The sequence below is a fragment of the Azolla caroliniana genome, unplaced genomic scaffold (genome assembly GCF_043228905.1).
Source record: "Azolla caroliniana isolate FFs.n. ecotype wild unplaced genomic scaffold, voAzoCaro1.0.p SCAF_6, whole genome shotgun sequence".
Classification (NCBI taxonomy): domain Eukaryota; kingdom Viridiplantae; phylum Streptophyta; class Polypodiopsida; order Salviniales; family Salviniaceae; genus Azolla; species Azolla caroliniana.
Window position 1 is genome coordinate 20,177,912 of NW_028230441.1, and position 144,179 is coordinate 20,322,090.

The following is a 144,179-nucleotide window of genomic DNA, read 5'->3' on the forward strand; positions in this document are numbered from 1 at the left end:
AAAAGAGGAGAAAAGAAGAAGTAAAAAAAAGTACAGTCAGTAAGTAAGTGTGTAATACAAATAAATAAACAGATAAGAGAAAAACGAAAAATATAAAAATTTAATAAAAAAACATGAAGGCCCAAAAAAAAGAAAACAGAAAACAAAATGAAAAGAACAAAAATAAGAATACATAAATAAAAACAAACAAATAAAAAATAATAAAATAATAAAATAATAAAATTAAAAAATAATAAAAAATAAAAAAATAAAAATAAAAAAAATAAAAAGGAAGAATAAAAAATAAAAATAAAAATAAAAAGGAAGAATAAAAAATAAAAATAAAAATAAAAAGGAAGAATAAAAAATAAAGGAAAAATAAAAAATAAAAAAGGGAAATTTTTAATTTATAAATTTAAAAAGAAAAAAGAAAAAAGAAAAAAGAAAAAAGAAAAAAGAAAAAAGAAAAAAGAAAAAAGAAAAAAGAAAAAAGAAAAAAGAAAAAAGAAAAAAGAAAAAAGAAAAAAGAAAAAAAGAAAAAAGAAAAAAGAAAAAAGAAAAAAGAAAAAAGAAAAAAGAAAAAAAAGGAAACAAAGAAAAAAAAATAGAGATAAAGATAAAAATAAGAATAAGAAAATTAAGGATAAAAAATAAAAAGAATCCGGATGTGACGCCCAATATTTATGTATTTATTTATATATGGTACATATGCAAAATTGCGGACGCCACTACTTTATAAAATACACCTCATAATTTTTATTTTCACTCCCAAAATTCTTCTCTCTCTCTCTCTCTCTCTTCCTCTGTTCCTCTGTCTCTGTCTCTCTCTGTCTCTCTGTTTCTGTGTGTGTTTGTGTGTGTTCTTCAATCCTTCGGCTTTGCAGAAGAAAAAAAAGAGCTCTCTGCGACCCGTCCCCGCCGACAGACCTTCCTGTTCTCTACGCAGGTCAGTCTTTCATACTCTCTCTCTCTCTCTCTGACGCTGCGAGATCTATATGGTACACGAAACGATCGATGTGTTCCTTTTGGACCATGCCCTATATATATATATATATGTACTTTCCATTCCCCCTTTTATTCATTCCAACCACTATGCCTTTGTATGCCTGTTAATGAGACCGCTGTGATTAATTACACATGCTTCTGTGCCATTTGAAACCAGTTAATGAGACCGCTGCTGCTAATTACACATGCTTATGTGCCATTTGGAACCAGTTAATGAGGCCGCTGCTGCTAATTACACATGCTTATGTGCCATTTGGAACCAGTTAAACGAAACCGCTGACAGTTTCTGAACTGGTTGTAATTTGTGATGATGGTGCAGCGATTATCTTGCACATTGTCATTGTTAACTAGGTTTGAGCTACACATTGCCATTTTTGCTGATGAATGAATTGCAAAGGTTCTGAATTTTAGTTAATAGTTTGATGCAAAGATGAAGGAAAATCCATGTGGGACAAACAACTGGTGACATTTATTCATCTGTTATTTTGTAATTCTCTTCATGCTTGGAGGGGATTGTGAGGGTCTTGTGATGGGTATGAGCTGTCCCAACATTTAGAAAGAAAAAGTTTCTTTCTCTACGTTTACTGGAGGAAAAAATATGTACACATGTGTGTGCGTGTCCTTTAGGTATTCATAGCAAAAATCAAATGGCATTATATGTCTCGTAAGGATAGTTAATGAGGCTCTGAAATGAGGGGTTGCTGTGGATCAGGATGGAGGGCAACAGTTCATCCACCCTCTTTCTCAGGCTACAGAATAAATTGCTCTCCTATATGCGTTAGGGGTATATGAGTCCACCAAATACCAATGTGGAACTGTACAAACTCGAAAAGGGAGATGCAGTAATGCTTGTATGTCTCCATGTTCAGATATTCACGTGATTTATGGCAATGCTATATATCTAAATGTAGTGAATATTCGAGGCGATTTATTCCACAAATGCTTTCATTAACACAAGATACATGTGAACACTTTAAGAGAAAATCATGGTTTAAGCATTAGAAATGCACGTTTTGCGTATTCAATTTGACATGAACATTTCACTTTTGCTGGTTATTTTTGTTGCAGATATGGTGGCTTATACAATTATTTATGATAGTTTTGCGGTGTAAGTTGACACTTTCCAGACCAAGGAATGGGTGGTGTCAGTGAGAACACATGGTTTGATAATGTGAAGGACAAGTCAGTAAGCAAAGTAGTTGAACCAACTCACAGTGAATGGACTAGCAATGATTTTTCCAAGAAATTTGGCGCCTATTTTAACGAAGCTGGTAACAGGAATGGTTTCTCAACCTCATTACCTTCCCTGATTCATCAGAAAGGTTAATCTTGTGTTAAGGTTACTTATATCGAATCTCGATTGCATAATATCGTATTTTAACCATAAGTGTCTGGCATGTAGCAGAGCCATCCTTGTGCAGCAGCCATGGTGGAGATCATAGCCAGAACGTTGATAGCCTGGAGGATGTTATTGAACCTCTTGATGAAGATTTGGTATCACGTGCTATTGGGGATCTGCTCCCTGATGATGAGGAAGAACTTCTGGCTGGAATCGCTGCTGGTTTTGATTCAATCAGCATAAATGATATGGCTGAAGAATATGAGGAGTTTGATCTTTTCAGTAATCTCGGTGGCTTGGAGATGGATGGGGAAAGCCAAGAAGGTTATGGTATGTATAAAAGTGGGTCAAAAGTGGTAGATGGTAATTATGGTGGGATAGTGGTTGGATCATCATCTAATGGTCCTGGATCTGTGGTTGGAGAACATCCTTATGGAGAGCATCCTTCGAGAACGCTTTTTGTCAGGAACATAAACAGTAACGTGGAGGATTCTGAGCTCCGAACTCTATTTGAGGTATTTATTTCAAGATCACAGCATATAGCTATCCTCCAGATCCTTTTAAATTGGTAGTTTTTTTGGAACAGCATTATGGTGATATCCGGACATTATATACTGCTTGCAAGCATCGGGGCTTTGTTATGATATCTTATTATGATATCCGTGCAGCTCGGAGTGCCATGCGTGCACTTCAAAATAAGCCACTCAGGCGAAGGAAACTTGACATTCACTTCTCCATCCCTAAGGTATTCTACTAAGGCTTATTCTCATTTTGAGGAGCAAACTGGGAACCGGATGGTAACATAGTGTTGTTGCTCAGGATAATCCCTCTGATAAGGATATTAATCAAGGGACACTTGTTGTATTTAATTTGGAAGCATCTGTCTCTAATGATGACCTTCGTCATATATTTGGTCAGTATGGAGAAGTAAAAGAGGTAATGTGTTTTCCCACTCTATGGCACTTTGTGATGCACTAGTAATCTCATTGCAAAATGTTTTAATGTGTTCCTCTCAGGTAAGGGAGACTCCTCACAAGCGTCATCACAAATTTATAGAGTTCTATGATGTTAGGGCTGCAGAAGCTGCTTTGAGAGCATTGAACAGGAGTGACATTGCCGGCAAACGAATAAAGCTAGAGCCAAGTCGACCTGGTGGAGCACGACGGAGGTAATTCTAACTTGTACAGTGTTTAATAAGTATGGGATAATATGTCTAGCTATTACTGCATGGGATATTGATTATATACCTCTATTTGTGTATATGTCTGCAAATGCCTGTCGTAAACAAGTGTATGTACTTATCTAAATGTAGGGTCTAGTTAAATAAACACATAACCATGACAGCCATGGTGATAATAATGTGTGAGATGTCAGCGATGTGCTTATATTTGTTCATTTACTTGACTGGTTTTCTGGTGTAGTTTGATGCAGCAGGTAAACCAGGATCCTGAACAAGATGAGATTCATCTGCTTCGGCATCAATCGAGCCTATCCATATCAAATTCTCCTTCAGGTACATGTATACATATGTATGCTATGCTTATTTTGTTTTCCTAGTATTTTTTTTGTCTTTTGCACTGATTTGGGAGAAGTTAGGTCATCTTCCTTCCTGGGGACAGTTTGGCAGTCCTAGTCCAATGGACAGTGGTTTATCTTGGTCTACTCACAATTCACATGGAAACTCAGTATCCTCTATAAAGAAACCTCCACCAGGTTTGGCCAACTCTTTGCATTCTAATCCAATGCGTGTTGGAACAATTGGTAGTCATCTTGGGCGAAGCAACCAGAGTGATGCTGGTATATCTGCTCTTCATATGGGTATTTCGGGCAAAGGGATTCCATCCTATCATGCACACTCATTACCGGAGTATAGAAATGGAAGTATTCCTCTCTATAGCTCACCTGTAACTATGCCAACTAGAACCTTGCCATCCCACGTGACGTCGCATCCTGACAATGAAATTGTAAGGCTTCCGACAAGTAGCATTGATCCCTCTTCGTTTGAACATGCTCGAGGAGGTAACTTCGGATGCTTATAAATCTATAGCATCCTTCCATTGAAGAGATGCTTTTTGTTTTGCTGAGCTTAGAAATGTTTAACATCCTCCTATTGATACATATGATGAAGCTGCAGGAATTCCAGTTAGTGGAATACATCAGCAATTGAACCGAGGCTCTGGTGGAAATGGTTCCCTCACAAGTCCACAGTTTCTTTGGGGAAATTCCAATTCTTATCAACAGAGTATGTCGCCAATGACATGGTCATCAAATACACATTCTATGAGCCAGAGTCACAATACTGTAGGGCTTTCACAACCCTTTGGCTATACAGGTGCTATTAATGTACCCAGAATTTCAGGAAGTAAGATCATGATCTCTGGTGGAAGTCACCATGTTGCTGGAGGTAGTCTGGGTGCAAATGGTTTCTTTGAGAATGGCAGCCAAAGCTCAATGTCTCCTCATAGGAGTCTCATGTTTCCATCTAGTGGGATAGTAATGGGCAGTCCTTTCGATATGCTTGGTTTTGATCGTGGGCGTATTTCTCGACAAGAAAATAGTATGGCTCAGGCTGCTGACAACAAAATGCAGTACCAGCTTGATATTGATTGTATCTTGCGCGGGGAAGATAACCGAACTACGTTAATGATAAAGAATATTCCAAACAAGTATTGTCTTATGCACTACTATATGTTTAGTACACACTCAGGCTTGAGGTTTATGGAATAAAGATATGGTTATCGTTTACAGGTACACTTCCAAGATGCTTCTAGCTGCAATAGATGAAAGTCATCGTGGAATGTATGACTTTTTATACCTTCCAATTGATTTTAAGGTATGGTTATTCTAGCTTGTTTCAATTGTTTATTCATATTTAGCATTCTCCAAGTTGATGGGAGGCATAATTGTGGCCCAACTTTCCAGAACAAATGTAACGTAGGCTATGCCTTCATCAATATGACTTCCCCAAATCATATTGTTTCACTTTATCAGGTATGGTGAAAGTAGGATTTTGATAATCTCCATGGTTTGATTCTTCTTGGTGATAGATTCTTTGATGATTTCTGGTTTTAGTTCAATAATAAGGTGTGGCTAATTGTTCTATTGTTGTTTTACAATCATGTAGGCTTTTAATGGCAAGAAGTGGGAAAAGTTCAACAGTGAAAAAGTGGCCTTGTTAGCCTATGCTCGGATACAGGGAAAAGGGGCACTGATAGCACATTTTCAAAATTCAAGCCTGATGAATGAGGATAAGCGATGCCGGCCTATTCTTTTCCATTCCGATGGACAATATCAAACCGATGAGCAGGTATTGTGTGCAAAAAAGAGGCTCATTATCTCTGGATGATTGATAGTCTATACAAAGAAACTGTCATAATGTTGCTTTACCATCTCATGATGATCAATGTTCATTGACAGGAACCATCATTTCTGGAAGTGGGGGGGGTACACCAAGGCCGGTTAGCATGAATAATAACTGTGGAGTTGCAGCTAAGCAAATTTTAGGTGTGTAAAAAAGACATGAATGATCACATGGTGACCTCCTATGAAGAGAATGAATGCATAGGAAGATTGCTGTTTTTTGTCGGCATCTTGTATATACAAACTCTGACTTGAAGACAGAAGAATTAATTCGGTGGCTTTGCAGAAGAGTCATGCTCAGAACTGTTTGGATTGGCAGCCTTCGGACCCACATGTTAATTCACATGTGGGTGAAGGGCCTCCTGAGCTAACTATTACCATGATTTGCCTGGTAATGTCTTACTAAATTGTACAGTTGACGTAGAGGATTTGTGGATGGTAGTTTAGCTTTTGATGGTACATTAGGGATCCTAGTTGTTTTGTTGCGCAATAGATTATGAGCTCAATTCCAATCCTTTGCCCACAATTGCTGTAAAATGGCAATTGACCAAACCTCTCATTAAGAGATGAAAACCTTTTGATGATACATTGCCATGGAATTAGGGATTTATGGTGATTTTCCTTATGGCACACTGCCATGAGGTGTTGTACATTGTAAATTGATTTTCCTTCTAGCTACTAAATCAAGGTATCTGACAAGTGTAGAAGTGGTTGATTGGGTTGACAACTTGACTGTCATGTCTGTTTACTTTATCTGTACTGTTCATCAAAACAATTTTTTCTTTTTTATCTTCTTGCTTCTCAGGTATAAATCTAGTTTCTCATAATGTAAGTGGCTATATACTTTGATAGCCTTCTGTATCCTGCAAAATAGTGAAGGGTATTTGTGTTGAGGTGGAAAATGTGGTTCATTCAAAGATTTATCCAAACTCGACATGATCCTTCCCTTATATGGGATGTGGACAAATTGAGCAGAATCCTATATATATGTTTGGTTTTTGGTCTCAAAATATTTCCTTTGATGAAAAGATAATGGGTGGAAGGAAATAACATAGCTGTGTTACTTCTTTTTGCATTTTTGGAAAAATGTGTCTTTTGGCTCATCATATTTTCCATCCAGTTTAGTGGAGTGGAGTTAGAAATAAAGGAGTGTCTTATGTAGGTGGATGTATTCCTAGATGTATTCTTAGTTCACCCAGCCACTAAATGGACTGATATTTGATGGGAAGTGGACATACTTGACCTTTCTCAATGCTTTCATGATCATCATACAGAGGGAAGGTTAACAATTGTATCATAGATGTGTAATTCTTTAGTAACAATATGCAAATGCAAAAAAAAACTGATCAAGGATGCTTCAAGTGCTACAAATATATGATGGAAAATATGTTAAAATGTTTAATATTCCTTAAAATAAATTTAAATATGTTCATAATTTTAATGCTAGAAAATTATGTCAAAGTTGATGTGGCTAATAATGAGTTTATACATATGTACATGCATATGCTCTATATATATTGAGTTGATGTGGTTAAGAGTCGGAGTCACTTAAGACTCCTATGTTGGAAAATGAATTTGTGTTCGTCTAGCATAACATTCGTTTTCTTACCGTTGGAAAACGAATGCGAATGTTATTCAAACATTCTTGTGTTTTTTTTTTTCATTTTTAGGCTTATTTACCTCATAATAAATAGTTAATCCAAAAGTATGGTATTTATCATTCTTTAAGGGTGTTTTTCTTATGCGAATGTGAATGCACGTATGGTACATATGGTTCATACTACGGAACTTAAGAGTTTTGAAAAATATGTAACCAATGTTTGAAAGTAACTCTTCAATTTGCAAGTTTGATGTTTTTCACCAAAACATGCTTATTGCCTACTTTTTTGTTTAACATTGTGAATACATGTTTTCATATTGAGAGTCATGGTCCATGATGCCTCTATTATTGACTAGGTGGTCATTGTGTTACTAAAATTGTTCCAGCAATCCCTATAGTTGATTAATGATATGTGTCACATGAAATGTTAGACATTAATAGAATTATTTGATCATGATGCTGATTGAGTATCATAAGAATATACATCTTATAGGATGAGGAGTGTATGTAGAGTTGAGGGTAGAGTGAGTAGGATATAATGCTTCAATTGGTAATTCATCAAACATTCATCAAGACAAGAGAAGCAAACAACACACATATATGTGAATATTGGAGTTGAAGTTTAAGTGAGAATGAGTACTTGGGCGCGTATTCCTGATTTGCATGCTATAGGGGGCTTTGGCCCTCATAGTTTGACAAGTCCACTCTTGGAATGGAGAAGTCAACATATCAAAGAATCTTGAACTTCATACTTAAATGCATAAATATAGCACTCGGTAAGAGTATGATGCATACCGTCACTTGGTTTTTGCGTCACAATCTAGAGTCTGGGTTTTTGTGTTGTGTGGATATTTTGCTTTCTGTGCACTTTTCTTTTTCCAAAATAAAACTCATTCTATTAGTTATAAAATTTTACAGATGAGAGTGTTATATACAAATCCCTCTATGGATGCGATAGTTCCATCTTATGTGGATCCTCACTGACTCAAGAAAGGGAGAGGACAACCATTGTTGGATGAAGGCTAATCATTGTCTTTCAACTCCATCGGATCTGCCCATGAGGTTATCGTATGACTCTTTAGAGTGGCAACAACTTCACTCCATATCTCCTACCGTCTACACCGTTGTTTCCATAGAATCCAAAGAGTTATTGCACTAACCAATTCTAACACAACTTGAGCTTTGGCATTAATAGGAGTTGAGGGGATATTTTTGAATGGTGGAAAAAATAACCTCTTGTGCTTTATCACCAAAGTCACCCCTTCCTCATGATGTTCGTACATGTCAACTAGGGCCTTCCATGATAACCAACATACATTTCCCCACTTGATTGTGCCTTGCACCTGGCATAATTGTAATAGACAGCCAAACCGGCCTCTAGGCAATCCCATACAACATGCTAGATTGATTTTGTTGCATTTGGGCATGCTACACAATTATGAGAGTTTAGGTTCCCACCCTGCCACACTCCAAACGGTACTGGCCTATGTATTAATAGCCATTGGAACGTAGTAATTCACCTAGCATGTTGTTTCCTAATTTTCTGCCAAAATTTTGTGATAATTGTAGGAGGAACATAATATGTGTGTCATATCTTTGCATCAACCGACCGTCATATTTTTGCAGCAACCGACTCTCGGGCAGTTTGAGCGGCTAGAATGTGGCGACCCAATCTAGTCGTGAATTGGAAGAAAGGGATGACTTTGCTTCCTTGACACACATAAGGATCGTGCCACGTCTATTGCAAAGGGTCCCAACTGACCTTATATAGCCATGTGTTTTCATGAGTACATATATGCCATTCTAGTTGTACTTTGATCGGATCGGGATCTATAATCCATTTATGACCAATATATGTGAGCACTTGAATTGCCATATTCAATGTTGGTGTCTCATTGTCTCACAATTCATGGCCTTCGATCATGTCCAATATTTCCCTATCTCTTGGGATCAAAGAGCCCTCCTCCTCGTAGCCTATCCACTTCTCCATTGTCGTCCTTTGATTAGCAGCTTCCTTAAGCAATAGGGCGTTCATAATTTCAGATCTCATAGTCCATCTGCCCCTAATTCCATGGAGTATTTTGGTGTCATGATATGACTCCAAACGGATTTAAACCTATGACCTTGTGTTACAAGGGTTGAATCCTTACCATTAAACCATGCATTGTAATATGAAAGATATTATTTTCATTTATTATTTCACTATAGGAAATTCATGCATATTCCAGATTACTCTGGAACATTCTAGAAACTTCAGGAGTATTCTTGACAATATTATAAACAGAGGCACATGGCATTATTCAGAACCAATTCGGTTCAAGGTCAGTCTTAAGCCTCCTAGTTGTTCTTGTATCTTTCTTCATATAATATAATATACTTCTTGTTGTCATCTTTCTCTCTCTCTACTCTCTCTCCCTCTCTTCCCCTTTCATGATTCTCACACACTCTTTCCCTTCTTAGTACTAATCCTTATTCTTCTCCTCTATCTTTAGTACTAATTCTCCTTGCCTGTAGTATTATCCCTGACAGTTGGCTTAATCTTGTATTAACAATGACATAAACTATCTCCAACACTCTATACTCTTTCCTGGACCTTCTGCAATGCATCCCCACGACATCCCCTTGATCCATTTAGTTGACCTAGACTCATCTCTTATACATGTGTTCCACATGATGCGTTCACTTAGCTAGGCAGGTTTGTTAGCTGTAGAGGTAGACTTCGAGTAGGAAGGGGCTGAAAATAGTAGTAATCAGACAATTGTGAAACCGAAGTGGAAAATATGAATAGTCAAAATAGTATATGCCAAAAAATATAAAGTAGGAAAAATGTAAAATAGTAGGAAGTTAGTAACGGTTTGCCAAACGACAATGTATTTCTTAATGTAACTCTTCCATGTTTCCTATATAAAGGGGCATGTGCATTGTACCAATTGTCGGTGGATAGATCATTTTGTAAGTGGATATTAAGTTTAATGGATCTGAATCATACTTGGAGAATATTGTGTCTACTATATTTCTGTTCTAAGTTCGTAATTTTAAGTGCATTGTGTAGAGCCGATTGGTTGTAGTTGATTCGAACAAGTCTATATAATTATCCATAAAATAGTCGATCGAATATAAGTTGGGTACTTAATTGCCGAACAATTTCTGAGTGTTAATTTCATACCTCCAACCACAACCTTTGGTGAAGGATACTTAGTGATTAAGTATCCAACTACGTGTTTCTAGAGAATAGAAACACAATTTGGCAACCATGATTTGTTTTGCGAGAGGCAACAAGTTGCCCAATCATGAAATATTTACTCTTGCCAGTGAGCTTGGTTTCATGATTGTAAAGAGTTGCGCATGCAGAAGCTCATAAGTTGACAAACATTGTCGGCTAGGCCAGACAACAGAAGATAGTTAGGAATACACAAAGAGGGAGAATGAGAGAGAGACTGAGTGAGCACACAACAAGAAAAAATTCTATTAAAATGGGTAAATGGGTTCTGGCTGAAACCATATAAAGAACCGATGCCGGTCAATCAATTTAGAGATCGCGAGAAGGACAATCGGAAAGAAGCGGCAACTATCAAGGGAACGAATCAGAATCTGGCAGATGTCGGAGAACGTACCGGACCAGAAAGCGACCGAAGTCTGTCGCAAGTACACTAGTGAAGTTTGGCGCAAGGACATGAATGTAAATATGTAACCACACATAAGGACAAGACAGATGATATGGCCAAGCAATTGACAGAGGCCAAGGGTTGAATTGAAGAACTAGAGGAAGAGTTAAAGCGTGCCAATGAGTTATTGATCGTACATGTAAAAATTTCCAATCTTCTCAAGTGTAGTGCTCATTGTTTCCCCAAATCTTACATTCACATCATCCTCTTCTCAATAACTCCCTGGTCCAAGACCCCAATGGTCCCGTTCAAGCGAAGCACGCACGCACGCGCATCTTTGCAACATCATTTGGTGAACCCAACGTGAAGAGCGGTAGGGGAGGATGAAGATGGACAAGGAATATCTCATGAAGGCAATGTCGAAGTTGATGATGGAATTTTCAAGAGAAGGTAAAAGACGAGATGTGGCCCAACAAGCCGTCGAAAGCGTGGTCGAGAGAATCGGCTATTTCGACGGGGGCATAGTCCAAAATTTTCTAGACACCTACAATGTCGAGATGGATTCAAGAGGTGTAAAAGAAGCTATGAGGCTGGAGTACTTTTGTCGGGTGGTGGCTAAACTGAACTACAAAGAGGTAAAAGAGCTTCAAGAAGCTCATGATTCGTGGGTGACTCTCAACAAGGCTCTATTGGAGGCATATGGCTACGAGAGACCGAAGGGACAAAGTTTGTACAAGTTCGACCAATGGGTCATCTATGAAGACCCATCGGAGTGCCATGGATGCGTTTGTTGAGTTTGAGTGTCGTTTTGCTCAACTCTCAGAGCGGGATCGAAGATTGGTGAGGATGGATAAGGTCTTGTTGTTCGTGAAGTCGATCGATCGAAGGGAAAGGATGGTCATTGGACTCAAACTCGAAGAAGATTATGGTGCAAATGGCCTCGCCGAGGATTGGAGAAGAGTGGAAAGGGTATGTCGACAACACGATGAGAGGAAGATGAGATTCTCGTCGACAACAACACGACCCATGAGGGATGTTCAAAGGAGAACGGGATGTGACAATACACCACCACCGAAGGAAGAAAGTTCGAACAGGGAAGATTCAATACTCAACATAGAAGCCTTAATGAGAGAAGCATTCAAGAACTTAAAGGTGCAAGGTGATGTTGAAGAGGAGCTTAAAGTGGAGCAAAAACCGAGGAGAACGGTGATCGAGGAAAAAGAGACCTCCCAACAAATATGGGTTAATGAAGTGGCCGATACAAAGGCTCAAGTTTTTTATGACAATACCAAGAGAAACAAGTCACCTTCTCATATTGCAAAGAAACAAGGGTCAAGGATAAGGCCGAAGACTCGAGAGCGGGAAATGCCGCTCTAAGAGTGGACAAGCATTTCAGAATACACATTGTGTCCGAAATATCAAGTGATGAAGGTGCAAACGTGAGCAAAGTTTGCGTGATTGAGGGAGATAAAGAGTGTGAGGTCGACGTGGTTGAGGAGGTAGCCACAAGAAACAACATCGAGACAGAGATGGCTATGGACGAGTCGATGGCAAATGGTCCTGTCAAGACTTTCCCAACACTTGATCTAGAGACTTGGGCAGTTGCGTCTGAGAGCCAACATGAGACCCAAGAGACGGAAAGCGGTGGGGAAGCAAAGATTGAAGCTAATGCGAATAACAACGTTGAGGGAAAGATGTCTATGGATTAGTCGACGATGACCGATGGTGACGAGGTTCTCCCCACAATTGTTCTTGAGACTTTGGCAGTTGTGCCTGAGTGTCAATGTGAGACCGGAGAGACGGAAGGTGGCGGCAGGAAATTGAAGGACCGAAACGACGATGACGAGGATGGCCACATACGAAGGGATTCCTCCACACCGGTTTTGGAGACTTCGACAGTTTTGCTCAAGAGCCAACATAAGACTGGAGAGATGGAAGGTGGCGGCAAGGAGAGGAGGGTTGAAGCCAACGCATACAGAGGAACGGTGGCCAACAAGGAAGCCAAAAACAAAGCTACAATATAGTTCAATGAAGAGTCAGAGAGCGGCAAGAAAGGAAGAACCGGAATACAATCTGGATGGAAGATGATGCGGTTGGTATTCCAACCCAAACAGAAGCCGACCCGGACGAGAGTTGATGAACCGGGCCTGACCCAACCGAAACCCGGACGAAAACTGACCCGGATGGAAGTCAATCATCTGAGTCCGATTCGGCCGAATGCGAATCCGGACGAAGGCCGACCAAGCCAGAAGCTGATTGGTCGAGACAGATCTAGACAGAAGTTGAGTCGGCCTAGACGGAGGTCAAAGCAGACGAGCCGCGACACCCGGTCGAGGCTGGTGAGCATAAGGAAAGGCAAGCATGAGACAAGAAAGGATGATAAAGGAAAGTTAGGTGACCAAGGAGATGGCCGAGATGAAGGTGGCACATGCACGAGGCATGAAGCCTTATGCTTGGGTGGAGCAAAGGGAGCCATGACAACCAGACATGGCAATAAAAAAGGTGAGCAAATGATATGGTGGATCGGATGGCAACAGTAGTTTGGGTAGAAACAAGAGACATTTTCGAAGTAGACGACAAAAAGACGGTGCGGGCGAGGCGCAAGAAAGGAGGAAATCAAAAACCGCCCACCTTTGACCCCGCCACATCACTCTTTTCTTCTTGGCACATGCCGGAGGATGTGCGGTTTGGTGGGGGTGGATGTCGTGATGTTGTGTGTCCAATGGGAGAAATTGTGAAATAGTGTAGTTCCACGCACATTACACAAATGATTATAAATATGAAAATTATCCTAGGGCCTAGTGGCATTCGAGTGCATATAGAGGGTTGCAAGCAAGATTTGAACCTTACACCTCCAAGGTAAAAGACATTTATCTTACCATTAGGGCTACTACCAAGTAGTTTACATGTTGTGTATTTCTTTTCATATTCAAAAGGCATAGGAAAACAACCGTACAAAACCGTGTGCACAAAACCATGTTGCAAGCCCATGGTTTTGTGCATGCCACAAGAAAAACCATGTGCCCAAAAACCATGGGTCCAAGACCATGGTTTTGTGCATGTTAGAAGCATGGATAGACCTATAAAAACCCTTGTAAGGCTTGTGTAAAGGGGGGGCTCAATATGTGATATTATCATCATCACTATCACCATCAATATAATAATCTTCTTCTTATTATTCTTGTTTATCTTCTACTCAAGTGTAAAAATTTCCGATCTTCTCAAGTGTAGTGCTCATTGTTTCCCCAAATCTTACATTCACATCGTCCTCTTCTCAATAACTCCCTGGTCCAAGACCCCAGTGGTCCCGTTCAAGTGAAGCACACACGCACGCGCATCTTCGCGACAACATTGTTGGTTCTTGCCATAACCAGAATCTCGAACATTATATGCCTCTCCAACTTGTGAGGAGACCATCGATTTCCTACGTATTTCTTCACCCAATAGTGCTCCACTTATGTCATTATAGACCAATTTCCTGTTTGGCACACTAGCGCTAATAGCAGTGCAAAATGTGTCCCATGAGCTAGGCAATGTGCATAGCAAAAATACAGCTTTCAACTCATCATCCATGGTCATTTTCTGAGCTCGCAACTGCGACCATAATGCATCAAACTGATTTAAATGAGACGCAACTCTATCCATATCCTTCATATGAAGGTCATATGGTTTTCTCATCAAATACACCTTATTAGCTGCAATTTCCTTCTCATAGGTATTGCATAACTTTTTCCAAAGTTTTTCAGAGTTTTTACTGTCTAAAACAGTAAAGTAGACACTATCCGCCAAGTGCAGTCTTATAGTGGACATGGTCAAGGCGTCAAGTTCCTCCCAATCATCATCATCCATGTCATTCAACTTCTTCGCTTTGCCACCCAAAGGCCTCATTTGCTTTCTTTGAACCAATACATCATGCATCTTATTCTTCCACAAAGCAAAATTAGATCCATCAAATTTCCAGATCTCAATATGATCTTTTCCCAAAAATGAATAGTTCTTACTTGAACTATTGCGACCAACATAAGTGCTACTAGATGCATCCAACATTTCAGACTCCATGGGAGTGAACAACAGTATCGGGCAACAAAAACTAGTAACTGACTAGGTTATGGCAAACTGTCAAAAATTGATACCAATATTGTGTCCAACACGCACCAGTGAAAGCATACAACTTCCAAAATATTAGCTGCAAACTGTCAAAAAAGATTGATACCACTCTTCCGTATAACACGCACCACTGAAAAACATATAATTTCCAAAATGTCAACAATACTGACTAGCATACATCTCCCAAATCACAAACTGTAGGCATCTGCTCTGTTATAAATTCACATTGATCCCAAATCTCTCTTCCAAATGTGGCAGGGGTCTCTCCCACCACAGCTTATTTCCACCAGAAATGTTTCGCAAATGGGGAATAAATAAAGAGTTTAACCAGGGGAAATACCTGTGAATAGCAGGCTCTTTTCGTCAATGTTGAAGATGTTGGAGATACCCAACAACAGGTAGATGCTTTGGCCGGGCCCGATACTCCAACACTCACCACATGAATCTCCTACGTTGCTGCTAAAAGTCTTTGACGCTCGTTGCTTCCAACTCTAAAGCTTCCTATCACTATCTCCCAAGCTTTGATACCACTGTTACAAATCGGTAGAGCAGAGAACCAAGGGAGAATTGTTCTGTTCTACTCCGAATCGTAATGCAAGGACATCAAGGACGAAGGAGCGGTGCTCCTAGGCGAATTGTAGTGTGAACGGCAAAAACAGGGGGGAGCAACATTAGGATACAATTGACAACGCTCTATATCACAGGAGGGTAGTGGTTACAACAGAGAGGAAAAGGGGGTGAATCTCTGCAACAGTGAGAGAGGGGAACACAACAGAGAGAAAGAAGTCTCTCACTCACTCGCTCACACACACTCCAAACTCTCTCTCCACACACTACTAAGTGGAAGACCAGTTTTGGCCTTTTCACACTTAGCATGTATGGGGGATACATGTATAACAGGCTCGACTCCATTCTTGTTGATAAGTCCTCAACCCACTTGTCAATCCAAATGGCATTTACTTGTAGACGAAGGTGTCAAACTCTGTCACAAAAGTTGTCTTATATATGTCTTTATGGCAACCGTGATCTGATTATATATTAGTATTGGGTAGCAGTTTCATTCACTTTACAAAAGTATATACAAATTTTCATTTCCTTATTTTTCTTTAGTGCTAGTACTATACAAGGCACCCACACCAAACATCAATGTTCGATGGGCGACCACATCCACTTATACCGTCATCTCTGAATCTCATTTGTCATCTTCTTTCATGACAATGACTATGTATATCACAACTAAATAATCACTTTATTCCTCAATCACAAATCTTATCAGATGGGTAAATATAATGAGCTTAGGGCTTGTGAAAGTGAGTAAGGGAAGGACAAAGTGAGTGATTAAGTTAATGGTGGACAGAATGAGGAAGTAAATATAAAAAGCTCATAGTTGTGGTTTTATACTTCATGTACAAAAGATTTTACAATCGACAATGATGGCATCTTAGATTTCTCAAAAGTTTTTGAAGTCACCCTTCATCTCTTTTCTTGTGCCTTACCCAGGTGTTTTGCCATGGGGAACAAGTGTATGACCCTACGCTTAACCATAAGCATTAAATACTCCTTAGGTAGAGTAAAAGATGGATGCATGCGTATAAATTGACTTTATACATAGAAAAATGGGCACACACTTTCCAAGCATGCAATTTCTTAGACATGTATATGTTGCATCTTCTTAAGAGATGAATAGGGGGGGGAAAGAAAAATATACCTAATTCCTATCACAAGTTTTCATTTTTTTCCAAAGATTACATATAATTATATCTAAATAACTTGTAAAGATATCTAGTTCCTATCACGAGTTTCCATGTGTTTCCAAACTTTCTTTTATGCCACTTGTAAGATTTGAAACTCCAACATCTTTTGTATAAGAAAGCCGCCCGAGAACCGGCTGCTGCGAAGGTCTGGCACACATTTCAAGTTCCCTCCGCAATAATCACCAAGTTTTGGCAGAAAATCTGGAAGCAACAACACGCGAGGCGAATTACCACTTTACAATGGTTGTTAATACATAAGTCCCTACCGATGGGAGCATGGCAACGTGGGAACCTTAGCTCTCCTAATTGTGTAGAGTGCCCACATGCAATAGAATCCATACGACACGCTCTGTGGGACTGCCAAACGTCCCATTGAATATGGCGGGGGGTTGGCCGCTTGTTGCAATTATGCCAGGTGCAAGGTTCAATCAAGTGGGGAAATATATGTTGGCTATCATGGGAGGCTGCAATTGGCTGATATGAGCATCAAGAGGAGGGGATGACTTTGGTGATAAAAGCACAAGAGGTCCTTTTCTCCTCCAGCGGCAATGTCCACTCTATTCCTCTTAATGACAAATCTCAAGAGGTGTTGGAATTGGTCAGCCCAATAATCCTTTGGATTCTATGGAAACAACGATGTAGGCAAGTCTTCTCCAACCAAATCGACCATCCAACAAGGTTACTGCAAGAGATATGGAGTGAAATTGTAGCCACTCTGAAGAGCCAATATGATGGCCTTAAGGGCAGCTCTGAGGGAGTTGAAAGACAACGCATAGCCTTCATCCAACAATGGTCGTCCTCTCCCTTTCTTGAGTCAGTGGGCATCCACATAAGATGGAACTATCGCGTCCCTTTAGGGATTTGTACATAATCGTCTCATTTGTAAAATTTTATAACTAATGGAAGGCGTTTTTTTTGGAAAAGAAAGAAAGAATACAATGACAAATTTCTCATTGCTTATCTCTAATGTATTGTATCAAATCCATCCTTGTTATGGCCAAACTTATTAGAAGCCTAATGAAATCCTCGACATATCCAATCTCTTTCTTTTAGCCAAACTCTCTCTCCCAAGTTTCTTGCATTTAATCTCTTCCAATCAGAAATCCAATTGATTTCTTCCCAATTAGCATATATGCTTAGCTACAAAGAGAATCCATCACAATGTAGGGCTTCATTTTGGATTATTACATTTGTAACAACATAAAATAAATTAGCCCTAATCTAACAACTTACATAGAATAAATTTTTTTTAAACTTTCAAAATAGGAAAAAAGAGCCCAAAATATCAATCATTGAATTTTTTGTAAGGGAAAGTGATGGAATTTTGTCTTTGTAAAACGAAAATGTGATTTTTTCTTTTCTGATTTTTAACTAATTGGTATATGTCTAGTATGCACTCAAGAGGTTTGTTTCGTTGGTTGAATAATACTAGGAACTATTAAAAATGGGCAACAAACCCATAAGGAAAAAGTCTTGATTTTGCATGAGTATCTACTTACTTTAGGTAGTCGGTTTGAAAGACTATGTAAGTAGTCTCATTTTCTTGATCTTGATCAGAGGGAGATTCCCCGTTTTGTGTATGAGCTTCCTTGTATAGTCTCCTTGTAATAATCCTTCCTAACTAATGGGAAAGTAGCTTCATTTTGAAAAGAAAAGAAAAACTTGACCATTGCCTAAATGTCAATGATTCTTGTATGTTGAATATGAGCACCATTAATCATATCATATCTTATAATGAGATTTTGGCAAACATAGAATGTCTCACAAGTATTATGCATATAACTTTGTTCTTTGTAAATATCACCATACCCTCTTTGGATTATGTTATGCTTTTTATTTATTGTGGTGAACCTTGAGAATAACCAAAGCTATAAAAATAGAGGACAAAGGCACGTGGAAAGTTGCCATAGATTTGGATTTCAGTCTCTCATTCAAAATGATGCGTGAGAGTTTGCCAACTTTCCATTAATTGCAAGGGTCTTCTTTCCAATTGAATTTACTAGTTGAAGAATACTTAGAATTAAAAGTCTAAGTACAAGGCTTTACAAAGGGATTTACGCAATGTCTTGGTTCTAACATAGAAAATATGTCCTTAGCCTGTAAGTTTCAATATTCTTGAAAAGATAAATTTTTCTATGATGGTTGAAAAGCGGCTCTTTTAGGTCCACTTCATGCCTTGGAAATAGTAGCACCTCAAGTTTGAAGCTTTAATGCACTCAAACAACTACCATCAAAGTAAGGAAGTACATGAATATTTTCTATGAAGACTCAAGTTACCAAATTCATCATCCTTGATCAAAATGTGGATATGATATTTCAAGAACCAATCTTAACAAAGGTGAAGTTATAAGCTTAACGAGTAAGTTAAGAGATGCTTTTGAAATTGATTAACCTAGAGAGGCAATTTGTTGGATGTCCCAAAATCTAGAAATGTGAGACCCTCTTGACTACCAAACTAGAATATGGTTGATTGCAATCAAGAGTTTCAAATAGCGAACTTGTATAGAGAATATAGCCCCAAGCTGCTATTGCCTCAAATTTGTATATGAATGTTATCCAATTATTATGGATTACCAATATTTCAAATTATCTCTTCATGAAAAGTCGTAATAGTGAGAGATTGGCCTATCTCTTTCTTCTTATGGGATATTCTAGACCATTATTTACCCTTAATTATCTACATATATTAAACACTCTTATGTAAATGGGATGTTGTTGAGTAGAGATGCATGTGATGTTAGAGTTAGGAGCTCCACTCTCTTTCGCAATCTTGCCACAACTTTCTTTTGTTATTTCAATATTGCTACTTCGAGAATAATGTCAACTTCCTTAAATGCAAGTTTGATATGTCAAGGATGGAGAACATTTTATACAACTTTCCCAAGAAAAATATTGCAAATTTTATTTGTTCCAAAGGTAGATGTAGTTACAAGTTACGTAATCATTCTACATGCTATAAGCCTATATGTATTTATGGATACATACACGCTATATATATGGATTATACATACATACATATGCATATGTACATACAAATTTACAATACAATACATACATACATACATATGTATGTATTATTCCCAACTAAATGTACCCTTACATGTGAAAATGAGGAAACTAATAAATTTTGAGCTTTAAAAAATGACATGGTTTTCATCATTTTTGTGTGTAAAATTATCTTGTTTAGTTTTACAGAAATCATACCATAACAACGTGTTTTGATTATTTATTATTATTTTGTGACAAGGAGTCATCACATTTGACAAAGTTGTAAGAGGACCCCCAATCCATTGTATTGCTTAACTGTGTATTTTGGGTTGTGAAAATTTTGCCACAAAGTGCTAAAGTAAAGTTGATGGTAAATTTATGGTTACATCTAATATTTGTGCGACAATGATATGTTACAAGGGAATCGACAAAAGGTCGGATGCCTAGATAAGGTTGTTTGCTTCCTCAATTTTGATAATATAACAATAAATGAAGCAAGTACCCCAAAACATGAGAGAGAGAGAGAGAGAGAGAGGAGAGAGAGAGAGGAGAGAGAGAGAGAGAGAGAAATTGTCAAGCATGAAGAAAGACCTTCCAAATGGTGCATTATAAATCAATGTATTTGGTTAAAACTTAACACACAATGAATCCATCCTCAACAATACTTTGACTAGAAAATATATGACAACATTAAGGTCAAACTTCAATCTTTTAAATGATAACAACCTTGATGGATAATTATACCAGCTCATGGAACCTTTAGCAACACGTGTGTTGGACAAGGACATTGGCATTTCTACACAACATTTGATTGTGTGCATGATTCGAGTTGTAAGAATTTGAGATTCAAAGTGAATCAAAATGGTCGGTCTAGTGGTTATCTACATTGTTATGACGTATGACAAGAAAATCACTTAGTCCAACGAAAGCAGGCATGAGCCGCCATGGTTACTAATAAATATGGACTACAAACTATGGTAATGATAAAAACAGATGATGTCCTTTCCCTTATGGATGCCATAAAACCTACAAGCTCGTGGAATATATACATAAATATAGACAAGACGTACAATACAATGTTCATATACCCAATTCATACGAATTTTCCAACTATATTTCTTCAAAGTAAATTGTCATTGTGGTATAAAACATTATTATTTGTAAATTATGAATGGGAATTGTTGATATATGTGGTGTTATTGATGACAAAAAGGTCATAATTTCTCTATTTTCTGGTGCCACAATATCCTCTCTTCCTTTTTCGATGTTCACATGAGGGCATGCATTTTCGTGTGAATGACAAACAAATAAGTGAGATTCGTTTACCATTTCATTTGATCCCTTGAACCTTTTACCCAGTTACCATACATTCAATGCACCGAAGCGTCGCTCGACACGGTCGTTAGGTATAACGAAATACCAATGCAATGTGAGAGCCCTACCACACAGGGGGTGCTAGCTACCTATCCATGATTCACACATATATCCTATATCCACATGTGTGTATGCATGCATGTATGTATGTACACATGCATGCTTTAGGTGGAAGTTTTGGACGACATTAAACAAGAGAGTGGATGAGAGGTGAAAGTGTCGTTTTCGTGGTGAAGGTGTGACACGTGAGGTGGGGCGAAGGACCACGATTTTGATAAGGAGATGGGGCCAACTGGTTGATAGGAAGCTCAACACAGTGAAGGTGCGGCACGTGATCAAGTGGGGCAGGGGATGAGGCCACAAGAGAGAGACAGAAAGGAGATGGGGGGCTAGTCGATCATGATTCATCATCATCATCATCAAAAGCTTGCTTGACTCCTCACTGAGTTCTTTTGTTTTTTGCTTATTATAATTGGTTATGGTTAAATCATAGTTTTTTTTTGTTGATTCCTTGGTACCAAGAGTTTTGTTTTTTTTATATTAGTGGTGGAGATTTGTTCCCCTCCACGCTCTCTTTCACACACACACACACTCTCTCTCTCTCTCTCTGTCTCTCTCTATGTTCTCTATCTATGTTCTCTATGTTTTACTTTCGATGAATGGGTAAATATCCCATTTTTTGTTGTAAACCATTTTGTCTCATGGGCCAAATTTGGCCTTAGAAGACGTTAGTTAATATGTATATCTTTCTTTATTTCTTTCTATGTTTCTCTTCTACTTATATAAGTTATAACTTATAAGTTATATATATATATAGCCCATGTCCACATTTGGTACCCTGAATTTGGATGTCTGTGGCAGCTTGCTTGACTGTTGCTTGCCATGCCCAAAGCTTGTGATGCCTGCCGCCATGGCCATGCCCTGGTCTTCTGCAGGGCCGACTCCGCCTTCCTCTGCATGGCCTGCGATGTGAAGGTCCACGGGGCCAACAAGCTCGCCTCCCGCCACGAGCGCCTGTGGATGTGCGAGGTCTGCGAGAACTCCCCCGCCATACTCACCTGCAAAGCCGATGCCGCCTCCCTCTGCGCCTCCTGCGATGCAGACATCCATTCCGCTAACCCTCTGGCCGGCCGCCATGAGCGTGTGCCTGTGCCTCCTGTGCTTCCTTTCTACCACTGCCGTGCTTCCGCTTCCACAGATGGCCATGGCCATGGCCGCGGGGGCTCTGGATTCATGTCGGATGCACCAGGTAATGACTATCACAATGATGGTCATGGACATGGTGATGACGATGATCATCATGGTCATGGTCATGGTCATGATCATGATGATGGTGATGGTGATGGTGATGGTGATGGTGATGGTGATGGTGATGGTGATGGTGATGGTGATGGTGGACATGGACATGGACATGGACATGGACATGGACATGGACATGGACATGGACATGGACATGGACATGGACATGGACATGGACATGGACATGGACATGGACATGGACATGGACATGGACATGGACATGGACATGGACATGGACATGGACATGGACATGGACATGGTGATGGTGATGATGATGATGATGAAGATGATGATATTGAAAGATCCATGGCTGAAGCCGATTCATGGCTTCTCTCCACCGATGCCAAGCTACATATCAACACTAATGGTGGTGACCGCGTCACATCATCTCATGGCCCTCACGAATACATGAAAGAAGAAGAAGACGACGATGTAATCGTCCCTACTTTGATGCTCCCTAGTTATGGTGATGATGATTATGATGATGATGTGGCCATGGCGGCTTTCATGAGTCGTGCGAATGGCCCTACCTATTGTAAGACTATCAAAGAGGAAGCTTCGGAACTCGACACATTCTTCCCCAATGATGCCACTATTGATGGCATCGATATCGACATTGACATCGATCCATACCTCCATGATGATGATGATGATGATGTGTCCTTGCATCATAAGTACCCCGACATGGATACATCCAAATTCGTCGACATGACCCATCTTTCTTCCGGTTTCAGCACCCCTACTAATCATACAACCCGCATCATTGATAGTGTAAGTTCCTTTTTCCCCGTAAATTTGCATAAAATTTCCCGAACATGCCTCCATGTAACATCGGGTCATCATCTTAGCTCAATTGCATAACATTTTGTATCGAACATATAACGAATTCTTTGATCATCGTCCTCTAGATTTCTTCTTTGAGCTCTTTGGATCAATTCGGCATCGTGCCAGATTTGGTGAATTTAAGCGACATATCGACAAGCGGGACCCCCATTGCCGCAAGCTCCCCGTCACCTCAACTCGCGAATGTGCTCACACCCGAGCCTGTTATGGCAAGAGAAGCTAGAGTGATGAGGTACAAGGAGAAACGGAAGAATCGGAAGTTTGAGAAGACCATACGATATGCATCGAGGAAAGCTTACGCGGAGACGAGACCTCGGATAAAGGGACGGTTCGCAAAGCGGATAATTGGGCCGGTCGAAGCCGATATTTCATTGTTTTCCATTGTTCTTGAGACCGGGTTTGGGGTTGTTCCTTCCTTTTGATCCAAAGTTTGGATTCGTTTTATTTGGATCACTCGATGTCACTATTGTATGTTTGTCTTGTATATGTAATTTTATCTATCCATTGTTAACACTAAGGAGTCATGGATCATATTGCTATCCACTTCCTAGGCTTTTTATATCGATGCATGAAAACGAGTTTACCTCGAATTAGATCCGAGGAGTGCGAACCAACTTATTTGTATGTATCTTCTCTTTAGTGTTATGAGCTGAATGTAAATCATTCTAAAAGGAACCAATCCTTATAGTTATAGACACATGTACATACAAAGGACGCACTATTTGCAAATCTTAAGTGCACATCATAGGAATAGTTCTCCGAAATGCACACTCGAATGTCCATTCTCTCCCATGAAAACAACCTTATTTGTCATTGGAGCTATGACATGAAAAGACATGTTGAAATCCAATTATGTCCAACCTTAAATAAACCTATGATGATTCCCAACCAACCTAAACACAAGGAAGCAAAATCAAATGTAATTAATACTACACCACTAATTATATTCCATTAATATATGAAGATTCATTACCACAAATAACGTTGAAGCATTTCAATCCTCTTTTCCAAGGTATAACATATAAGGTAATATTTGATGTAAGAGACAACACGTGGAATGTATTACATTTATATACTTACGCATCATGTTATGTTAGATCCTTTTTTCTTTTTTTCTTCCAAAAATATGATTAGATCTTACCAAACATATTTTTGAAAATAAAGAAGTAAATAAGTGAGGAACTAATGTGAAAGGCCAATAAAGTATGTGAACATACATTTAGTTGGGAAGGAGTTCAAGAAGATTGTCAAGGATGGCTTTGTCTCCTACGAAATTTACATAGAAGAATCACCATTATATATGAACTTCTCGTGCGGATGAGACATTTGAAAGGTTAACGCGTGCATTTAAATTTGACCTGTTTTGATCCATGTTGACCCCACCTACATTTAGAAGTTGCGTGTCTGATTTTCACTAAAACAGAATGGGGGATGGGCGAAACCCTCCTTTTTACTAAATTGTGCGACACTTAACACATCACTAAACTGTTGCATTAAAAACACATCGCACAACGACACTTTTGTACACACTGTTTAGCAGTGTACCTAGAAATGTGTCATTATGTGACACAATCTTTTAAATAAATATACATATATATATATATATATATATATATATATATATATATATATAAATGGGGGTATTATGAATCCCCACTTCCTAAGTTGAGAAGCTCTTGCCATCGAGAAGCATCAATGTGTATTACATCGACACCAAGCTCCCCTCTTGGATTGTCAAGTACACACGCTTGCATTCATTCATCTACACATAGATTCTTGCATTGGTACACATGCATAATATCGCCCTAATAATGTTTGTTGTCTTTATTATTGTTTTGTATATCTGTGGGATTCAAATGGTTCATTCACTCATAAGCACAATCAATAAAAAACCTTCAATTTATTGCTCAGAAGTAGTTATGGGTTAAGCACACAATTATCAAAACACAATATCCCCTTTAGGAACCGCAAAATCCGTAGGGTTGTGAGGAGCTAATTGTGATACTCTAATGGTCGCCACTGAGCTGAACGGTGTGGATGAAATGAGCGTGTAAAGAGCTCTTCCATCTCATCAATGGGGATCTCATGCCACTCTTCACATCGATGTCATCACCACCACCATCATGGCCCATGTAATGATTTTTTAGCTTCCCAAATGAAGGGCTACCCATACTCTGTTTGCGCCATAGTGGGTGTGTTATTATTATGGGAATAGGTGGTTGTGATTATGATTACATGTTGTTGTTGGTTGTATGGAAGTGAATCCCATCAAGCACTAAGGTTTGGGTGCTAGTGAAAGTAGGAATATTCCCCGATTATCAAGCACAATCGTAGGTGAACATATCTTCCTACGTTGAATTATTGTTAGGTTATGTGGCCTAAGGTGTTGACACTGATGACATGAGGTTCAAATACCTTGTGCACTTCGATTCTTGTATCTTAATGAGAAGGGTATTTTGAAAGCTCAAGTTTTTTCTTCCATAACTCCACTGTACTCTTGTGAACCTTTTGTTCACAATATTTGTCTCCTGGATTGTTTTGGATGTAATGGATGTGTCTCATGTTTTTTGCGCTTGTAGCTTGCTACAAATGATTTGGAGAAGCCTCATGTAGGACATGCATGATTATGCCTTACTCTCTTTCATGCAAACAAAAACCAAAGGTTCTTATAATCTCCTTTAACCCTAGCAAACTATTTACACAATGCTACTTCTATCTCACCGCATAATATTTGCATTTGGTCACTTCTATAATTCTTGAATGATATTGGTATGATGGCTCAAGTTATATCCATCCCTATAGAGTTCTATTGGCTCAACAAAGCATATTCTACAAGGATGTATACAACCTAAGCCATCATATACCAATGTCATTCAAAAACTATAGAAGTAACCAAATTATAAACCATCATATACCAATGTCATTGAAGAACTATAGCAGTAACTAAATACAAATAGTGTTCAGTATGATAGAAATAAACATTGTAATTAGTTTGCTAGAGTTAGAGAAGATGATAAGAAACTCTGGTTTTTGTTTTTAGAAAGAATATGATGTGATAAACTCTAGTTTTCATCCCAACCTCACAACAAAACTGGTTGCCCCACTGATTGCCACTGTTTTTTTGGAGGTTGGCCATTGTCTTTGGTGTTAAATTTCTATTCTTGAGAAGTCTCAATTCTTCATATTTTCTGATGTCAGATTAACAATTTCCCCATATTATTCAGATTCGATCGAAAAATCAAAGCCTTGGGTTCCTTCGAGGTTCAGGAATTCGTGGGCGATTCCGTGGCTGGTGCATCAAGGTTGTCTTCGGATACCCCAAGCCTCCTACAAAGCAAGTGCAACCAAGATTCTGGTGTGTTTTTTTTGTCTGTCTCTAACGTATTCCTCCGTCGGATTCTAGGAGGCTTAATGGTGGTGGGAAATTATTGTCGAGATTCGAGTGTTCACATTATAGCCTAGACATGTGGTGTGCGATCAGGTTCTTCTTCTTCTTCTTCTTTAAAGGATGTCTCTCTCTCTATCTGGTCTCTATCGATGATGACTCACTCCCCTTGTGTTTTTTGCTTGTTTTTTGTGTGTGTTTCTGATCTGAAGGGCTCTCTTCATCTCATTAATAAATAAAAACAAACCAACCACCAAATTTAGACAGGCTTCCACTTTTTTTTCCCTCTATTTTTTTTTTTCTTTTTCAATTTTCTTTTTCTTTCTCTCTCTCTCTCTCTCTCTCTCTCTCTCTCACTTTTTTTAAATCCTATTTTTGTTTTCTCTTTTCTCTTCTTTTTTTTTTCTTTCTCTCTCTATTTGTTTTTCGTCATCCTATTTTTGTTTGTTTTTTGTCTGTCTTTTTAATTAATTAATTAATTCTCCAATCTGTAAGACTCTCTATTCCTTCGCGATCGCTGTAATGTCGTGAAATATTACAGGATCACAGAGAAAAAAAAAACTACAGAAAAAGCAATTCAATTTCATGCGCATGGCGAAACCCTAATTTTCTGCTTCTTCTTCTTCTTCTTCTACTTGTGTGGCAGCACGATGCACATAGCTTTCTTTTCCTCAGAGAATCCTTAAGTTCTTTCAAACGTTTCATCGTGAACATGATGCATTGAGATTTCTTTTGCTCAGAGAAGCCCTATTTTCTTCTGGCGTCCCATCAGAGACGAACTTCGAAGCTTGTAGCAGAAGAGATGGCCCGTTCAGAGCCATGTATACAACAGAATGGCATTTCTTCTTCATCTTCTTCTTCATCCTTTTCTTCCTCTTTTTCTTCTTCTTCTCTAAACAAAGAAGAAGAAAAAGAAGAACGAGATCAAGAGGAGTGGAGAGCTTTTGAACGATGTGCCACTTCATTTGTTAAAGCTTTCTCCATTGGTGTCAGCTTGCGTGGCGGTCTCAGCCTCTTCTCTATTCTAACTCGTCGCAAGAAAAAACAGTAAGTGCTCGTCGATCTCCAAGAACAAAATAGCATTTGATTTTTTTATTACACTTCTCTTTGATCCCAAGGAAAAACAGTATTGGCACTTTGATCTTAAGAGACAACGGTGTGTTGATAATTCTTATTCTCTTTTGTCTTTGTCATTTTGATCTCAAGAAAAAGCAGCATTTGCTCGTTGATGTTTCCTCTTGTCTTAAGAAAACGTAGCATCTGCATGGATTTTTTCCCTATTTTCTTTCTCTTTATCACTATGATCCGAGGGAAATTTTGTGCCATGTCGATCATTTTTTCCTCTTTACTTTTGGCTTCTCATTTTGATTCCAAGAAACTTTACTTTTGGCTTTTCATTTTGATCCCAAGAAAGGGAGTTTTTTTCTCTCCTTTATTTCTTTCTTTCTCTTCTCACTTTGGTATACAGAAAAAACTAGTATTTGTTTTCCTCCTTTCTACTCTCTCTTTGATCTGATGAAGAAAATCACTATTTGCTTGTTGATTGTTCATCCTAATTTTCAATCACTTTAATACGGCATCTTTTTTTCAGGTTGAAAGGGAAGGCTGATCTGCCAGTGGCAGAGCTTTACAAGTCAGTGCTTAAAGAAGCTCTCCGATATGGCCTGTTTCTTGGATCGTTTGCGGGAACTTTTGCCACTTTTGACGAAATTATATCAGCTATTGGTGGGTTTAAAAGGTACCAAACCACCAAAAACTTGTTGTACTTATGTGTTTTATTGATGTTCATATGTCTTCATGCGTGTCTCATGTAGCACCAATGTTCCAGGTAAAATTAGGAATAAAAATTCCCAAAAAGATAATAGCATGTTGCATGTAAATTAATTTATAAACTTCTCAATATAAGGTTTTTATTGTAAAACATTTCCAATTTTCAAAATCTTAAGTTAATTCTTGAATGTTACAAGTGTGAATCACTCGAATCACTCTAAACTTGGTTTTATTGGCACTTTACACCCTGCTGAAAGGAAACATGATCATGTTGTCTGATTTGTCTTTCTCTTGAAATTATGAAGAGATGTGAGACATCTTGGGATGATCCTTAGACACTCTCTAGCCTTACAATTTAATACTCTCCATAGAGAGAGGTGATGAGGTTATTTGTATCCTTCATTCTCCTCAGACGCTTGAAAAAAGAAACATGATGATATTTGTATGTCTCCGTAGGCTAAAACTTTAAACCCTTGAGAAAGGAAAAATGATGAAGTTGTTTGATCCTTATTTCTCTTTGGGATGCTATTGAGACTGATGTGAGCAGCTTGGGATAGCCCATATGAATTCTCTAGCATCTTAATTTATGGCGTTTTTAAGTTGTAGTCTGTATCATATGGCTCTCTATGGGTCTTTCTCAGGACCTACGGCCAGGGCAGCATTTTGTTTTACACACTAGATTGTTTTGTTGTGTAAAGTTCAGCCAACAGAACTTTGACGAGGTATCATATGTATTATGGTAGCTTTATAGACTTCAATATAATTTTTCTAGAATGTAAATATTGGTTGTTTATGTTACAGGACTGCACCATGGCGGGCACTAGTTGCAGGAGCGATAGCAGGTCCATCATTATTATTAACAGGTCCAGGTGTTCAACATACCAGTATGGCAATTTACATCTTTTTGAGAGCAGCTGTCCTCGCTGCAAGATGTGGAATCAAGAGTGAGCAATATGGATGGCTCTTCCGTCCGCTTGCTTGGAAGCATGGAGATACTGCCTTGATGTGCTTGTCCTCTTCACAAATCTTGTAAGTTTTCTGGTTGACTATGGTAACACATGAATATTGTTAGATTCCCAGTAGCTTCACATTCCTAAAAACACCTTTTAGTTCTTGAACTATCCAGTGTTCTAGACAATGTACTATAGATGTTCGTCATGAAAGATTAAGTATTCCACATGTTGTTCTTTGGTTGAATATGGTTGGTTATACATAATTGTTGGACGTCCTTTTAATTTCATTTCCCTTTTAATTTTTTATGCAAGTATTCTGAAGTACAGGGTCTTGATCTTGTCCTGTAGATCTTTGTGATGCAAGTTAGAAACTCCTTAAATCATCAGCTGAAGTAAATACTGTTGTAGGATTTACTGACGATCAGAACCTTTTCACTCCTGGCTAGTGTTTCCCACTTTTTTAACAGGTGTTCCATTCGACTTCTGATTAGAGTATTGTTTTTTCCAGATCAGCTTGGATTCTCAAACCTGCAAGTCTGCCATCATCCTACATTTCCTTTTTGAACAAACACGGAGGGAAAGACACTTCAATTATTAAAACATTGCGAGAATTAGCCTTTCGTAATAACTTGACACATTTGGAGACAGTTAAAGGATATTACAAATCCATGGGTATGAATGCCGAGATTGAACCAAATTTGAGCATACCTTGCACAGTGAGTATCTCTCTATGTTGTGATTCTACCTGAGATCAATGTGTTGAAGTATTTTGTTGAAACTCTTATTCATACTGTCTTTTTGGTGAAACAGGTTGTTCATGGTAGTCAAGGTTGTGTCTCACATTTCTTGTCTTTTCTAAGCCAAGCTTATTTCAGATCCCTACCTGTCTATGTTCCTGTCTACCTTATTCCGGCGATCATCGTCCATAGGCAGGCTATCCTTAAAAAGTAAGTGAAATTATGAAAATGGGCCTTATCTTAGGAAGGACATGTATACTTTTGCAAATACATTTTACATTTTTCCCATAAGCTCACTTACAAACACCTAGCTTGTTCATTCTCAAGATCGAAACAGAATTATGTCATTATCTCTTTGAAATACAAATTCTATCTTTAGCTATATGTATATACAAATGCATGTATATGTGCATGTTGATGTCTGTGATGTATGTGTATATGGCTTGCAAATAATGAACAATCATGCATTTCAATGCACCACCTTAATTTCTCTGTAGGATCAGATCTCAATTGCACATAATTCCAAGATGCATTGAATGGCATGGAAGTCCTTCTTATGCTGCGATTTAACTTTAGAAAAATTTGTGCAAATTCTTGGAAGGCACAAAAAAATTTAATTGATTCATGAAGCAATGCACCTATTGGCCTTCATGGCGAACTTCCAAAATTAAGCAACACATACTATAGCTTTGGAATAATCTAGTGATAAGGCTTTCTAGATACATGTTGAACTCTTAGTTCCATATGAATCATGTAATAAAGTGTCATTTATATTTATATGTAATATGTATGCACAATTTTAAATTCTAATATCCTAGTAACACCTTTATAAAAGGTTGAACTAGCTCACGAGACATAAAATTCATAAATCTGCCCTTTGAATATTAGAGATGCTGCTGCAAGATTTACGTGTACCTTATTCATGTTACTTAGGCATCTGATATTACATATATGGCCCAAAAAGAGGACAAGTATGAAACTGCAACAAAATTAAGACTTTAAGCCCAAACTCCATGCCAGAACAAAACTAAGAAACATAACCACATACTTTGAGAGAAATTTAGATAGCATGAAAGATCAGCAAATAGTATCACAATGAGGACGCTTCATGAGTGGGCTGTTGTTAATCTCCAGAGAATACCCTAGTCCTCTGTCAAAATGCCGACAAATGTTATGCAATTGTATGAAAAAAATGTTGTATGATCAGTATTATGACGGAAAATCTGCTACTGCCACTGTACAAATATCAAATTAGGATGCTATAAAGCTTTCCAAACTCCCTGAATGATTCATTGGGAAATGACCTTAATAAAAATGGGGACACGTTATAGTCTTTCCCCTTCCATATGGATGCAAATTAGGATGTGTGTCTCGTTTTTGTGTTTGTACATTAGCCTTAATCCTTCTGATGTATAATAATAAATTTTTTGGTATTTATGTAAAGTCTGAATGAACCAATTTCCTAATTAAATTTCCTAATGATGTATTTTGTTTTAACAGGCCTCTTCCTATTTTGTCAAAGACTCTTCTTGGAACAGCAAGATCAAGCTTATTTTTATCAGTCTATTGCGCATCTGCATGGTACGTTAATCTTGTTAACAAGCTGCTTGCATTTCATGTTTGAGGTAGAGCATTCAGCCTTAGGTTGTTTATAACTGTGGTAATAAGATAATATAACTGTGTTGTAGTGTAACATGTTTGACATTATAGTTTTATAAATTTTCTGTCTAGATTCTTCACATAGAGGATTTGTGATCATGAATGGCTTTGTAATCAACAGTTTTTGTAGGTTTTGTGTTTATATGTCGGAATGAATGCATTAATCTTTCATGACCATGCTTATGTGTTTAGAATTATAATGTCAATGCTGGCTTTTAGGAGTGTTTACAGTGGATAACACAGATTGTAAACTATTTTCAGGTTCTGGACATGCATGCTATTTCGGACCAGTGGAAAGTGTACCCCTCCATTGATAGCATTGGGCACGGTATGGCTTTTTTGAAGAGATTATTTAGTTTTACCGACCTGTTTTGGTACCCCTATGTTGTGTAAACCTCCTATCATTATCGCCAGTGGAATCATTAGTAATTTTCTCACTCTACCATTACTAGGAATTAGTGTGTGATAGGTCTCTAACATGTCTAAACATCTGATACGTTTCGGACAAAGCTGCATCCAAACTAATACAAAGTAGACAAATGCTTAGAAATGTACAATAGGATGGAGAATGCGCATGGATGAAGGGATATGCAGAAACCAAATAGATAATCTGTGGATGCATATCTCAACTCAATTAAAAGCAATAAGCAGCTATTTACAGATGAGAAGAATGTGCATGGATGAAGGGATATGCAGAAACCAAATAGATAATCTGTGGATATCTCAACTCAATTAAAAGCAATAAGCAGCTATTTACAGATGAGAAAGTGGCATGAATATACCGAGACAAAAAATAAATCTGTGGATGCACATCTCAATTCTACTCAATGTGGAAAGCAGCTATTTACATATGAGTTATGAATCTCCACAGATAATACTTAAGCTAGGATAATGGAGTATTAAGAATGCTTAGAATAAGAAAAGAGACTCCATAAGGGTAACACTGACCGGCAGAAGCGCACCCAGGTGCAATGGTAGCCAAACTTATGAATGTCTGATTCTTGAATAATACAAGAGACTCCATAACAGTAACACTGACCAGCTGAAGCGAGATTATCTCATTCCTATTATAGTTCGAATTAGACAACATGAATTTATAGTAAAAAATTCAATTTCAGTTTTCTTCATTATCTGAAATAGACTTTAAATTGGTAAGTTAGTTTTCTCCAAGACCTGGAAGAGGCTTTATATGCATAAGTTAGTTTTCTTCAATATATGAGAGAGACTTATATATGAAAATATGTTTGGCAGCTGCCTGCTGGTCTTGCAGTCATGATTGAGAAGAAAACTCGGCGTATGGAGATAGGCCTATATTGCTTTGCACGGGCATTAGAGAGTTTTGCAATTTGTTTTAGTGATGCAGATTTTATGACTCCAACAAAAGTAAAGTTGAAAATGCCAAAGCGCATCGATGTTGTGCTTTTCAGTGTCGCTACATCAATTATTATGCATTGTTATGCCCAAGAAAGAGAAGTTTTTAGATCAAAGTACTTGAACGTACTCGATTGGATTTTCGGAATTCCACATGATCCCCCAATTTTGCAACCTCCTCTTGTAAAGGTTTCTTCTCTTCTTAAATTTACCCAATTATAATACTTGCAAGATTCTATAATTGAGTGGAAGATTTAAATTGAATATTCCCTTGTAACCTAGACACGTGGAAATTATGAATATATAATTCATTCAATTCATTATTTAAGGATGGGTATGAAAGCAATCAATAATTGTGATATATAATTTTGAGGGTTTCTTTGTATCCTTAAATTATGGTTTTATGTGGATGAGGTAATCTTGTTTTTTTAAGATTAGTGCGTCACTTTGGCTTCATCTCTTAAATATATATTCTGGAAGTAAAAACCAAATTCGAACCTCCCATCGAAATGGTTTGTTGCTCTTAGACTTACAACATGCAAAACCCTAGAGTGTTAGTGCTATACCCTTATTGAGTGCAATCTCTATTATAGCTACATTTGGACCCTCCCTCAATCTTTATGAAATGGCCCTCCATAAACTTGTTTTGCCCCTTAATTATTTTTGAACTTTCTATTACATATAGCTACATGTGGACCCTCCCCCCCAACTCTTTATAAATGACCCGTAATAAACTTAACCCTTGCCATAGTTGCTAGATTGAGAGTACCTATTGATGACATGAGGATCTTATAACCTCAACAAAACCCTTCGAGTTTTGTTCATTTTTTTAACATTTCTATTATTGCTACACATGGACTCCACATTCTCTTGAAATATTTTAATGAGTTGTATCATTGTTTAGTTGGTCACATTCAAAGAGGTAGTTGGCACTTGTTCACACGTGTAAACCCCCTAAAGTGCTTTATCCATAACAACAACATCCAATCTTTTCAAATGGTTGTGCGTTCATAACTTCCAATGGCCAAACTCTTATAAAATCTCACGTCATTGGTTGCTCAAATGGCGTACTCTCTTTTTTCCTTGATGCATTCTCTCATTTTGGATATTCCATGATATCTTCTCCATCCACTCAAGCCTGGAACTTTCATAAAGAGATTTTTTGCTAAATGCTCATCAAGGGACACTATTCCAATGTCATATTTCTCATTTGAAGTGGCATTGGACCTTGATATCCTTTTGTCCAACCTTGGAACTTTGATTCTTTGCAAATTGCTTCACATCCCGCATTTGGTTATTGTGTGCTATCTACATACATTCCCCATTTTTCGTTAGGATCTTTCTACCAAAATTGCTTCACATCCCATATAATACACCACCTTGGACTTGGCTTTTGAAGGGCAATGAGACACTCACTACTTTTTGGCCCAAAAATAATTTCAAACCCAAAGTAGCAAATGTCCTCTAGATCTCTAGCATTGTTGGAATCACAATATCTGGTTAAATTTGTTCCTCAACTAATCTTGACGCCAAATCTAACCATACTCTTTAGATACCTTAGAGTGTGCATCCTAAATTGGCAATGGTTCTTCTCAAAACAAGCTATGAACCTTACCCCCAATTCCACCGCACATGCTATTTCTATTGTATTGTATGGGTATTGGATATTCCTTACTAGAGCTTGATACATGCACGATGTCTCAAACCTTTTGCTTTAGGTTTTCATCAAGTTCATGTTGAGCTACATCAACGTGGAAAATATATTTTATAATCATCCATCACAAACACCTAGACAATAAAGTGAGCATATTTGGTCTAAGTGACAAACATCTACCTATCCATTTGCTACACCTCTAGTTCTAGATAAAGGTGTAACAAACTAAAATCCTTCATCTTGAACTTTGGACCCAACTTTGCTTAATCTCACCAATATCAATGTTACATGGGACAACTAAATCATCCATATACAACACAAGGATAATTGTATGCACACCTTCATTTTGTACATAAGCATATTGAACATCTTCTAATCTACCTTTTTCATGGGAATCCATCCATCTACTTGTACAAAACCTTTGGCACCTAGTTTAGTTTATGCACACCTTCATTTTGTACATAAAGCATATTGAACATCTTCTAATCCACCTTCTTTTCAAGTAGCCTATGGCCAAACACTACATCGTGACTTAACTCCTCCAAAAGAATGTACCCCACATGTATGAGACTTAAGTCATCCCAAAATGGACACAACAATGTGAAGACACATCTCCATACTCCATTTTTTTTTGTTATCCTTCTCTACATTTAGCTAATAATTATTGAAAAAAATGGAAACTTCAAGATAAATCCATGAAGGTTATCCAATAACTCCTCTTGGAATAAAACAAAACAAGTAAATGAGGGACAAATATTTGACAATCCTATTTTCTTTTGTACAAAAGAGACATCATTTAATACTTGAAAAGGCACCTCCAAGAGAAATCATCCAAAAACGTTGGACGCTACCGTATGGTATTGCCCAAAGGGTTGCAAGTGTAATGAATTACGTAAGTACTTTCGAGAATTGAATATGAACATAAATTATACAATAGATGTATGAACATTGACAATGTAGGTTAATCATACCATAATGTCAATCATGACTCTCAATTATATCGTTATATACGCAAACCACTCATATCTTGTATTTTTCTTATCAATACAAACATTGAGCTAGAAATATATATGATGCATTTGGGGCACAAGTGCCCCAGGTAATGTAGATAAGCATGTTGGTGCTGCTTAGGAGCTTAGTACCATTTTCATTCATGCAATGGTAATACAAATATACACAATCCTTGCACACCAAATCCATATAATTGGTTATAAATGCACATGTCATTGATTAAAAGCACTAAGGTATTGTTTTCAAAGGTGTTGTTTTCAATACCTTTAAATTTTTCCACAAAACATTTGTGATGGCTACTTTTGTAATTCATATGCATTGCTATATTTATTTATCAAGATGGCTAGCAAAAGATAATGACCAACCAATCATAAACTTAATGTAAAATAAGTCAATAGATGGAGTTCCTAGCTTCGACTTAGCCATAGTAATTGCTGAATAAAGTTCTTTGAATTTGTGAATTACTACATATTCATATAAGCTTCATTTAACAACATAATCACTAATTCCTAAATGGTTACGACTCACGAGCATGTTAAGATTTAAAAGGAAGCTATAATTTATACGTGCAAAGTTTACACCATTTTGAAAGGACAAATCCCTTGTCCTAGGTGTCATGTACAACTTCCAATCCAAAATAGGATGGATTGAGATTGGGTATGTTTTAATTGGTAAAGTAAAAAGATTAATTGTGTGACTATACTTGTGCTTATTATAAGTGGGAACATGATGATAAACTTAAAAGCTATGTAAATTTCCCAATAATAAAAGGCTATGCAATATTTGTATAGCTCTAATAACATGAGAGGTTAAATCCTTCCGCGACTTCATGCAAAATAATCATTTATTTATTTTCCAAAAAAAACAAAATAATCATATTAGTTTCAACCATGAATGTGCACAAATCATAGCACTCTATAAAAGAGAATTAAAGAAGGTAGGAGAAGAGATTGGGGCCTTCCCCTACTTAGTGCCAAAAGTTCAATCAAGTGTGACCAATTGTACCTTGTATTCCTCTAGTGAAAGAAGTTAAGAATTAAGGAGAGATTGAAGCTTCAATTGCTTTGTGTAGAAATATCCATATAACGCAACCAAGCATATATCCACGCCGTATTACCCTAGTAAAATAAGAGATGGTCAGACGGAGATATTAAAACCTTCCACCATTTCACATAGAAAAAACGAGCAACAATGACCATCGACATACACTCCTTTGTGTCAGTCAATTGAGCAAAAGAAGACAAGTGATTCGATACCTTCCCCTCACCGTCTTGTACAAAGCTTGGTCAACTATGAGCAAAACATAACTATACAAGCCTTCATAGTATGTACTTTTGTGGTGAAAAGAGAGGTCGAAACCTTCCATCACTTCACCTAGAAAAGCTCGAGCAACAACGGCCAATGATACACAACTCCACGATTGATTGTGCTTCCACGATGCAGCCATGTAGGGACGTGAACCAGCGTTGACCAACGCATACGTATGTGGCTCTCGTAGCAATCTGTAGTGAAGTAGGAGGAGTAGGTTGGTCCTCCATTATGTGAGCGGAAAAGGAGTAGGTTAGTCGTGACAGGTAGAGCCCGAATTTATGTGAGAGAGGCACAAGGGACGAACTCTCGAGATGTCTCTCTAGGAACGCACAAATAGTGTAAGAATTAGAGAAGTATATTAGTATGTAGACTATAGTAGTAGTAGTAATAGGAGGAGGAGAGTTGAGGTAAATGTAGTGAGGTTCTTAGTTATAAAGCATTTCTTTTGGAGCTCAGCTTTTTGTAGCAGGGGCAGGGGCAGGGGCAGAGGTCGTGGGTTCGAATCCTCTGTCGGCCACTTCTCCACACTGTCACACAGAGAACGGAGCCACAGACTGTGACACAGAAGGCCCTTGTCTCCGTAGCCTTTTCCGCCCGCTTCTCCTCGCAGACAAACTCTCCCATCAATCAATCAGAAAAACTCCTCCCCCCCCCCCCCCAACAAAAGAAATTGAATTTCCGGCAATTCGAATGATCTGCCCTCAGCGATCTGCAACCAATCAACGTTCTTCTTCCTCCTCCTTCCTCGTAGCTTCTCCGCCGCGAATGGTAAGTTCTCATCATTCTCCCTTGCTTTAACCCTCATGTCTTCTCTATCTCCAATCTTCTGCATCGATCATCGGGACCATACTGATGCTTTCTTTTCTCATTAAAAGCTATTATTCTCAAAGGGCGAATTTCTCGTTTCGATATAATCCTTTTTTGTTTTGTTTTGTTTTGTTTGTTTGGCCAGTGCCTGTGGTCACTCTGTTGTCAACCATAAATTTCTACATCCCGAATGGTATGTCACACTTCTTTCTTGTTTGATCCTCATGTCTCTTATGTGCATCCGATAGATGCTGATTGATATACTATTCTTATCTTCTTCGTCTTCTGAATATATGTACCTGAAAGAAAAGTGGTTCCGGTAATCGGCATATACCTTTGTAAACCACCCATTGAAACAAGATCCTAACTTTTAGTGGGGGAATATCCAACAACCTTTTCCATTGAATGAATTACTGAACCAGATCCGGGAAATAATGAAGCTTTGGAATAAGCATGTGTAATCAAATGAAATAATGCAGATCAATAAGCACCAGTACCCAATGCTAGTACCATATATGCAAGGACATACTCTTTGTGTAGTTAGAGAAGGAAACACCTCTCATGAAAATGTCATGGTTGTTTGGAGCAAGAGTAAATTTTTTTGTTTGGATTCAAGAGAATTTTTGTTGTGCTGCTAAAAGGATTTTCTTTTGCATCTTCTGGATCAGATGCATTAAATTATTTTTGTTTGCACAAAAACAAGAAATATTCTTGGTTGCCAAATGCTTTGCAAGGACAAACGTACTGTGTTGTATAAAAATAAGGCAATATCTGGATCAGTTGATTCATGTAGATATAATTATGTTTGCCAAAGCTAGTGTAAGGACAACAAGAAATCGTTTTTGTTTGCCAGAAACTATTCAAGGGCATACTCATGGTATTGTTAAAAAGAAAATTTGTATGCATCTCGTCGATGGGACAATTTCTTATAGATATTATTTTATTTTCAAAAGATCGTGAGGACAACAAGAATTCATTTCCCTTGCCAAAATCTGTGCATATACTAGCTAAATTATGTTGTTAAAAGGCAAATTCATGCATCTTCTTGAATACATGGTTTATGGAGATGCAGAACAAAAGCTGTTCAAGGACAAGAAGAATTTAATTTGCGAAAATCTGTGCAAGAACAATGTACCTGTGTTGCACTGCTAAAAGGAAAATTCACATCATCTGAATCATATATTATTTAATTTGCTGAAGGATAAGAAGAATTTAATTTGTGTGACCAGAATCTGTGCAAGGACATGCTCATTATGGGGCAGAGGAGATCTCTGCATTTTCTGCTTTAGTTGGTTCATCTGGATATCATCTTATTTGCCAAAGTCTGTGCAAAGACACTATGGTCATTGCACTGTCAAGATGAAAATTGTGCATCTTTTAGATCAGCCAGCTTATATAGACTTATCATTTTGTTTCCACAGGCTCTACAAGGATACGAAGAATCGGACATTATATTTGTTCGAGAGAATGTTTCGATGCATCCACGACAACAAGCTATAGAACGGATAAATGGACGGTTCCGATTGCTCAAGAAAGACTTCTCTTTGTTTATGGTAATGCTTGCTTATTTCTGTAAATTTCTTTGAAATATAATGATTTAAACCGATTGCTCAAGAAAGACTTCTCTTTATTATTATTTTGTCTCCGGATGCAGACATGGATCCCTTATACTCAAAGAGTTAATGTAGGAATATCCACATCAAATATTGCCTCTACTGGCAAGGGTTCAGGTATAGATGATTTCTGCTGTGGTTTTTTTCGTTGTATTTTACAAAGGCAAAGTGTACCCCCTCTTATAATATATTCTCTCAGACAGAAATCTGTATTCTATCCGAGCTGTTTCAGTGGATGAAATAAGGTCAATTTGGCGACATTCTCCACCACTAGGTTGGCAGTATATCATTATTGTGCTAAATACAGGTATTTAGTTTATCAGCATTCTATCATTTAATTATTGTTCTTGTTTTTTTATGGTAAACACATTCATGCTTTGATTAATTCTTGCTTTCTTTTTCAGGAGTCACTTTTCCTCCTTTATATTTTCACAATGGTGGAGTTAGGGAATTATTAAACAAATTGAAGGAACATGTTCACATTGTGAGGTAAATGGATGTACCGAACCAATGGCTTAACGGTTCGGTTTGGTTTTAACAGCCAGAAACCGCAGTTTAAACGGTTTTTTATTTTTAAAATTTATAAAAAATTTAAAAAATTGTTTTTAAACAATCTGTTCATTTTTAGACCTTATTCTCACATTTTAGGAACATCTTAAAAAATTTTAAAATTTTTAAAAATGAAATATTATCAATTTTAAAAAATTAAAAATTAAAAATTAAAATTTTGACCTATGTTGAAAACCGAAACCGAACCACGAAACCACGGTTTTTATGGTTTAATGGTTTAACGGTTTGAAAATGGTTTACGGTTTCGTGGTTCGGTTCGGTTTGGTTCAGGTTTCAAAATTCCCATAAAAGCTACTCGAGGAACACATAAGTGTAACAAACCCCCCCTAGAGCAAATGATGTGAACATATACAAGGAGTGACAAATCAACCCCCACAAGGCAATAAGCCTAAAGCTTTGTGAAAAGCTTCAAACTTTTCTCTTGGAAGAGCTTTGGTGAATATGTCTGCCACATTATCTTGTGTAGGCACATATACCAGATCAATATCTCCTGCATGAAGGTGCTCTCTCACATAGTGATAATGCACCTCAGTATGTTTGGTCCGTGCATGAAATACAGGATTTCGTGCAACAGCCAACGCACTCTGACTATCTGTGAGAATATGTGTAGCAACATCAATCTCCATGCAAAGATCCATCAAAAGGCGTCTTAGCCATATACACTCCACTGTAGCTGTGAAAACTGCCTTGTACTCAGCTTCACAACTCGATGTTGCCACTGTAGGTTGCTTTTTACTCAACCAAGATATACATGAGTTTCCAAGGAAAAAGCAATTACCACTAGTGGACACGCGAGTATCGTAACAACCAGCCCAGCATGGCTGAGTATCTCTGCCATAAAAGAGACCCAAGCTCAAAGTGCCTCTGAGATATCTAAACACACGTTTCACTGCTTGCCAATGCTTAGTGCCAAGGTTATGCATGAATAGACTCAACTGGGAAACTGCATACTGTATATCCGGCCTTGTATTGCATGCATATATAAGACATTCCACAGCTTGCTGATAAAGAGAAGTATCAAATGCATCACTAGAATCCTCAACTGAGAACCTAAATCCTGTCTCCACAGGTGTAGAAACTGGCTTGCAATCCTCAAAGTGAAAATGCTGAAGTAGTTTTTCAACATACTTTCCTTGATGCATCACCATTCCCCCCTCAACGGATACAAATTGGATGCCAAGATAGTAGCTCAAAAGACCAAGATAAGTGACATCAAAAGTATGCTGCAAATCAGCCATTACAATGTCAAGTTTTGCATCACATGACCCAGTCAAGAGTATGTCATCAACATAAAGAACAATCACTATAAGATCAGCCCCATCTTTGCGTACATAAAGTGTGCTTTCAATTGAACTACATGTGAAGCCAAGAGCAATCAAGTGCTTATGAATTTTTTCATACCACGCACGTGGAGCTTGCTTGAGACCATACAAGGCTTTATGCAAGCGACAAACCATATGCTCTTTCTCTTTCATAGCAAATCCAGGAGGTTGCTTCACATAAACCTCTTCTTGCAAATCACCATTTAAGAAAGCTGTTTTTATGTCCAACTGATGCACTTTCCATCTTCTTTGGGCAGCCAATGCAACCACGGTACGAATGGTAGTCATGCATGAAGTAGGTGCAAAAGTTTCCTCATAATCAATGCCACCATCAGACTTTCGTTTAATCTTGTAAACCCACTTAGTACCAATGCCATTCTTTCCTTTTGGCAATTCACATAACTCCCAAGTACCATTCTTATGTATGGAATCCATTTTTGATTGCATTGCACTCACCCAATGTGGATCATTACATGCATCTTCAAAAGTAAGTGGCTCCTCATAACATGCTATTGCAACAATAGAATAATCCACAAAATTCTACCAAGTAAAGGTGCACTCAATTTGCTATCTTGCAAAGTTTGTTTCAGCCACTTTGGCATAGTTTGTGCACTCTTGATAGACATGCGCTCCTTGTGTAATACATCTTCAATATGTACATCATGGTGGGCTGAATTTCATGCTCATTTTCAGCCATATTTTGTTGCAAATGTTCAGCCATGTTTGGCTGGACATTTCGTGCATTTTCTTTCAGCCCTTTGAAACTCACTTGCCTGGTCTACATCTCCATAGTCAAGTGCACCACTTTGGAACAAAGGCATGAGTGTATCAAACACATCTTGTGAGCTAACTGTTGGCTGTTTTTTGCATTCAAGAAAAGGGAAAACTGAATTTTCAGCAAATACCACATCTCAACTCACAATAATTGTGTTTGTCAATGGATGGTACAAACGATATCCCTTACTTTCAGCACTATAACGAACAAATATGCATTTCTTTGCCTTGTCATCAAGTTTGTGACATTGTTGTGATGGCACAAGAGCATATGCCAAACAACCAAACACACACATATGACTAACCATAGGTTTATGTCCATTCCAAGCCTCATATGGAGTAATGACCCTCAATGCGTTTGTAGGGCAACGATTCAACACATAATTTGCACACATAACTGCTTCCATCCAAAACTTGTTAGGAAGATGCTTTCCTTTAACCATACATTGTGCCATCTCTAAGAGTGTTCTATTTTTGCGCTCTGTAACACCATTTTGCTGAGGTGTATATGGCATCGTACATTGATGTGAAATACCTCTTTCACAAAGAAAGCATTAAACTCATGTGACATGTATTCGCTGCCACGATCCATGAGTAGAGTCAAGAGCTTATTTCCCAAAAAAAATTCAACCATAGCTAAAAATGATTTGAAGCAAAAAAATACCTCATTCTTTGCTTTCATAGGATACACCCATGTATGGCGAGTAGCATCATCAATGAAGGTAACAAAATATACATGCTTTTCAAAAGATGGAGTCTTCACGGGACCGCACACATCACTATGAACAAGTTGTAATTTTCTTGTAATGTGTGTATGACTATCTTTTGGAAAAGAAGCACGATGCATTTTTCCAAGAATGCAACCTTCACATGCATGTTCTTCAATGGACTCAAGTGTAGGCAACCCAATAACCATATCCATCTTTTGCAAGTGGAGCAAACTATTGAAGTTCAAGTGACCAAAACGAGCATGCCAAAGTTCCATTTCAGCCATGGAAGAAGTATGGACAGCCAAGGCATTTAGGGCAGCCCTCTTGTATGTATCCAAGTGATACAAGCCATTGCATAATGTACCGGACATCACGATAGCATCGCCATTGCTGAAATCATGAACCATGCACTTATCATCAACAAAATGTACATGAAGTCCAGCTTTGGCAATCAAAGGAACCGAAATTAAGTTCTTCTTAATACCAGGCACATACAATACATTCTTCAAGATGACAACACCTCCATTTGCAGCCGTAAGCCCAATTTCTCCTACTCCAATGATAGGATAAGAGGTATTGTTTGCACACACCACATCTCCTCCTTTGGGTGCATCTTTCAAGGATGCAAAAAAAACTTTTGCATGAAGTTATGTGCTTTGAAGCACCATTATCGAAGAACCAATCTGAATCAATCTCACTTACAACCATACACTTAGGGTGCAATGATGCATCGTAATGATTTGTAACAACACATACCCAATAATCTTGGGCCATGTTGGCTTCATCACTCTTTGCACATGAAGAATTTTCAGCAATGGTCATGCCGGATTCCGTCTTCTTCTCATTGCACTTAACAAGCTTTCTACACTCATCAATAGTATGACCAGCCTTCTGGCAATATTTGCATTGCTTCTTCTTTTGCAAATCACCATCATTAGAGGAATAAGTGGAAGAGGAAGGTTGAGGCTTTGGTTTTGATGAACCAAAAGCTGAACCATACTTGTTTTTTCCCTTTTGTGAGATAGCAAGTGCTTGTGTTCCCTCTATCAAACCACTTCTATTCACTCTAGATTGTTCTTCTTGCAAAAGAAGAGACACAACCTCATCAAATGCATACATATCAGTATTCCCTTTTGAAACCAAACAGATTGTAGTAGCAAAGCTTTGAAAAGATTCGGGCAATCCTTTCAACAACGTAGAGATGTATTCGGAATGATCTCATCTATGTTCGCCAATTGCTCTTTCAAAACTTTGATGCGTGTCTCATACACATCTACTGACTCATTTTCAGCCATATGTACATCCTCAAGTTGCTTTCTCAAATATGCAACACGTGCTTCATTATGCATGGCAAACAAAGAAGCAAGATTGTCCCATGCCTGTTTGGATGTAGAGCATGATCGAATATGTGGAACTATATGACACTTCACAGAAAGTGCAATCAATGCATGAGCTTGAGCCTCTTTTCCATCCCATCTAAGTTGCTCCTGTGTAGGTGGAGTAGGTGAAGCCACCATGCTCGAAGAGGAACTTGTATCTGTGACAGTAGACTGTGAAGTAGAAGGACTGGCGGGCCGCCTATCTGTGACAGTAGACTGTGAAGTAGAAGAACGTGTTTCATCCTGTAGGACCACATCGGATAGTTAGTCCCATCAAGCTTATCTTCAGCTTGAAGCATGCCAAACAAGTCACTGTTGTTTGCCATTTCACCAGAGAACAAGAAAGTGGCAAAATCTTACCTCAACGTAATCTGAAATGCATGCTGAAATTTCAGCTCATGAACACTCACTCTTATGGCGATTTTGACTGCATGGACAGCTTTGAAATGGGGTTCAAACAGCAGGGCACCTGCCGAAAATGCTCTTCGAGTGCTGAAATTCACTTCTCTACATACGGAAGTTGATTTGCACTATTAAAAGTGTGCGCGGGCCACGATGCGGAAAACCGAAGATGGAGAGGATGAAGAATCTGCTCTGATACCACTGTTGGGTGTGTATGAGAGAGTGAGAGACACAAGAAGCACAAATGCAACACTCACACAAAGAAGACAATGGCTGGAATAGCTCTCTCTATTGATGAATTATTCTAAACTAGTAAGAGCTGAAATATATATCCCTAAGTACTAAGTACCACCACATATGAGTGAATCATGTATGTGGTAGCTGTGAATTTCTTATCTGCATTTGGGTTATACAGCAGCTCTCACAACATGTCCATGTAACTTATGAAATTCACCACTTAGATTGTGTTGTTTCCATGCTGCAAGTTTTGCAATGCATGTGTATGAACAAGAAGAAAAATACAAGGCAAGTGTCCCCTCTTGTTGTCTGTTTAGCTTAGAATGGATGATCATAAGTACTTATTTGAAAGTTTATCTTTGGGTTAATGATATAGTTGGGTATCCTGCAATGCTCAGTCCAAAAAGACACTGTTGTCATGGTTGCAGGTCAACAGAGGATGCAAATCTTTATGTCCTCAATGAAGTGATTCAAGATCCTCTTCAGGTACAGTATACTTCAGCGTGATGATTTATCATAAAAATATGTTTTTCTAGATTTGGGCAAAAATAATTGCCCATAACAATACCATCACCTTTCTGAGTCTGAGATTCATAAAGTATGAACCCTATGAGGATCATCCATAGAGTTTGAAAATACTGCATGTAAGCTAAGTTAGCTCGTACATTTTAAATGGTAGAGTTATTCATACCTTCTAGAATTTAAATGGTCCATTTTACATATATTTAAAAACAATTCATTGTGATCAGTTACTTTAGCCCAAAATATTGTAGTCATTATCCACAAAGTTGTCAAATATAGAGATCTCAATAAGATCTTGGTAAGGAGTGGCCACAAAACAAATCACAGAGATTCTCTATGTAGTATGGACAGCAGTAGTAGGTAGAAAATCATCTTGTAATATATGGGCAAGGAATCTCAAAGTTCTTGTATATAATTCAAAAACGTTGAAAGTTATTTAAGTTGCATTTGAAATTGGGAACTGAATGATTGGAGAATGCTGGTGAAATTATGCCCATTAAATTTACTTCTTGGCAACAATACCTCTGGTCATTCCCTGGCTGATATAGTACTCATCAATGTTTTGATTGATCAAAGTACTTGTTTGCCTTTGAAGAACTATGTATTTCTGGTCATATCTTATCAGGTCTTGATTATAGTAAAAAATTAACAATACTTTCTCCCTTTTGGGTCTGCAGAGGAGTTTGTCATCCCTGGAGTTGCGGGAAGTGGTTCCTATCACAACGATTTCAATTTCAGAAGCTCATATGCCTAATGTCAACAGTCAAAAGAAAAGGTAAGATGCCAGTATTGACTACAGAATTTTGTGTATCCTATATTAGGTGGTTGCCCTTTCTTCCAGATTGATTTAATTCATTTGAAAATATTGTCATTCTGCAGATTTTCAGAGGAGCTAAAAATTTCACCAGCTAGAGAAGATTCCATTGTTGCTAGATTTGGACAACAGCTGCCCTTGCAGAGCGATTCAGAGGTTTTTTATGCAGGAATTCATGACTTTCCAGTATCTCGTCTCTTCAAAAGTCTTAATTGCGTATGCACAATGGTGACAGTTTCGGGGGAGATCAGCACCTGAGGAATTGGCTTCTACTTGTGTCGGCACCTTTGAACTAGTAGACCCAAAACAGGTTTCTAATGAAGGAATATCTTAAATTTTCTACTCGTATTTTATATTTGCTCTAACTCCTCGAACTCAAATCATGAACATAATAATGGGCGACTGCCTTTTCTTGACAGAGTGACATCCCTCTGGTGTGGGGTAGAGCACGTCTTCCTCCTTTACAGAGTGAGGAGGTTTGTGATGTAGAAGTTTATGTAAGCATTTTGCCTATTTTCATATTATCTGATTAACTGAATCAACTTTATTGTACATTGTTAGTGGGCAACATTCCTTGACAGTGAAGGGCGTGTAGTTGACTCAAAGGCCTTAAGGAAGAGGATATTTTATGGTGGACTTGGCCATGCCATACGTTGTGAGGTTAGTAGAAATACTTTTACTTCTCCATTCATTTGTTTACTGGTTTGCGATATGCCTTTTTTGTTCCATTTTAGGTGTGGAAATTTCTTCTAGGATATCACCATTATGATTCAACATATGAAGAACGAGAAGCATTTCGCGCCAGGAAACACAAAGAGTACAAGATTTTAGAGGCTCAATGGCAGGTATGGAACAGTTAATTCAATACATCTTCTGGATATTTTGTGAGAAGCAAACTATTCAGACAATTGGCATGATATCTGTAAAGGCAATTTCTTGTTATTATGATGATTATGCATGCCCGAGTGTAGTGATATGCTTCATCAAGTCTTTGGAAAGCTCTGGTACCCTGAAATCATTCCATGAGGTTGATTTTCTAGGAAGCCAAGATGAATATTTTGATTTTTCCATTAACTTATAAATGTTGGTAGTTTGTGAGCAGGAGTGTGTGGGGTTCACGTTTGAAATGGTCACACTGGACATTTCAGATGAGGACACCAGCTTAGGAAACGGTTTAAGGTTGAAATATGTGTCGTTTTGAGATCATTTCAAAACTAGGGTTACGCATGCAGGGAAAATTTCTGACTGTATTATGGGCTGCAACTGTTTTTCCTAGCTATACATGAGAAGATAGAGATTATTAGATCTGAAATCGTAGATTTTTCAAGACAACATTTCAATGATTTGATTAAAGCCATCTTATTGTTCAGACAATATCAGAAGAACAGGAAAAGCGTTTTGCTAAATTTCGTGAACGTAGAAGTCGAATAGAGAAGGATGTGGTATGCCTTTTTCGTTTTTACAGATGCGTTGGTTTCATAGCTCTTATACTAAAGGCTGTCATTAGGTTGGCATTGTTTGATAGGTTCGAACAGACCGAATTTTGCCATTCTATGCAGGAGAAGACAACCCTAATATAACAAAGATGCATAATATCCTGGTCACATATTCATTCTACAATTTTGACCTTGGCTATTGTCAGGTATCCTAATTGATATAGTTTATGTTGATATCCTGGTTGTTGCTAGAGGTATTGCAAAATATTCAATATCATATTAAGCTTCTAATAAAATTCACTTTATAACAGGGCATGAGTGATTTCTTATCACCTATTCTATATGTAGTGGAAGATGAGTCAGAATCTTTCTGGTGTTTTGTGGCTCTTATGGAGTGCATGGCACCAAATTTCAACCGTGATCAAAATGGAATGCATTCACAGCTCCTGGCAGTCTCCAAGGTTGCTAGCTTCCAATGAAACTTTTATTAATTAATTTCTGTCAACATGTCGAATTAGATAACCTTTTGGCCAATGAAGTGTGTGGTGACAAAAATTAGATATAGTATCCTATTTAAAACATTTTTAGAATTGGCCACAGTTCATCAATGTGAATATGGAAATAGAGCAAGAATATGCATGAATAATATCAATATAGTAGAAAAAATCCAACACACTGCATTGTACAGCATGTCGTTACTCTTGTTGTATGATGCAGCAAACCATAAAAAGTCATATATGTTGGATAATTTATGAATCATGATTTATCAACAGTAACAGTCCCTAACAGCGCGAAATCTTTGTTCATGTTTTCACATTCCATCTATTAATCCAAATTTTTACAAATGCTGATGCATCTAAATTTCTTTAATGAAGAGGTAATTCTCATATTATCGCTCTCGTTCAGTAGACCCATCAAATTAGGCTTAAGAGAAATTTTAGCAAGAGCAGTTGCAATAAAAGGTGTTATTCTGTCATTGCATATGTGTAAGTCTCATAAAGTTCAGAATTTAAATTGAATCTGATTTACAATCAGAAAATAGAACATAGTTCAATTGTGACACAAGATTCTATTACTGGGAATTGAGCGATCTCTTGATTAGTAAAGAATCCAAACCAATTAGCCCTATTATCTGTTAAAATAAATATCCACTGTGGATATGATTGAAATGCTATCTGTCATCGTGTTTTCTTTTCAGTTGGTCGAGCTACTGGACATCCCTTTGCATAAATATTTGAAGCAGGCAGACTGTTTAAATTATTTCTTTTGTTTTCGTTGGATCCTCATACAATTCAAAAGGTCAGTGACATATATTGTTCTTGCTTATTACCTTAGCACATGAGATAGGGAGAACATAGGGTGGGGATGGCATTTAGAAAATTGGAAAAATGAATAAATAAATACACATAAGTACATATTATAATTGTATATAAGGACTCAATTCAAGGCAGAGACAGCTAAAAAGTGTCATGCCATGGCCCATTACCACTTCTAAGCATCTTAAAAGTTATGCCAACTTTCAGTTGTTCAACTGCTGTTATAAGTCATAAGACCTTGAGTACTATGAAAGATTTCCGCTTAGATCTGAAAATGGATATGGTAACTGTTTTTTCTTTAACCATATGTTTCTCTCTCATGACAGGGAGTTTGAATATGAAAATGTCATGAGACTCTGGGAGGTTTTCTGGACCCATTACCTGACAGAGCATTTTCATTTGTATATGTGTGTGGCATTACTAAAAAAGTATCGGAGGAAAATTGTGGAAGAGAGAATGGATTTTGATACTTTATTAAAGTTTATTAATGGACTTAGTGGGCATATCAATCTTGAAGCAGTGTTACGAGAAGCTGAAGCATTATGTATAGTAGCTGGTGACTTGGGTGTATCATGCATACCTGAAGGTACTCCTCCAGCCTTGTCTATTCCAAGAGATGGTGTATAATGTATCATAATACGTAATTGGATTGTTGTATATAAATTAGACCTTGCTTGTATAGCTGTTGAATGAAAGTTCTAAACAGGGAACTTTCTCTATTTGTGAAATTGGCCATATATACTAACATTTAAGTCCTTTGAACAACAATGTACATAAACCAACATTCTTGGCCTGGTATTGTTGTGTTAACAAGCATACATGTTGATTGATAGAAACACTTGTGGTCGGTTTTTCAAGCATGCTTTGCACCATGTTAGCCCAAAAAATAGATTGAAATGAAACATTACCTTGCTACAATTTGATTAATTGCCTCTTAAGATGTATATGTCTAAATAAGTGTATGGGATAACAAGGGCCTTATAACTTGTTAATCATGAAGTTTTGTATGTTGTGCTTTATATATATAGCCAGAATGCTAAGTTTCCGATAGCAGCAAAGCTAAAGTGTTAACTCTCGGACATCTAATAACAAGAAACATTAATATATTTAAGTTTGACTTATCAAGTCAAAATTTCATTTTAATTGTAATAATTTTAAGTTGTGAGAAGCATTGAGATTGCTCGAGTTTGCTAATGAGAAAAATAGTGATTGTAAATCAGGCGAGTCCTACACTTAGTTTATCATATTTTTCTCTTCACACAAGCATTGTTGTATATTTATAGCCTCTTGCAATGATAAACTAATGGATTGCACTCTACTTCAGTTAATGTCTATGTGAACACTTTTGTGCTAGAAATAGAATATCAAGTCTTTAAGGAGTTGAGATTGGTCTACAACAATAAAGTTTGCAATGTATTCATTAAGGGTAATGAATTCCTTTCAAAGAGATGCAAAGTCAATGGTTGAACTGATGTAGTCGTAGGCCTCAAAGCTTCTTCTAATTTCAATAGTGTATCTCTCTTGCTTGATCTTTGATTCGTATGCTTGACAATGGTTTCAGCTTTTGTAGGACAAGGTTAAATATCATATCAAAACTCCACGAATTGTCAAGAGTTTAATGCCCAAGCTTGTTATGTATTGTGGTGTTGTGAGTCGTAAAATTGAGAATGGCTCTATCTTCCTTTCAAAAGAATTTCAATACCAATAAGTGGGAATTAATGTTTGTCGATATTGGGGATGTATATGCATAAACTATGTTGCTTTAAGTATTCAGAATCTTGATCCTCATTTGGAGGGGACTTCTTGCATGGCTTAACAGATGATTTAGTCAAGCCAATTCTCGTAAGTTTCAATCTTGTGATGATATTGCCCCTAAAACCCAAATTTTTTGATTTCTCATAAGGTGTTGGCAGAGTCATCAATATAATGTTTGCCAATTCCTAGTTGGCATCTTTATTGTTGAGACTAGGATGGTATCTTATTGTCTTCAAGTTCCTGAGTTTCGTTCTTGTGGCAAATGCCTTCATAGTAGTTCATTGTTCATAAATCCAAGAATTTCACCTCTAACAATGAAATATGACCAACACAATCAGACCAAATTACTCTGGTCTCGGAGACCAACACAACAGGACCAAAGTCTTATCACGTTATTCCATGTTAATGCATTCAAAGCACAAGCTTTTCTGAGCACTCTAATTTTTTCAAAGTAACATTGTTGAATTTGCGTCTCGACCAGTCAAGGAAAGGAATCCTCGATAGAAAGGGCAGAGCAACCAATGCACATTGAAGAGGCAAACTGGTCGTTCCGCCTCGAGATCCAACTACGAGCTTTTTAACTACAATGACTTAAATATACGCTATTGGAGTTGGAATTACCACAAATGGGTCCTCATTCAAGGATTTAGATTGTGCTAGATTGAACCTATGCTCTCATTAAAATGGTATGTGAGTTGGGTTCAAAAATGTTGTGAGACATGGAAGTTTTGCGTATCTTGCTTAGACTTGGGGAATGCTTGATGTAGATATTGATCAATTTTAATTGGCCAATCTAAAAAAATTGCATTGGAGAGGTTCACAATGTGGGAATCTAACATATAATGAATGTTATTGTAAGTGCTAAGAACACCACACCCTTGGATTTGCTCATATGTTTTTGAGAAAGCGAATGTAAACTCAAATGATTGAGAAAAGCCACCATGAACAAACCCAATTGCACATAAATAAATCTAGCATTTTGAAGACCATCAAAAGATACGTTTAAGAAGTCACATTTGGTAATGTCCAAGTACAAAACATCCTTAATGGCTACTGAACTTGTTTTTCATTTGGTCATCGAACCTGTAGTTGATACAAATAATGAAAATTATAACAATTTTTATACATCACACATAATCAATAGATAAAGCTGCTTAATGCAATCAGTTTCTTACTTTGTGGAAAGCTACTTCACTTGTGTCCTCAAAGAATGGTACTCCTTTCTTACACTTTCAGCCACCAAAATGGTTGTTTTCTCCGCTGATCATGTAGGAATCATAACTTTGTGAATTGTTTACAGTAATGAATCGATATTTATTTATTTATTTATTTAGACGAAGAAAAAAGATAATGGCATTGACAATAGTGAGTGAATCAATGGAAATAATTTGGAGGAAAACCATTATATACATTAATCAAATAGAAATGGATCCTTTGAGAGAGTGCATCATTATAGAGGAGCATGAGTTTGCGTTGTTTATTATTGACAAATTCATTTGAATGGGAGAGCAATATACGTTCACCTACATATTGATCTCCCGCAACCTACAAAACCTCATCTAAGCGTCATTGTTTTGTACAAGGGTTGCCAGATGGCCAACTGCCGATGTGATCCTCCTCAGATATTGGGCACCAATGGTTCAAAAACATCTCCTTTTGCAACCATGCCATCATGCTCACATACATGCACAAAGGAGGTATGCATGCACTCTTACTGCCAAAGTTGGATGCACTGTACGTTTGATGTGCCCACCATGCTTCACGTTGCTCGCCTACCCACAGAGACGGACGTGAGGATGTATCTCATGTCGTGTTATGCTATATATGATGTATGTATGTATGTACTAGAGGCAAGCTTTGAGTCGGCCTTTTAGTGACAGAGGTTGTCGACTTTTTATATGAATCAGACGGTGCAAATTTGCACGCGCCCTCAGTTGAGCGACCTGCACCATTCGTGCCCGTGATTCCGTCGTCAGGCCTCTTTATGATTCTGGTGCAAATAGACACATCAACATATGACATATGTATGTATGTATGTACTAGAGGCAAGCTTCGAGTCGGCCTTCTAGTGACAGAGGTTGTCGACTTTTTATATGAATTAGACGATGCAGATCTGCACGCGCCCTCAGCTGAGCGACCTGCACCATCTGTGCCCGTGATTCCGTCGTCAGGCCTCTTTATGATTTTGTTGCAAATAGACACATCGACATATGACATATGACACGTGTATGTATGTATGTACTAGAGGCAAGCTTTGAGTCGGCCTTCTAGTGACAGAGGTTGTCGACTTTTTATACGAATCCGACGGTGTAGATCTACACGCGCCCTCAGCTGAGCGACATGTTCTGTCATCATGCCTCTTTATGATTTTGGTGCAAATAGACACATTGACATATGACATATGACATATGTATGTATGTATGTATCATGTATGTATGTATGTGTCATGTATGTATGTATGTATCATGTATGTATGCATCATACTATCATGTATGTATGTATGTATGTATGTATTTATGTATGCATCATACTATCATGTATGTATGTATGTATCACTTTGTATGTATGTATATACATGTAAGCATGATGACGTTTTTGGCAATGAATCAATACATACATACATACATAATGATAAAACATATGTATACACATAAAACGATATGATGTGTGCTGGCGACACAGACAAGGTTAGGGTTTCTTCCACGACGCTTCTCTTCTGCTCCTTCATCTTCTACACAGGTGGACTGTGGACACACAGGAGAAGGTTTAAGAGTTTCTTTGACACACGGGGGACAATCATCTTCATCTTCTTTGGATGTCATCCACCTTTAGCAAGATCTTTGCTTGGCTTTCTTTCGAATCTCCGCTTTTGGATCCTTCCATTCTCACCTCCTTTCAATCGGTTCTTCTTGATCCGGGCTAACCAACATATTTCGACTTGTTTAATGCCCTCTGATCAGTCAAGAGGTTTCTTGATCAGAAGTTCCGCTTTCAATTCAGTGCTTTGATTGCTCTCAATTCATTTTGATTAAGCCAACGAACAAGTTCTTTTATCACCTTCTATCATCGTGCTTTGATAAACGGAAAGCCTTTTTTTATCCGTGCGACCTGATCAGGTTAACGAGCAGTTTTTTTATGCTTTTCATCTAGAATGGATGAATCATCAAGAAAGAAACCAGGCCATGGTTCTCTCTCTGATTCTGAACATAATGAAGCTGGACCTTCTACAAACCTTTCACTTGATATTCGTCCTGAGCTCTCGGAAGAAACCATACGTCGTCTCCTTCATCTTTCAAGAAAAGGAGATATGGACGCTATTACAAATTTGGCCTTACAAGGTGTTGATGTAAATGCAAGTGACTGCGATAATCGCACTGCGCTTCATTTTGCGTCTTGTTCAGGCCATAAGAAAGTTGTTGAGTTTCTTCTACAAATGGGAGCTAATGTCAATGTACAAGATCGGTTTGGTTGTACTGTGAGTATCATTTACGCCACTCTCTCTGACATTGGTGTCATTCCTAAGTTCTCTCTCTGTTTGACAAGTGATATCATTTCTTAAGTTCTTAAATTACATCCTTTTGTTATTGAATCGGTAGCCTCTTCCAAGCTTATAGTGTTTTCTTCCTAAAGAAAACTACATCCTTCATTTATCTAGTTTGATGTTTTCCAGATTTTTACTAGGATTATTGGACTTGCATTAACTTCATAGTGGAAGGTGAGATGATCTCTAATGCAGACTTCTTAACACCAAATGGAAATGTATGGACCATATATCTCAAATTATGTGATCGAGGAAAAATCTCAATTCCATGGAAATCACACAGAAATCTACCTAACTCCTTTGAAGTCGCAAGGACATCATGAACACCTGGTTGCAAAAGAAACTTACAGCCTCAATTTTTGTTTAGTTCTTGGATTCTCAACCTTTCTTGGCTAACTCAACTACCTTCCTGAATTCTCATCTTTTATCTATCAAATTCTTAGATTGGAAAGCTTTTCCATGATTACTCAACTGATTGGCTCAAGGAAATTGCATTGTTTACTAATTAGTTCGTGGATTTACCGTGTTTCTCTCGCTTACTAACTACGATATCTAAAGAAAATGAAACCCTTTCTTAGTTTATTTTGTGCATTGACAGCCTCTGTCCGATGCAAAGCATTATTGCAATGAAGAAGTGTGCAAAATACTAGAAGAATCTGGTGCTAAACTTCCAGTGAGTATCCTCAACCCTCTTTGGATTAGTGTTCAAAGTGTCATATGATCAAAATATACGCACGTTGTTCTTGTTTGATAGGAGAGTATCCAAAATCCAGCTGATCTAAGTATGCAAAGCAGAAATTTGGATGATGAACCTGACAATGAAGCTATACCAGATGCAATCTGCTCAGCACAAGATAGCAAACTCTCCAAGGTAATTAATGCATCATGATCCTTGGCTATGTAGATTCTTGGTTATTCCAAGCATGTAATGATGCTAACTTTTGAGTTAACTTTATTTTCTGATGTAAAACACAAATTACAATAATGTAAGGCCAAGGTTTTTGAAACAATTTCAATTTTTTTAAAACACAATTCCTCGGTGGTTACATTTTTCTCTCAATTTGCGTTTGTTCTGAATACTATTATTACTTTGCAATGCAGTGCTAGGCACATATATCTTGGGAGCACAATTCTATTGCTGAACACATTTGTTTTGATAATTATGAATGTTTACTGTAGCAGTCAATGTTGTGCTCTATTTCTCCTTCAACCAATGAATTGAATTTCTGCCACATTGTTGGGAAGTGTTTGCTGTAGCAATGGTTTGAAAAGGGAGATTTAATGTTATTCCCTTCTTAGGACATGAAGCAACATCATGATAAATGAAAGAGTTTCTTTAAGCTGTTATGAAGCTATCCCTTTCGTTATCTATACTTATGGAGGGTTCTCTTAATTTAGTGGGGGTTTTCATATATCCTGAAAAAAAATACATATTGAATAGAAAGAACCAAAACTCAAAAACGTCACCAAACAGGTTGATAACGGTATCATGTAGTTGTTTTAGCTTATTAACATTATAATCTCCCCTAAATTTTCTTGGAATTCCTGGATGATGAACACATCCGCATAGAAAAGAATCACTGTTTTCCTCAAGGATTTCAATTGCAATTGCAATGGGCACTATCTTTCTGTAGTTTTTGTCTTCACTGTAAGTCTTATATTTTTTTCAATAACTATCAGGTTTTTAAGGGAAAGGAATTGGAGATGCTTGCATTATGCTTGCGCACACCACTAGTATCAATCCGTGTGGGGAAAATTCAACGTCAAGGTCGTCTTTTGTGTCCAACAAGTTTGAGGTAATTTTCTTGCATAAAGCGAATGAAACTGGTGACTCCTAGACTTTGAAATTTCTATTGATTAGCCATGATGGTTGTTTTTGAAGTATATGAAATTCAAAATCAAGATTCGAAGTGAAAGGAGAATGTGTGTTAATGCCTAAAAGTTCAGATCAATAGGAAGTTTTAGACTTTTGGGCGTCGGAATGTGTGAACTGGAATTGATATTAAATGAATAGTTGGCCTAAATAATCATATTTCAAAGAGGTTATACGTAGAGTTTTCACCAATATGGCTAGTTTTTTTATTGTTTCCCTACTAAAATGATAGCTGGCAATATACAGTAAACGTGATTATATTTAATTTCATTTAGGTGGTGTATAGGTTATTTATGTTGCACACTGTTCACAACTATGACTTAATCTAACATCTGGGGAAACTAGATGGTTCCTGAGCAATGAAGTTGACATCATGTAGATTGATACTCCGTTCCTGTATTTCCTTGTTGATACGTAATAAAAGAGGATACAATAAGATAGAGCTCAATGCTACAAGCATACTCAAAAGACTATTTCGGCAGCTAAAACCTACATGTACAGCTTTCGAGTTACTCTCACTAGAGGATGCTTGAAAAGAGATCAAATCAGTTATACAGCTGCAGATTGCAGCACTCTAAAATTATTTCCTGTCAGCATATCCAATAGTTCAAGCCTACTTCAGCAACTAAAACGTACATAGAGAGCTTCCAAGATGCTCTCCATGGAGCATATTAAAAAAAGAGCAGATCATATATGATACTTGCAGACTTGAGCATGTTAAAATGACTTTCGATTGGCTCTCAATGTTAATTTTGAATTCTACTTCAAAAAGGTTTGTTTCAATAGGATAATTTTTGTGCTGCCAAGCACCACCTCCGCAAAAGTGCACACTTATAACCTTTAAGTGAATTTATGTCGCTTCCTGTAGAAGGCACAAGTTTACGATTGGACTCTTAAACCTCCACACATCAGCACAGATGCTAAGGGGACTGGCTGACCACATGTAGGGCCCTGATCCTTGGGCTTATTTATTAACCTTGCCTTTACTGGTCTTGGAACTGTTCGTCCTTGGGCAATCACTATGGCTGTACAATGCTATCTTGCCTGATCTTCAAGAGCTCTATAGCAGCAAGTACAGAAATAGCTACTAAATAATGTAATAAAAGGATACATTACTGCCTACTGGATATTGCATATATAAATGCATATATATTGTGTAGGCATGTAATATATGTATAGCATTGTTGTAGAATACTTAGCATACAATACGTGTAGAATACGTATGCTAAGTATTCTACAAGTATTCTAACGTTTTTTTTTAAATACTTAGAATACTTATTTTACAGATAAAATACGTTAAATACTAAGAATACTTGTAGAATACTTTAAATACGTAGTAGAGTACTTGTAAAATATGTTAAATACTTCTTAAATTTTAAATTTTGTTCAAAAACAAAAATATTATGCTAAGTATTCTAACGTTTTTTTTTAAATACTTAGAATACTAAAATACTAAGAATACTTGTAGAATACTTTAAATACGTAGTAGAGTACTTGTAAAATACGTTAAATATTTCTTAAATTTTAAATTTTGTTCAAAAACAAAAATATTAAAAATTGTAAATTGTTTTTGAAATGATAAATACTAGTTAAATACGTAGAATATGTCAAATTTTTAGAATACAGAGAAGATGTGAGAATTTGAATAATGGCATTTCTAAAACATAGAATACTTGTAGAATACTTCAGAATATTCTAAAACGTATTCTAAACATAGAATGTGCATTTTTTTAACAACTGTGATGTATAGAAATAATGATTAACGAAAATGGAAGGAGGGGTTCAAAAGTGCACAAAAGTTATGGACCTTAATTTTAAGAAACATGCACTGTAGAATTCTGTAAGTATTTTTTTTATATTTTTGTGCATATTTTGGAGTTGGTTATTTGGCTAATGAAGTCCTTCAGAATCTCGTCATCATTCATGGTTGTTTGTAGGATTTACCATTTGAACAGCTGAATAATTTGATCAGATTTTCCCTGAAGGGTTTGCATGTGCATGGGTGACTTTTTTGTCTGTATGAAATGGAAATTTTGGATTGCTAGTAAAGACAATTTTACATACTTACATAGTGAATACACAGGCATTATGTTTGTGGATTGTCTTATTTGAAACATTACCAAAATACGAATCTACATGAACCCTGTTTCATGCTTGCAAATTCTTTTACAATTTGTCAGGTTCGTCTTGCGCTCTGTGGCATCAACCATAAAATAATATTTTGTAACCGTCAAACATGGGAATGCAAGCCATGAGGATCACAGTAGCAATTGTGTGAAGTGTGAATGTATGCTGATTAATATGACCTCAAGATTTGAGTTTAGGATGGAATATCTGGTGCTCATAATGTTTAAGTGCCCTATTGATGAATCAATATGATATGGAATGATATGTCTTACTTATTGCTTACCATTTGACTGGATTTTGATATTTCAACTCGCAAATAGTAATCCTCAGTAGAATTTTAATAAACTTTCAGTATTTTATATATGGCATCGTAATTTTCTGTTTCTGTAGTGTGTGTTCTTCAAAATCATTTGTTTAATGCTTCATAATACAAGTTTTGATCTTAATGGTGAATGCTTGGTTTCTTTTTTAGGGGATATCTGAACTTGGCAATGCTTCCTTGCTCGGAGATGCAGTTATTGTTTACGGGTGACAATGGTGTCATTGAAAGGATTGCTGATATAAAATCTGTTGATAAGAGTAATAATATAGCCCTTGACATACTTGATCCGGATCCTTCTGGCAGATCTTTTGTCTTGAAAGAATATGATGGTGGCAAGCACTTTTTTTGGCAATCTGAAAGATCAAAGGCGCTGGGTGACGAGTTATTGGGTGATGTGAGTTCTAAGAGCAAGAGCAAGATGTTTTTTTAAATCTCTGATCCTTTTTTGTTTGTGTTTGTATCGATCTCACTTAACTCCCTTTTCCTGTTTTCATTGTTTTTACAGCTGAAATTTTTTCTCTCACAAAGACCAACATTATCTCAACTTACTGGGGTGGATGATTATCGGCTGGATACTTATGTTAATTGTCTTGCAGATGCATTTGCTGCAACTGCATTTGATATTGATGCATGCACATCATTCTCTTCAAGAAATTTCAGGGCTCAGAGTTCTCGCAATAGATCATTAGTCCAACAATTAATTGGAAAGAAAGCCCCAACTACGATGCCAATGCTTTCGTCGAGCATACGATCTTTATGCAATGACCCTTCAGCTACCCATAATGTATATAACATTCCAGATCTTTGTTGTGAAACTCATCCACCACCCACTATTAGCAATTGTGTAGCTGTTTGTTTCAAAAGAGATGAAATCACTGAACCCAGAACTGGGTTTGTTGATTTAAGCACAGTATCATCTTATGTATCTGATTTTCAAAGACTTGTTTTGAATGATGTTCCTTTTTCACAGCAACTAATTGGTCTCCCAATGATTTCTTCTACATTTTCTTCAGCCTCAACTTTTCTACCATCTCTGCTTGGAAGATCTTTGAGTTCTAGCGATCCAATTCCTTCTTATTCGACCATTTCTCCAACTTATTTAGCTCCTTACTACTGTCCTTGCCCAATGAGGGCGTCGTCCCAGCAATTCACTACTTCATGTCTTTCGCCCATTACTCCAACATATTTAGCTCCTTACTACTGTCCTTGTCCCTTAAGATCTTCATCCCAACAGTATAATCCACCATTTCTTCCACCTATAGGTGAAAGTAATGCATCCTCATCCATATTTTCTTTGAACCCATTACCTACTCCTATGGCGCAAACAACCATAAGTTTGGATAGAGTCAATGTCTCTCCAATCCCTATGCCCGTTTCTTCGTTAGTAACTATACCAACACCTTTGCAAGCTTCGACTTTGCCATCTTTCTTTTCAGATCCTATTGTTCATATTCCTGTCATGGATTTTAATTCAACAAATCAGAGCTTTCTGGTAAGCATGCCACAAGCTATTTCTTCAGGTGGGATTCCTCCTGTGCTTCCTTTTATAAATTTTAATTCAGCAAATCAGAGTTTTGTACAATCCATTTCTTCATCTCCATTGCAATTTCCAAGCTTTCTACGGAACATTATTCCTAGTGGAGAGAGATTACTAGGTCAAGAGCCATCAGTGAATTTACTCCATGCTTTAGAGTCAGAAGATCACAGAGATTCTAGTGATGCACACTTGTATCTTATCAACAACCAATGCAGGTCATTATTAACAAGCTGTCCTAAAGATCATGCAGAGGTTGCAGATAGTAATAGCTGGTGTTCACATATGGAAAATACAAGATCTTCTCTTCTTGATTCGATTCCACAATACAGTGGACCCCTGGTGGGGATGGTTCCAACTGTTTTAAGCAGTAACAGTCTTTCACGTGCTTGTGTAAGTTTCTGCTTCTAAATGGGAACTAGCATAATTATTTATATTGTCAACTAAAATTTCGTTATCATTCATATGATTGATGCATTATCGTTTTTGTTGTCAATGCTTTGCCTATATTTGTTTATAATTAGTCTAAACTGCAAAAGAGTTTCTCCCATTCATGATATAACCAAAAAGATTGTAGCAATCTGATTGGAGTTACTGGTTTTTGTGTGGGAAAGCAACTTGATTATTCATTATCGTCAATTTTTTATTATTGCTGTTGTCGGTGCTTATATTTATTTATGATTAGTCTAACGGTAAATCAATTTTCTTGTCATTCATGTATTTATCAATATCTTACAGTAATCTTATTGAACTCTTTGGTTCTGAATGGAGAACTGATATGACTATTTATAGTTATCAATTCTTCATCATTCATGCAATCAATGTTGCGGATATTTGTTTATGATTTGTCTAATGGCCAACCATTTTCTTGTCATTCATGATTTTGCCAGAATATTGTGTAGTGATTTGTTTAGTTATTGCAAATATGAATGCAGAGCTTTTGTCCAGAGAGTAGTCAAGGTACTGCATGGATGTCAGGGAGCCGAGGTCTTTATGGGGGGATCATCGAACCTGGAATTTCTTCTCCATCTATCACAACTTTTGGTTCCTCTCTTGGTATGAGCATCCTTGGGACAGATATTTTTCAAATTTCAAAGAGTAAGGGTATACTTGCCGACAAAGTGGAGATGAGCTCGAAGGAAAGAGATGATAGTTCTGACGAGGAAGAGAGCCAGGACGGTAGTTAATGGATCTGGATAACTGGTCCTAGGTTGTAGATATGTCCCTTCTGAACTTACCCATGTGGTGTAATTCCTCAGAATCCTGTGATTCATTCCTTTTGGTGGGATGGCTTTGGGTGAAGTTTGATGACATTAATGTATCTAAGCAAAAACACAATAAGATAAGATCAATATAATGCTATTGTACAACGTAACATAAATCAGCATTGGGTGTAGACATGAGATGAAGTAGTTTAAGCTACGCTGTTTGGAACACTAGATGACCACATTTCAAGCAATGGCAGCCAACGAATTTGTGTTAAACCTCAAACCGCCAAAGTTAGATGGTTACACTCATATACTGGGTGTGTACTTTTCTTCTTTCATGCCATGCCCAGAATGTGAAATGGGAGTATAACAAATCTTTTCAAATTTCTCAATCCATGTCAAAATAAGGCATCTTGCTAATATATTTCCTCTAACCCGTACTTGGAATGTTCTTTGGAAGCATTCATTGTTGACACATATATAGTATCTAATAGGATAACCTAAAATAAACTACTAAAGATAATGTGAGTTGACACACTAGTGATTGATCCAAGTGATATCTTCCAAAAACTGATATCCATGATTATGTTACTATACATGTAATGAACAAAAGATATATATCAGAGTTGTTGAGTTATTATTTTTGGGAAACGCTTGGAAAAGATACCAATGCCTATGCCTTGAATTGTAGAGAAACCAAATAGTTATAGAGAGATGCAGTAGACACATGTGCTGGCTGGGAGCCAACCTAGTGATCATTGCATTGGCCCATGCTAATAATTTGGAGGTGAGAGTTATTGATATGAAATGGTTCATTGAATTCACACATGCTCATATTTGTGGATCTACCAATGCCAAAGATGTTCTTGAAGTCATAAGTTGTCACTCACAACACAGTGACGACTCTCTCCAATATTGGAAAACTTGTGAAGGGGGATGTGGAGATTTAATTAGAGACATTTTGTTCATTCTATATAAAGATAGATGATGTCTATTTATTTTTGACTGATTGTTATGGAGAGATTCTTAGTCATATGATTGATTTGCCTATTTTATAATCTTGATTTATGATAAAGACAAAGTCTTTTAGGCGCTTTACATTGGATATTTGGTATGGAATTAATTGCTCTTTGTATTAAAAAGTAGTACAATGTCCATAGTAATAAAATTGACTTGAGCTATTAAAAAATAATGAGGTTTGAGAAGAGGTCATAGAAAGGAGAGTAAGAGAATTTCTTTAAAATAAAGAATAATCCGTTGATTTTATATATCTCAAGCTTTTTCATGTTTGTGGATAAGCACAAGGTGTCCCTAGGCATTATTCAGTCTCAATATTAGTTTACTCACAACATTAATTGTCAGATTTTCATAAATTGGTTGTATGAGAGCATTGGTTACTACCAACATACCAGGAGTCTTAGCGCTATTATCGTCTTGAGTGGATCAATGATTAATTATTCAATATGCATACTGTTCACCCCTATATATCGCATTCTCCAAGCCACACCTACTTAAGTTTATATTTTGGCTTCAAACAAAGGACTTACAAAATTATTAGGACTTGCCCGTGTTTGAAATACACATTTTCTATTTGTACGCTTTATATTTACTATATTTACTAACAACTTTGTGAGCAAAGAAAACGCTTGACTTATGTCACATTAGGCATGAAACATATTGCATGTGAAACTTGAAAGTGATCTCATTTGATTGCATAAAATAGTATCCACGTGAAACTAATAATTAATATAAAAGTTAGTTTAAGATTGATCTCAACTTTAGGGTCAAGTTTTTTTTAATAAGAATAAGGAATTAAGCAAACTAGATGTTGCCTTGTCTACAACTGGGTCATGTGTCTATTATTAACCAACGTGGACTTTAAAATTGCATCACATGTGAACATGCCAATAGCTCATGCATTTCATGGATGTTTGATAGGTTTGGTCATGTTTGAACAAGTCAACAATTCGCCATTCAAGGGTGTTTCCTAGGTTTCATCACATTTGGGCACACTAACAAGCCAAAATCCATGATGTGTTTCTAGCCACGCATTGGAATATTCAAGTACAAACTATGTGTAGCTGTTTGGACGTCTTTTGAAGGAACTTATTTCTACTTCTGTTGTTGATCCGAGATACGCGATGTGTGTGAGATCCATGTGGGTAAGAGATGATGACGGCTTCTAGTTTGGAAAGTGCATGGGAGTCAAAATTAAATTTGGGATCCATGAGGAGGATAACTACAACTCCATTTTTTATAAGTGTGGGTGGTGTGGCTGTCTTTGACGAAAGTTTGACTTGTCGGTGTTCTTCTAGACTCCTAAAACAGTGAGTGTACATCCATATCATCTATGTACATTTATGAGACAGGATAATGTTGGTGCTAGTTTTGGGTATATTATATTATAGTATGTATTCTTCTTGTCTTCTACTTACACACACACACACACACACACATACTTATATACATACATACATACACACATACTTATATACATACCTACATACATACGCACATACTTATATACATACATACATACACACACATACGCACATGCTTATATACATACATGCATGCATACCATACAACATATATACATACATACATACATATATACATACATACACACATACTTATATACATACATATACATACCTACATACATACGCACATACTTATATACATACACACACACACACACACACATGCTTATATACATACATACATATATACATGCATGCATGTATGCACATTGCATACCATACATACATACATGCATGCATGCATACCAGACATATACATATACATACATACATACATACATACATACATACATACATACATATATACATACACACATACTTATATACATGCATGTATGCATGTATGCACATTGCATACCATACATACATACATGTATGCATACCAGACATATACATATACATACATACATACATACACACATATATACATACATACATATATACATACCATACCATACCATACAATGCATACATAGAGAGTGTTTGCAATATCTTAAGCAGAGGTTTTCATGTCTACTGCATAATTCTCCTGTAAATTGTGTTGCATCTCTCTCTCTCTCTCTCTCTCTCTCTCTCTCTCTCTCTCTCTGTTTTGTTTTTGTTCTGTTTTTGCTTTGTTTAATTGATTTCACTCCACTGGTAGAGGAACTCCGTTGTAGAGAAGAGGGTGAGACAGAGACAGAGAGACTGACAGAGAGAGAGAGAGAGAGAGAGAGAGAGAGAGAGATGGATCATCTGATGGAGAAGGCCAAAGGGTTTGTTGCGGATAAGGTGATGCACATGGAGAAGCCGGAGGCGGACCTCACATGGGTGAGCATCAAGCACGCCGATCGCAGTGCCCTGTCGCTTGAGTCGGATGTGCTCATCTCCAACCCTTACTCCCATGACCTCCCCATCTGTGAGATCTCCTACAAGCTCATAGCCGGAGGGAGGTACCTCTCTCTCTCTCTCTCTAAAGGACATTGTGTTGGATACACAGAAAACCCTTAAAAGGGGACATGCATAAGTTGTCTGTTTGCCTCTCTGTATGCATCCTATGCATAAATTGCATGCCAATACACACACAAATCACACCTATGCTGTATATCTGGCTATTTAGATTTGTTGAATCCATCTTTTCAAGCCGTTTAACTGGCTATTTAGATTTGTTTATCAATCTTTTTCTTGTTTGTTTACCTTTCTTGTCTATCCTTATGTCTTATTTAGCTAAGTTGTATTACCTATAGCTAGAGTTGTGCATACACCATCATTCCTAGTATTGCACCTCTATCCTGATGTTTTGAACCAATTTTTCCCCACTTCCAGATTGCTAAAGTTTTATTACATACACACATGCTCACCTGACAAAACATGTCATGCTTGTTTGCCATTGTAATGTATCCTGGTATTTCAACCTCTTTTTTCTCATGGAAATCTACATATAAGTTTTCAATTTATAAAGATATCCTTTCATTAGTGTAAACAATTTACAAGGTTTTGAACTCTATGTGATCAGCAGAGGAACCAGCCATTTTGGCGGAGGAAATCTACATATATAAGTCGCATGCCTAGCAAATAAATGTGCTTGCTTGTCATTCTTCATCTTCACATTGAGATATGTAGTGTTGTATAATACCCCAAATAGTGTGGTGGCTTGCCATTTTCTTCTGTCATGCTCATCGACAGCTAAAATTGTATACAGTCATGATCAATGTTCGTGTCGATAGCTAAAATTGTATAGCTACATGTAAGTAGCCTATACATAACTAATATGCTTGTTTTGATGACCGTGGTATTTGAATCGCTATTCCCAGGGAGATTGTTTCAGGGAACATCCCTGACCCTGGGTCGATCCGTGCTAATGACAAGACGGCCATCAAGATACCATCCAAGGTTCCTTATGACTTCCTCATTAGCATCCTTCGAGATATTGGTGCCGATTGGGATATTGACTATGAATTCATAGTCGGCCTCATCATTGATCTCCCTATCATCGGCAACTTCACAATTCCGTTGTCCAAGAAGGGAACTCTAAAATTGCCGACCTTCTCCGACATCTTCTAGCAAGTAAATAGTGTATGCGCACTTTCTTGGCTCAGCTTGTACAGATATCTGAGGCAATAAAGCTCTAGCACAACTAGTTCCTTTTGTATTGTGTCTTGGGAGCACTTGGCTCCTTGATGTTTTAAGTTCACTCAGTTCAACTACTCCATGTGTTAAAAAGTTTTGGCAATATATGTTTAGGTATCATCTCAGTGTCATATATATGAAATGATAGTCTTGTTTCACGCACACACATGGATGAGGTACATGGATTGCAAACAGGGTGGGAGGCATTAAAAAATATAATGATAAAGGAAGAATAACATGGTGATGAAAGGTTGGGAGAGACCACTTGTTATGATGACATAGATGTTGTCATATATTGCATGCACACCGACATGCTGCCTAGATTTGTAATATACCATGTACATTCAATATACACAATGTCTTTGCAAAATGATATTACCTGCCCTTTTTTGTGCACATTTCTCAGTTATCAACAAACCTTACCTTCCCTTGGAATGCAGGCCATGTTAGTGTGACACTTCAGGCATAGCACTATGTACCATGCCATTGGAATACCAACCCACATTAGTAATATATTGTATTAGTGAAAGCCTGAACTATAGATGAGTAGATGGAAATGGTAGTTATGTTAAAATTATTGATATATTTGATTTAGTAAAAGGTTCCAATGTGAGCTATAAGGTTTTCTTTTGAGGAAACATTGATTTCATCATTCCTAAGACTCGTTCCTATGATATCATGCATAGAAGGCATGCACTACAATCCCATTTACCTTATACATGATCTTTCCCTTGATGTTATAGTGTTGTGGGTTTTGGAGGTGAGAAGTTCTTTGATATATACTAGTCATTAAAAACAAGTTCTTTGATGCATAATAGATTAAAAAAGAGAGGGTGGAGATTTAATTTGAGGGGTCATATTGCCAACAAGCACAAAATTACTCAATTTACGTGACGAAGAACTTGATTGCATTTCATGCATGATAGCAATGCTTGGCACACCGTCCAATATGAGCAATGGTAGGATGTGATGGCCAGCCACTCAGCTCAAACCCTTTGAAAATGTCACAAGACATTTTGAAAGAACAAAAAGTTTACCCCTCTATGTGGATAGGGAATTGTTATCAGCAGCCAATTAACTCTACAAAATACCCATGTAAAACAAAGCATTACATGTCCCATTCTCAATATGGTATATCCATAAGCATCTAAGAATTATAATCATTCCTAGCTAATAGAAGCCAATAGGATGATTCACGTGATTTAGCGTTAAAAATAAATACAGAATTTTATTCATTAGCACTCTTAATTCCTCATTGATCCTAAGCTTCACTAGATTGTTATCTAATATTTAAAAGTTCGTTTTCTATAATGTCAAAAATTAAAATAGTTTACATGACCATTTAACTCAAAATAGGGTGTAATTGTTGGTTTGTTAATGCACCTAGAGAGCTTAATATGCATGTTGAATAGTGATTTTAAAGAGACACATCCAAATATTGCTAGTAGTGGAGGACACCACACCCCAATTATTGAAGCTTTCCATTTAAGATTTCTCAGCTATACATTTGCAATAGATGCATTTCATTCTGAATTATTTGTGCTAGGACTGGATTTATGTACTTTGTTGATATTCAGGGTATTTCATACCAACACCTACATTTGGATTGAGTGTATAAAGGTGGTGGAGGGAATATACATGAAATTGATGTTTGTGGTCACCTACACCAAAATTTTCATGGAATATAAAACTCAAAGGGAACAAAGAATACAAGGAAAGCATCAATCAATGAATACATCATGATGCATATGTGAAAACACAAACCTTTTCATAATATCATGCAAGTTAAAGTTCATATTTTTTTCCCTGCAGTTGTTTGCATCATCTTTCTACAATGTTACATGAGTTTTAATTACAACCTACATAAAAAAAATGCATAGCAGTTTCTGTGAAAAAAATATAACTTGGATCTAATATAATGATCTTACACCTTTTTGACAGACTAAAAAAGTTTTTAAAATATACAAGTCGCCAGTTGCAATGTCAAATCCTAACATTGAATGTGACACCTTATACAACCCTAACATCAAATATGACACCTTATACAACGAACAGGAAAATAAATCACGCATAATTACAGGGCTTGATTGTCCACCTTGATGCAAGATGCCTACTTCACCACATTATTGGCTTACAAGACAAAAATGCTTGATCATCTCAGATTGAATCACTCAAATCGGATTTATAATAAGTCAAGCACATAATTTGAATTAATTATAAAAACAAAGCACAAATACATATCAGACACCATACCAAATGGTATTAATTGAAATGATGAAATATTTTGAATCATAAACAAACTAGCATATACTACAACCTCCCGCAACTACCTAATCAAAGCTCAAGGATCTTAGACTACGTGTCCTCTTGGTCCGGTTCAATAAGGTCCTCCAAAAACCTCGTTTCTCGCAAAATGGTTTGATCATCTCGAGCATTAGAATTATGTTTGTAAATTTTGGTCTTTTTGAAGCATTTTCATCCCAACACGCTTTTACCAACCTGAATAAAACACATGTAGCACATGAAATGTAAACTTTTTGGTCTCATAGGTCATATTTTACCTCCGAAAACAATAATAGAATCTCTCTCTCTCTCTCTCTCTCTCCATGTGCGCATCAAAATCATTGTCATGGAACTTTAGGATACTTAGAGCTTTTATTTTTGTTTCATTGTTGATAACATGAGCTCATCCATATTTGTAATTATGATTTGTCTCATTGGCCGATTTTCTGCTCTAGTAAAAATTAATCTCTCTATGTCAGCTTCAGTGCTACAATTGCAGTAAACTTACTCTTTTAAACCCTCGGTATAGTGTTTGTCCTTGAGTCTGAATGGAGGTCTTGCATTTTGCTTACCCACAACTTCAATCAGCTCATCTTCTCTCTTATCAAAAAACGGAGGATAACCCTCGATCATCTATACACCAAACATCGAGGGAAAACGAGGTTTTAAATGTTATTTCAGTATGGAAAGTTAATGAATCTCTAACAGTATTTTAGATGAACCTGATATAAAATCATGCCAAATGAATACACATCCACACTCTTGTCAAAGGCTTCTCCCCGTAATAACTCAGGAGCCATGTAGTATCCTATAGTATCAACAGGTCAGCATTAAAAGAATTACAGTATTTAACAATACACCATAATGTGAAATCATTGTTTTTTATATATCAATTATTGCGTATAGATCTTATAGAAATTTTAAAATTTAAGTGATAAAAGCTAAAGTTATAGATTCAGCAATTAGAGTGATACGTTTGAATTTATGTTTGCCATAAAAGCTCTTTATTGGTCTACAAATCATTTGGAGAGCCTAGGGTGGGTCAAGATAGTGGGTTCAAGTCGTGAGAAATGGATTTGAATTTGTTTCGATTTAAAAACATTTCATCTCTTACAATAGCTTTGGAAAACGAAAGGGTCGAAAAAATTACTTTGCAATGCTAAAAATGCCATGTATGAATAGTTTCTATAAATCACTTCGGAGAACCGAACGGTGGAAAACAATACAATTCCAACATCAGAATTGCGACCATATAGATAATAGTGAGTGATAGATTTCTCTCAAAGGATTTGAAAACTCTATACCAGCTGCCTTAAAAAGAGCACCCTATGAATAATAGAAGAAATAGATTACTCACGAGAACTCCCGGAAAAACGTTGACCCTTTGAATCTGGCTGGATCTCAGATGCTCCTATCAATGTCTGACCAAGGTGAAAATCTGCAACCTTCAAATGTCCCACTCTATCCCGAAGAATGTTTCTGGCAACTTACTGAGGAGAAAACATTAGCATCTGTTTTATTTATCTATTATGAGTTCATTCAAGATAAATCACCAATTTCCTCGTGTTGACCGAGGTTCATTACCTTGGCTTTAATTCCCGATGCATGATTGCTTCAGGCTTCCATTCATGTAAATAGTTAAGACCCCTGGTATTGAAAATTCGCATTAAAGACACGCAGAAACAATCTAAACTGTTGGAAATCTCCACTGGGAAGTTCCTCTTGATACTGGAATCCATACCTTGCAATGTCAAGAGCATATCTCACAGCTTTGGGAAGATCAAGTCGTCCATTCTTCTGCAAGTAACAGTGTAAATCACCCTGCAAAGACATGTTGTCATCCCATTTATTAACATTTCTTTTTCTTTACCAATATATAGATTGTGGGTTCAAGCATGTATCAAATCTAAGAAGATAAATGCTTAGATCTGATACATTGACTTCTACAGTAGTGCACATCTTCCTTAAACCATGATACAAGGAGTTCATAGATTATATATAGTTTAGCATATAGGCAAATCCATGAATCTACTATCTGACACGATCTTGGTCTGAAACATTAGACCCCTTACTCTCATCATTATCTTTCACTAAATTTGTTAAGTACAAGCTTTGTCCAAAGCAACTAAACTAGTTTTTAGAATGAGAGCAAAAAGAACAGATAATATAACAATCATCACACAAATCACCATGACTGAACAATCCCCAGATGTACAAATTATAGCCACTTCTTTTAATGAGAGATCATACCCCTGCACAATACTCCACAACTATTTGCATTGGTGTGCTTTGTGTTACAGCTCCGAGAAACTGCACAATATTTGGATGTCTCAATCTCTGCAATAAAGCTAATTCATCGCGAAAAACTGACCTGAAATTTGCCATCAACCACAATATGTTATACCAAGTAGGAGAAAGCATATAAAAAATTGTTGAAACATTGTATCAATAGTTCTTACACTGTGCTCTGATCATCCCACAATCGTGTATATATAGCGGACATTCAAGCATTTCATTTTTTTTATAATTTAGGTACGGCTATGTCTTTTGCGATTTCACAGGCACAACAAATGAAAGATTATGCAATAGTATCAAACATTTCATTTTTCTATAATTTGAGGTGCTGCCACTCCCTTTTGCTATTTCTGAGATAAAGTAAATGAAGCTTTCTGCAGTAATGTTCAAACATTTCAGTTTTCTATAATTTGCGGTGCCGCCACTTTCTTTTGCCATTTCAGAGTACAAGAAATAAAATATTTTGCAATAGCATTCGTACATTTCATTCTTCTATAATTTGCACTCTTCATTTGCCATTCCAGGATAAATCCTTGATGAAGTAGGTTGAGATGGATAATACTCTGGACAGACATTTAGATTCCTTTACAGAAAATGATCAAATCAGGACAGCTTTCAAAAGTCCATGAGGATTTACAAAAGCATGGCACTTGAGTTTAAATTGCACATGCAGCTCAAACATTTCAGAGGTTGCACGTAAGTGACAGTTCATACAAGGATGTGAAATTGCAGAAATTGAAATTCCACTTACACAATTTGAGGTTGATTCGATAAGTCAGATGGGATCTCCTTCACAGCAACTTGTGTTCCATTCCACTTGGCAATAGTATACTGAAAAGACACAGCAAAGAGTAATCAAAGAGAAGGTAGAAAAATGCTAGTAGGGGAGTGATACAGGCATGAAAAAATAAACCACAATTGCTATTTAGAAGTTGGAAATCATATTCTTACAATTAAACTGGATAGCTTAGGTAGTACCTCAGGAAGTTTGCTATCTTTTTTGGTGCTCCGTAATAACTCCTGTGGCTTTACTTCATATTCGGGCACATCCTTTGGATTTGCTACTTGCATTGGAACTTTTTTGGAGGTTTCCTACCAATCATAAAAAAATTAGAGCTATTTCATGATTTGATCTGAAATTCGATGGAAGAAAAATGTTTTCTGAGAGACAAACTCACAGGAAACTTCGCACCAGCAGCTTCTAGTATCTTGCAGACTTCCTTGTTTCCATAGTGCTTGGCATCTAAAAGTGGCTGTATTAAAGATTTTCCATGAATGAATGAATCTTGAGAAAATCTGCAGACTTTCTATAGCAAACCTGATAACAAACGAAAAACAAGGGAGAAAATATAGACAGTGGCACTCACAGTGCTGCCCCAACGATCCCTTGCATTCACGTTAGCTCCCTTCTTCAGCAAATAATCTACAACCTCTGCATGACCCTCACAGGCAGCCACATGGAGAGCCGTGCGATCATCAAAATCAGCAACAGATACATCTACACCATCTGCAAGAAGAGCAGCTATGGCTTCTTTGTCTCCCTTGCTTGCAAGGAAAAGAAGCTCCATGGCCTTATCGAGATTCTCAGGAACAAAGGGGATATCTCCAGCTGAGAATCCATATTCATTGCTTCCATTCGTCTCCAGTGTTCGAGGAGCCAAGGAAGACTGCCTTCCCAGGGAAAATTTCATCCTTGTTAATCCAGCCATTGTGTCGTATTATATACTCACGTACCAACAAAACACTGCAGAAACGCTTGGAAACGTTCAGAAAACTGTGATTTGAAAAGCATTGCATACTAGGACAGAAAGGAATAAGGGAAATAAAATAGAGCGAGCAGCGTTGAGTTGTAGCCTACTGAAACAGTGAGGTTGATGCAAGTAATAATGGATCTAGATCTGAGTAGAAGAAGAAGGAATCGTCAGATTGTACACTTTGCAAAACTGTTAAGAATCGTTTGGGAAAGTAACGATTAAAGAAGCTGCAGATTCGGACGGGAAGAAGGAAAGAAAGGAAAAGAACAAAAGAAAGCGGCGTTGGTGTCAGAAACGTGAAGGATAAACTGAGATTTGAAACCACATTGCAGAATCCAAGGAAGGAAAGGAAAAGAATGGAGAGGGAATGCAACACTGAATCGAACCTTGCCAAAACAGTAGGATTGAGTTAGTATCAATGGGTCTGGATCTGAACTGAAGTAAGAGAGATTTCAGTCGTATACTTAGATGGTTCGTTAATCACTACAGAAACGTTTAAAGGAAAAATGATGATTTGAAACCATTGAAGAATCTAAATAAATCGACTAGAATTTTGGATTTGAACAGATGAAGGAAGCTTAAAGAAAACAAAGGAAAACCCACCAACAAGAATTCGAGTCCGAACAGAATAAGGAAAACTTTACCTGTAGAGTCGATGAGAAGGGAGAAGCAAAACATGTGCCCAAGCTTTTATTTGAAAGCTAACGTTTGGAATGTTGCAATCTCGAAAGCAAGAAAGAGGAAAAGGAGGAAGCAATATCAAATATTTGGATCTGAGCAGAAGAGAAACCTTCAGAGAAATAATAAAGACGATCGATGCAGCCGCAAGTGCAAATGGATTTCAAACCGAAGAGAAGAAGGAGATTGAGATTTGCAGAAAGGAAGGAAAGTGGGGGGGAGAGGATGAAGAGAAAAGGATTGAGATCTGAACAGAACAGAACTATGATTCCTGGAAGGGAACCAAAAAACGTCTGCGCACTGGTGGAGGAGCTCAAAACAGTGAGAAGGAGAAAGAAAGAATGAGCATATGCAATGTGGGGGGGGAGGGGAGAAAGAAGGAAACCCTTACCTGAAACCTTTGCAATGGAAGTATTTTGTATATCAAACAGCAATGAGATGTCTGCAAGGGAAAGCAATGAAATAGCAGAGATGAGAGGAAGAGATCATCTGAGAGATGGAATTAGATGAGAATTCAAGCAACTGGTGATCAGGATCCGATCTCTCTGGAATGAAATGGAAGGAAGGAAGGATGGATGGATGGATGGATTGGGAGGGGAGATCAAAATCAAAGCGATACAGAAGAGAATCGAGAGACAGAGAGACAGAGAGAGAGAGAGAGAGTTGTGAAGAAGATTTGCTGCAGAGATGGAGGAGAAGCGAGAAGCTATGGTGACAGTGTGTGTGTGTGAGAGAGAGAGAGAGAGGCAGGGGCATTGGTTGTAATTTGGAAAACCTTGAAGAAGGTTTTGGAGGGGTATTCTGGGAAATATGGAAAAAAGAAGAAGAGATTTCATGTGTCCGGCCGGACACTCTTTGGGTGGGATGGGCCAATTCTTCTTCTTCTTCTTTCTTCTTCTTTCTTCTTTCTTCTTTCTTCTTTCTTCTTTCTTCTTTCTTCGGTCATTTAGAAGAAAACACGGCACAGCACGAATCGCACGCACCATGGGCTCGTCCCTAGTAACTAACTTTAAAAAGGCAAACCACACATCGCGCTCTTTCTCTTCTCTTCTGTTACGAAAAGGGGAAAGAAAATTTGATTCTCTTCGGAGGTTTTCTCGTAAAAACATGCAAGCAAGCTCTCTGATCCGATCTGATCTTGATTTTTGATGGCATATATGTTGGGGGTGGTATTTTGTGGCCACTATATATTGTGGTAACATACTTGAGGAGGGGTCGCTTTTTACCCTACTTATCTTACCATCAATCGATCACAACCCAATCTTCCTCCCCCTTGTGCACACACAAACTATAGACCAGAAAAAACAAAAAAAAAAGGAGCTTCTCTTTTATCTCACCCTCGCCCATTTACCACTTCTTTCTATTCAATGTATCCTCGAAAATGGTTGTTCCTCATTGCCCGACTCACGTCGTTCCGGGATCAATTTGCAAGAGGGTGATGCAATCATGACCGGCCCTTTTTGTGTTATTGATAGCATCTCGGCATCATTGAAACGTCGAGAGAAACGTTATAGTGCTAACTGTTCGTTTCAACTCGGCCAACTTTATAGAAATGTCTAGACATCGATACACACGATCAGAATAAAGTAACACGGTTCTTTGTTTGGCCTTAAAAAACAAAACTGACTTATGAAAAGCTCCCCGCCCAACTATGTTGCCTATAATACAAAGACACCTAATGCAAATGCTAATAATTTACTGAGACCGTTGCATGGATGTTTCAGAACAAATATGTTTAATTTGTAGGCCCTGTGTTGACAAAGAAGGGAAAGAAATTGACTGCTTAGTGGCCTTTCGACGCGTGCATCGAATGTGAAAAGGATATTAATTCATGTCATATTTTCTCATTCATTCGTGACTATATTTTTGTATGAAGTCCCTATACCATTATTTTCCCTTCAATATGCATAAGTATCTAATGTTTCTTATATGTGAAATACACATAGGGTTTTTTTCATTATAAGAGAAATGAATCTATGATCGTCATATTTAAAAGCTTGTCAAGCGACCACATTAGATCACATGACTTTATTTATGGATCTAGATGGACATATACACTAATGCGAAGATCAATTTAAGTTATGGCTTATACTAAAAGTTTTCGGTTTTGCACGACAATTGACAATGGCATAATCATTGCAATCTCTGATGCCCAATTAGGGATTTTGCAAAAGCAACATTGTTGGCTCATTTTGGCGTTCATGTGTACATGTGAACATGCTATGTCAAGATATGACATTTGTTGTAATATCACAATGCAATGATATATGTCACGTACATTCATTATCATATAATACAAGACCCATTCAAAATTTGTTGCATTCCTTGCCCTTCTTTACATTACTTAATAGCAATGAAAGTTTATGAATATCACCTATCTTTATGAAAGACAATGGAATTACAATATGAATCCAAATAGCCAAAATGTAAGCCTCACTTGTCATGATTTTAATGAAACGACATTGTGTCAATTAGAAAGCTACCAAAGTGACATATCCTTTATACAAACAACTTTGATTGTTTGTGCCGATGAAGTAAGCGACACGTTCACCACGAAACAAGCTTTATCTCCAATAATCTTATTATAGAAGTTATTAGTGTGCACGACAGGAATGGAATAACTAATCTCCCCACAATTGAGCATCCACCGATTGTGGAACAAAGAGCTACAAGGATAGGGCAAGCCAATTTATGATCTCCAAAAATAATCACATTGAAGTATATGAAATTTTATATGGACAAGGTTGAATGCCATGATCTACCCTTAACATAATAAGTAACATTTTGTGAAGTTATGAAGCCAAGCTTCACTGTACAATTGAATTCATACTTGAGGCATTCTTTATCCATCCCAATGCATAGATGTGAAGCCAAAGTGCCTCGCATGCTAACTCCCAATGGACAAATCTCAAACTTAGCTGCCATGAGAGCACCAAGTAGTCTACCATAACAACTTCTTAGCATTTAAATGACAAACACACAAAAGGAAGATCAATCATCGTTTTACCATGGTATATACCAACCTTTTCCACAAAATAATATATTATTGTCAGGCACATTGAGTTCCAATGCACATATTTTAAGATGCCCCCCCCCCTCTCTCTCTCTCTATTGCGATGTTTATCAGTAAATTTCCCAAATATCAAAAAAAGAAAAGAAAAGAAAAGAAAAGTCACTACACACTACTAATAATATGTAGAAATAAATTTGTTTTGGTCCTACAAGTCACACATAAAAATTACTTCTTTCTATCTCTCTCTAGAACAAATAAAACCAAAATAAAACCTTAGCTCTCCTAATTGTGCAGAGTGCCCACATGCAGTAGAATCAATACGACACGCTTTGTGGGACTGCCCAACGTCCCATCGAATATGGCGGGGGGTTGGCTGCTTGTTGCAATTATGCCAGGTGCAAGGCTCAATCAAGTGGGAAAATATATGTTGACTATCATGGCAGACCGCAATTGGCAGATACGAGCATCAGGAGGAGGGGATGACTTTGGTGATAAAAGCACAAGAGGTCTCTTTCTCTTCCAACGGCAATGTCCACTCCACTCCTCTTAATGACAATTCTCAAGAGGTGTTGGAATTGGTCAACCCAATAACTCTTTGGATTCTATGGAAACAACGATGTAGGCGAGTCTTCTCCAACCAAACCGCACATCCAACAAGGTTACTGCAAGAGATATGGAGTGAAATTGTAGCCACTCTGAAGAGCCAATATGATGGCCTTAAGGGCAGCTCCGAGGGAGTTAGACAACGAATGGCCTTCCTCCAACAATGGTCGTCCTCTCCCTTTCTTGAGTCAGTAAGATTGAACTATCTTGTCCCTTCAGGGATTTGTACATAATCGTCTCATTTGTAAAATTTTATAACTAATGGAAGGAGTTTTTTTTTGGAAAAAAAATAAAAAATAAAACCCAAATAGAAGAAAAACCTTCTCTTCTAGTTAGGCACATGATGCACTCAATTTTTAAGAGATGGAATGTGGCAACACTACTTGGACCACACACCGATGATATGCTTGCAATAGACATCAAATCACGCCTTAAAGACACACTCAAAACCACATGGACCGAGGATGCCAAGAATACCAAATCACAATACTATTACCCTTGTGTAATCCCCAACATGTTGGGGGCATCTAATAAAATGACATGACATACTAAAGCACTACATGTCTTTTGAAATACAATACACATATTTTATATAAGGTATATTTATTTATATTTCATGTCAATTCTAAAACAAAGTTACAATTACAAAATGCTTATAGTTTTCAACAAATGAACATACTATATAATTCCATGTTCATTTAAGATATATGCACCTCACTTCAATGGCGTTATTTAAGGTGTAGGATTAAACACAACTTTTTCAAGAAGAAAACACCACCAAATGTGGCTTACCTAAAGAATATCACGATCATGCAACCTTTATAAGAACGTCATCAAGAAACTTCATGTGAAATACAACCAAAAAAGAAGCACAACAACATTATTTAGCCAGTAAAAAGCAATGCACGAATTTCACTATATTTGCTATCAATAAAAACCTTTGGAACTAATTGAAATGCACAAAACTATTCAACTTTTAGCCCAAACTAAACTATGATGGAGAAAAGTGCAAATAGTTATTTAGCTAAAAAGGACAAAAATGTTATCTAGTCTAATAACTTGTAACTATGTCATGGAAATCGAGCATTGGGCACATGAGTTAAGATGAATGGAAGAGAGGAAAAAATGAAAGGGAAAAAGTATTTGTTACTAGGATTTTATTTTTGAATATTGTGTATATTTTCTGTCATTTTCTAATATTGATGACATTTGGAGTTTTTTCTTGGATAAATACATATGTACTCTACATATTTTTTGGACTAACGCATTAAGTACGACAATAAACAAAAACCATGAGTGATTTGGCATAGTAATTTTAAAGGTATAGTTCGTACCGTACTATTCACGAGGCATTATATGTATCCAAATGTAAAATATGCGTACATAAACAACCTGGCAAATCACATGCTCTCATCTCCATTCCATCTAATATGGGAAGGGTAATAATTACTCTTCATGCTTGTAGCCATAAACTTGAAATTGAAACTGGAGCGTGGAGAGGACCAGCTAAGCAAATTGCATTTGCACATTCTACGCTAATCAAGAGATCAAGTACCAAGAGCATCTCTTAATATAATGTGATGCATTTAGGACCATTTGACAATGCTTCCTAATCTCGCAAAACTAGATCACACAACCACCTCACACAACTTCTCCAAGTCAACCGCAACGAACCCATAGGTGAGAAAGAGTTCTTGGGAAGGCACACATTACACATTGTAAATTTAACTTTCATACATTCAAAATTCGAGAGAGGACAAATTGTTGCATTATATTTTAACAAATCGATCATGTTAGAACATACACACACCAACACAACTACACACTTTATTTGTTGAAACTATGGTTATAAATGAATCCATTGCTTTCAATATACACAATGCAAGTGCAAATGTGGCATTGATGTTAATTGAAGTTGAGAAGGATAGTTGCAGATAACGCTACAATCATGTGAGAGTACGTGTAAACAAAAATGAAATATTAACAACCCGAACGATCTAAGAGACCAATGTTCTGCCCATATTATCAAATGCATTATGTAAGAATGTGATAAAAACTCACCTTAGGATTTGATAGAGAGTTCAAAACCCTACAATCTACACATGCACCTAGTCAAGGTATGTTATTAGCGAGGTTTGAACCCAAGTTCATCAACCAAAAAAATATATGGCTTTCCATTAATCACCTTAGGATCTGAGAGAGAGTTTCAAAACCACAATCTACAATATCACCTAGTCAAGGTGTGTGACAAGTGAGGTTTAAACCCGAGTTATAACCCAAACGACCAAAATAGCTTATATAACGTTCTCTTTGCAATCATAGCCTACACAGAGTGGCATCATAGTGCATGCACAACGGGATGCCTCCATGGATATTCTGTTTGCTTTCATGATTTAACAATCTATATCACATTACACAAAAAAACATAATTATACGATATCACGCAGTTGGAATCACTTGCCTTATTACAGTAGGGTCTTCTTATTACCATCATGCCCCTCAACATTCATCGCTTATCCTCGCCTTATTATCTCGACATTCTCCATGCATTCTTTGTTGGTCTCAAATTGGCTGCTCTATATCCTTGTCCAGAGTGAGCCTCTAGTGAATGTGACATGAGTGCTCTGCACCAATTGCGGTGCCTTAAAAAGAACTACATTGAAGGCTTCGGTAAATGGTGTTAACAGTCAGATTGTCATAACTATGAATGGCCATGGCACTCCATGCATGCACTTAAAAGTCATGCATGCTTATAACTGCATTCCAAGAGGGTTTTACTATCTATGGTTAAAGTGCTCTTTTATACTTCCTAGAGTGATTCCTCTGGTGCCTTCAACAATCTATGTAGCCAGAACCAGCTTTCATATACATAAAGGGCATGCGACCTACATTTGACAATTAGGGGACACACTTTATCATGGTAAGGTCTTGCAAACTTAGTTCATCGTGCCTTCAGAAAAATGCATGTGTAATACATTTGTACACATCTCAGAAAACCCCCAACATAATCTAATGTGTCAAGCGTCCAAAGCATTCTGACCTCAGAAATGTCGAGCTTTATGTCTTTTATGTTTGATATATGACACACATAACAAAGTAATTGTTGACATTGACACTAAAAGACCACAATAGAAAATATATGGAAAAGCCTTTGGGAGGCCCAAAAGGGATGAACACATGTCCAATGAATACAAAGTTGTTTCTTCATCAAAATTCTGAAAACATAAGGCCGATTTGCATCAACGTGTAAATTCTATACACTAGATTTAGAACTCAAGTCTGCTATGTCAGGACGCAAAGATATTGTCAATAAACAAGGAAAATTACTTTGAAACATTGTCAATAAAAACTTTAAAGGAATAAACCTTTCCCCATGAATCACCAATCTTCAAATGTCTCTTCATCTCCTGACTCCTCAGCAAGTTCCATCTCTCTTAGCACCTTATTAACCTTTAAAACCAGAATTCAATGCCATGCATCAATCCACATTCAATTCTGATCAACTTGGAAAGATAATGTTTTTCTATTATACCTGATCACCTGACAAACGAAGTTGCTCAGCCACAAAGAGGATATGGCAACCATCATGCGAGCTTGTTTTGAGACGAAATCCACACCCCATTAAAGTCTTCTCAAGAAGCTCAACAATTGCATCCTGTAATAAATGCACCAGCAAATATTAGAGAGACACGATCCAGTTCCCATTGGTTATGAGATGAAACATTCATCTATGTGAGTTGGCCTGGTTATTCGGAACCTTCCCATATAATTGTGAAGTCAGGAGTTGAATTTCCAATTACTCCACCATTAGTTGCCAATATTACGAGACAGAAACAGCGTTTAAATCTTTTAAAAACCTCAAATATTCAATAATAACAATAAAAATGACCTTGTCCAATGACCCAATAGCATTGCTTGACAAATCACCAATTAAAAGGGAGCCTTTCATAGCAAGATCCCCAATACCATGTACAAAAGTTTGCAACTTGTCAACCTGCTCATGATTTATACCCTGATAAATAGCACATAAAGAATGTTAGAGCACATTCCATTTAAGACACGCATAATAATTTTAACTCTAAATGTCATTTGATGCTTAAGACTGTCAAAATGAAGGATATGAAACAACTATGCATATTATGGTTATGGGTGTCTTTCCTGCATCGCCCAAACACTGGGTTTATCTCCCTGAAAGCCTGCATTTCTCAATCTCTCCGTCCATCCTGTTGGGTCTTCCACCTTGGCATGTACATGCCGAATAAGGCACGCTTTTGGAACTGCTCACATTAATAGAACTTGTGCAATTTCAGAATTGTACAATTCATTTCAGATCAAAATCAAGACAAAGTATCAGTTATGAATGCTAGCAAAAGTAAATGAAATTCACTATCTTTGCATCATGAATCAAAGTGTGAAGCTAGAGATGCTCCTGGAATAGGCACTCTTTCTCCTGAGCACACATTATGAATATCTCCCAATATTCTCAAATTCTTTTACTGGAGTCCCCCTATTTCCTCTAGATTTTCCACAAACAATCTGCCCAATTTTCTCCGGACTTCCCCAAATCACCCTACTTTCTTCAGTTAATGATGAATTATATTCCAAACATCAAGTTGCATGTTTCTTGGTTGTATCTACAACTCAACAGGGTCAACTTTAATTATATTTTGTATTATATGTATGTATACTGTTCATGTTTAATATCTAAACTCCTTTTTGATGAACTTATTCATTAAGATTTTTTTTATTCAAGAAAACTGCACACTTTCAGTTGTTGGTCTACAGCATAGAATTCATGCCTGCTGAAACACTTGTTAATAAGATCATGCCTCTTCACTATCATGATCTAAAAAGTCGATCTCCCAGAATGCAAACGTTACATCATACAAAATCTTTACCATTGAAAATAGCATACTTTCTCAAATCATATATTTTTCAGATATAAAGTAGTACCATCTTTTCCCTTCCTTTCAACCTGAGTAGTGGCAGAGACTTGAAAAATCACCGTTAATGGAGGCCAAGGTAGCCTGTATGGTCGATCATCAACTCCATCTGTCAAAAGCACTATCTATCTGTTGTGTATTAGAAGAGCCTTCACTTTCTCAAGAATTATCCTAGGTTTTTCAAGAATAAAAACTTCATCCAACCCACCTGCCTAATTTCACTAGGTTTTTGCGCCAATGTATCGATAAGTTTTTCATCAATAAACTTTGTTGCTTCATTTACTCCACTAGAATCTAGTGATGAAACTGCATTGCCAAAAACATAACAAGATGAATTCACACTACATATTATTATCAGCTTCATTAAGATCGTTATCTAGGTATGCTATGTACCATCACTGTTCAGACTAGTTTCATATCAATATTGACACTTGAATTAACAAATTCATTAATATAAAAAACAATCGACACCTCAAATTCATTGAATAATCAATCAATATGCAAATAATATATTGTAAGTTATCTCCAAAATACTAATTTACCTAGAAAACATACACAAAATAAATCAGACAAACATAACTACGTTATTAAAAACTATGAAAGAGAAATTACAGGTGCAAAAATTGTATCGAATGGACATGTTCTGAGGAGCCCATAATCAAAACTTCAAAGATTGATTGGAGATGTCCCATTAAAACTGTAATTGCAATATAGATTAGGATTGGCCGTGACAATATTTTCGTTATGGATCATTAAGTGTTGGCCATAACAATATCTTATGAAATGTAATAAATCCTTTTGTGCCAAAAGTATAGACTTTCATATATGTCTCTGTTTTCTCCTCTATTTGTGTTATGGATCATTAGCTGTTGGCCATGACAACATCTTATGTTATCGATTCTGTAACCGTAACGACTCCTTTTGTGCCAAAAGTATAGCCTTTTCTTACAATCTCTGTTTTCTCCTCTATTGTGGTTATAAACACAAGAAACAATCTAAGAGAGAAAGAAAGAATAGTCATGATAGAAAGCAAGAGAACAGAATTCCCCTTACTTCTTGTGGTGATGGTATGGGTTCTGCTGAAGTTAAGGCGCGTGGAAGAGCAGCGTTGTTTGAAGGTCCATGGTTCTACACGAAGGAGATGGCAGGGCACCCCAGCGACAACACCTGCGCTATGCAGACTCATGGCACCTCCCTCCCTTGCCAGGCAGGGCATTCATTTGCTTCACCTGTATGTATGAATCAGTACATATATGTATTGTATCAGTATGGATGGATGGGGACGGGCTACATGTCCAAGGACCAACACACATTATGAATCATGATGATGATGATGATGATGATGGCCACACGATGATGATGATGATGATGATGGACACATGATGGTGATGATGATGATGGACACATGATGATGATGATGGACACATGATGATGATAATGGACACATGAGGAGCTCGTGTCTATTCTACATCAAATCATAAAGAGGGTTGGCGAGGGAATCACGGCCACAGATGCTGCAGGTCGCTCAGAGGAAGGCGCGCGCGATCTGCACCGTCAGATTTCGATAAGGAAGAACGCTGTCGAGATATTACGCAAGTGCGTGTGGAAACGAGGCGGGACCGCGGGGGTCTCGAACCAAAGAGCAAGCGAGGGAGGAGAAGGAGAGAGAACCGGCTACGCAGGACCGGGGATACACAGGGACACGGCCCTTCAGCACGGAGAACGCGAACAGACACGGACACAGACAGATGCGAATGACTAAATATGTATATTAACAAAATGGCTAACACGACTACAACCCTCGATGGGGCACAGGTTGGCTACAGCCGAACAGGCCGGCGAACAGATGCCGATGCTTGTTCGCTTCGACGCACAAAGGGGTAGCAGGTTGGAGGTGCTGCCGGAAGCACTCGGGCGTTCCTCGAAACAGCGCGAGCCTCCCCGGAACCCTGCACAGAAAAGCTATGGAGCTCAAGAAGGAAGGAAACAGAGAGAGAAGCGTCCAGAAACGGTCCGGCAGCACTTCGTCCTCTCTGCGCGAGATCCCTGCAACAGCTCTTTCCTGCTCCTTATATAGGCCGACGAGCAGGCCGTCCTGTCAGCTTTATTCCCTGTCCCTTTTGAACAGGGATCCGCTCCGTTCTTCACGCATCCGCGTAGTTACGCCGCCGACTCGTACAGTTCCTTAGCTCGCGCGCGCGACCGAAAAGACTGTTCGCGCGGTCTTTGTCTCCACTTGTGTTAGGGCCCGTTCCTGCCGATTATCCTCCTAACTCGCTTCTATGTACAACTTGGAGCGTGCGCGCGCGAAGAACCGGTTCCCACGCCTTGGTGCGCCGATTCCGCCTAGGGACGGTTTTCTTCACGACATCCGCCCCCACCTAACCGCGCATCCTCCGGTATGCGCCAAGAGAGTTGGGACGGAGAAAACCGGCCCGTCTTCATTCCTCGCCCGTCGGTTCTTCCTCGTTTTCGGATCGTTCGTCACTGCTGACTAGGAGAGCCGGGTCTGGCTCGTCGTCGTGTCGCTTCTTGAACGCTTTGATCCGCTTCCCTGCAACCGGTATCGCCATTCTCATGCCGTCTAGTTCCGCCAGGTGATATGTCCCGTTGTCATTGGCTACCTTGGTCTCCATTCGCGCCGCCGTGATGTACGGCTCTCCCAGTATGACCGGATGCGAAGACGTCTCCTGCACGAAGAAGTGCTGGTCAATCTCGACGTCGCCGATCTTGACTCGCACATTCGGACAGGCCCCGTGCAGTTCCTCGGTGGCGCGCGTTGCTGCCCTTATTTTCCACCCGTGCTTGGTGTTGATCGGCCATTTGCCCTTCTTATAGAAGTCCATGGACATCAAATTGATCTCCGATCCGTGGTCCACCAAAGCTATCACCGGTTCCTGGACATCGCCGATCTTCACCGGGGTTTCCGTGGTCGCTCGGGCCCAGTGTGGTCTCGAATAGTGGCTTTCCGCCCACTCGTCTCCCAGCGCCATGTCGTCTAGGTGCGTCGTCCGCACTTCCACCGGTCTTTCCGGTTCTGTCTCCGTTGACAGCCTCTTCCGTTTCACCAAGTCCACGATGGAGTCGTGGAACTCCTTCTTGGCGATTCCCAGCACCTCTCGTAACGACAGCTCCACCTTGCTGTCGAGGATCCGTTCCTCCAGGACCTTTCGTAAGTCTGTGGTCCTTTCTATCTCCGTCCCCAGACGGTACCCGCCCTTCTGGGGTTTATCTTGCGTACCGGCCCCGCCGGCTTCGTCCCGTCGTGGCCCGGACCGGGTCTCGTATCGTTGTGAGGGCCCGGTCGTCCCGGGTTTCCCCACCCGCTTCTCTTCTACCAGAGCCTCGTAGTTCTGGCAAGCGGCTTCCACGAAGCCCGTCTTTTCCTCGACCGGGTCGCTCCACCCGGTCATCTCCCGTACCCGTTTCTCCGCACGGTCCGATTCCTCCCTTTTAAGCCTTGCACCGGCAAGGCCTTCCAGCATCGTCGGCCAGAATCCGGCTTTGCTTTCCCTTCGGGCCTCGCCGCCCCCGACTCGAATGCCGGCCGACGCCGAGTAGTGGACGGTTTCCGCGTGTCGGGCCGCCGCCTCTTCCATCAACCTTTTCATACCACCTCGCCCGTCGTTTCGGCTCAGGGCCCTTCGGGTGTCGCTGGCATGCACCCGTCCTTCCCACAGGTACACCACCCTGTTCCTCAGCGCCTCCGCGAAGTCGCCGCAGTCCTTCCGAATGTGGCCGACTTCATCGCACCACATGCACCTGTTTCCTGCCGCCGGCCGTCGGTCACGAGCCGGTTCGCCACCTTCCCTTCGGGCTTGCGCGATTTGGAGGTCCTTTATCGCCCTCGTCAATTCCTCCAGCGCCGCTCCTCCGGTTGAGCCTCTGACTACGCCGGTCGAAGCCGAACCGATTTCCAACCACTCTCGGGTCTCTTCCTTTCGCACCTGTGGCGCTGGTTCGAGCTTCCTTGCTGCGACCGAGCCCGACCCGGTTGCCCCGTTATCCGCCCATTCTCGCCGTTTGTCGAAACGGCCACAGACTTTTTTGACAGCCGCCCAGTCGGTAGTGAGCCCGTCTTCGGTTTCCAGCAAGAGGCCCACTTGCTCCCGATCCCGCTCGTCGACCGACTTGACAAACAGCAAGACCCGGCTCGTGTCCAGGATGGTTCGGTCGAGCGCCGAAAGGCGCGCAAAGTTTTCCTCGAACTCCCGGAGGAGTGCCGACGCGTTTCTTCCCTTCCCCGGGGACTCCACCCATTCCATAAACCTTCGCTTCGAAAGCCGGAGCGCGTCGTCCAGCCCGTATTTCTCTAGGAGCCGACCTTCGAACTCCTCCCAGGTACGGCTCTCCGCCCGCACCTCGAGCACCTCCGCATGGATGCTCGGCATCGCCACTCGGGGAAATCCGGCAAGACGCCTTTCTTCCGGAATGTCCCGCATCAGCATCTCTGCACCGTAGGACGCCAAATACTTTGTGGCATCCTTCCCATCGAACCGGCCGATCGTGCCGACGACCGCCTCAATGGCTCTGTCGAGGGCACCGGTGCCCTCGCGCGCGTTTACAATCCGATCCACGGCCGAAGCCATGGCCTCTGCAAGATCCGACCCCCTCATCTTCTGCTCTTCTGCCGCCTCCTTCACGTCGGGTTCACCAAAGATGTCGAGATATTACGCAAGTGCGTGTGGAAACGAGGCGGGACCGCAGGGGGTCTCGAACCAAAGAGCAAGCGAGGGAGGAGAAGGAGAGAGAACCGGCTACGCAGGACCGGGGATACACAGGGACACGACCCTTCAGCACGGAGAACGCGAACAGACACCGACACAGACAGATGCGAATGACTAAATATGTATATTAACAAAATGGCTAACACGACTACAACCCTCGATGGGGCACAGGTTGGCTACAGCCGAACAGGCCGGCGAACAGATGCCGATGCTTGTTCGCTTCGACGCACAAAGGGGTAGCAGGTCGGAGGTGCTGTCGGAAGCACTCGGGCGTTCCTCGAAACAGCGCGAGCCTCCCCGGAACCCTGCACAGAAAAGCTATGGAGCTCAAGAAGGAAGGAAACAGAGAGAGAAGCGTCCAGAAACGGTCCGGCAGCACTTCGTCCTCTCTGCGCGAGATCCCTGCAACAGCTCTTTCCTGCTCCTTATATAGGCCGACGAGCAGGCCGTCCTGTCAGCTTTATTCCCTGTCCCTTTTGAACAGGGATCCGCTCCGTTCTTCACGCATCCGCGTAGTTACGCCGCCGACTCGTACAGTTCCTTAGCTCGCGCGCGCGACCGAAAAGACTGTTCGCACGGTCTTTGTCTCCACTTGTGTTAGGGCCCATTCCTGCCGATTATCCTCCTAACTCGCTTCTATGTACAACTTGGAGCGTGCGCGCGCGAAGAACCGGTTCCCACGCCTTAGTGCGCCGATTCCGCCTAGGGACGGTTTTCTTCACGACAACGCGCGAAAAAAAACCTGTCAGAGGTCGCCCAACTCTAACTGTTGCAAGTCACCCAACCCTGACCTTTGCAGGTCGCCCAACCAAATGTATCATTTCGACCAAAATCTTCAAATAAGCTTGATCATTACCCTTAAAACTTACAATAACATATCAAACAGTCACAAAATCCAACCTTAAATTATTCAAAATCGACGATCTTCACCATACTTAACATAAAACAAATAATCATCTTAAAATATAAAAGTTAAAAGTTAAAAAACATAAAACTTAAAACAAAGATCAACTTATAACATACTTGAAACATGAATCAAAATATGACATACTTGAAACATAAATCTACATACGACATATTTGAAACATAAAACTTAAAACATAAATCAACATATGACATACTTGAAAAATAAATCAATATATGACATCCTTAGAACGTAAATCCACTTTAAACATCATAAACCCAAATCAACATGTGACATACTTGAAACAAGAAACTTAAAACATAAATCAACATATGACATACTCCCAAACGCACTCATAAATCAACATAAATCCACTTTAAACATTGTAAACCCAAATGCACTAGTCCGCAAAACCACTCAAGCTATGTTTATGGCTCATCTAGAGATGATGGCAAGATGCAGCCACAATTCTTGCAACAATCAACATTTGAGTCCCTTGCATCACAATGGAAGCATCAAATCTTCTCTGTCGCACATATTAGCAACTGCCTCCTAGCTCGACTTGCGCCTCTTTGCATTTTTCCAGTGTGTGCCTTGGAAGTGTTTGGGGAGCTGCCAATAAGATATTGTGAAATGTTGACTGATGCTCCCCTTTTTGCACCAATTGCTTCGTTACGCCTTACGGATCCATGGTCTTCTTCATTGGTTGGTTTCGGTGCACCTGCGTGATACACCACCGTCTGACTCATTTCTTCAATGGACTCCATACATGCCAAAATTGTTGCATGGTCGAGGGATCGTAACCCTTTAAGACATTGAATAGCCCCCTCAATAGTTTGTAATTTTGACTCCCATTCCTCCATTTGTGATGTTATAGGGTTTGTCTCCTCGACCAGTTCTACCTCTGTCTCCACTTCCATCTCTATGAAATGGTCATTGCGCATATGGGTTGCATGATCTATAAAAGGCAACAACCCACATAGATGTGGCATGTGCCTCTCAATGATCATCCTGATGCCGAGTATATGCTTACATTTACTCGTAGGGTCTTGGCAATCACAATATGAGCATTGGAGCGATACATTATACCATACATTCGGTTTTGTCAAGCTCAATATTTTAAACCAATATCGTGGCTCGTCCACAATATGCATTGTTGCATCATTAGTTTCATACCTCTCTAGTAGCCTCTCGGCCTCTTTAAGTCTTGTTGTTTGATCCCTACAATTTGCACAGGGTGCAAATCTACCACTCTCACATATTTCTTGTCATTGCTTGTACCATTCAATAACAATACCCCCGATGCAAGTGCCAGTTTGACTGTCCCCGATTAAAACATGCACAAGATCGGTAATTGATTGGTTTATCCTCCCTCTCAAGGTAGTATATTTGATAAATTGTCAATGTCTCTCCACAAGATTGGTAGTGTCAACATGTTCGTAGTTGAACATTCTACCCAATTTGGGCCATAGTTTCCTCCACACACATGTCAAGCCACACCATCCTCCTTCTATATATTGCCAAACACTTGGTTTGTTTGCATATTCTACCTTTAACTCCTCACATTGGGCATTGAATGTGGATTCCGTAATGCATTGCATGAGTTGGCACATCCGATTATAAAGATGGTTTCTCTCAGTTGCACTTACCTTTTGCAACAAGTTGTCCAGCCATGCTTTTTTTGCATGGAATTGACACAACAAAAGTCGACAATGTGTTTGTGACATTTGCCCATTTGTAACTATCCAAGATAATTGGTCTGTTGCAACCACATTACTTATGGCATTATATGATGTCCAACTTTTATCGATGATTATGGCATTTGGCCTCACATTGGGCATCCGTGCAAATATGACTCTCAAGCAAGTTTCTAAAACTACTTGCTCATGGTTAGACCCCTTATCAGAACTACATATCATGTACCATAATGGGATACCAACTCCCATTGCATTTGGGGCCACAATTGCATATAATGGCAAGCCAAATTGGTTTGTTTTAAACACAGAGTTGATTGCCCAAGAGTTGTTTATTGACAATCGCTCACACATCTCTAACATCCATTCATCTTGGAGCACCAAGATGAACAGTTGCCTTGTGGGAGATCCATATTCACCAGGCAAGTAGGGTTGGACATGAGCCACCTTCCCAAGATCTCGGAGGGCATATGCATATTGCATCATCAAAGACCAATCACCTTCACACATAGCACTCCCAAATTTTAACTTGTTGGCCATGTTATGAACCTCCTTTGGTATCATAAAGAACTTATAACTCACAAGGTCTAATGAACTAGCCTTGGACTTATGATATGCTTCCTTACGCATGCTCATCCGTGCCACATGTCGTGCACATCCAACATCAAAAAAGTCATCTCTGCAACAACTTATAACATTTGGGGCCACCGGCAAATAATACGCATCTGTCTACTTCCCGGTACATGACCCGTATGAGGTCCATATATTGAAAGGGTCATTGTCCCATGGTCAACCCTGTCATTCATTTGAGCGTTCACATGAAAAGTACACCCTCATCAGGATGAATGCTTTCTACATCGAGTGCACGGATATTGCTTGTTAGCCACATTGGATCGGTGACAATTATACCTAGTCACATGTGCACCCCTTGTGGCCCCTGTACGGAAGCGTCTGTGATACCTCAATTGAACATCTATGAACGTATCATCAACCTTGTGGGCCTCTATCTTGATCACTTCTATGGGTCTAGACTTTTTATATTTCACGACACTTGTCCCCTCCATGTCAGATGGAGTTAACCTCGACACAACTCGACAACCACATTGGTCAACCACTGCTTTCACATACACACTAGGGATCCCATGGTCATGAAGGTCATTGGACCAAAGTCTCTTTAACTCTGTTAGAGTACCCGTCAAAGAACGGTGCGATGCGCCACAATGTGATGCCAATACTATCTCCCTCCATTTCTCTACGTGCGTAACTTGAAGATGAGGCGATGCCTTAAGGTGTATTGCATTCTCATTTCTAAGTGTGAGACGACTCTTCATGCGTTGCCATGCATGTAAATTAAGAGGTGCACCCCTTGCAATTGTGCTTAATGTTTCAAATGTTACCTTAACTTGACCCGATAAATCTTTAAGCATTAAATCGTACGCACCTCTTGTGAACGCAAAATACCTCGCCGAACAATACATGAAGGGATCAACCTCCTCTACCTTTTCTTCGGATGAAGCCAACTCATAGTCTTCGGATGCAGACGAATCCAAGTCTTCGTCGATGGTTGCGGAGTATGGTGATGCATAACCATCCTCAGAATCATACAAGGATGTGATGAAATCTACTTCATTTGGATTCATCTCGACAACTTCTCATTCTTGTAGTGATTAATCAGAGGTAATTTAAGACAGAGAATGTGATTAAGTGAATTTGATTAAGACAGAGACTGTGATTAAGATAGAGATTGTGATTAATTGAACCTAATTAAGTCAGACAATGTGATTAATCGAACTTGATTAAGACAGAGAATGTGATTAATTAAACTTGATTACGATAGAGAATGTGATTAATTGAAGCTGATTAAGATACAAAATGTGATTAATTGAATATGATGTTAAGAGGTAATTAACTGGAGATGGAAGCAACTTTGATTAAAATGACGATGAAGGGTTTAATGTGACTTAAAATGTGATTAATTTAAATGTTAATATGACTATTTTTTTGGCCGAATGTGATTAACAGGTTGGGCGACCTGGCTTATGGTTGGGTGACCATATTAAAAGAGGTTGGGCGACCTAGATTCTGATCGCGAGCTGTTTTTTAAAACGGTTGGGTGACCTGGTTTAGGACAAAGAATGATTTTTAACAGGTTTGGGCGACCTTCATTATTACCATCGATGTTTTTTACAAGGGTTGGGTGACTTGCTTATTTTCCATATTTAAACAGGTTGGGCGACCGAAATTATGAGAGAATGAGGTTTAAGAGGTTTGGGCAACTTGGTTTATTACCATTGATGTTTTTTACAAGGGTTGGGTGATTGATTGGTTTAAAACAACTTTTTCGAAGAGATTGGTTTAAAACCACAAATCAATTGGTTTACACTTGAGATTGGTTTAAAACATCAAATCAATTGGAGATCACAACTTGAGATTGGTTTAAAACAACAAATCAACTTTAGATAAACACTTGTTGTAAACAACTTTTCCATTAATAAGTACGCGCGATATACAATGAGTCGATTCTCGCTATACAAAATTTGTGTGGATTCCAAGATATAGTTACAACATCAGCTCTATAACAAAATTTGTGTTGAAAACAACAGACACAAAATTTACAATATGGAGCCACCGGTCGTAGGTGCAAATCCTAGTACCCTTTGTGCCCACTCCTCCACATGATTCCGAAGTGAATCCACTTTGCATTTGGTGAACCCCATCTCTGTGCCCCGTCACCAAATATGCATAAGAACACATCTATACACAATCCACATGAATAAGGCATTGCGATTACACTTACAAAAGTCGGAGATATCCATCGTCGTAAGAACTCTTCCACCAACATCTAGATAGTCTTCATCACGTCAAAGCCACAATCCCAACAATTTGGCTGAGTTGGGATGTGCAATATGTTGTCGGGCCTTTCGCTTCGGATCGTTTGCGTGAGTCGGGTGGGAACCGCTGGGGTTTTGGACTAAGAGAAAGAAGAATATGAGATAAGGTTAGTTATGAATAGATTGCAAGATGAAGATATGAAACTCGTGAATCTCACGAGTATAGTGTATTAATTGATACTTAGATTGTAAGAGAGAAATAGATGGCAAAATCGTGAATCCCACGAATATTTTATATTAATCAACCCTTATAAAAAATCAACCACCACTATACATCTTTCTCTCTTCCTTATATAGTGATGGAAGAGTCTAAGTTTATCACATGCAAGCATCATGCTTTTTTTGACTTTAGTTTTCATTGATGGAAATAATCGACACTTTCCAAACTTCACTTCTCAGCCACAACCAAGGAAACACACGAATCGTTGTTGCAGAAAATGGGAAATGCAAAAGTAAGTAAGTGGACACGCGATTTAACGTGGAAAACCCTGTACGGGAAAAACCACGGGAGTGCAAGACTCCGAACCAAAACTATGCACAGAGAAATATACAATGGCGAGCTGCAAGGCGACGACCTTGAGCTCGCTGTCCTCGCCACAGGCGGCGGTATTACACAGAGGCGTCAACCTCTTCCTTTCTCTCTCCCTCACGGCTGCTCTCACTTCGCTCCCTCTAAGTGGAAAACAGAAAGATGAGCAACAACACTAAAACACTTTGCCCTAAGTCATATTTATACACATATGACTTTCGGGATATTTACAACTATAGCCTCAAGGGCCCTTGGCAAACATATTCACAAATATGTCCCCGCATCCGGATCTCTCTCCGGGTACCTTCATCATCCGGCTCCGTAGCCGGGGTCTTCATCATCCGGCTCCGTAGCCGGGGTCTTCATCATGCTTCATGCTGGGTACTCTTCATGCTCCGGTTCCGTAACCGCAACCGGGCTTGCCGTCATTCATCTCCGGACATCCCATCCGGAGGGACCGAAATCCCAACAAACTCCCCCTTCACTTCGGCATGGGATGTCTCCCCAATCCGATCCTCTTCCGGCATGCTTCCAGCTTGTCGGGTGTGAGCACCTTGGTCAGCATATCCGACCCGTTCTCGTCCGTGTGGATCTTCGTCAGCACGAACTCCTTGTCTTCTATCCTTTCCCGGATCCAGTGGTATCTACGCTGGATGTGTTTCGTCCGGGAATGGTAGGCAGCGTTCTTCGCAAGGTGGATGGCACTCTGACTATCGCAGTAGAGCCGGTACTCCTCCTGCCGGATACCGAGCTCTCTAATGAAGTCCTTCATCCATATTATTTCCTTGCCGGCTTCAACAACCGCCATGTACTCCGCCTCCGTGGTTGACAGTGCAACCGTCTTCTGTAGCCTCGACTGCCATGAGACAGCTCCCCCTGCATACGTCATCACATACCCGGATGTGGACCGGCTGGTATCTGCATCAGCCGACATATCCGAATCGGTAAAGCCGTCGAGTTCGGGCTTACCGGAGCCGAATCGGAGGCACACGTTTGCCGTGCCCTTCAGGTATCGGAGTATCCACTTGACCGCGTTCCAGTGCTCCTTGCCGGGATTGCTCATGTACCGGCTCACCACTCCGACTGCATATCCTATGTCCGGTCTTGTACACACCATTGCGTACATCAGGCTTCCGACGGCAGAGGCATATGGTACTTTCAACATGTCCTCCTTCTCAGCCTTTGTCTTGGGGCTTTGCTTGCTGGACAGCTTGCAGTTTGCCGGGAGTGTTGACCCGACCGGTCTTGCTTCCGACATGTTGAACCGATGAAGCACCTTTGTCACGTACTTCTCCTGTGACAGCCACAACTGCTTCTTCTTCCGGTCCCGGATGATGTGCATCCCTAGTATTTGCCTCGCCGGACCCAGGTCTTTCATTGAGAAGGTTCGGTGAAGAGCCTTCTTCAGCATCCGTATCTTGACCTGGTCTCGTCCGACGATCAACATGTCGTCCACGTACAGGAGGAGTATTAGAAAGTCTCCTCCTTCGAACTTCTTCACAAACACGCAGTGATCGGACTGCGTTTTGTGGTACCCTTCGTCTGTCATGAAGGAGTCGAACTTCCGGTACCATTGCCGGGGAGCCTGCTTCAGACCGTAAAGGCTCTTCTTCAACCGGCATACCAGGTGCTCCTTCCCTTTCTTCTCGAATCCTTCCGGTTGCTGCATGTAGATCTCTTCTTCGAGGTCACCGTGAAGGAATGCCGTCTTCACGTCCATCTGTTCTACCTCGAGGTCCATGCTTGCCGCTATGCTCAGCACCGTCCGGATGGAGGTCATCTTCACTACCGGGGCAAATATCTCGTCGAAGTCGACGCCCTTCTTCTGCTGAAACCCCTTCACCACGATCCTGGCTTTGTATCTCGGGGGGTTTCCGGCATCTCCCGGTTTCAGCTTGAACACCCACTTGTTACGGAGTGCCCGTTTTCCTTTCGGCAACTCCACAAGTTCATATGTGTGGTTCTCATGCAGGGAATCCATCTCCTCCTGCATGGCACTTAACCACCTGCGGCTATGGGTGTCATGCTTCGCTTCTTCAAAGCTCTCCGGCTCCCCCTCGTCGGTTAGCAGCACGTGCTCTGGTTCCGGAAATCTCCGGGGAGCCCTTCTCTCTCTTAGAGGATATCTCCGTTCCGGAGCTTCGGTAACCGGTTCTTCCGATTCTTCTTCATCCGAATCCATTTCGGGATCGGGGCCGGTTCCGGTATCATTTTCATCTTCTTCGGCCGGTTCTGTTTCTTCACCGTCTTCGGCCGGATCTTCGAGTGTTAACCGGTCCCTTGCCGGTCGGGACTGCCCCTCGTAGAGTTTATCCTCACCGGTCGACTTGGAGCTCTTCATCTTCTTCTCCGACTCCCAGTCGGCGAGTGTCTTGTCCTCCATGAAGATGATATCACGACTCCGGAATATCTTTTTGTCGACCGGGTCCCATACTCGGTAGCCGAACTCGTCATCGCCGTAACCGAGGAATATGCATGGCCGGGTCTTTGGATCTAGCTTTCCTCTCCGGTCCTTTGCCACATGCACGTATGCGAGACACCCGAACACCTTCAGATGCCGGTAGGACACTTCCTTACCGGTCCACACTCTCTGTGGCGTGTCTCCATCCAGGGGTACTGAGGGTGATCTATTTATCACATATGTCGCCGTCGACATTGCCTCAGCCCAAAATCCCTTGGGTAATTTCGCATGTGCTAGCATACTCCGGACCCTCTCCATTATGGTCCGGTTCATCCTCTCGGCCAGCCCGTTCAGTTCCGGCGTCTTCGGCACAGTAAACTCGAGCCGGATTCCCTTCGAGCGACAGTACTCCGCGAACTGCCCCCGGTATTCCCCTCCGTTATCCGCTCGTATCGCTTTTAGCTTCTTGCCGGATTCCCTTTCCACTCTCGCGTGGAGTTCTTTTAAGACGGACAATACTTGGTCCTTTGTCTTCAGCGGTGCCGTCCACAGCTTCCGGCTGTGGTCATCTATGAATGTTACGAAGTACTGAGCTCCGCCATGTGACTTCGTTTCTACCTGACACACGTCAGTGTGCACCAACTCCAAGGGTGCGCTGCGTCTCGTCGGTGGCCTTGAGTGGAAGGAGGTTCGGTTCTGCTTACCGGCCAGGCAATCGGTGCACTTCTCCAGGTGCACATGCTTCACTGGAATAAGGTTGTCATCTGCAAGCCTCTTCATCCCCTTCTCACTCATGTGGCACAGTCTCTTGTGCCACAGCTCACCGGCAGTGTCGGCTGCCACGTTCAACTCTTCCGGACACAACCAGGCATTCATAAGGTACAGTGTGTTGACTTTCCGGGCCCGAGCCACTATCAGGCTCCCCTTGCTGAACTTCATTACGCCGTTCCGGATGCTACCCGTGTAGCCTTCATCGTCTAGCCTCCCGGGCCGAAATCAGGTTCAATCGAACTTCCGGAACGTGTCGGACATCCTTCAGCAGCATTTTGCATCCGGTCGAGGTTGTCAACCACACGTCTCCTATGCCGGCAATCCGGCACGTACCTTCATTTCCCATCCGAACACAGCCATGCTCACCGGCTGTGTAGGATGAGAAGTATCTTCTTTCCGGGGTCAGGTGGAACGACGCTCCGGAATCGACCACCCAGGTAGTCTCATCGCCGGCAATGTTTAGTTCACCTTCTTCGGTGATGAGCATGATCTCCTCTTCACTTGCCGCGAGTGCCGTCGTTCCTTTCCGGTCCTGCCCTCGCCGATCCGGACCTCTCCAGTCCGTGGCTCCCCGGTATGCACCGTTTCGCTCCGGTGACTTCTTCGAATTGGTGTCGTCGGCTCCGTTGTCTTTTCGGTAATACCGACAATTCTTTCGGAAGTGCCCCGGCTTCCCACAGTGGAAGCATGTGGGCCTTCCTCTTGACTGTGACCGGGTCCCCGACTTCTCCCGTCTTTGCGGACTCCGGTTCCGTTGTCTTCCCCGATCCGATTCGGCAAGCAGCATCTTCGGATCGGAGGCCGGTTCTTTATCTCTCCGACGCGCTTCTTCGTTCAAGATACTTGTCTTTACTGTTTGTAGGGACAAGTTATCTTCGGTGCAGGAGGTGCTGAGAGTCACCACCAAGTTCTCCCAGCTTTCCGGCAATGTACACATCAGAATGATGGCTTGCATTGCATCCTCGAGCGGGAACTTGATCGCCGCAAGCTGGTTCACGAATCCCATGAACGTGCTTACGTGTTCCACCATACTCTCGCCGTCCCGGTACTTGAGGTTCACTATCTTCCTCATCAGGGAGGTCCGGTTCAACGCATTCTTCCTCTCGTAGAGGCCTGACAGCTTCCGCCACATCTCATATGCGTTGGTGTCGTTCGCCACATGTTGTAGAACGCTCACGTCAACGTATTGCCGAATGGTTGCAACGGCTTTCCGGTTCAGAAGCCTCCATTCCGACTCAAGTACCCCCTTCGGTATTTCCGACCTGTCAATCGGTTCGTACAGGTCCCGAACAATCAGAAGATCCTCCATCTTGATCTTCCAGTTGGCGTAATTCTGCGCATTCAGCACCATCATCCCCGGCTGCCCGCTGCCGCCGCCTTCCATTTTCTGCAGCAACTCGCTCTGATACCAAATTGATGGAAATAATCGACACTTTCCAAACTTCACTTCTCAGCCACAACCAAGGAAACACACGAATCGTTGTTGCAGAAAATGGGAAATGCAAAAGTAAGTAAGTGGACACGCGATTTAACGTGGAAAACCCTGTACGGGAAAAACCACGGGAGTGCAAGACTCCGAACCAAAACTATGCACAGAGAAATATACAATGGCGAGCTGCAAGGCGACGACCTTGAGCTCGCTGTCCTCGCCACAGGCGGCGGTATTACACAGAGGCGTCGACCTCTTCCTTTCTCTCTCCCTCACGGCTGCTCTCACTTCGCTCCCTCTAAGTGGAAAACAGAAAGATGAGCAACAACACTAAAACACTTTGCCCTAAGTCATATTTATACACATATGACTTTCGGGATATTTACAACTATAGCCTCAAGGGCCCTTGGCAAACATATTCACAAATATGTCCCCGCATCCGGATCTCTCTCCGGGTACCTTCATCATCCGGCTCCGTAGCCGGGGTCTTCATCATCCGGCTCCGTAGCCGGGGTCTTCATCATCCGGCTCCGTAGCCGGGGTCTTCATCATGCTTCATGCTGGGTACTCTTCATGCTCCGGTTCCGTAACCGCAACCGGGCTTGCCGTCATTCATCTCCGGACATCCCATCCGGAGGGACCGAAATCCCAACATCGGGCCTTTCGCTTCAGATCGTTTGCGTGAGTCGGGTGGGAACCGCTGGGGTTTTGGACTAAGAGAAAGAAGAATATGAGATAAGGTTAGTTATGAATAGATTGCAAGATGAAGATATGAAACTCGTGAATCTCACGAGTATAGTGTATTAATTGATACTTAGATTGTAAGAGAGAAATAGATGGCAAAATCGTGAATCCCACGAATATTTTATATTAATCAACCCTTATAAAAAATCAACCACCACTATACATCTTTCTCTCTTCCTTATATAGTGATGGAAGAGTCTAAGTTTATCACATGCAAGCATCATGCTTTTTTTGACTTTAGTTTTCATGCACACTACATGTGCATGATTAGCTTTCTATCACATCTTTTCTTTTAACTCGAGTGTGTATGCATGAATAACTTTTTCTATCATGCTTATCTAGAATATTTACTTGGGATAAAGTTTACTATAACTTTATAACTCATAATATGCTAGTATAGTGGTAAGGTTTAAAATCGTTAACATGGAGGTATAGGGTTCAAATCTTGCCCTATGCATGTAATATAATTATTGTAATATGTCTCCTATTTCTTTATACTTAGTCAATCGGGTACTCCACACATATTTTACGTAGTGTACAAAGTACACCACGACACTCACCCCCTCTGAACTTGCACATCCTCCAGTATGTGCCAAAGTTTCCGATGCTTGTTATTTTCCTTCATCCGTAGCACTCTCCGATTCTCCCCTTATGTCGATTATCAATTGTAGTCCACTTTCTTCGCTTTCCACATCACCGCGATCTTTGTCCGATTGCTCCTCGTTGTCGGTCTTGTCTAAGCTTACATAAGGTTCGTCGTCAGTCCGCTTCTGGAAAATCTTCACCCGTTTCCCCGCTATAGGCACCTGTAGTATTGTTCCATCCAACTCACATAGTCGGTAAGTTCCGTTGTTGAAAACTTTCTGAACCTCGTATGGCCTGAACCACCTTTTAGCGAACTTCGTATTGTTGTATGTTGATGATCCAAACTATTGTCATAGACAATCACCCAATCTCCTTCTTCAATCTTCTGTGGTCGTAGTCGATGCTTTGTGTTGAATCAACTTTTGTTTTGGAATCGCACTTCCTGTCGTCGGCGTGTTGCTTCCGCTATGTCTTCCGGTTTTCCCTCTAGTTGTTGTATCCGGACCGCTAGTAGTTCTTCTCGGCTCATTTCTTCCTTCCACGGTAGCACTGTCCATGTTGCAATTGCGGTTTCTGTTGGCATTACCGGTGCTTGTCCGGTCATAAGTTCGGCTGGCATATAACCGGCCATGGAACTATACGTTGTGCGATCCGCTCATAGTGCATACGGAAGCATCTACGACCAATCCTTCACCCTTTCGTCGCATGCTTTTGCAAGTGCTTTGACGATTGGACTATGTCCTCGTTCGATCTTCCCGTTGGCTTCCGGATTGTATGCCGTGGTTAGCGTTAACCGTACTCCATGTCTAACGAAGAATTCCCTAGCTTTATCAGAGTCAAGTTCTCCCCGATCCGCAATCACTTGTCCTACGTACCCGTACCTACAGAACACTTCTTCCAAGAGAAATTGACATACTACGGAACATGTTTTCCTCCGTAGTGCCCGTCCTTCTACCTGGTTTGTCAGATCTTCCCGGGCTAACACCAAGTACTTCTTTTGTCCTATCCCGGTTGGCATGGCCACAATGTCGACCTTCCATTTGAAGTTGATTGTCGGTGAGAATGTCAGATGTAATTCATCTTGGTGTCGAACTCTGGAGTAGATTTGACATTTCTCGCAGCTTTCTGTGAACTCTACTACATCTTTGTACATATTCTTCCACCAATATTTTTGTTTGATCTTCGCAAATGTTGCCCATGTTCCCTGATGTCCAGCCCAATTGGATTCGTGAAATTCGAACATTATCTGGTTTCGTTGCTCTTTTGTTCCAACTACTTGTAGTGGTATGCCATCCGGTCTTTTCGGCTCCCTCTAGATTAATCCGTTGTTCAAGAAAAACTCTAGACTTGCCGTTTCTTACTTCGGATCTCGGCTCTCTTTTCTTTATTGTCTGATTATTCCTCGATTTCTTGTAGCACTTTCTCGATCAACAAGCTTTCTCCCTCATATTCTTCTTCCTGGAATTCTAGGATTACATTCACCTGACATATGTGCTCCGAAGTAAAGTAGTTTTCGGAAACTTCTTCATTATCGTATTCGGCTATGTCGTCTCCGAGCCGTGCCCTTGATAGCATATTTGCTGCCGCGTTGTCTTTTCCGGAGATGTGTCATATCTCCGGATTAAGCGACTTTATATATGCAATCCATCTTAGCATAGCCACATCTGGTATTGTGCAACACCTCATCATCCCGAGTATCGGAAGACAATCCGTTTCGATCACTACTTCGACTCCGATCAAGTATCCGAAGTAAAGTAGTTTTCGGAAACTTCTTCATTATCGGATTCGGCTATGTCGTCTCTAAGCCGTGCCCTTGATAGCATATCTGCTATCGCGTTGTCTTTTCCGGAGATGTGTCGTATCTCCGGATTAAGCAAATTTACATATGCAATCCATCTTAGCATAGCCACATCCGGTATTGTGCAACACCGCATCATTCTGAGTATCGGAAGACAATCCGTTTCGATCACTACTTCGGCTCCGATCAAGTAATCTCGATCTGATTTTATCACCGACACGACTCCCCATAATTCTCTTTTAACTTGTGCATATTCGTGTTGCCTTTCGTTGAGAACCTTTGCTCCGAATCGGATCGGATATTGTGAACCATCCGAATCGGCTTGATTGATGACCCATCCGATCCCGGTTGGACTTGTATTAACCGTTACTATAATCAGTCGGTCATAGTTCGGCTTCTTAAGTGCTTTTGCCCTCCGCAATGATTTCTTGAACTTCTTCACGACTTTGGTATGTTCCGGTTTCCATTCGAACTTCTTTCCCTTCCGCAACAAGTGATAGAGTGGGTCCGCAATGTGTGCATAGTGCGGAATCCATATGTGATAAAATGCACATGCCCCAAGAAACCTACAGACTTTGGATTGTGACTCGCATATTTCTTTCATAGCTTGAATCACATCAATCTTGGTTGGTGACGGTCTTCGGCCGTAGGGCCCACATAGATGCCCGACTACCAATATCTCTTCTTGCCCGAATGCCGATTTCTCTCCAGAGAGTGTTAGGTGCACATCTTCTAACTTCCGTAAAACTTTCTTGCAAATATGGTCGACTACGAACTTTTGGCATCCCCGATCATCCATAGTCTCATTTTTTTCTTCCACCGCACATCCTTTTATCGGAATGTCATATAGGAACGCCATTGTTATCTCCGGAATGCAGTCCCGGAGCACCTTGTTCATTGCATTCATCATATGTGTGACCGAGTTCGTCGCGCCTTGTGGTAGCGTGCACATCTTGTGAATGTAAACGTGCGGAAGCGTTAGACAGAACCGGCTTAGTCGGATAGCAACAGAGAATAAGAGGTTTAATGGAGAAACTTAATACACAGAGAGAGTATACACATGAGAGACAGAGAGAGTAGAGCGTAAACGTTTATTTAAAAATAACTCTACAACTCTGTACATATAACATGCTAAACAACACTATTTATACAAGTCCATAAAGGACTGACATAAGTATTGACAGGTACTTCAATATTCCTACGTGCGGCTGACACTAACTACGAGACAATGATTACCTAGTAGTCTAGGCTACTACTAGGCTTCCGGTTCCCGCTCGAATTCGGCTCTCCGATCCGTCTCCCCAATCCGGCCGGTTGTTTTCGGATACCATCCGAATACCGATCCGGCTCATCCTTCCGGATGCCGATCTGGCTCAAGCTTCTTTAGCTGATCCGGATCTGGTTGAGCTTGCTCGCTCAACATTCCCCTTCAAGCTCAACTTGAGGTCGGATCTTGGTGTTGGTGTCTGTGGCGGGCGGTTCCTCTACGCAGCTTCTTCTGGCGTTGGTTCACCTTGCTTGCGCTCCTCGTCCGGTCCGGTCTGGTTTGCCACGACCCTTCTGGTTCTGCTCACTTTGACCTCCTCAGTCGACTTGTCTGCTCAACAAACCCATTTTAGCTTCCTCACTGATGTGACTCCAGCGCTTGTTGACCCATTGGTTCCTTCATGTTGGTGTCGACTTCTGCTGCGACCATGTCCATTTTGCCTTTAATTGATCTGAGTTCTCTGAATCTTGAACCGAATCGGTTTTCTTCGATTCGTTTCAGCTCTTGTCCGAATCGGTCGCTCCTGATTCATTCCGGCTCTTGTCCGAGTCGGTGTTCTCCAACTCGTCTTCCGGTTTCAGGCCCTTCACCATATCAGACCATGTCCGGGTCTTGGCCTTCTCCTTCCGGTCTGCTCTGTCCTTCTTGACTCTACCACCGCTGCCACTTGTTCCGACTACTTCCTTCGTTGACTCGGCTTCCTTTTTCACTTTGTCTCCCCCTTTGTTGGTTCTTTCTTCTTCTTCGGCTCCTTGTTCGATGCCCTCCGTTCCCTTTCCTTTTCTCCCCCTCAAGTGCGGCATGTCGAGATGATGAACACCAAGCATTTCAGTGAAGTGCTGCAACTTGTCCGATCCAAGTGGTTTGGTGAAGATATCGGCAACTTGCCGATCCGTCTGAACATACCGAAGTTCAACTTCACCGTGCAAAACCTGCTCACGCACGAAATGATAATGCACTTCTATGTGCTTTGTTCGAGCATGGAACACGGGGTTCTTGGTGATCTGAATGTTGCTCATGTTGTCACAGTAGATCAGGATCAGGGTCGGTACCTCAATCCGTAGGTCTTGTAGTAGACGTCGAAGCGAGATGGCTTCACAGGTGGCATTGGTAGTGACCCGGTATTCAACCTTAGTGCTCGACAGAGCCATTGTTGGCTGCTTTTTGCTACTCCACACAACAACCGCCCTACCTAGAGAAAACATGTAACCGGAGGTGGATTGGCGATCCAATGCATCACCAACCCAGTCGGCATTGATATATCCGATTAGCTTCCCAGCTATACCGTGTCGGTATAACAGCCCCCGATCCTTTGTGCCACTAACATATTGGAGTATCTGGTGTGCGCACTGAAGGTGCTCGACGGTCGGCTTCTGCATGAACTGGTTGATCACTCTGACCGTGTAACTGAGGTCGGGTCGAGTGATTGTCAGGTATATGAGGCTTCCGACAATTTCTCGGAAGCGTTTCTCATTGCAGGCCGGTCCGAAGTTGGGACAGAGCTTCTGGTTCCGATCCAGGGGTGTGGAGACAGGTCGACATTCCGTTATGCTGAACTTGTACAACATATTCAACACATAGTGTCATTGTGAGAGAAATATGTCGTCGGGGGTTTGGATCACGTCGATCCCAAGAAAATAATGAAGGTCCCCCAGGTCCTTCATTTCAAATGCGTCCAATAGTTGGGACTTTACTCGGCCGATTTCATTGAGTCCATGTCCGGTGATGACCAAATCATCTACATAAAGCAAGATGCAAACCAAACCGTCCAGACCTTGCCAGATAAACATCGATGAGTCGGATTTAGGGGTCACAAACCCCATCTTACGCAACCGGTGCGTAATCGTCGAATTCCAAGCTCAGGGGGCTTGTTTCAGACCGTAAAACGACTTCTTAAGCTGGCACACCATCGACTTGTTCATCTCTGACTAAAAACCTGGAGGTTGGATCATATAGACCCGTTCTTCAAGGTCACCTAGAAGAAACACATTCTTCACGTCCATCTGGTGAAGATGCCACCCCCCTTGCCGCAACAACCGCCAATACCACACGAATAGTCGTCATCTTCGCTACTGGAGTGAAGGTCTCATTGTAATCGATTCTGTGGGTCTATGCGTATCCCTTTGCCACTAACTGGGCCTTGTACTGGTTTACCGAACCGTTGACATTGTACTTTACCTTGTACACCCATTTGCAACCGATTGGTTTACAATGTCGGGGAGGGTAAACGAGGTCCCATGTGTTGTTGGCATTGAGTGCCCACATTTCTTCTTCCATAACGGCACGCCAATTTGCGTCCTTTACCGCTTCTGCATAGCTCTCCGGCTCACGCACTTCCTCCACTTTGATCATGTATGCATAGTGATGCGCCATGTACTCATTGTACCCGTACCGCGTAACGGGGTTCTTCATGCGGGAAGACCGGCATAACTTGGTATCACCCGGTTTGGGGCCCTTCTTGGCCAGTTCAGACTTCGTTCCCGAAGATCCACCTTCATCCTTTCCAGAGTCGGATGTGCTCCGAGCTGACTTAACGTTGCCCACTTCGTATTACGACATCTTCTTCTTCCCATTCTCTTTGCGCGTGAACTATCTCTTGGGTTCCTTGCGCGGGGGGAGCACGACAAAGTCTCCACTACTCGCCGGTTCTTCATCCGACTGGTCACTTTGACCAAGTCGCTCGTTCGGTCAGCTCAATTGAAACGATTCCGGACTCTCTTCTAGAGTCTCCAGCTCATCATCTTCTATCTGGACCTCCTCAGGCTCACTAGCCTCATATTTCGGAATTAGGTCTTCGTCGGGAGTTGGAGTGGGTAAGGAGTACCATGATGCCGTCTCATCAAACTCGACATCTCGGCTTACTCGGACCTACTTAGTCCGAGGGTTATAGCACTTATACCCCTTCTGCTGATGCGAGTAGTCGACTAGGATGCACTTCTTCGACTTCGGATCTAGCTTTTTTTGCTTCTCATCCAGTACATGCACATATGCTATGCTACTGAATATCCGAAGGTGTCTCAAATTCGGCTTGCGCCCGAAATACAGCTCGTGTGCTAACACCTTGTCACAGATACAATTTTGGATGTAGACGGTCGTCCGGACCGCCTCAGCCTAGTAGAAATGGGACACACTCTTCTCTTCCAACATTGCCCTTGCCGCGTCGACAATCGACCGGTTCTTCCTTTCGGCCACACCGTTTTGCTTTGGTGTGTACCTACAACTGAATTCTCTCCGAATTTCGTTCTGCTGCAGATAACTGTTGAATTGGCTAGAAAAGTATTCTTTCCCGCCATCCGACCGCAGATACTTGATCTTCCTCTCTGTTTCCCGTTCAGCCAAGCTTTGAAGGTTCCGGAAACACTTGAAGACTTCGCTCTTCCTCTCGATGACGTAGATCCACGTGTGCTGGTTGTAGTTGTCGATGAAGGAGGCGAAATACCGACTCCCGCCAAGACTAACATTTTGTGCCGGTCCCCATACATCCGAATGGATTAAATTGAGCTTGTTATGGCTCTAGTTTCGTTTGGTGGGGAATGGAAGCCGGTGTTGCTTCCCGAGTTGGTAGGCTTCACAAATTTCGGCCTTCCGACCGCTAAATTTCGGCAAACCAAAGACAACTTGTTTCGATTGCAGGTCCTGAAGCCTCCGGTACTTGATGTGGCCGATCCGCTTGTGCCACAGGTCGATGTCCGACTCGACCTTTTGCCCTTTAGAAAACATGGCGGTGCCAACGTCATTGGTGTTGAGGATGAACATCTTCCCTTCTCTGCGCCCTTGCGCAAGTATCCGACCTTCTTCCTCGATGAAGCACCCTAGGTGCGTAAACCGCACCTGCATCCCCTGGTCAACAATTTGTCCAATTGACACCAGGTTCTTTGTGATAGTCGGAACGTGAGTACGTTCATCAACTTCCCCTTTTGTCCGACATGGCTTAAAGGGACGTCTCCGACATGCACAATCGGGTGAGGGGTGTCGTCTCCGGTTTCAACAATCCCCGGTTGTTCCGGCTTTCCTCCAAAAAAGAGGACCACTCTTCATGGCTCGTCATGTGGCTGGACGCTCCGGAATCAACGTACCAAACTTCCTCTGATTTGGAAGTAGTCTTCTTCATTGAGTTAGCCTTCTGCTTCATCACGAAGGTTGGCCCTTTACCGGTTTTCCCGGTTGCAGATCCTTCCGATCCTTCCGCGTAGAGCGAGCTTTGCCAGTTCTCCCAACTGGTTTTGCCGGATCCGAATTTTTCCGTATCAGCATGCTTCTTCCAAGACTCACTTTCCCTCTGGCCCTTTTTGACACAGTAGCAGCATTCCGTGTCGGCTTTTCCTTGCCGGTTCCCAACGCCTCTTTGACTCCCCCTGCTTGTGGAGGGTTCAGAACTACTGTCGGCACCACCTCTATGCCTCCAGACTTGCTCTTGTCGGCCGCCTCCATTGCGTGCCGACCCACCTCGTCCACCACGTCCATGGGGCTGATTTATCTCTGTGTACAACATCTGGCCGTTCGATTGAATAGTCCTTGACCCACTCGCATGGTTTTCTTCGACCATCAACATCGATTGCAAGTCGAAGAAAGATGGTGGTTTCTCCTGGGCGCAGATCGTTGTCCGGATTGGCCCGTACTTTTGCGCTAGACCACCGAGGCAGATTTGTACCATCTCGTCTTCATCCACCGTCACATTGATGGACCCGAGTGCGTCGCAAATCTCCTTTATCTTGGTGGTGTAATTTGTAATCGACATATCTCTTTGCCGGATGTTGTTCAGCTCTTGTCGGAGTTGCAACTTACGGGTTGTGGTACTCGCGACGAAAATCTTCCTCAGATTTCCCCGGGACTCCTTCGGTGTCTTTGCATCCTTGATGTAGCCGAGCATCTGATCGTGCACACAGGACGCGGGGCAGTACAATACTCGGCTCGCTCCTTGCTCCCATATCGGGAAGTCCTTGTGTGAAGGCTCCAGTGCTACTTCATTTGTTCCTTCCACAAAGCTCCAATATCCATGCCCCAACAGGTATTGGTGCATTTTATATGACCAGGACGCGTAATTGCTCCGGTCGAGCTTCTCTGTTGGAAGTGAACGCACCATTCCTCTGGCCATATCTTCTCTCTATCTGTTGTTACTGGGTTCTAGGGTTCGTCTACAGAAGCAAGTGTCGGCTATAGAGGTTCTCAAACCTCGCGCTCTGATACCATGTGAATGTAAACGTGCGGAAGTGTTAGACAGAACCGGCTCAACCGGATAGCAATAGAGAATAAGAGGTTTAGTGGAGAAGCTTAATACACAGAGAGAGTATACACAAGAGAGACAGAGAGAGGAGAACGTAAACGTTTATTTAAAAATAACTCTACAACTATGTACATACAACATGCTAAACATCACTATTTATACAAGTTCATAAAGGACTGACAGGTACTTCAATATTCCTATGTGCGACTGACACTTACTACGAGACAATGATTACCTAGTAGTCTAGGCTACTACTATGCTTCTGGTTCCCGCTCGAATCTGGCTCTCTGATCCGTCTCCCCGATCTGGCCGGTTGTTTCTAGATACTGATCCGACTCATCCTTCTGGATGCCAATCCGGCTTAGGCTTCTTTAGCCGATCCGGATTCGGTTGAGCTTGCTCAGTCAACACATCCGAACTAATCCTATCGGTGTTCGCATGGTAGTGATGTCTTGGCTCTCCACAACTAGTTGGAATTGGTCATACCCAGAGTATAGGTCTCCGATGGAGTATATCGCGCGACCGACAAACGCTTCTGCAAATTCGTCCACTATCGGACCGACTCCAGAGTTCCGGATCGTGACCTAGTTCACCGGTTGCAAATCTTGAATAAACCGGAGTGACCCGTTCTTCTTCGCAACCGTAAACCATCGATTTGAGTACGGAGCGTTTGATAGCTCTAGAATCCCTACCACCACCTTCTCCTTGAGCAAGTCAATGATTTTCGGAATATGCGCCCGTGGCACCGGAATCGGTTTCAGGTTCCACAACACATGATCAATCGTGAAGATCACCATTGGCTCCACTATCTTCGGATCAACGCACCCTATCTCTCTCGATGTGAATGCAAATGCTCTTCCATGCTGCTCCAACATCTCACGAAACCGTTCTTCTTCATTTTGTGAGAGGAAACCACCTCCACCAATTCAAGTTTTTTCTGGGTCTCATCCGTGAAGGCATGTCCGATATCCACGAACTTCCGAAGTGTCGGATCTCCTGAGACTTCTTTCCTCTTTTGTTCGCTATTAGGGGGTAGCGGTCCTGTGGCCGGTTTCACTTTCTTTTCCATCGTCTTATATTTCATACATACCATTGCTTCTTCTTTGCGGAGCGCATCCAACCCCATTTTCTCAATGATCTTGTACATCTCGACCTATTCCACTGGAACTACCTGGTCTCCTTGGCTATTCTCTTCTGCAAGCTCTTCAAGCCGTTGTAGCGTGCTCCCATAGAACACTTCTTTGACTACTCCCACAATTTCTTCGTCTTCTTTTATTATTAATGCAGACCGTAACTCATCTTGCACCTTTCAGAATTCTTTCTTCATTACTCCGGTTACGGCCGTGTACATAGATGCCCCATCTGTACTGATTCGTACTTGTTTTGCTCTGAGGGTTTTCTTCATGTATGGGGTATCAGGGCTTCTCAGACTATTACTTCCCCACTCCGCAACAATTTACTTTAAAAATCCATTTTTGTTTGGGACAATAGCTCTCTCTTGTTCCTTTTGTGATTTGATGGCACAATTAGGAATTGGACGGTTTCCCCCCCGCTTTGGCTCCGAATTCGTGCAAAAGCCGCTCCTCTATTGAGCACCTTTGTCTCCATCCGTGAAGCTGTGATAAAGGGTTGCCCGAGGATCACGGAGTGTGAAACCTCATCTTGCACGAAGAAATTTTGGTCAATCTCCACATCTCCCATTTTCACCATCACATCCGGACAAGCCACAAATAAATCTTCTGTTGCTTTAGTGGCTGCTCAGATCTTCCATTCATGATTAGTGTTAATAGGCCACTTCCCCTTCTGGTAGAACTCATTGGACATCAAATTGATCTCCAATCCGTGATCAATCAATGCTAGTATGGGCTCTTTGATGTTTCTGATAAACGGTTGCCCGAGGATCACGGAGTGTGAGACCTCATCTTGCACGAAGAAATTTTGGTCAATCTCCACATCTCCCATTTTCACCGTCACATCCGGACAAGCCGCAAATAAATCTTCTATTGCTTTAGTGGTTGCCCGGATCTTCCATCCATGATTAGTGTTAATAGGCCACTTCCCCTTCCGGTAGAACTCGTTGGACATCAAATTGATCTCCAATCCGTGATCAATCAATGCTAGTACGGGCTCTTTGATGTTTCCGATAAACAGTTGCCCGAGGATCATGGAGTGTGAGACCTCATCTTGCACGAAGAAATTTTGGTCAATCTCCACATCTCCCATTTTCACCGTCACATCCGGACAAGCTGCAAATAAATCTTCTATTGCTTTAGTGGTTGCCCGGATCTTCCATCCATGATTAGTGTTAATAGGCCACTTCCCCTTCCGGTAGAACTCGTTGGACATCAAATTGATCTCCAATCCGTGATCAATCAATGCTAGTACGGGCTCTTTGATGTTTCCGATAAACAGTTGCCCGAGGATCATGGAGTGTGAGACCTCATCTTGCACGAAGAAATTTTGGTCAATCTCCACATCTCCCATTTTCACCGTCACATCCGGACAAGCTGCAAATAAATCTTCTATTGCTTTAGTGGTTGCCCGGATCTTCCATCCATGATTAGTGTTAATAGGCCACTTCCCCTTCCGGTAGAACTCGTTGGACATCAAATTGATCTCCAATCCGTGATCAATCAATGCTAGTACGGGCTCTTTGATGTTTTTGATTTGGATTGGAGTCTCCGTAGTTGCGCGTGCCTAGTGTGGCCTTGTGTAGTGGGAGTTCGGAATTTCATCCTCCACTTCGGTATCATTCATTAGAATGGTATTTGCATTCACCCTTGGAGCATTTTCCTCTGTATTTTGTCTTTTTTTCTTCACGAGATCCACAAGAAGATTGTGGAACTCCTTTGCTATTTTGAGTAATTCCCGAAGCGAAAAATCTACCTGGCTATCAAGGATTCTCTCCTCGAACACCTTTTTAAAGTCCGTTCGTTGCTTGGTGTCCGAAGCAAGTTTGAATGCCGGAATTGTTTTTCCTTTCCCCTTCCCTTCGGAGTTCCAGCTCTCCGGTGTCTTTGTTGGTCCGGCCGCATCATCCGTGCACCGTAGTTTCTCATCTACATACACCTCATGTAATTGGCATAGGGCGTACACACTATTCTTATCAACAGGGCACTCCCATCCCGTAGCTTCTCGGATGCCTTCCGCGGTGCTTCGGATCTCATTAGAGTCAGTCTTCTTGGGGACTTCTGGCCAAAAAGACGCCTTTGCTCCAGAGGACTCACCCACACATATCCCCGTGGTTGTCGCATAATTGCTTTTCACCGTTATTTTCTCTTCTAGGACCTTTTTCATGCCGCCTTTTCAGAAGTTCAGTCGGAGTGGCTTCCGAGAGTCCATCGAATGAATCCGATTTCCCTCGTAGTAGATAAGATCTCGTCGTAGCGCCTCCTTGTGCTCATCGCAATCCCTCCGATCATGTTCGGTGCTATGACACTATATGCATCGACGGTCCATATACTTGGAACTTGTGGGACGGTCATCCGACTTCTTCACTATCGCGATTTTCAGATTCTCCATCTCCTTCAGCAACTGCTCCACCGTGGTTGCATCGATTCCCTTCTCGGTCGTAGTCTCCCGAGCCCACGGTTGATGGTTTTCCAATCCGGATCTTGGTTTCAGAATTGGTTTTGAAACCGTCTTTTCTTCACTACCAAGCCATTGCCCCCTCTTTGTGTATCACGCGACAATGTCCCACACGTTTTCCCATGTATTGGTGAGGCCACTCTCAGTACTGGTGTCCTCTAGAAGCATTCCAAGATCTTTCCGGTCCCGGACATCCATGTTGCCGGTTGGCAAGAAGGCTTAAGGAGGTCCAAAACAGAGTGTGAAAGGAATAGTTTATTCGGGAACTATTGTAATTAGTAGTCTTAAAATATATAGTAATATATGAGAAGATGTGGACGGGCGGACCGGAATCGGTATGCCGATCCGGATCCGGATCGATCCCGAAAAGGTGCCGGTTGGCACCGTTTTGTATTTCGCACCGGAGACCTATATAAAGGCCCGGTTACAATGTAATCGAGAGTGGATAATTAATAGAACTTATTGCTTTAATCTTTCAGCATTGATTACTGTTCTGTGCTTATTGTATATCTTACGCGTGTTAATGATGTATTCTTAAGTAATCGATTAAGGTCTAGTTAAGCGGTGTGCCGTAAGTCATTCTGTCGTACCACCCTTTGGTGAAGTGTCGTAAATGGACAACCTGTGTTAGGCTGTTGTCCAGCCCTAGGAGTAACACAGTTTTTGGCGACCACGATTCCTGCACAATCGCAATGAACAACGACAGGAATGGATGACTAGGCCAACAGACGACCCGGTTACGGAGAGAGCACGAAGACTTGCTGAACAGAGAAGGCGGTGAGAGGCTTTCCAGCAAGTAGTGGAAGAAATCCGAATGGATCGATCATTTTCCAAAGTGATCCGGAAAGTGACGGAGGAGTTGCTCCGTTTGCAACAAAACGCCTACCGGACGAAGGAAGCAGCTTAAGCAGTCTCCGGGAAGCTGAAACCCTTCTCCAGGCCTTGGCCGGAAGAGACGGCGAATCCGAAGCATTTTCAGTGCTAGAATCGGATTCGGAAGGGGGTTACAGCGCGCACACGAACTATCGCAACAGTAACGACACCCCAGGAGGACCGGAGGACGAGGAGTCAGATACATTACCGACACCGGAACTAGAGTTGGCAAACCGGGAACTTCCGGCACTAGACGTGGAGCAACCTCCGGAGACGGAAAAAGACTAGCAAAAACCTCCAACACCGGAAGTAGAGCCGACAACACCAAGGGAAGACCGACAAAGACCTCCGACGTCGACGAAACAGCAGGAAAGACCACCGACACCGCCAACCCGCGTATCGACACCGGACGACGACATGCCGTTCCAGTACTCCAAGTATAGGGATGATCCGGACGCGGAGGCTCATGTTCACACGTTTCAACAAACATGGGAGGCGAACCATGTGTCACAATGGTTAACCGCGGTAGAAGAGGAGCGATCTAAGATAGCCGAATTCGGCGTGACATTGGAAGGACCGGCCGCCAGATGGCACCAGACGCAGGATCACAGCACCATCACCACCTTTGCGGACCTGAAAGATAAATTCTTGAACTTCTTTTAGAAGGAGGTGGACCAGAGAGAAATGGTGGGCCTATTTTATACCATCCGGCAGGACCCCGGGGAGAGCATTCCGCAGTTCGTCATCCGGTTTCAATGGATGCACAGTCAGCTTACCCGCACACCTCCGGAGGAAGAAACACGGGCTATATTCTTAGCCGCGCTTCGGGAACCTTTACGAACGGTGTCGTGAAGATCCGTCACTATGCACGGATCGTGAGGCGGAACCGTTGGGGTTTTGGACCGGAAGGATTCAAAGTCGGTACAAGCTTTGGCGCAAGCTTTGGCGAGAAAGTACTTAAGATAGATTGGGAAAGAGAGAAGTTGAGATTAAACGATTGAGAGAGATTGATTGAACTTTTATCTTTGGATTTAAGAAACAAGTTACACAATCAATTTGATAACGAATTTCTTCTTCTTAATTTCATAACAAAAAGAAAACGTGTTTTTTCTCCTCCCCCTTCCTTCTTTTATAGATGCTCTCATGCATATGATGCATGTGAGGGTACAAGACATGCATAATTTGCATGTTTGCCATCTGGCGCTTATGTATTACATGTGGTGCATGATAACCATGTTACTCATTTTAGCTCTTATGTATGAGAATTTACATGTAAAAGTACAATGATAGAAATATAATTTCAACTAAATGGCATGGCTTAATGGTAAGCCAATTGACTCCTAACTCGGAGGTGCAAGGTTTGAATCCTTACTTGCCCTCCTTGTATATGTATATATGTATATATATTTATATATTTATTTATATAGTCGTCGGACGCCGGTTCGTCGAATGCCGTCGGTTACCGGTGCCTCGCCAGATGCCGTCGTCTCACCGGTGTCGGATTGCCGCCGGATGTCGTCGCTGGATTGCCGTCGGATGCTGGTGTCTCACTGCCGCCGGATCACCGGCTCCATCGCCGGTCCGGGTTTGGTTGGCCAAAACCCTTTACGAGTAGCTAGCCCACCTCCACTCTTAGTTCAAGTTACCTTATACTCTCTATGCTCCACACATAGACACAAAGATAATATCTTTTGCTCTACCTTATATATGATGAGAGCCATATTTGTCGTGCGTATGTGGGATATCTCACAATTTTCTCTTTTCCTTTCACAAACTTTATACCCTCATATCTTGACATTTAGTTGTCCGTTTCTCGTGTAATAAAGTGCATTCGAAACCTCCATCATTTTGTACTTAGATATTAAATTGATTTAAAATGTTATCTTCACAATTATTGTATTATGTGATTCATACTCGATTTTGTACGTTTTATGGGATTTTCACACTATTGCCGAAAATCTTCACGACAACGGTATGCACGGTCATCGACTTTCGCACAAGCACCGTCAACCAAGTCATCGATCGGGTTAGAGAAATGGAGAAAACGAGCTCTTGGCTAACAATGGGAGCCCTCCAACGAGCATTACCAATCGATGAGGATCTCCGTTTCCGGCAAGCAATCCAATGCACGACCTGCATGAATTCCAGACACTCGTCACTGGAGTGCACCATGCAGACGCACTGCTTACTTTGCCAATCTACGAGCCACATGATGGACCGGTGTGAATATAACTTATTGAATCGGCAAGCACCACCAGTCCAGCAAATTGAGCCACGTAGCAGCCGAGACTAAGAAGATGTACGATGGCGGCGAGAGGAGCGATATCGACCGGCACAAGATGTCCGGTACGACGATCGGCGAGACAATTATGACCGGTACAAGAGATATGACAAGTACCAAGATTACAATGGGCGGTACGAGCATCACAACTGGGATCACTCCCCCAGGTATCACCAACGACGGGACGATTACGGGAGATATGACGACCAACCCCGGCAAGGGTACCGCAACAAAAAGAACTTTAATAAAAAACAGCATTTCAAAAACGGGAGCCACCCACGTGAACCGGAAAAAGGCGCCTCAAGCAGCCAACCGGACTAGAGTCCCGCAGTTACCACAGGTCCTTCACCGGGTACAGGAAACAATATCGAATCTAGCAATACCCGGAAAGCATATTGTTATTATTGTTGGCAAGAAGGACATTATAGTAATCAATGTCCGACAAAGAGCTATGATAAGAGATCGACAGTAAACATGGTAGTCGTCGAAGTCGCAGACCTACAGCAGGTCACCACAAGGTCGAAGGGCAAGACGACGGAATGGGAGACACAAGAGGCCATCCGGAAACAAGCAACGGAATGGGTGAAAAAGGCAAATGAGCGAAACGTAGTAGAACTTGCGGAGCAAAAGGAGAACACCAAAGAGCTCGTCGGTGGCAGTCAGTCCGAAAACGCGACATGGTAGGCATTGCAGGAATGCCAGATCACGCTGCCGTTAGGACGACTCTTGCAGCTAGTACCAAGATTCACAGAAGGACTCAAGCCCGGCATGACGACAGGCGGCACACCACTGGCTCCGGCATTCTTCTCAAATCCGGAGGAAGGACCGGCAGTGGTGGACACCAACAGTCCGGCAATTACGGCCATTGTGAAAGGGAAAGAACTCCCTGGCACAATAATAGACGGAGGCTCCGGCGTTAGTGTAATAAGCCTCCGGACGTGCGATGCTCTTGGAATCCAAGAGTGGGAGCCATGTCCGTTCTGGCTCCGAATGGCGGACACAAGCTCGGTGTTACCGACAGGATTAATACGGGACTTAGAAGTGACCATCGGGGGCCACACATTCCGAATCTCAGCCGTAGTTCTCCAGTTGCAGGCTCAAGGAGCGTACCCATTATTTTTGGGACGCCCTTGGTTAAAGACGACACACATCAAGCAAAACTGGAGGAGGAATATGATTACGTTCCGGCGGGGAAAAGCGAAGGTACGGGTACCAACACAACCAATGAAGGGCACCGGCAAGGATCTGACACCGTTATATGCGGAGTGCGTCAATATGCTGGAAGGATTAGCAGACGAAGAAGAAGATCAGTACTTGCTGGAGAACCCGAAGATTGTACCCCTATTCGAAATTGACGTCGTCGAAGCAGTATCACCCTACTTACTGCAACTGGATGGAACCGAAATGGAACCAGATAAAGAAGCAATCCGGGAGTTACGGCAAGCACAGGAGGCGTTGGAAAGGGAAATGGCCGTATCACAGCACGTAAAAGCGTCTCAATTAGAAGAGGTAAATCTAGGAACGGCGGAGGAGGCAAAACCGGTGCTCATCGCCAAAGAAATGAATGCAGAGAACAAAACGGCGATAATTACACTCCTCAACGAGTTTCACGACGTATTTGCCTAGTCTTACGAGGATATGAGAGGGCTGGATCATTAGTTGTATCAGCACCAGATACATCTGAGCAAAGACGCCAAGCCGATAGCACAACGTCGGTACCGGATGAACCCAAACTACGCTGCCAAAGTCAAGGAGGAAATCGACAAATTGCTGAGGGTTGGCTTCATCCGTCCTGTAAAGAAATCTACATGGCTGAGCCCGATCGTAGTCGTACCGAAGAAGAACAACAAAATTAGAGTTTGTGTCAACTACCGGAAGCTCAATGTGGCAACGGTAACGGATGCATTTCCACTTCCGTTTACGGATGGAGTTTTGGATGCCGTCGCAGGCCATGAAGTCTACAGTTTCTTAGACGGATTCAGTGGGTATAATCAGATCCGGATGCACCCTGATGATCAAGAGAAAACGGCTTTCGTCACCGAATGGGGAGTGTTTGTTGCCGTGGTGATGATGTTCGGACTTAAAACGGCACCGACAACATTCCAACGGATCATCATGGAGATCTTTGGCGAATACATAATGGCTTTTATGCAGGTGTTCCTTGACGACTTCGCCATCTATAGCCGAGAAGAAGATCATTTGCAGCACCTTAGACTATGTTTAGAGAAGTGTAGGGCGTACCGGCTAAGCCTGAATCCGGCGAAGTGTGTATTTGGAGTGTCCAACGGAATGCTACTAGGGCATATTGTGAGCAAGGAAGGCATTGTTGTAGATCCAGACAAAGTAAAAGCAATCCTGGAGGCACCGGCACCAACAATGGCAAAGGCATTGAGCCGTCTCTTAGGACAAATCCGTTGGCATAGCCAAATGCTCTGGTATTTGGCGGACCTAGCTACACCACTGCATGTTGCGGTACACCGAACATCGTTCCAGTGGACCAACACCGAAGATAAGGTGTACCAGGCACTCAAAGTTCTATTGTCGCAAGCGCCGGTAGTGCAACCCCCGGATTGGGTGAAGGAATTTCATGTGTTCGTGGATGCGTCCGACATTGCAATCGGGAGTGCGCTGATGCAACTTACGGAGCCAAGATGGTACCGGCCTGTATATTACGCAAGCCGAAAGTTATCCCAAGCCGAACGAAATTACTCGACCACGGAAAGGGAAGCTTTGGGCATGATCTACAACGTAACAAAATTCAGGCACTATTTATTGGGGAGAAAATTTTCCTTTCATGTAGATCATTCGGCACTCCTCTACCTAGTATCCAAAGCGTCACTTACCGGTAAGTTGGCCCGGTGGACTTTGCTGTTGCAGGAGTTCTAGTTCGAGATATTCCACCGACCCGGTATACAGCATGCGGTAGCAGATTATCTAAGCCAATTAGATTCCGGTGAAATGGGTGACAAAGTACCGGACGAGTTTCCAGATGCAAAGCTTTTTCGAATCACCACGGAAACGGCAACAGATGAAACGGTGGCACAAGAAGATAAGTGGCTAACTAATATGCATCAGTTTCTGAGTACCGGATTGCCTCCGGAGGAGATGAACCGGGACGAGAGGAAGCGCCTGGTGGTACAAAGCCGTCACTTCTGTTTATTACAAGACACGTTGTACCACAAAGGTGCGGACGGTATCTAGAGATGAGCAGTGCGCAGCGACGAGAAGGAGATAATACTACGGGAGGCACACTGCGAAGTCGCCGGAGGTCATTATGCCGGGGATGCGACGGCAAGGAAGATATGGCAAAGTGGCCTATGGTGGCCGACTACATTGAAAGACGTAGTCCAGTATGCGAAAGAGTGTGATCTATGCCAGCGAATGGGCCAACCAACGGAACAAGCTAGGATGCCGCATCAGCCAGTACTACCGCTAGAACCATTTCAGAAATGGGGACTGGATTTTGTCGGTCCGTTTAAACCACCGTCAATGAGAACTGGCAACCGGTATGTGATCGTCGCGACGGACTACTGCACTAAATGGGTGGAAGCCAAAGCCTTACAAGATAACACCGCGGCGTCGACGGCAAAATTCTTATATGAATGCATTTTTTGCCAGTATGGATGCCCCATAGAGCTGATAAGTGACCAAGGAGGGCACTTTCTTGGACAGGTAGTGGAGAGCTTGACGTCATTCTATGCGGTAGTACATAAACGGAGCACCCCGTACTACCCACAAGCCAACGGATTAGCGGAGTCAACAAACAAAACGCTACAGAATATACTGCACAAGATCATCAATGAAAATCGGACAGATTGGGACACGAAGCTGCACAATGCGCTCTGGGCTTACCGAACAACGTACAAAACAAGCATCCGAACAACGCCGTTCCAGTTAGCATTCGGATTAGAGGCAGTCATGCCGGTCGAATTCCAGGTATCGAGGTTACGGAGGCAATTTGGTTAAAGGCTCTGTGTGAACTAGAAGAACACCGACTGGAGAGCATCATGCACCTGGAATTGGAACAACGGCGACAGAAAGCGTTTTTAGATCGGCACCGGAAGGGAAACGAGAAAATGTTCGAAATCGGCAAGCCGGTACTAGTGTTCCAGACCCGGATGGGTAAAATGTCAAGCAAACTACGGTTTAGATGGACCGAACCGTACTTGATCACACACGAGTGTTGGGAGATAGGTCCCTTCGATGGGAAGGGAGAAGAACAGTGCTGATGAACAAACTCGGCCGAAACCGTATGAGGAGTACCTGGCTACGGAGAGTCGGATGGTGCAGACCCGGTGAGAACTGGATGAGGAGTACCCGGCTGCGGAGAGCCGGATAGTGCAGACCCGGTGAGAACTAGATGAGGAGTACCCGGCTACGGAGAGCCGGATGATGCAGACCCGGTGAGGACCGGATGAGGAGTACCCGGCTACGGAGAGCCAGATGATGCAGACCCGGTGAGGAGTGCTCACCGGATGAAGAGACATATTAGTAAATATGTTTATGAGAGTCCATCATGGCTATATTTGTAAATAGCCAAAAAGTCATATTAGTATAAATATGACTTAGGGCAAACTTCTAGTTAATGTTTGTTATTATTCCTGTTGGTGCAAGGAGAGAGAGAGCGCGGAACTGTGTACAGAGAGAGAGAGAGAGAGAGAGAGAAAGAGGTCGTCGCCTTTGTTGTAACCGCCGCGTGTGGCGAAGATTGTGAGCACGAGGTCGTTGCCTCCGTGAACTCATTGTTGTACATTCTAGCATAGTGATAGTTTGCAGCCTGTGGGCTGCCGTGGTTTTTCCCTACTTTGGGCTTTCCACGTAAACATCCTGTGTACTCTTCTCCTCTTTGTGTCGTGCGTTTCATTTCCTGTTTTCTATGTATGATTTTAAGCTCGGTTGTGGCCGAGCATTGTGCATAAGGAGCGTTGAGTTCCCTTCAAGTTCAATGGATCCTACCAGTTAGGGACACTTGCTGGCGAAGTGCAGGGTAAATGGGTCAACGGATTTAGACCAAAACCATACAAAGGACCTATGCCCAAGAACCCATTTGAACGAAGGGCCGCCGGCAGGCCAACCACAACGGCAACTTGTGAGGAAAACGGCTACCACCAAGCCGGTAAGGGGGAGCACGAGTCGGCAATCGGGGAAAGCGTAACGACGGCAAACCGTCAAGAGACCGGCAAGGTGCGCATTTCGGGTAAGGGTCCGATAGGACCGGAGAAAAATTAACTACACAATTAATTTTTCGAAAAAGAAAAAAAGAAAAAAAGAAAAAAGAAAAGTAAAAATCGAATGGAATCAAATAAATCATGAAAAGGAGTGGTGGAAATGGCCATGCACACGAGGAGTAAAGAGGCACATCGAAAAGGTACGAGGGGCTATGAATAGGACATTAAACCACCGCCACATGGCACGCAATGCTATTATAGTACACGACCTGCACATGCGGAGGCTCGAAAAAGGCGCCAAAAAACCCCACGCATCGAGACCTTATCCTATCACGAACCAAGGAGCACAGACGCAGACAGACGCGTGAAGATCAATCGCAGAGAGCTCGCTCACAGAGAATGCCCTCCCTCAGAACTTTCTCTCTCACACTCTCCCCACCACCAAACCTCGCCAACGCTCTCCGACCTCGACGCAAAGATGGACTGCCAAACGCTGTCTGAAGCCGCCAAGAAATGGCTACGGCAGCATGGACTGGAGGGTTTCTTAACGATCATGGAGACGACGCCACACAAGGAGGTTGAAAAGATTATCAAAGAAATCGACACAGAGGTGATCACGGAGGAGGCGATCCGTGCGTTAATAGGCCTTCCGGAGGGAGGCATCTACACAATCGACAATCCTACCTCCGGGCAACTCATCAAATATTTCAGTGAGTACTCTCTCGCCAGCAAGCGCTACAGGACACAGGGTGGCGAAGATATGCTATTCCGCGAAATTGCCCGTGTGCTCCATGAGTTCGGCCACGTGTACCCTCGACCCCCCGTCATGCCTCAGAACCGAGCAAGCTTGATCATCGCAACGTAAGAGGAAAGGACGGCAAGGAAGGCCAGAAAATATGGCATGCGGTGATGCAATGGCTCACCCTATTGGCGCCACCGGTCGAGCCTGTCCAAACCAAGAAGCGGGGAAGAGCAATGGACGGCACCCCGAAATCTACTTCGAAACGGCAACAACTGTTGGCATCCAAGGCCACTAAGGGGAAGACGGTCGACGCAGAGAAGGTGGCAAAGGAGTGCGCCAGCTGGAAGCGGCCGACGGACACACACGAGGAGACACCGGCACGACCCCTGAAGAGCCCACTCCACCGACCGGTGCAACAAGAAACGGACACCCTGGCGGCAAGAATGAATGCTGGGACTTAGGCGGAGGAAATGGAGGAAGAACCCACGGAGCACCTCCAGCAGCGGCCGGTGAAGAGCACCGCTGAATCAGCCGGGAAGCGTTCAAACCTACAGAAGGATGGAACGCCCGCAACTCACACTGAGCATCCCACGCCAAGGGAGGCACCGGAACCGGTTCGGATGGAACCGATCACAGAAGTCCTTGCGCAACAGGCAGCACCGGCAAGCCCCGTATCTCAAGAGCCGGATATACAAAGGCCAACCTTCCCAGCCGGCCAAGAACAAGCAGACAAGGGGCGGCTAGCCGAAACACACTTAGAGCCGGAACGGCAAAGTGGTCAGCTGGTAGAACCAGAAGTGCAACTCGACGCAGTAAGGCGAGACCGGCCACCGACGAGTGAACCCATCAGCCAAAACCCTCTGTGCAAGCACAACAACAATGCACCGGTAGCCAATGGCTCCGGTGGATAGGAGAACAAATTGCCGGAGTAGTCAGATGTATAGAGGCGGAGGAAAGAGCACAAACGGAACGGTTGCTCGTCACAACCGATGAACTGGAGACGGCCCAGTCAAGGATCCGGTGCCTCGAACAAGACTTGGATCGGATTACCGAAGACTTGGCCAAAATGGCCTTAACCGCAACGCAGATCCAAGCACCGGTGACTCTGGTTGATGTACAGAGGAATAAGACCCCGGAGACACAAACTGTCCCGGAGAAAGATGTGGCGCAAGCCCAAGAGCTTGCGGAATTACAAGATGAACTTGCTGCACAAGAAGCATTACGGAGCCGCAAACGCGACTTGAAGAAGGCGGCCGAAGTAGAATTAAAAAAGACAGTTGAGAACCTCCGCCGAACAGAGGAAAACCTACGTAAAGGATATCATGCTTACGGCCGGCTGAAGGAGGAAAAAGAGAAACTGTTGCAAGAAAAAGACAAGTTGCGACGGATGGCGGAGACGGAAATCGAGAGGCTGAAGGAGGAACTCCATCAACAGAAGGACCGAGAGGACGGCTGTCGCGTTGTTACGCGCGTGCGTGGAGAAAGGCGGGACCACGGGGGTCTTGGACTAGGGAGTGATGGAGCGTAGGAAGTCGTGCTTCACTGTTTCTGGGGCATCCCAAAACACACCGGAAGCGACCGAAGGGAGAGAGAGAGAGAGTGTGTGTGTGTGTGTGTGTGCTTAACACCGACTCACGCGCACACACGAACACACACGCACGCACACACAGCCCAACCCGACTCACACCCTTATGTACAGAAAACGTAGGAAAGGGGAAGCGCCCGACACCAACAGAGACGCGAATATACACATACAGACGCAAATGTATATATATATAAAGAAGAATACATTCCCGGCTTCGAGCCGGACCGAGGTGGGTTATAGTAGTCGTTAGCTGCCAAGCCGCCGGTCGGGGAGCTCACGGGCTCGTCGCGCCGAGCGCGGTCTTGCGCAGGAGATGAGCTACAGCAAACCCTAAGCGAACATGAAGGGGGAGAAGAAGAAAAAACTAACTCTAAACCTAACGGTATACCCTCTAATGCAAAATGGGCAACCCTTTCACAAAGGGTGTTCCCTTCCTTTTATAGAACAAGGACAGGGATGTGTTACAATGTGGGATAAACCCCGACTTACATGGGACCGTATGTCCCGACTTGACTACACTTCGGCGCCATAAAGGCGCCCTCGTTATTCACACTAAATGTACAAGGGTGAGCACACACGCTGCACCCGCCGATGTAGCCAATGTTTCTCGGTTTCCGCCTCTGGCCAAAATTCTTCACGACATCTGCCCCCACCTAACTGCACGTCCACCGGTACGTGCCAAATCTGGTTGAAGGGTGAGAGATTTCGGCCGGTGAGAAACCGGTCTCCCGTGATCCGCATCTCGGCTCGCTGCCGGTTTGATCCGTCGACTTCGAGTCTTCCTTCGCGCTCGCCTCCCCGTAGGCTCGTTCGACTCGTCGATGGGTCCTCTGCCGCGATCTCCGTAGTACGCGTACTTCCATTGGCCCTTGTTCGGCCGTATGAACGCCCGCTTCCCGCCGTATGCCCGATGTCCTCCACTTGAGGCATGCCCGTAGTGGCCCGCTTGGCCTCCGTTGTCCAATCGTGATGTCCTAATGGTCGTCCCATGTTGTTTCACGTTGCCTTCGTCCTTTCGCCGCCACGTTCCTTCTCCATGGTCTTACATCGCCGCGTCGGCTCGAACCGCCATGATCTCTGGAATAGTGTGGAGGATCCCTTTTCGGCCTGATCGTGCATCTCCGCTCACCCGCATACCGATGTCCTTTGCATCCGAGGAGCACCCTGCAGTAGCCCGCTTGGCCCTTCCCGTCTTTGTGCCATTGCAACAGGTCCCGAGTCTTCCGCTTGCCGTCGTCCCCTCGCCCCACCAGCTTGTCACCCCGGGCTTGTCGTGTCAGTCTTCGCTACTTCGACGGAGCTCCCGAGATCTACGAAGCGAGTGTGGAGGATCCTCCTCCGGCCTCTCTTGCCATCCCCTGACTCCGACCCTGTGCAGTCCACTAGGCACTTGTCACCTCGTTCCCGGCACCTCCCTTGTGCCGTCTTCCGCTTCCCCTGTACGGTACTACCCGTGCCGAACATTGTCCCGTAGTCACGCTTCGACCCGGCCCGCGATGGCCACTTGCGAGACTCTTGTTCAGTCCAAGGTGTGCCTTTCCGGCCTGATACACCTCCCCGTATTTGCCGCTACCGACTCCTTCCGAAACCTCGTGTCGTCGGGTCCTGTTCCTTGCCGCCACTGTCCTTCTCCATTGGTCTTACGTTGCCGCGTTGGCCGATCAGCCAAGGTCTCCGGATCGGTGTGAGGGTCCCATAGGACCGGACTCCGTTTCTATGCCTGCCGTAATTCGGGTGTCTTTTGTTTGAGTCCCTCCCAGACTCTCCTCGTGTCTTCCGCGTAGTCGGGTCCCGTTTCCCGCCGCCACCAACCTTCTCTCTCGGTCTCATGTTGCCACGTTGGCCGAACTGCCGGAGTCTCTGGTTAAGTGTGGGGATCCCGTAGGACTAGACTTCCTTACGCCCTTGCCTCTGTCACCTCGCCGCCACCGTCAGTATCTTGGTCTTACGTCGACCACGTTGCCGACTGCCGAAGTCTCTAGAACCGGTGTGAAGGATCCTCCGTACACCGCCCATCCGTAGCCCCTTTGCCTTCGTCACCTCGCCGCCACCGTGAGTATCTTGGTCTTACGTCGACCGCGTTGCCGACTGCCGAAGTCTCTAGAACCGGTGTGAAGGATCCTCCGTGGGCCTCCGATTTGTATTCCCGACCCTATCCCGGGTCGTCCTTTTCCGCATGCCGAGAGGGCGTTTTTTTCCGCACCCTCTCCCGTGGTACCGACGTACCGTGTCCTCGGCCTCTTCGTAGGCCATCTCTCTTCCTCCCTCCCAGAATGGTCATCCGGGAGTCTGCTCCGCCCGGTTCTCGTCCGGGTTCGTTCGTCCTTCTCCGGATTGCCGGGTCCCGTTCTCTTGTCGCCACCGATCTCTCTTGTCGGACTCACGCCGGCACTCGGGCCTGCAGCCGGATCGGTGTAAGGAATCCCATAGGACCGGCTTTCATTCTCCTTCCAAATCTCGACCTTCGCCCGATCGGTCTTTCTCCCCATGTAAAAGAGGGCGGCTCGTCCCGCACCCTCTTCCGTTTCGGCACTTTCATGCCGAATCCGGCCCCAATCGAACAATCCACGACCGGATCACATTCCATCCGTATCGGAATGCCGATCTCCTCGTGCCGCTTCCGTCCTCGGCCTCCTCGCAGGCCGTTTCCCATCCGACTTCGTTGGCATCGTGCCGGGACTCCTCGGTACTGCCATCCATATCCTCGGTCTTACATGGCCATACGGGCCCGAATGCCGAGTTCTCCGGAATCGAGTCCGTGGGCTTTCGTCTGCTCCTTCCCCGTATCGTATCACCGGTGATTCTTGGCCCTTCGCCGCCGCCTTCCTCCGCTTGGGACTCACGTGGGCACTCGGGCCCGACTGCCATCGCCTCGGGAGCAAGTGTGGGAAGACACAAAGAATCGCCCGTCCGTTTTACGCCTTTGTCCATAGCCACTGACTCTTCGTGGTCGACGGTCGTCTTCTTACCGATCGCTTAAGCCCTGTCTGGGCTTGCTTCTCCAATGACCGGGGTTTCGGGCTGACACGCCCGAAACCGCTAGTCCCAACTATCCGGTTCCGCGATTTGTATCTCGGCCTCGTCCTTGGCCGTTCTATCTCCACAAGTCGAGAGGGCGTTTCGTTCAGCGCCCTCTCCCGTGGTACCGTGGTACCGATCTTCCGCCGGCGCGTGGGGCAAGTCCGTCTTCTCAGTCTCGGCTTGCGGCCTCCGTCTTTCCTCTTCCTCGAGCATCGCCTCGAGAGCTGCGTACGCCTCCGCAATCCTGGCCCCAACGCCGACCCTTGCCGACTCTCTTTGCCGTTCGGCCTTTTCCCGTTGTGATGGCACGCCGTTGCGTCCCTTCCTCTTAGCCTTCTCGGCTCGCTCGTTGTCTAGCCTTTGGCACACCCTTCCGACCTTCGACCAGTCCTCCGTAAGCCCATTCGCTGCATCATCGTCTTCGAGCTCAATCCTGATGGCTTCCCGTTCCGCTTGGTCGATCGACCTGACGAACAAAAGGACTTTGTCCGCCCCCACCAAACCTTGTTCCCGCTCCGGGAGCCGAGCAAGCCGTCGCTCGAACTCTCGGAACGCCTTCGTTGCACCCCGGTGGGTCTTTGCCGATGCTACCCACTGGTCGAAGTCGTTTCGTCCTCGGCTCTTCCGCCATCCTCCGTATGCCTTCAGGAGTGCCTCTTCGAAGGCCTCCCACGAACTATGAGCCTCATGGAGCTCCTTTATTTCCGCATGCATCTGGACATCTACGACCCGACAGAAGAACTCCAGCCTCAACGCCTCGTCTACGCCACACTCCTCCATTTCCGCATTGTAGGCTTCCATGTAAGATGGGACTTTGTCCCCGTTAAAACGACCGACTCTTTCGACCACTCGCTCAACCGCTTGTTGTGTTGCTTCTCGCCTCATCACCACTCGTACCGACTCTAACACCACTTCGGCCACCATCTCCGCAAGGTCGTCGTCTTTCGACTCCATCCTCCCTTGCCGCCTTTCAGGTCGGGTTCACCAAATATGTCGCGTTGTTACGTGTGTGCGTGGAGAAAGGCGGGACCACGGGGGTCTTGGACTAGGGAGTGATGGAGCGTAGGAAGTTGTGCTTCACTGTTTCTAGGGCATCCCAAAACACACCGGAAGCGACTGAAGGGAGAGAGAGAGAGAGAGAGAGAGAGAGAGAGAGAGCGTGCTTAACACCGACTCACGCGCACACACGCACACACACGCACTCACACACAGCCCAAGCCGACTCACGCCCTTATGTATAGAAAACACAGGAAAGGGGAAGCACCCGACACCAACAGAGACGCGAATATACACAGATAGACGCAAATGTATATATATATAAAGAAGAATACATTCCCGGCTTTGAGCCGGACCGAGGTGGGTTACAGTAGTCGTCAGCTGCCAAGCCGCCGGTTGGGGAGCTCACGGGCTCGTCGCGCCGAGCGCGGTCTTGCGCAGGAGATGAGCTGCAGCAAACCCTAAGCGAACACGAAGGGGGAGAAGAAGAAGAAACTAACTCTAAACCTAAGGGTATACCCTCTAATGCAAAATGGGCAACCCTTTCACAAAGGGTGTTCCCTTCCTTTTATAGAACAAGGACAAGGATGCGTTACAATGTGGGATAAACCCCGACTTACATGGGACCGTCTGTCCCGACTTGACTACTCTTCGGCGCCATAAAGGCGCCCTTGTTATTCACACTAAATGTACAAAGGTGAGCACACACGCTGCACCCCGCCGATGTAGCCAATGTTTCCCGGTTTCCGCCTCTGGCCGAAATTCTTCACGACACCGCGCGTGCCGGCAAATCAAGCAAAGGCTGAAGTAGAAGACCGATGATTTTGATCATCTGCATTGGGACTACAAGCAGCTAGAGACGGAGTATAAGCAACAGCAGGAACAGATGGTCGAGCTCTAGCAAGAAGTTGATAGGGCCACAACGGCACTCGCCGAAGAACGAGCTGAGAGTTCCAAGCTATTGGAGGAAGCGGCGAATGACCGGATGACGCTCCACAAATAGAACCATGAAGACAAGGAAAGAGCGACAATGGTATTACAGAGGTTGCAAACAACCTATCAAAATCAATTGTCGCATTATAGGGAGCAGGAGGCGGACACGGTCTGAATCATTAAGCAATTGAAAGAGGAGCGACAAGCCGCAGAAAATAAATCACAGATGGGAGCCGAACGGATCATGTGCATCCTCCGGTCATGGCTCACTAAGACCAAAAGCTTGATTGACGACAGCTCTGTGCGTTGGTGGACGAAATGGGCGCAGAATACGGCGGAACTCCAATTGCTCAGGGGGGATGTGGAAAACCGGCGAAAGGAAGGTGATGACTGTTATACGTTGACATCGGAGGACTTCACCGCCATAAGGGATGAGTTGGCTGAAGATTTCACAGCCCTAGCGGATGAACAATTGGTGCAGGTCCGGCAGCTCGTAGCTCAACTGGACGACGATCGGCTGGAGGCTCAAATCCAGTTTGAGAGCTATGAGCGGTCCCGGCTCCGGGAAGAAAAAGCGAGAAAGGCGGCAATGGTCAACCTTAGTGATGAGGAACCGTCGCTGATACTAGGACCAGACGGAGACCAGGCCGGGGTCAGTCAGCTAGAGACAACTCCGACGGAGGAACCTACGAAGGAAACCCCGGTGCCAGAGCAACAAACGGAGCCGCAACCCCAAACGGAGCAGCCATAGCCACAAACGGAACAGTAGCCACAAGAGCAACAACAGATTCCCAACGAGCCATTGGAAATTTTGGAGCAAAGCATTCTGGACATTTTGGACGAAGTGTAAAAGGGCCGGATAATGGGTTCGACGTACAAGGTACCGTCCCATGGGCGTGCCATGTGTTACCGGCCGGCAAGAAGGCTTAAGGAGGTCCAAACCAGAGTGTGAAAGGAATAGTTTATTCGGGAACTATTGTAATTAGTAGTCTTAAAATATATAGTAATATATGAGAAGATGTGGACGAACGGACCGGAATTGGTATGCCGATCCGGATCCGGACCGATCCCGAAAAGGTGCCGGTTGGCACCGTTTTGTATTTCGCACCGGAGACCTATATAAAGGCCCAGTTACAATGTAATCGAGAGCGGATAATTAATAGAACTTATTGCTTTAATCTTTCAGCATTGATTACCGTTCTGTGCTTATTGTATATCTTACACGTGTTAATGATGTATTCTTAAGTAATCGATTAAGGTCTAGTTAAGCGTTGTGTCGTAAGTCATTCTACCGTACAACCCTTTGGTGAAGTGTCTTAAATAGACACCCTGTGTTAGGCTGTTGTCCAGCCCTAGGAGTAACAATCCACGGCTTGTAAGAACATGATCACTTTGTCTGGTGCGAGGATAGTTTAATCTCTCACGGACAACCTCCCAAACCAACTTTCGAATGCCGAAAACACATCAAGGACCTTCAACCCCTTGTCTGTTGTTTCCACCCAATCTTCGAATCCCCTTTGCGTTGCCTTGGAGGAGTCCTCGATGGCAAACGTGGTCTTTAGCGCTTCTTCGAATGCTTCCCACGTTGGATTTTGTTGTCGTATCCCGTGGATACTTCCTTGAAGCCTGTCTGTAGCCACCCAATTGAAGGATGTCACTTGCAATCCTTCCGATATTCCGCACCGTAGCATTTTCACCTTGTAATCCCACAAATATCGCGATACATCCTCCCCGTTGAATTGCCCATTACGTTGCACGAGCAGCTCTACTATCGCCGCAATCTCCGACATCGCGTGTTGTTCTTGTAGCATCCGCTTGAACATCGCCATCATGTTGTTAGCCTCTTGTTGATTTTCCATCTCCTTGCCCCCCATTTTCACGTTGGGTTCACCACTTGTGTCGGGCCTTTCGCTCCGGATCGTTTGCGTGAGTCGGGTGGGAATCGCTGGGGTTTTGGACTAGGAGAAAGAAGAATATGAGATAAGGTTAGTTATGAATAGATTGCAAGATGAAGATATGAAACTCGTGAATCCCACGAGTATAGTGTATTAATTGATACTTAGATTGTAAGAGAGAAATAGATGGCAAAATTGTGAATTCCACGAATATTTTATATTAATCAACCCTTATAAAAAAATCAACAACCACTATACATCTTTCTCTCTTCCTTATATAGTGATGGAAGAGTCTATGTTTATCACATGCAAGCATCATGCTTTTTCTGACTTTAGTTTTCATGCACACTACATGTGCATGATTAGCTTTCTATCACATCTTTTCTTTTAACTCGAGTGTGTATGCATGAATAACTTTTTCTATCATGCTTATCTAGAATATTTACATGGGATAAAGTTTAGCAAAACTTTAAAACTCATAATATGCTGATACAGTGGTAAGCTTAAACTCGGTAGCATGGAGGTACAGGGTTCAAATCCCACCTTATACATGTAACATAATTATTGTAATATTTCTCCTATTTCTTTATACTTAGTCAATCGGGTACTCCACATATATTTTACGTAGTGTACCAAGTACACCACGACAACGTGATGTCGACCCTCGGACACAATGTTGTGGTCTGAATCGCCAACTCTACCATTCTCTGCACGTTGTCAGTCACCGCGTTGTTTAATGGATCGCAGAAGACTACTTTGTCGGTAAGCTTAGATACTTTCTGTCGCATCTTCGTCCACAACACCGAATGGTCGTCATGCACGAACAGAATGAACATAAAATCACGTTCAGCCACCTTCCTAAGGATGGGTTGCCCCTTCATCGCTTGTTGGTGTAGATGCACCCACAATGGGTTGACGATGGTGAAGCGTTCTGTCACCCCGGGTGGCAGCGAGTACTCCATAAACAACATGAATAAGGTCATAGTCCACATTGATGCCATTTCATGACACTTGCACATGCTCTCAAGGTCTGACTCAGTAACGTCAAGGGCCATATTGAGACGTTGGCAGGTTAGCTAGTACTTGAATGCATAGAAATATGTAGGTTGAGTAGGTATATCACACTCAATGTCAGGTAGTAGGATACTAATTTATATTTCACATAAAAAATACTTGGAAAGGTGTTTATTCGGTGTTTGGATCCACAACCTTATGCCCTTGTCGTGCTGAATTTGAACTGTGGCCACATCCAATGCAACGTCATTTGAATCTGATGTTAGGGTGACATAAAGATCAATGTTTGACTCAACCTCCTTCCATCGGACTGGCATCTTCTATTGTCTCTATCTCGGTGGAGTGGACACACCACCCTCAGATGGGTTTAGAGCCTCACTCACATCTGTGGACACACCCTGCGGTTGGGTGGATATCCCCGCCTTTTTACACCGTCTCACCACAATAAGAAACATGTTATTATTTGAATTCTGCCAATAAACCCTCAAATACATATCTCAAATGAAATCCTCGCTCATACTTACAAAAGAATCCAAACCGGATCTTATCTTCTTCGTCAACATCTCCAAACGCTCATTCTTTTTGGAGTCGTATATGGCCATCTCATTGTCCATAAATCGTGCTACGAACTCTGCCTTTGTGTCAAGACAGAGTTCAGTGGGAATAGAGTTGTACCTCAAAACAACCCTAACCTTCAACTTCTGGATATGTGTTTGCCGATTTCTATTGTACTTGATTTTGGGGTCCATGAATCTTCTAAGTGATCTCTGACGCTCATAGCTATTAAAGCATGCCCCCGGAGTACCCTCCTCTATACGCATCCCTCGTGGTAGGACTATGCCTATTCCATGTTCCCTGAGTAAATGTGATTCCATGTCACTTTTTTTACGATACCACCTTGGCGAGAGGCGGCAATACTCAATATAGATACACGCATGGGCCTTGTTGCCATTTGCATCTCTTCCAACCTTATACAACAAGTCTGGGCCAGGAGCATCTGTTCCTTATGTATGTGTTACATATTTAAGATTGACATAAAGATTGGCATAAAGATTGACATATTGCAATGACACCAAATCCACATACCATTTGGAGCAGCATCTTGGTCAAATGTTGCCATGGCATGTATCGGCTCGACCTAAGGTAGATGAACCGCTAGTGTCTGATTCATTCTCTCCCCACCCTTAGAGATGTTGGTTGACGAACTTCTCCAATGTCTTCTAACGAAGTCCCTTTAACAAATCACGAGTCAACATACATGCATCAAACCCTAAACCAGTATTAGGGGAGATTGGTTCGTGACATACCTATCTTGAGTTGGATATATGTCACCGTTATCGAAATCCCACCAATGTTTGTACTTGGACTTGGAAGCCATCTACCACCATTCAATTTCGGTCACTGAATTAGAGATAAATATAATTGCATCATTTTGTTGGATATGATGTCTTAAACAATGATATCTCATATACCCACATATTATAAGGACTGGCTGGGATATTTTGATGAGTAATGGGACAGACAGATATTGACAGCGAGTGAGTGGGATCAAATTATTTCCCTATGTTTATTTGTCCACAACCCAAAGCGAAATACCCACATGAATGAAGTATTTTATGTGCTCAATTAAGTATAGTTTCGAACCACATCCTATGTGATCAAATAAAATCTGAATGGACTAGAACATACAATTCAATGTCATTTCTTCATAACATACAAATATAGATGTCGGTTTGACCATGTATGACCTTAAATAATAAACATAGTAGGAAGTAACTAAATACTTGTTATTACCATGCTCTTGGTCTTTTCACTCGATATGTACTGGCATTCTACTTCACATGTTGTTGCTTTCACAGCGTTAGCAGCTACTAGCATTGCATTATGAAAAAAGAACAATTTAAAAATGCAAAGAAGGACTTATGGAGTTAATACAACATTAGTTGTTATATGTAGAAACTTACATTACCGATGCTTCATTGTGAATCCTAGCTCAGATTGGTACAAAAAATAATCACATATGACATTGCCAAAAGATTAGATACACAAACTTAACATTGCTGATTCTGTGTCATTGAGACTGGCACAGATTCGTACAAAATAAAATTTGCATTTGTAGCATTACCAGAAGATTAGATGTTATATTAAAAAACTTACAGTTATTGATGCATTGTTGTTGAGGCTGGCACAAATTTGTGATTGATCAAAAGCGTTATCGTTTGCTTTCACAAGGATACCTGTTAGCCCAAGTTTCACAGTAAATTACGAAAGAAGACATTAAAACTTGAAGACATAAATGTGGCCATATGCATATTTATCTAAGTATATCTAATATAGCATCATCACTTACATATGTTTACATCACTGATTCATATACAACCCATTGTTCAGAAATGGTCAATGCTTGTACTCCTTTCCCTTTGTTCCTTTTTTAGTATGTATACAGTCCAAAAGAGAACCAAAACAACCTAAACTTTTCTAAACATAAACTTTCATATGTAAACATTACTAACTCTTAACGTGTGAAATGGTGACCAAACCATGTGCCAAACCATTAAAATAAGTTATTTATGAACACACAATTCGCAAATGATAGCATTTGCATGATGATTACCTAATGATTCACTTGCACATTTATCATCAACTAATCTTTAAATAGAAGAGTGCATTCAATTACTGAATTATGTTTGAAATGATACATCTCTTCACCTCAATAAAAAAGGGTTTAGGGTTTCCATGTCTCATCCATGAATAAACAATCAAGAATCGATGTCAAACGTTTAGTGCCATTTGGGAGGTTACCAATACACAATCTAGCCACCATGATATTGCCTCAAGAAGCAGTCTTTTAGCCACGACTGGAGCCATGGCATTCATTTACACATATCAAGCACTAAAAGTTTGTAAACGATTACTTGCGGAAGCATTAGAAAACAGAGAAAGCAAAGAATACACAGAGTACACGGGAGAGACAGAGAGAGCAGAACGTAAAAGCTATATTCAAAAACGATATAAACACTATGTCTTTACAACTGTGCTCAGTAGCACTATTTATACAAGTCCTCGTGGGACTGACAGAAGTACCGTGTACTTCAATGCTCACACGAGCATCTGACACTTACTACAAGACTATAACTGCCTAGTAGTCTAAACTAATATTAGGCCTCCGGTTACCGTCTGGATCCGGCTAACCGGCTCCCCAACTCACCGGCTCTATTGCTTGCCGGCTCGGTTGCTCATGGCTTACCGATCCGTCTCGCTTGCCGGCTCAGGCTTATTCAGCCGATCCGGCTCCAGTTGAGCTTGTCGCTCAACAAAGTTGCATTTTAGGTATTGTTGAGTTGTCACGATCTCATATACATTAAACGATCATATCATTGTTGCCTTGTCAAAAGATCTCATTACAACTTAAATTAATTGAAAACCAAAGCTTGGTTATGTTCCTTAAGAAATAGAATGCCATTCATCCTAACCTTAAAGTGATGAAGAAAATATGTTAACATTTGCTAGAGGCCAAAATCAGTGATGGTACGGCCCATGTACTTTATGACCCTAAACCCTAAACCCTAATCCCTCACCTCCATGTCTCCCCCCCATATGTTATATCCTACTTATCATGTTGCAATAATTAGATGCCCTCTATATAGTCTATTCCTTCCTTTTATGTAGTAAAACCCTAATCCCTCAACAAGAAAAAAAAACCCTCAACTATTCCAAACCCTAATCCCTCAACTATTCCTACCACATGTAAAACAAATCAGAAAAAGTGATGTAATAGGGTTTAATACATACCTAGGAATAGTGACGGAGGAGATTGATTGCCACTTATGTCAATTGCAGGCCGCCTGATGATAGTTTTCTTTCCTGACAAAAAAACCCTATCAATCTCGTTTGAAAAAATGAGAGATAATGACAGGTTTTAGGCTTTTATAGTCGTCGGTTGGGCGACCTGCATTGATGATTAAGTTGGTTGGGCGACCAACTTAATATAAACTTACCTGTGGTTGGGCGACCTCTGCAGAACTTTCTTTTTCGTGCCCTCTTTCTTATCGAAATCTGACAGTGCAGATCGCACACGCCTTCCTCTGAGCGACCTGCACTATCTGTGGCCGCGATCCCTCACCAACCCTCTTTATGATTTGTGTCATAATAGACACGTCACACATGAGAATGATGATGATGATGATGGACACATGAGCATGCTCGTGTCTACCTGCTACCAAATATTAAAAGAGGGCAAACGAGGGAATCACGGGCACGAACAGTGTAGGTGGTCGCTTGCAATTTGTGTCGTCCTATATATGGATAAAAAGTTGAACAACGTTTGTCATCAGGAGTCAACTCTCTGACATCCTCTGTCATAAGGAACCCTACCGACTCAGAGAAGGATCCCCGACTCAAAGGTTGACATCAAAAACTTCGAAACATTAAAAGTAATAAAGTAGTAAAATAATAGAGTTATTCTTGGGATTTGATAGGTGTAGAGTTCGAAGTTTTGTGGCATGCCAAGAAGTTTTAAGGGGCCCTAATAATGGTATTGAATTCAACACCTTAATTATAAAATGTGTTCATGGTGCCGTAACAGTCTTAAAGATATATCTTCATATCATGGTGTGCATCCCATGGAATGGTATCATAGATAATCCAAATTATTCCTTTGGCAAAATGGCATTGAATATGTGAAGTACACTCTCAAGATTGTGCACTAGGTATTAAATCACATATCTAACAAAACTCTTGGTCTCAAACGCAAGTTGTAATTTGATTACGTTTATATTAACGTGGCAAATCTTCCCTGTATTTAGATTTGGTCTTTTGGAGAAATAGTTGACAAAAGGTTGTCCTCTTAACACCCTCTTGATTGCAATTACTTCTCATCCTTTACCTGATTTATACTTGCATGGTGTAAAATTGTCATCACCAAACGCTTAACCATATGTTGTTGACTGTACCTCCGTGCCCTAGTATATAACTAAACATTTGCAAACTTTGATAATTCACAGTTCACTGATGACATTCTAAATAAGATTGTTCTCCATCTTAGATATCGTCCAATGTGCAATATTCTTGCCAACGATCAAACAAGTTGAGAACTTGAAAATATGAAAAGTTGATGTATGTATTGGAAATTTGTAATGTGGCCTATGCATGGATTGCTACAATAGTGCAATCGACTTTTCTATTATTGATTTATTAGCCAAGAATGCAAGTGAGAATTTAAGGTGGAATGCCCTTGAACTATTTTGGCAACATGATACAACCAAATAGGTATTTATAGAAAGTCAATAAAGTTATTTATTTAATGCTTGTCTAGTTCAAAATAGCTTGAATACATGTCATATCAATGACTTTGCTTGGAAAGTGGTTTTGTGGCTAAAAACAATATTGGATGCAAATATTACTTGATTTGTGGAAATACAAGTCAAAGAATGGTCTCTTGATGACATGTTCCTATAGCCAAAGAATTAACAACGTTTTGCTTAAATTTTCAATATAGCCATTATAAGCTATTTGTCATGAAATACTACAATTAATATGGCCGATATCGTCGTGAACTTCCACTCGTAATTGTTATGCTACCATGTCCATGTCTCTAAGACTGTGAGCCCCAACTCAAACGTGGTTTTGTGGCTAAAAACAATATTGGATGCAAATATTACTTGATTTGTGGAAATACAAGTCAAAGAATGGTCTCCTGATGACATGTTCCTATAGCCAAAGAATTGACAACGTTTTGCTTAAATTTTCAATATAGCCATTATAGGCTATTTGTCATGAAATATTGCAATTAATATGGCCGATATCGTCGTGAACTTCCACTCGTAATTGTTCTGCTACCATGTCCATGTCTTTAAGACTATGAGCCCTAACTCAAACTTCGATGATATCTATATGGAGCAAAGCTTGTGATAACTTTCAAGGGGATGGATGGACCGTTGACATCAACACCCCAAGAGCGATCTGATGCATCGACTCTCAACCCAATTTCTGTCAAAGGGACCTTAGACATATTGTTGGCGCCATAGGGATTAAGCGATTGTTCTACATGAGGTGGCTTGTTTGTAGGAAGTTTCAATAGTGGTATAGGTTTTGGGAAGCCTATCAAGCAAAGGGGATCTTCGACATTTTGTTGCAGGCTTGCAAATGTCAGGCTTCTATACAAGCAAATTTGGATAAAATCATTGACATTCAGAAGCTAGGACGTGGATATTATCAATTAGAATTCGAGAAGGCCGAATAAGTTTCTCGTCTCTTGTCATTGGGTTCGGCAGATCTTAAGGGTGCTTTGGCTAAATTTTATCCTTGGCATCATGGATTTAATATTGCTGCATTACAGGAGGATCCAGCCGCTACGTTCACTTGCACGACGGTTTTTCCCAGCTTGGAGAAAGAATGGAGGAAGATAATACCTAAAATAGGTGGAACAATTGGTAGAGTCTTGGCTTTTCACCTACGGACTACACATGATGTTATGGAAGGAGGAGGAGCTCCGTTGGTGAAATTGTTATGTCGGAAAGGACCTAAATTACCGCGGTTACGGTTGATTCAATTACCAAAATTAGATGGAAATAGTTTTCAGAAAAAATCAGAAGGTTGTATATTATGGTTTACCAAATCAATGTTATAAGGTGTAACGAAATAGGTCTATGATAGATTGACATATTCACATTCATGGGGGTTACCAAATGAACGCATACGAATATGCAAGCATGCATGAAAAATATTGGTAAAAAAAGAAAAAGAAAAAGAGTTCATACTCTTTAGTTTCTTAGATATATCATATAACAAAGAGACTTTCACATTAAAAAGGGGATATTTAACTTCACATTAAAATGGAGACTTACACTAAATAATATTTTTATATAATGGATGGAAAACTTAAAAGTATTTGTTTTATTTTTAATAAATAAATAATAGATAATAAATAAAGGAAATTGGTAAATTCACAGTTTTTTTTGTATTTTCACAGTTTGTTTTTGTATTTTCACAATTTTGTTTGTATTTTCACAGTTTATTAAGATTTGGAGCATGTTCTAGCATTGTGTCCAAGCTCTCCGCAATTCCTTCCATCTTTGTAGAAATATTTTCCATTCGTCTTCTTTCTTGAATACCAAACAAACTAATTTCCTATATTTCGAATGGCCAATCAAACTATCAGGTATTTCATGGTTGTGATCACCCAAAATCTTTCGAACATACCAAATGCCTTTTTTGCACCCACAAATGATTTCAAAAGTGCAATATGTTAGCCTGGATCCCTTTTTCCTTTTCTGATCGCCATCGCTGGTCTCCTTGACCTTTGGTTCTCCACCCAAATCACACTTCAACTCGACTCTATTATAAGCAAATCTTTTCGTTGTTAAAACAACACCTTTTTGAACATATTCTGCTTTGAGAGCTTCAATCATAGCTTCTTTGGAAGAATACCCAGATTCCATCCCCCAAAAAAAGGAAGAGAGAGAGAGAGAGAGAGAGAGAAATGCATAATATGCAGGGAGGGAGGGAGCCGTTACTGAGAGCAAGCGAGCGAGTAATTTCCGCGCCTCTGTTTATAACAAAATATGTAGTGCAAACATAAATTGTGAGTGAGCACACAAATAATCATATTTCTCAACTAAAAAAAAAGCTGTGAAAATACAAAAACAACTGTGAATTTACCAATTTCCTAAATAAAAGGTTCATTAATTCCCAACTTTTTACTCTCCCACAAAAATTGATATTTTTATCTGTTATTAAAAGGGGACCTCACACTAATAATATTTTTATAATAGATATAAAACTTACATGTATTTGTTTTATTTTTTAATAAAACAAAAAACAAAAATAAATAAAAGGTTACCATAAATTTTCATATTTTTATCTCACATTAAAAAGGGGACCTCACACTAATAATATTTTTATAATAGATATAAAACTTAAAGGGTTTAGGGTTTGGGGTTTACCCTCGCCCCCTTTCTGTTAATTTTTATTACTGAAGCAATGCCTGCCTTTTTTAATAGTCAATGGGCAAATCTACATAGTCTTTCGATCCCTAACTCAAGGAAGTTCCTGTTGGACTCGGAGTTCGCAGACGATACGATGTTGTACCTCCAAGGAAATCAAGCGAATCTTCTTTTGCAAAGCATCAGGTGCCTCCATCAATTGGAATAAGTCCAAGGGTTTCTGGATTAGCTCGGAGTCAGACCCTGTATGGAGGCCAAATGTTGAATTCAAATGGATTGTAAAAGGGGAAGACACTAGATATCTGGGAATGTGGATTGGTGTAGATATCAACAAAGGAATTCAGTTGCAACAAAATCAAAGTAAAATTTGTGACAAAATATGCAACTGATCGGCAGGATCATAGTAGCTAACCATGTGCTCTTGTCTACGTTATGGCATGTAGTTTCAGTGTGGATGTTTGACAAGCAAGCTATTCGTACTGTTAAAGCGTTGTCGTGAAGAATTTCGGCCAGAGGCGGAAACCGGGAAACATTGGCTACATCGGCGGGGTGCAGCGTGTGTACGCACCCATGTACATTTAGTGTGAATAACGAGGGCGCCTTTATGGCGCCGAAGAGTAGTCAAGTCGGGACAGACGATCCCATGTAAGTCGGGATCTATCCCACATTGTAACGCATCCCTCTCCTTGTTCTATAAAAGGAAGGGAACGCCCTTTGTGAAAGGGTTGCCCATTTTTGCGTTAGAGGGTATACCATTAGTCTAGGGTTAGTGTTTCTGTTTCTTCTTCTTCTTCTTCTTCCCCTTCGTGATTTACTTAGGGTTTGGTTCGGCTCGGCCTCCTCTGCAAGACCCCGCTCAGCGCGACGGGCCCGAGAGCTCCCCGACGGCGGCTTGGCAGTAGACGACTGTTGTAAGCTATCTTGGTCTGACTCAAAGCCGGGAATGTATTCTTCTTTTATATATATATATATATACGTTTGCATCTGTCTGTGTATATTCGCGTCTATGTTGGTGTCGGGTGTTTCCCCCTTTCCTGCGTTTCTTGTACATAAGGGCGTGAGGCGGGTGTGTGTGTGTGTGTGTGAGTGTGTGTGCGTGAGTCAGTGTTAATCTCTCTCTCTCTCTCTCTCTCTCTCTCCCTTCGGTTGCTTCCGGTGTGCTTCTGGGATGCCCAGAAACGGTGAATCACGACTTCCTACGCTCCATCACTCCCTAGTCCAAGACCCCCGTGGTCCCGCCTTTCTCCACGCACGCGCGTAACAACGTGACATATTTGGTGAACCCGACGTGAAAGGCGGCAAGGGAGGATGGAGTCGGAAGACGACGACCTTGCGGAGATGGTGGCCGAAGTGGTGTTGGAGTCGGCCGTTTCAACGGGGACAAAGTCCCATCTTACTTGGAAGCCTACAACGCGGAAATGGAGGAGTGTGGCATAGACGAGGCGTTGAGGCTGGAGTTCTTCTATTGGGTCGTGGCTGTCCGAATGCATGCGGAAATAAAGGAGCTCCGTGAGGCTCATAGTTTGTGGGAGGCCTTCGAAGAGGCGCTCCTGAAGGCATATGGAGGACGGCGGAAGAGCCGGGGACGGCACGACTTTGACTAGTGGGTAGCATCGGCAAAGAACCACCAGGGCGCGACCAAGGCGTTCCGAGAGTTCGAGCGACGGCTTGCTCGGCTCCCGGAGCGGGAACAAGGTTTGGTGGGGGCGGACAAAGTCCTTTTGTTCGTCAGGTCGATCGACCAAGCGGAACGGGAAGCCATTGGGATTGAGCTCGAAGACGATGACGAAGCGAATGGGCTTACGGAGGACTGGTCGAAGGTCGGAAGGGTGTGCCAACGGCTAGACAACGAGCGAGCCGAGAAGGCTAAGAGGAAGGTACGCGACGGCGTGCCATCACAGCAGGAAGAGGCCGAACGGCAAAGAGAGTCGGCAAGGGTCGGCGTTGGGGCCAGGATTGCGGAGGTGTACGCAACTCTCGAGGCGATGCTCGAGGAAGAGGAAAGACGGAGGCCGCAAGCCGAGACTGAGAAGACGGACTTGCCCCACGCGACGGCGAAAGATCGGTACGACGGTACCACGGGAGAGGGTGCGGAACGAAACGCCCTCTCGACTTGTGGAGATAGAACGGCCAAGGACGAGGCCGAGATACAGATCGCAGAACCAGAACGTTGGGACCAGCGGTTTCGGGCGTGTCAGCCCGAGATCCCGGTCATGAGAGAAGCAAGCCCAAATGGGGCTTGCGCGATCGGTAAGAAGACGACCGCCGACTGCGAAGAGTCGATGGCTACGGACAAGAGCGTAAAACGGACGGGTGATTCTTTGTGTCTTCCCACACTTGCTCCCGAGACGTTGGCAGTCGGGCCCGAGTGCCCACGTGAGTCCCAAGCGGAGGAAGGCGGCGGAGAAAGGCCAAGAATCACCGGTGAGACGATACGGGGAAGGAGCGGACGAAAGCCCACGGACCCGATTCCGGAGAACTCGGCATTCGGGCCCGTATGGCCATGTAAGACCGAGGAGATGGATGACGGTACCGAGGAGTCCTTGCACGATACCAGCGAAGACGGATGGGAAACGGCCTGCGAGGAGGCCGAGGACATAAGCGGCACGAGAAGATCGGCATTCCGATTCGTATGGAGCAGAATTCGATCGTGGATCATTCGATCGGGGCCGGATTCGGCATGAAGGTGCCGATACGGGAGAGGGTGCGGGACGAGCCGCCCTCTTTTACATGGGGAGAAAGACCGATCGAGCGAAGGTCGAGAGTTGGAAAGAGAATGCAAGCCAGTCCTATGGGATTCCTTACACCGATCCGGCTGCAGGCCTGAGGGCCGGTGTGAGTCCTATAAGAGAGATCGGTGGCGACAGGAGAACGGGACTCAGCAATCCGGAGAAGGACGAACGGACCCGGATGAGAACCGGGCGGAACGGACTCCCGGATGACCATTCCGGGAGGGAGGAAGAGAGCAAGGCCTACGAAGAGGCCGAGGACACGGTACGTCGGTACCACGGGAGAGGGTGCGGAACAAAACGCCCTCTCGGCATGCGGAAAAGGACGACCCGGGACAGGGTCGAGAAGACGGATCGGAAGCCTACGGAGGATCCTTCACACCGGTTCTAGAGACTTCGACAGTCGGCAACACGATCGACGTAAGACCAAGATACTGACGGTGGCGGCGAGGTGACGAAGGCAAAGGGGCTACGGATGGGCGGTCTACGGAGGATCCTTCACACCGGTTCTAGAGACTTCGGCAGTCGGCAACGCGGTTGACGTAAGACCAAGATACTGACGATGGCGGCGAGGTGACGAAGGCAAGGGCGTAAGGAAGTCCGGTCCTACGGGATCCCCACACTTAACCAGAGACTCCGGCAGTTCGGCCAACGTGGCAACATGAGACCGAGAGAGAAGGTTGGTGGCGGCGGGAAACGGGACCCGACTACGCGGAAGACACGAGGAGAGTCCGGGAGGGACTCAAACAAAAGACACCCGAATTACGGCAGGCATAGAAACGGAGTCCGGTCCTATGGGACCCTCACACCGATCCGGAGACCTCGGCTGATCGGCCAACGTGGCAACATAAGACCAATGGAGAAGGATGGTGGCGGCAGGGAACGGGACCCGACGACACGAGGTTTCGGAAGGAGCCGGTAGGGACAAACACGGGGAGGTGTGTCAGGCCGGAAAGGCACACCTGGGATAGAACAAGGGTCTCGCAAGTGGCCATCGCGGGCCAGATCGAAGCGTGACTACGGGACGGTGTTCGGCGCGGGCGGGGCCGAACGAAGGAAGCGGAAGACGGCACAAGGGAGGTGCTGGGAACGAGGTGACAAGTGCCTAGTGGACTGCACAGGGTCGGAAGTCAGGGGATGGCAAGAGAGGCCTGAGGAGGAACCTCCACACTCGCTTCGTAGATCTCGGTAGCTTTGTCGAAGTAGCGAAGATTGACACGGCAAGCCGGGATGACAAGCTGGTGGGGGCAAGGGGACGACGGCAAACGAAAGACTCAGGACCTGTTGCAGCAGCACGAAGACGGGAAGGGCCAAGCGGGCTACTACGGGGTGTTCCTCGGATGCGAAGGACACTAGTATGCGGGTGAGTGGCGATGCACGATCTGGCCGGGAAAGTGGCCGACGAGCCGTGTAATGAACCGGAGTACGGCACAGGCGGTGACAAACAACAGACGAGGGTATGTGGCACACGGAGGTGCCGGAGGGGGAAGGCGAGCGCGGAGAAGAACGAAAAGGGATCCTCCACACTATTCCGGAGACCATGGCGGTTCGAGCCGACGCGGCGATGTAACACCATGGAGAAGGAAGGTGGCGGCGGGAGGACGTCGGGCATACGGCGGGAAGCGGGGCGTTCATACGGCCGAACAAGGGCCAGCGAAAGTACGCATACTACGGAGATCGCAACAAAGGACCCATCGACGGGTCAAACGAGCCTACGGGGAGGCGAGCGCGAAGGAAGACTCGAAGCCGACGGATCAAACCGGCAGCAAGCCGAGACGCGGATCACGGGAGACCGGTTTCTCACCGGCCGAAATCTCTCACCCTTCAACTAGATTTGGCAAGGGCGTAAGGAAGTCCGGTCCTACGGGATCCCCACACTTAACCAGAGACTCCGGCAGTTCGGCCAACGTGGCAACATGAGACCGAGAGAGAAGGTTGGTGGCGGCGGGAAACGGGACCCGACTACGCGGAAGACACGAGGAGAGTCCGGGAGGGACTCAAACAAAAGACACCCGAATTACGGCAGGCATAGAAACGGAGTCCGGTCCTATGGGACCCTCACACCGATCCGGAGACCTCGGCTGATCGGCCAACGTGGCAACATAAGACCAATGGAGAAGGATGGTGGCGGCAGGGAACGGGACCCGACGACACGAGGTTTCGGAAGGAGCCGGTAGGGACAAACACGGGGAGGTGTGTCAGGCCGGAAAGGCACACCTGGGATAGAACAAGGGTCTCGCAAGTGGCCATCGCGGGCCAGATCGAAGCGTGACTACGGGACGGTGTTCGGCGCGGGCGGGGCCGAACGAAGGAAGCGGAAGACGGCACAAGGGAGGTGCTGGGAACGAGGTGACAAGTGCCTAGTGGACTGCACAGGGTCGGAAGTCAGGGGATGGCAAGAGAGGCCTGAGGAGGAACCTCCACACTCGCTTCGTAGATCTCGGTAGCTTTGTCGAAGTAGCGAAGATTGACACGGCAAGCCGGGATGACAAGCTGGTGGGGGCAAGGGGACGACGGCAAACGAAAGACTCAGGACCTGTTGCAGCAGCACGAAGACGGGAAGGGCCAAGCGGGCTACTACGGGGTGTTCCTCGGATGCGAAGGACACTAGTATGCGGGTGAGTGGCGATGCACGATCTGGCCGGGAAAGTGGCCGACGAGCCGTGTAATGAACCGGAGTACGGCACAGGCGGTGACAAACAACGGACGAGGGTATGTGGCACACGGAGGTGCCGGAGGGGGAAGGCGAGCGCGGAGAAGAACGAAAAGGGATCCTCCACACTATTCCGGAGACCATGGCGGTTCGAGCCGACGCGGCGATGTAACACCATGGAGAAGGAAGGTGGCGGCGGGAGGACGTCGGGCATACGGCGGGAAGCGGGGCGTTCATACGGCCGAACAAGGGCCAGCGAAAGTACGCATACTACGGAGATCGCAACAAAGGACCCATCGACGGGTCAAACAAGCCTACGGGGAGGCGAGCGCGAAGGAAGACTCGAAGCCGACGGATCAAACCGGCAGCAAGCCGAGACGCGGAACACGGGAGACCGGTTTCTCACCGGCCGAAATCTCTCACCCTTCAACTAGATTTGGCCCGTACCGGTGGACGTGCAGTTAGGTGGGGGCAGATGTTGTGAAGAATTTCGCCCAAAGGCGGAAACCGGGAAACATTGGCTACATCGCCGGGGTGCAACGTGCGTACGCACCCATGTACATTTAGTGTGAATAACGAGGGCACCTTTATGGTGCCGAAGAGTAGTCAAGTTGGGACAGACGATCCCATGTAAGTCGGGATCTATCCCACATTGTAACGCATCCCTCTCCTTGTTCTATAAAAGGAAGGGAACGCCCTTTGTGAAAGGGTTGCCCATTTTTGCGTTAGAGGGTATACCGTTAGTCTAGGGTTAGTGTTTCTGTTTCTTCTTCTTCTTCTTCCCCTTCGTGATTTACTTAGGGTTTGCTTTGGCTCGGCCTCCTGTGCAAGACCCCGCTCGGCGCGATGGGCTCGAGAGCTCCCCGACGGCGGCTTGACAGTAGACGACTGTTGTAAGCTATCTTGGTCCGACTCGAAGCCGGGAATGTATTCTTCTTATATATATATATATACGTTTGCGTCTATCTGTGTATATTCGCGTCTATGTTGGTGTCAGGTGTTTCCCCCTTTCCTGCGTTTCCTGTACATAAGGGCGTGAGGCGGGTCTGTGTGTGTGTGTGTGTGAGTGTGTGTGCGTGAGTCGGTGTTAATCTCTCTCTCTCTCCCTTCGGTTGCTTCCGGTGTGCTTCTGGGATGCCCGGAAACGGTGAAGCACGACTTCCTACGCTCCGTCACTCCCTAGTCCAAGACCCCCGTGGTCCCGCCTTTCTCCACGCACGCGCGTAACAACGCGACAACGTGTATTAGGGGATTCCTATGGGATGGGATCAAGAAAGACAACGCGGCAGCCAAAGTATCATGGTCTACGTTAGTTCTTCCCAAGAGTAAGGGGGGTTTAGGATTGATTGACCCTGGATTGCAGAGTCAGGCTTTGCTATGTAAGGTATTGGTAAGGAGCTTGGTACCCGGTAACGAGTTATGGAAAACATTGATACATAATAGGAGCATTCTCTGGAGTCCAAGACTTGGTAGGCAATGGAAGTCACATAAAGCATAGTTTTTTTGTATGGACTTAAAGTTGAGGAAATCTAATCGGTTGGGTGATCGTACTTGTATGTCAGTGATGAAGGCATGGAGTATGCTCCGTGGGCATCTAAGTCGGAATCATCCAAGTACTAATGATGAATGGATGTGCCAACCCCTATTGTGGAACAAGACCGTAAAATCGTCATAGGGAAAGATGCTTGGACAGAGCAAGTGTATGCCGTGGGCTATATTGTATTGTGTAGGGATTCATTTAGTAGCAGATTGGATGCGGTTGTCCGACAGTAATCGTGATAAATTATATGAAGACGTGGGAAAGGTCAGAAATGGCAAAAAGATGCTTGACCTAGTCAATACAACGATCTACTCTGTTCCTATTGGTAATGAGGAAGAGAGTGAATGGTCCGGACAATGTGATGATACGGGAAAAATTATCAATGCCAGGGGTCTAGGAAAGAATGGGAAGATCGTCCAGTTGGGATCAATAGATGAAAGTGCAAGTTGGTACCTGATTAGGTGTAAAGAATCGGATATGATTCTTGTGAAGCGGAAGAGATGTGAGTTATGTGTGTGTATGAGAGAGTGAGAGAGAGTGAGAGAGACAAGGAATAATACATAGAGAATACACAAGGTAGATTGTATTAACAAAGGAGAAAGACTCAACATTATACAAGGTGGGAGGAGGGTGCTTTATGTAGTCACCCTCTCTCTTCATTAACTAC

The 144,179-nt window shown here is 42.1% G+C and overlaps 8 protein-coding genes across 10 annotated transcripts; 6 read left to right on the top strand and 2 right to left on the bottom strand.

The window, feature by feature from the left end:
* Nucleotides 1-816: 816 nt before the first annotated feature.
* Nucleotides 817-6,399, top strand: LOC147863269 (protein MEI2-like 2). The gene is made up of 13 exons (XM_087320813.1): nt 817-925; nt 2,053-2,306; nt 2,390-2,838; nt 2,910-3,068; nt 3,143-3,259; nt 3,340-3,491; nt 3,745-3,836; nt 3,920-4,342; nt 4,452-4,989; nt 5,072-5,156; nt 5,246-5,314; nt 5,448-5,630; nt 5,741-6,399. The coding sequence occupies exons 2-13, from the start codon at nt 2,120-2,122 to the stop codon at nt 5,789-5,791; spliced, it is 2,505 nt and encodes an 834-aa protein (XP_087176939.1). The 5' UTR covers nt 817-925; nt 2,053-2,119; the 3' UTR covers nt 5,792-6,399.
* A 15,549-nt stretch (nt 6,400-21,948) lies between these two features.
* LOC147863270 (uncharacterized) lies at nt 21,949-23,982 on the top strand. Its single transcript, XM_087321503.1, has 2 exons — nt 21,949-23,181; nt 23,319-23,982. Exons 1-2 carry the CDS (start codon nt 21,994-21,996, stop codon nt 23,673-23,675), a joined length of 1,545 nt encoding a protein of 514 aa, XP_087177629.1. The 5' UTR covers nt 21,949-21,993; the 3' UTR covers nt 23,676-23,982.
* A 3,429-nt stretch (nt 23,983-27,411) lies between these two features.
* LOC147863271 (uncharacterized) lies at nt 27,412-33,456 on the top strand. Its single transcript, XM_087321590.1, has 8 exons — nt 27,412-27,685; nt 28,230-28,376; nt 29,210-29,437; nt 29,870-30,077; nt 30,172-30,308; nt 31,599-31,679; nt 32,019-32,085; nt 33,009-33,456. The coding sequence occupies exons 1-8, from the start codon at nt 27,441-27,443 to the stop codon at nt 33,348-33,350; spliced, it is 1,455 nt and encodes a 484-aa protein (XP_087177716.1). The 5' UTR covers nt 27,412-27,440; the 3' UTR covers nt 33,351-33,456.
* A 4,340-nt stretch (nt 33,457-37,796) lies between these two features.
* LOC147863272 (uncharacterized) lies at nt 37,797-49,863 on the top strand. Of its 2 annotated transcripts, XM_087321137.1 has the most exons (18): nt 37,797-37,828; nt 38,057-38,104; nt 39,333-39,464; nt 39,566-39,641; nt 39,724-39,831; nt 39,929-40,013; nt 45,347-45,404; nt 46,118-46,215; nt 46,320-46,410; nt 46,490-46,564; nt 46,674-46,730; nt 46,816-46,914; nt 46,989-47,099; nt 47,625-47,696; nt 47,780-47,896; nt 48,002-48,151; nt 48,889-48,989; nt 49,333-49,863. In XM_087321137.1, exons 2-18 carry the CDS (start codon nt 38,102-38,104, stop codon nt 49,631-49,633), a joined length of 1,734 nt encoding a protein of 577 aa, XP_087177263.1. In that variant the 5' UTR covers nt 37,797-37,828; nt 38,057-38,101; the 3' UTR covers nt 49,634-49,863. The 2 variants fall into 2 exon arrangements, with proteins under 2 accessions (XP_087177263.1, XP_087177262.1); XM_087321136.1 differs by lacking the exon at nt 37,797-37,828 and having other exon boundaries at nt 37,992-38,104.
* Nucleotides 49,864-53,506: 3,643 nt separating this feature from the next.
* On the top strand, nt 53,507-61,642 carry LOC147863273 (flocculation protein). 2 transcript variants are annotated; one of them, XM_087320843.1, is made up of 7 exons: nt 53,507-54,236; nt 54,901-54,975; nt 55,057-55,173; nt 55,983-56,098; nt 58,775-59,018; nt 59,130-60,551; nt 61,094-61,642. In XM_087320843.1, exons 1-7 carry the CDS (start codon nt 53,913-53,915, stop codon nt 61,343-61,345), a joined length of 2,550 nt encoding a protein of 849 aa, XP_087176969.1. In that variant the 5' UTR covers nt 53,507-53,912; the 3' UTR covers nt 61,346-61,642. The 2 variants fall into 2 exon arrangements, with proteins under 2 accessions (XP_087176969.1, XP_087176970.1); XM_087320844.1 differs by lacking the exons at nt 53,507-54,236; nt 54,901-54,975 and adding an exon at nt 58,113-58,177.
* A 2,912-nt stretch (nt 61,643-64,554) lies between these two features.
* On the top strand, nt 64,555-66,138 carry LOC147863274 (late embryogenesis abundant protein Lea14-A-like). Its single transcript, XM_087321881.1, has 2 exons — nt 64,555-64,841; nt 65,703-66,138. The coding sequence occupies exons 1-2, from the start codon at nt 64,636-64,638 to the stop codon at nt 65,950-65,952; spliced, it is 456 nt and encodes a 151-aa protein (XP_087178007.1). The 5' UTR covers nt 64,555-64,635; the 3' UTR covers nt 65,953-66,138.
* Nucleotides 66,139-68,199: 2,061 nt separating this feature from the next.
* Nucleotides 68,200-72,591, bottom strand: LOC147863275 (integrin-linked protein kinase 1-like). The gene is made up of 11 exons (XM_087321294.1): nt 71,964-72,591; nt 71,775-71,849; nt 71,575-71,688; nt 71,348-71,427; nt 70,552-70,672; nt 70,043-70,122; nt 69,886-69,948; nt 69,659-69,780; nt 69,024-69,109; nt 68,810-68,934; nt 68,200-68,517 (listed from the first exon to the last, which is right to left on the bottom strand). The coding sequence occupies exons 1-11, from the start codon at nt 72,303-72,305 to the stop codon at nt 68,349-68,351; spliced, it is 1,377 nt and encodes a 458-aa protein (XP_087177420.1). The 5' UTR covers nt 72,306-72,591; the 3' UTR covers nt 68,200-68,348.
* A 7,174-nt stretch (nt 72,592-79,765) lies between these two features.
* Nucleotides 79,766-82,796, bottom strand: LOC147863276 (S-adenosyl-L-methionine-dependent methyltransferases superfamily protein). Its single transcript, XM_087321810.1, has 7 exons — nt 82,641-82,796; nt 81,796-81,893; nt 81,598-81,712; nt 80,802-80,921; nt 80,534-80,655; nt 80,177-80,299; nt 79,766-80,094 (listed from the first exon to the last, which is right to left on the bottom strand). The coding sequence occupies exons 1-7, from the start codon at nt 82,771-82,773 to the stop codon at nt 80,023-80,025; spliced, it is 783 nt and encodes a 260-aa protein (XP_087177936.1). The 5' UTR covers nt 82,774-82,796; the 3' UTR covers nt 79,766-80,022.
* Between the last annotated feature and the right edge of the window lie 61,383 nt (nt 82,797-144,179).

Coding starts and splice junctions, on each gene's coding strand:
- LOC147863270 (XM_087321503.1), top strand. CDS start 21,994: ATGCCCAAAGCTTGTGATGCCTGCCGCCATGGCCATGCCCTGGTCTTC. Junction 23,182..23,318: donor CAACCCGCATCATTGATAGT/GTAAGTTCCTTT, acceptor ATCGTCCTCTAG/ATTTCTTCTTTGAGCTCTTT.
- LOC147863276 (XM_087321810.1), bottom strand. CDS start 82,773: ATGAGTCTGCATAGCGCAGGTGTTGTCGCTGGGGTGCCCTGCCATCTC. Junction 81,894..82,640: donor CCATACCATCACCACAAGAA/GTAAGGGGAATT, acceptor TTGGCAATGCAG/TTTCATCACTAGATTCTAGT. Junction 80,922..81,597: donor TGAAAGGAAGGGAAAAGATG/GTACTACTTTAT, acceptor TAATGTGAGCAG/TTCCAAAAGCGTGCCTTATT.
- LOC147863272 (XM_087321137.1), top strand. Junction 39,465..39,565: donor AAGACTTCTCTTTGTTTATG/GTAATGCTTGCT, acceptor CTCCGGATGCAG/ACATGGATCCCTTATACTCA. Junction 46,915..46,988: donor GCCATGCCATACGTTGTGAG/GTTAGTAGAAAT, acceptor GTTCCATTTTAG/GTGTGGAAATTTCTTCTAGG.
- LOC147863275 (XM_087321294.1), bottom strand. CDS start 72,305: ATGGCTGGATTAACAAGGATGAAATTTTCCCTGGGAAGGCAGTCTTCC. Junction 69,949..70,042: donor TATGCTCTTGACATTGCAAG/GTATGGATTCCA, acceptor TTTCAATACCAG/GGGTCTTAACTATTTACATG. Junction 69,781..69,885: donor CATCGGGAATTAAAGCCAAG/GTAATGAACCTC, acceptor GTAAGTTGCCAG/AAACATTCTTCGGGATAGAG.
- LOC147863269 (XM_087320813.1), top strand. CDS start 2,120: ATGGGTGGTGTCAGTGAGAACACATGGTTTGATAATGTGAAGGACAAG. Junction 3,260..3,339: donor AGTATGGAGAAGTAAAAGAG/GTAATGTGTTTT, acceptor TGTTCCTCTCAG/GTAAGGGAGACTCCTCACAA. Junction 3,837..3,919: donor CATATCAAATTCTCCTTCAG/GTACATGTATAC, acceptor GGGAGAAGTTAG/GTCATCTTCCTTCCTGGGGA.
- LOC147863273 (XM_087320843.1), top strand. CDS start 53,913: ATGGATGAATCATCAAGAAAGAAACCAGGCCATGGTTCTCTCTCTGAT. Junction 54,237..54,900: donor AAGATCGGTTTGGTTGTACT/GTGAGTATCATT, acceptor GTGCATTGACAG/CCTCTGTCCGATGCAAAGCA. Junction 60,552..61,093: donor ACAGTCTTTCACGTGCTTGT/GTAAGTTTCTGC, acceptor ATATGAATGCAG/AGCTTTTGTCCAGAGAGTAG.
- LOC147863271 (XM_087321590.1), top strand. CDS start 27,441: ATGGCCCGTTCAGAGCCATGTATACAACAGAATGGCATTTCTTCTTCA. Junction 28,377..29,209: donor GCTATTGGTGGGTTTAAAAG/GTACCAAACCAC, acceptor TTTATGTTACAG/GACTGCACCATGGCGGGCAC. Junction 31,680..32,018: donor GTCTATTGCGCATCTGCATG/GTACGTTAATCT, acceptor AACTATTTTCAG/GTTCTGGACATGCATGCTAT.
- LOC147863274 (XM_087321881.1), top strand. CDS start 64,636: ATGGATCATCTGATGGAGAAGGCCAAAGGGTTTGTTGCGGATAAGGTG. Junction 64,842..65,702: donor AAGCTCATAGCCGGAGGGAG/GTACCTCTCTCT, acceptor CGCTATTCCCAG/GGAGATTGTTTCAGGGAACA.